Below are 119,438 nucleotides of genomic sequence, written 5' to 3'. Positions count from 1 at the left end.
TAGTGCAGAGTTCCTCATTTCTCCAGGCCATCTCTATATTCAAGAGTAGAAATGCTAGATCCTAGGGTAGGTATGAACTTCAGTTTTACCACATAATGTCAATTATTCTCCAAAGAACTGTATGAAGTTACTACTGGTGTACAATCTTGCCAATGCTTAGGGCTGCCAGACTTTTAAAAGGATAGCATGGGTGTGGGTTCATATCTTACTGTGGGTCCAATGTATATTTCCCTAATTACAGATGTGGCTGAATTCCTATTTCTCCTCTCTATAGAATCTTTATTGTTTTGCTCTATATACTTAAGGCATACATGATATTTTTGGTACACACATAGGGAATGTTATTATACTCAAGCAAATTAGCATATTCCTCATCTCATAGTTACCTGTTTTTAATAATACCTAAAATCTATTCCTTGATCAAAAATACAGAATACAATATTATTAATTATAGTCCTCTAGACATCTCCATCCTATAACTTTTTTGCTCTAATGTAAGGCAATATAAAGCTCCAGAACATCCCTGAGTTTTCACAGCCAGGGGTTTCCTTTACTCACTTGAAGTGGGTACACAACACATATACACACATGATTAGAAACTTCTTTAAATTGACTAGACTTGAATGATCCTGTCAAAGTAACAAAACGTTTTGTGTCCTGTGGTTCAAGTGTCTGTACTAGGTCAGCTGTCACCAGAGTGCTTTTTCCTGAGGGCCTCTACTTCTAAAATAAAGATATACTGGGCCTGCCAGTGGATAGGAAATTCAGCTGGCCACTTACCAGTCAAAAATGGACACAATGGTTGCTAGTAAAAAGAGTGTATGAAATAGATCAGAAAATAAGATGGGAACCATGCACATTTCAAACACATACACAGTCACATTCCTCAAAATAGAGTGTTAGGTTTTAGTTAATGTATTTATTACAGCAGGTCTTTAGTCATTTTTTTTTTTTGCCATGAAAATGTTTTCATCAAATTTCACAAAATCCTTTAAGCCATTAGTATTAGCTTTCTTCTTTGTATGGAGTGACACTTTGTTAATTTATGAAATATTTACAGCGTTTACAAAAAGCAAGAGAATGTCTAATAAAATTGCTTATACTTACAAAATTCATACATTATACCACTATATTTGAGATGTCTTATTTTGTAGACCAATTAAGCTATGACATAAAATAATTTACAAAGATATATTTAATCTCTCTTAATTCATTGAAAACAAAACCATATTAGGTATAAATAGTCCTTTACAAATCATTGTAAAACTTATTGTTTTATCTCTAGCTTTAGCTTTTACAAATATACTTACTAAATGAATTAGTTCATATATCAAATAGAACTGTGCATTTAAAATTTTACTTAATACAATAAAACAAAACAAAACAAAAAAACCTGAAAAAGCAAACTTCCCGGTACTTCAAGTAAAAATTTGTAGAACCAGTTTTTATGCACACTTGCGGGGAGGGAAACCCAACACCATTTAAACCAAAATACATAAACATAATACTTTGAAGAATACGCTCAACAAATGTACATCTGGGGCATTTATCTCAAAGAATGATGCTCTAGTAGTAGCTTATATATCCAAGATGGTGAACCTACATTTTGGCAGATAAGCTGCATTTACTAGAGCCACGTTTGCTGAAATATTCACCTAAAGCAGCAGAATGCACCTGGCATCCTTAAATAGAGTTCTATATAGGATTTTCCACAACTTGAAAACCATTTCAGAATTTTAGGCAAGCTCATGAAAGAATTTAGAAAATAGAACTGGCAAAGTAAAGGAAAAATCAAATCATATTTAATGGGCCCCACTAGTTTTTTAAATATAAAAATACACTTCTCTTGAAAATTAGGGGAAAACCTTTAATATTTCAAAATTTCAAAATAAGGAAAAACTCATCTACATAGCTATTTCTTCTTAATTCACCATTTATGATGATATAAAAGTTGGCAATTATTTAAACACCTTACTTTTGAATAATGCTGCGGAAGCTGAGCTCAATTTGGTTTTGGCAGTATACCCATCTTTCATATTTGGATTCATTTTGGATAATCCAAAGCAACTATTCTAAGCAGTCTGAGGAAAATCCATTTCACAAATCTCTCTCTCTCTCTGACTGAAATAATGTTGTCTCAATTTTTAATACATATTCTATATGTATCTTATGTATCAAAAATACATATTGTATATGTAGCATTTCTATAAAGGTAAATTAAATTTAAATTTTATCTTTCAAAAACTGCTTTTTAAAGGTGTCAGCATTTTCCAGATTTTCCTCCTCTTGGCTTTCTTCTGATTGCCATGTAGACACTGTAGTTTCTTGTAATATGTATTCTAGAAGGCACATATTCAAGAGTTTAAGATAATGTTAGTTTAAGTTCTACCTGGAGGCAAATATTTAAATCTACTTTGTACAGATGCCCAAAATGAAAGTCAACTAATTCCTTTATTCAGAGCTCAAAGGCAGTGCCAGCAGGGTTCCCCCTCAGAAGTGAGTCTGCACATGGGACATCATTTGTGAAGGACTGGACGGTGATGTTGGGGGATCAGAAAGCTTGGCAGAATTGGCAAGCTGCAATTCCTCAAGCCGCTTTATGTAATCATCACGTAAGGCCAAGAGCTCCATGTAACGCTGCTCCACTGGATTTGGCTGCTGGAGAGAACCACACACATTAGTTATGCATTAGGCTGGCTACAGCACAAAAACTCATCTGCCTACACATCTGCCACAGCCACTGCCTTCTGAAGAAACCCTTATCTCAAGGGTTAACATACATGTGTACTTGACTTAAATGCTGCACCATTCACACATGCCAACAAGTAAACCAGAATCCTAAAAACACCCAGCTATTCACCACCATCACCAAGAAATAACTAATATACATATCTCCTCACACATGCATTGGCATTTTAAAAAATATCAACTTGGACAAAGCTCTGGTCTGCCATGTTGCTTGTCCCAGACCCACTGTCCTCTTTTGTTCTGAATGATAACTATTTTCCTTCTTGAATGTGCCTGCCTTCCTGTGCTGGTTTGTGACACTTTTCCTCTAAGTGAGCATCTAGATATAAGATGCAGCAGGCATTACTTTATACTTATCAAAGGTTACATCACTGGTATTACTGTGTATTTATCAATTAACATTCTGATCCAACATTGTTTTTTTTCTTTCTTTTTTTTTTTTGTTTTGGTGCTGGTGTTTGAACCCAGGGGTGCTTAGCCACTAAGCCACATCCCCAACTCCTTTTTTATATTTTACATAGAGACAGGGTCTTGCTGAGTTGATTAGGGCCTTGCTAAGTTGCTGAAGCTGGCTTTGAACTCTTGATCCTCCTGCCTCAGCCTCCAGGGCTGCTGAGATTTCAGGTATGTGTCATTGCACCTGGCCAACATTGTGTTTTTTTAATTCAAACTTTATTGAGTCCCTTGGAAGGAATAAACCAGTAGATCTATCCCACTGCTATGCTAAGGATTATCAGTGATTTAGAGGGCTCTTCAGTAGTACACATGATGCACATAAACAATTGTTTTTCTAAGGAATCTTTCTAGGTGTGGGATTGATGAGAAATAGAGTATGGTCTCCTCAACTTCATTGCCCTCAAGGTGCGGATATCACTTCTTCCTTTTGTCAGTGATGCCTGGCAGTTCCTATAGCTCAGTTTCCCCATCAGAACTTGGGAGCATAAGATTATTTTTTTGCCAACATGGGGAACAGAGCATGGTGTGTCATGATAGTTGAGTGGGTTTGCCTTGCTCTGCTCCACTATCTTTCCACTTGCTTATTGCCCGTGTTAATTAACAGCTCTGATGCTCCCCAGCAAAGCTGTGAATCCTGTTTGTCTCTTACCAGCTGTGTACCTTAACATTCTGTGTGCTGTCAACCTACCTATAAAATGGGGATTAAAAATAGTATGGTCTTCCAGCATTGTTGTGAAAGTGAAGTCAGTTAAATAAAGTCTGTTTTGCTACATTTTCTTTAGTGAGCAAATAGGGGATCATGCTCATATAAAGGCAGAAGTCATGCTGAAGCATAATGTGATTCTCCCCAGCCTGAGCATTTTTGAAACTTTTGTTCTGAGCTATAAATCACACACAACGCACAAATCTTAAAATTTTCAGCACAATGATTTCTATACAAGTATATACCTAGGTAATCAGTATCTAGGTCAAGGTATACAACAGAAAAGCTTCCCACAAAGTTAATGTTTTCAAGCAATTGGAAGCAAGCTTTATAGAAGGCTTGAGCAACATAAGAACACATTAAGAAAAAGCCCCCAAAGTCTCTCAAGTACCTTTCTTTAGCATGTGTATTGGCTTCCAGAATTGCCCTACATTCCACTGCATTGAACTATGTGCTGAAGCTGTGAGCACCAATGAGAAATCTGTGAAACTCATGCAGTGACAAAGAAGGCTGAGGAGAGCAGTCTCTAGGAGCAACATGCCTGCTCCAGGCCCTGCATACAGAGAAGCAAGCTTGGGCCTTGGGGGCTTAAGACTGCTATTAGTGTCCTGTAGCTGCCCTAACAAATTGATACAAATGTGAGAGCCTTAAAACAACAGAAATTGAGTCTATCATTGTTTTACAGGGCAGAAACCAAAAAATCAAGGTGTCAGCAGGGCCATGTGCCCTCTGGAGGATCTTTGGGGAGAATCCTTCCCTGTCTAATCCAGCTTCTGATAGCTCCAGGGCTCATGAGAGCATCCCTATTGTTTCTGCCTCTGTCTTCTCGAGGCCTTCTCCCCTCTGTGTCTGTGTCTCAAATCTTCCCCTCTTTGTCTTATGAGAACACCATCACTGGATATAGCCCCCATGCTAAATCAAGGATGGATCTCATTTTGAGATTCTAAACTTAGTTATAACTGTAAGTACCCTAGCTCAAATAATTTCACATTCATAGTTTCCTGGTGGATATATCTATTTTAGGGTGAGGCGCCATTCAACCCACTACTGACCGCCAAAGAGTGGATCCACTCAGACTAGGTGCAAATGTAACTGCACCCACATTTCTATTGGGATTTTTACCTCCATTAGTGCTCTGATTACAAAGGTCCAGAGGTTTGCAGAGGTCTCCTCCTCCTAATCCTATTCTTCTCATAATCACTGCTATTTTTAGTCAGAGACTTTGCAATGTGAGGTTTTTCAGAAATGCATATATGGCCTTATAGTAGGAATGTTTGGTGTAGCATGCAATACCCAGTAAATGCTGCTCATTAATATCCCTCGCCCACATTACTGTGTCCAATTGAGGTCTAGATGCTGCTCTAGGTACTTGGATCAGTAAACTAAGTTTGTTTCATGGCATTTATCTTCCAGCAGGGGGAGACAGACAAGCAACAAACATAACAATCCTGTGAATTGTTAGAGAGAAAATGTTTGATGGCAATCAATACTAGGCATGAGGTGGTAGATAATCAATACTAGGGAAAAGTAGAGCAGAATAATAGAGTGGGGGAATGGATGGGCCACTAGTTACACGCTAAATTGGGTGTGCAGAGTGAGTCACACTGAAGACAAAGGTGACTTTTGGGGAAAGTCTTGGAAGAGATGAAGGAGGGAGCCAAGTATATATTGGCGTGTCTGAGGAAGAGCAGGAGCCAGTGTGGCTGAAGCACAGTGTGAAAGAAAGAGCTCTTGTTGAGGAGGCTAGGAGATCAGAGAGGGACATGAGGGTTACATAAGGCCCCAGTGGCCACTGTAAGGACTTTGGCCTTGACTTTAGGTGAGGTAAGCAGCTACCTGACCAGTTTTGAATAGAATAATGGTATACTCTGAAGTCTGCTTTACAAGGACTGCTTTGGCTGCCACTTTGAGGAGAGTCAAAGGAAGCAAGGGTAGCCTCAGGGAGTGCAGCTAGCTGCTAGAAGCCTACTGCCACCGTGTGGCCACACCAGGGTGCTGTTTAGACTCCCAATGGGCTCTCCTGACAGATTGGACCTGGGGTGTGAGAAAGAAAAGGAGTCAAGGATAACCCTAAGGTTTCTGGCTAGAACAACTAGGATGGAGTTGCTCTCAAATGAAATGGGGAAGATAGGAGGACGAGATCTTAGGGCAGGGCTTCAGGAGCTCTGGATTGTAGTTTTTGCAGTCCCAATACCATTTACTGAATGAATACTCTGTCCTTTCCCCTGAGCGCTACGAAGCAACCTTTTTACTATACCAAATCACCACATCCACATGGGTATGTTTCTGGGCACAATTTTATTCCATATAAATCTTGATGTACAGTAGGACAAGTTCTTAATTTACTCCCAAATTGTCTCAGTTATATTATTAAAGCCTCCCCTTTTCATATGAATTTAGAGTCAATTTGAGGATTAGAATTAGTTTGTGACAAGTAATTAGATAAAAAAAGAAATCAGCAGTAACGGTCATTTTTGCAGATGACATGACTGTATAATTAGAAAACCTGAGAGTAAACAGAAAAACTATTAGAAATAAAAAGATAATTCAGTCAAGTAATGGGTACAAAATGTGTGGATGCCATTAGCCTAGAGATAAACAAAAACAACTTAAAGGACATAACAATTTAAAGACAGGTGACTTTAAGTATTACACTTCAATTTTCTTTTTTGGTACAAGAGATTGAACCCAGGGGCACTAGACTGATGAACCACATACATCCCCAGCCTTATTTTGTATTTTATTTAGAGACAGGGTCTTGCTGAGTTGCTTAGGGCCTTGGTAAATTCCTGAGGCTGGGGCTATAGCTCAGTGCCAGAGCACTTTGCTTAGCATGTTTGTGAAGCACTGGGTTCGATCCTTAGCACCACATAAATATAAACAAATAAAGTAAAATATTCTGTCTATCTGCAAAAACAAAAAAAAAATTAAGGCTGGGGATGTGGCTCAGTGGTTAAGCACCCTTAGGTTATTATTATTATTATTATATTATTATTAATAAAATAATAATATTATTATTATTATTTTGGTGCTGGGTTCCCCAGCACCAAAATAATGATAATAAAGTCATTTAAAAAAAAGAGGGGCTGGGGCTGGGGTTGGGGATGTAACTCAGTCGGTAGAGTGCTTGCCTCACATGCACAAGTTCTTGGTTCAATCCCCAGAACCACAAAAAAAAAAAAAAAAAAAAAATGCTGAAGCTGGCTTTGAACTTCCGATCCTTCTGCCTCAGCCTCCCAAGCTACTGGGATTACAGGCATGTGCCACCACGCCTGGCTACGCCTCAACTTTTGACCTGGAAAATGAGTTATGAAGCAAAGTGTGCCAACTCAGCATGGTAAAGAAGACAGGCCATCAGCTAGTTATGGAAGTATTTTTAGGCTTCAAAATTCTTTCATTTTTCTTTTGAAGTCCATATGCCTTTTAACTTTCTAACTGAATTATTATTTTAGTATTTTCTAACTGAAAATACTATATAGGTCAGTCTATTAATATCTGACTGCTCCTGTTCTCATCCTTTAGTTACCACTACAAAATTTGAATGCGTCCAATGGAACCCTGATTAACAGCTACATAGAATGCAGTCGTTCCTAAAGCACAGTATGAGGCTCCATTGGAGCTTAAATTCCAGGTTTATGTGACAAATGCAAACTTTTACTTTTGCCATGAATAATTTTCTCATATCAAAAGTATCAAATCTTCTTATTGATAGCTCATCAAATGGAAGCACTGGGCTTTCCATAAGCTCTGCTGAGTTGCATGTCACAGCAGGGTTGGTGGATTTTGCTTTTAAAGACATAATAACCCTGTCTTTGTCAAAGTTAACAGCTAGGGAAAGGCTGTATATTATTTTGTGTCTTTTCAATGCTGATAGTACACCATTGTGCTGTGACTATTTTAGGTGTCCACTAATTATTGGTATACCTTCTGGGTCACACAATCAAATAATGATTTAATTTTCAAGTGCTTAAGTACGTTCTTATACGTTTATATTATATAATTTCAAAAGTCATGTAATTTTACTTTGATCTATTTCTGTATGCAATAATGTTCTACATAAGCAGATCTTTAAGAAAATCTGAGGTTCTTAATTGATACCTCTATTATCAAATTCATCCTTGTGCATTATAATCATCAGCTTATGTTACTGGCTACCCCCGCTAACCCGAGGGGGTTCTTGGGGGTAGGGACCACCTCTTCCTAATCTCTGTAATACCACAGTGCCTGACACATAGGAATATTCAATACTGGGTGGATGAAAATATATATTACGTGCCTGAGGACATCAAGATGTATGTAGGATACTTCACATTCAGAAAATTACATAGAGGGGACATTTTCATTTTTGAGTAAATGTCAATGGAACATAATATAAAGCAATGATTGTCTCTAAGTAAAAACCTCTACCAGAACATGAGCAATTCTAGCTGGCCCAGTTCCATTTTACTAAACCCTATGAAATAAAGGGGATGAATATATTATAGAAATTCTTCTAATGATATGCCTTCAAAATTGATCTTTCAGAAAGAGGAAAAAAATAGCACCCCAAAACCAAACTTGACTTGTCATACAATTATTATCATTACCTTTCTGTAGTGAGAAATGAATTGCTCTAAATTTCTTAAATTTCAAGAATTTTTCCAAGTACAAATAGATCAAAGAAGACTTTGTACAGAAACTGCCAATACTTTGTAACTGCCAATAATTTTTTTTAAAAAGCCATGACAAATATAGAAAAGGCTTATTTTATAGGACAAACACAGTGCTCATTGATTTAAAAAAGTAATAGGAAAGGAACATGTTCTCTGAACCAGCAGTTAGAACCCTGGAAAAAAATCCCATTTACCCTTTATTTGATATTCTAAACTCCAGAGCTACTGCTAAGTAAATTCCCTCAATGTACTTCTCAAATCCCAGACCAAACAAGTCAGTGTTCTCAAGCCCTGGAACCTGTCACTTTTCAAAAGTATACACATTTCAACCATCACCAAACTGCAAAAGCCTATCATGCAGTGGCAGAGAACTTGAAACAAGGGTGTGTCTCCCCAGTAAGAAGGGAGAGCACGGGCTGGTATGTGGCTAGTGTTTGAGTGGAATGAGCAACCTGGTATGTGGCTAGTGTTTGAGTGGAATGAGCAACCTGAGAGACACGGCAGTTGGCAGTCGCTGGCCAGCTCCTAGCAGGGTTAAAGATTGTGCTTGTGCTAGGCTGCACTGGAGAACAGGTAGTGGACCATTCTAACCCCAAGAAAAAGTGCAGACCTTTACCAAGAGCCATCACAAACACTGAGTATTTATAATGCTTAGAACAAATCAGTAAGTGAAGGTTTTCTGAGCCTCTACAAACAGGCTTTTTTTTTTTTTTCTGTGGATTTGGGATGGAGTGGGAGAATGGAAAGCCTAAATAAATGTCTTTAATAAAAATATATAGCATTTCCCTTCAAACATCCTTATTTCTATTTTATGATTGACAAATGGCCAGCTGAATTTCCTATCCACTGGCAGACCCAGTATCTTTATTTTAGAAGTAGAGGCCCTCAGGAAAAAGCACTCTGGTGACAGCTGACCTAGTACAGACACTTGAACCACAGGACACAAAACGTTTTGTTACTTTGACAGGATCATTCAAGTCTAGTCAATTTAAAGAAGTTTCTAATCATGTGTGTATATGTGTTGTGTACCCACTTCAAGTGAGTAAAGGAAACCCCTGGCTGTGAAAACTCAGGGATGTTCTGGAGCTTTATATTGCCTTACATTAGAGCAAAAAAGTTACAACATTCACATTGGCAGAGGAATTTAATTGCAACATCCATGGTTTAGTAATTATATACAAATTAAACTGTATTTTAAAACAAGTGTTTTTTTTTCCCTTCATAATTATAACATTATTTAATCTCAAAGTAAACATTTGGTTTCCAAGTATGTCTTTTAATAGTGCTACTTCACTTACTTGTTGCTTGATTCTGGGGTTCCATCTAATGTAGTAATTTACCCAGAGTTCCAAGTGACGCATGCTGGCAACTGGATATAAAACTCGATTGATTTCTTTTGTGTAGAAGGGGTTTTTGAATTTTTCTTTGTTGACATTGATTAGTGACCATAAAGAAACTGTTCTTTCTGTAACTTTCTAGAAGAGAGAGAAAGCAGACAGCCTAAGTAAACACGTACACAATCACAGAAACCATTTTGTAGCCCATGACAATCCAGTTCAGCATCAACTTGAATCACACATTTACATTATCCCCATAATAGCTCAAAAAGCGTCAAGGGCCAGTGAGTGCTCACAGCCACTTACAGACATTTGCATACATAATGGCCTGGCTTGAGAGCCACTATTTCTGCCAGAAGACAGGGGTGCAGGATGCTGCACCATTAAATGCAATTCACTGACCTAAGAAGACTATTCCTGGCTAGGTAAAACATTTATGAACAGATGGGCAGTACACTCTTTTTAATTCAGTGAAAAGAAAAATAATCCTAAGATCCCACTGGCTTTTAAAATTTTTGTGTTTGTTAGAACTACAAAATCCTTAACCTATGTCTACTTGACAGCAGGCATTTAGACATTAAGTCATTTTTATTATAATCAATCATCCAGATGCTTAATCCACATCATATTGACATGCAGACATTTGAAAACATCTGGATAACTGATCACAATGTCTTCACTTTTTAACCTGGTATTCATTATCTTATAAAAATTTTCATAGCTTTTTACCAAAATTTGACCATCAGTTTGGGGACACAATGAAGCTGGCAAATTAAAAATTTAAGAATTAAATTACCAACAGTAAATTTTTAAACAGTTTTTAGTAATGACTTCAAATAAGGGAGAAGAAATAAACTAAACCTAAAAACTAAAAAGAACACCCCTAAAATAAGTGACTAAAGGTTCCTTGGTATAGGTATTTCATTAATATGAATGATAATAATGATAGCATCACTTTGCCTTCTTCTGAATCTACCTAAAACTTCAATTGCATGTTTCTGGTACCAAAATGTATATTGCTTTGTGTTTATTTGAATTTTGTTTTTATTTTTATATATGCACAAAGCTTAAAAAGCTATATACGGGCTGGAGATATATCTCAGTTGGTAGAGTGCTTGTCTCCCATGCACAAGGCCCTGGGTTCAATCTCCAGCAGCCCCCACACACATAGTTTGACAGTGTTGATATAAATAAAAGTCTCACACATTTATGTAGAAGCAATTATATTTTTTCTCAGCTTTATTAAGGTATACTTGGCAAATATAAATTGTTTCTACTTAGGTTATGCAATTTATATATGATTTTAAATTTTTTAATATTTAATTTTTTGTCATAGTTGGACACAATACCTTTATTTATTTATTTTTATTTGGTGGTGAGGATTGAACCCAGGGCCTCGCATGTGCTAGGTGAGCACTGTACTGCTGAGCCACAACCCGAGCCCCTTGAGTTTTAATTTTTTAAATTTATATTTTTGAGACAGGATCTCACTATGTTGCCCAGACTGGCCCTGAACTCCTAGATTCAAGTGATGTGCCTGAGCCTCCCAAACTACTGGGACTACAGGTATGCACCAACTTTCCCAACCAACATAATATTTTGATTTGTGTACATTGTGAAATAATCACCACAATCAAGCTAATTACATATAGGTCACCTAACACAGTTACCATTTTTCTGTGGTGAGAACACTTGAGATCTACCCAATTAACCAATTTCAAGTCTATAATATGCCATTATTAACTCTAGTTACCAAGCTGCACATTAGGTCTCTAGTACTACTCATCTCTTAACTGAAGGTTTACACCTTTTGAACAATATCTCCTCTTCTCCCCTACCCACCTTGAGCCCTTGGTAATTATCCTTCCATTCTCTGTTACTATGGGTTCAACATTTGTTTAGATTCCATACAGAAAAAAGATCGTACAGTATTTTTTTTCTGTGCCTGGTTTATTTCACCCCAGCATAATGTCCTCCAGTTTCATTCATGTTATTGCAAATGGTAGGATTTCATTCTGTTTTATGGTTGAATAGTATTCCATTGTGTATATGTACCACATTTTCGTCATCCATTCATCCATTGATGGATACTGAGGTTGTTTCCATTTCTTGGCTATTAGGAATCGTGGTGCCTGAACACGGGAATACAGATGTCTTTGACATATTAATTTAATTTATTTTCAATATATACTTCATAATGGGATTTCTGGATTATACAGTAGTTCTATTTTTATTTTTTTAAAAAATTAATCTTTACATTTTAACTGACACATAAAATTGTACATATTTATGGGGTTCCATGTGATGTCTTGATATACATGTATAATATATCACCCTTGAGATCCCCTCTGCCTTTTTCTATTTAGGCTTATTGTTACTGTGGAGTGCATACATTTCAGTTGCTTCCAGAGAAATAGTATAGTATGGGAGGCACTCTTGCAGCTGTGTGTATCCAAGAATATTTCTGTTCTACCTTCAAATTTTGTTGACAGTTTGGTAGCTATAGAAAGCTAGGTTTAAGCCACTTTCTTTTAGAATTCTGAATGCAATGCTCTATGCGGTTTCTAACTTCCAATGCTGCTGTTGAATAATCCAAAGTCTTCCTGATTTCTGTTTCTTTGCAAACACAGGTTGAGTATCACTTATCCAAAATGCCTAGGACTGGATTTATTTTGGATTTAGGATTTTTTCCAGATTTTTGGAATATTTGCATATACATACTAAGGTAAGTTTTAGAGATGGGATCCAAGTCTAAACATGAAATTCATTATGTTTCTTATATACCAAATACACAAAAATTAAAAGTAATTTTGTACAATATTTTAATGTGCCCATGTTTTGACTATGGCCAGTTACATGAAAATAGATATGAAATTTTCATTTTGTCTGAGAGAAAAGCTGTGGGATCTTTGTCCTTGGTGATCAGAAATGTCACTAAGATGTGCTTTAGTATAGGTCTCTTTTCATCCACCCCGTTTGGCACTTGGTGAGCCTTTAAAATGACTTATCTATTTCAATTCTTTGAAATAGTCTTAAATTATTATTTAAGTTAAACTTTCTTGTCTCTGGATTTCCTATTTTCTCTTTTTCCCCTGTTTTTCCTATTATTTGGATATTGGACCTTCAAGACTAATCTTTTTTTTTTCTTTTCATTTCTTTTCTATTTTTCCTGTTTTTATTTCCTATTTTCTGAGAGTTTTTTTTTTTCAACTTCCTTTTCTACCTCTTCTTGGTTTTTCATTTCTGTTGATACCATGGCTTTTTTGTTTTGTTTTGTTTTGTTCGTGGGGTGTTAACTAGGGATTGAACCTGGGGTTGCTTAACCACTGAGCCACATCCCCAACTCTTTTTATTCTTTATTTTGAGACAGGGTCTCATTAAGTTGCTCAGGGCCTTGCTAAGTTGCTGAGGTTGTTCTTGAATTTGCAGTCCTCCTGCCTCAGCTTCTCAAGTTGCTAGTGTTATAGGCATGCCTCACCATGCCTGGCTGGTATCATGTTTTTAATTTCAAAGTTCTTTTCTGATCTCTAAATGTTATTTCCAGATACTATCTCCTTATTTTCTGATGTTAATATTTTTCTTATTCTTCTGAGGATATCAGATAGTAGCTTCTTCTCTGTTTCCCTTCCTCTGTTATTTTTTCCAAGTTGTTTTTCTGGGAAAACTTAGTTTTCCCAGAGATAATTTTTTAAACTGACGTAAAATTCACATACCATAAAATAAAACATTTTAAAACTATAGAAATCAGTGGCTTTTAGTTCATTCACAATGTCATGCAGCTATCACCTCTATCAATTTCCAAAACATTTTCCCATTACCACAAATGGAAAGCCCATACCCACGAAACAGGCACTCCCTATGCTCCCCTGCCTCTAGCCTCTAATGTGCTTTCTGTCCCTATGGGTTTATCTATTCTGGAAATTCCACACACATGGAATTGTATTTTATGTAATCTTTTGCATCAGGTTTCTTTTTCTTAGAACAATGATTTCAAGGTCCATCCTAATTGTGATATGAATATTTCCTTCACTTTTATGGCTGAATAATATTATAATAATATTATCATATGGATAGACCACATTTTGTTTTATTCATTCATCCTGACAGATATTTGGGCTGTTAACATTCTATTGTAAATATATACATGTGTAGTTTTGGTTTCAACCCCTATTTTCAGTTCCTTAGAGTATATACCTAGGAGTGAAATTACTGGGTCAGATGATAATTCTGTATTTCCCTTTTTGAGGAATCACCAGTTTTTCATAACAGCTGAGCATTTTCCACCCCAATTAGCAATTTAGGAGGGATCCATTGTCTCACCATCCTCACCAACAGAGATGGCTCTTTGGTGCTCCCATCTGAATGATGAAGACCTGGTTCCAGAACACTGGGAGGGAGTGAGGGAAGAGAGGTGGGGCTATCACACTGCAGCACCCTCTTCAAGCACCCTCTCTTGGCAGGAAACCTCTGCCAGAGTCCTTAGTTCCAGAGAGGAATGGAGGGAATTTGTTTAGCTTATTCTAAACAGCTCTTCAAGGTATCTTCCTCCTTCACCCCAGATACTTACCTGGAAGAGTTCAACCTGGAGTTGTCCAGGGTTCATGCTATTCAAAGTGGCTTGGTTCTTGGCTTCTCTACTGTTGGTGTGAGATCTTGGTTTTCTGAAGCTAAATTATTAATCACTTATCTATGGGTTTTCCAGCTTTTAAAAGTTTGTTGCTATGTCTCTTTCTTTCCCCTATTATTACAAGGTTTATGACCTTTATAATACAATTCATTTCATCAACATTATCATGGATTTTGGGAGGGAAAACCTGCATGGCTTTAAAGTCATTCCTACTTTTTGTGGGCAAAGTCAGCATCTCACAAACTCTCATATTCTTCTTGATATATGGCAGACTAGATACATCTTGGCAAACCTTTACAGAAAGATTAGCATTTTTACTCACCTGTCTTTCTCGAGCAGATTCACAGTTGAATAGGAAAGTACCGAATCGGCAACTGTATAGATGATCCAAAATTGTAATCAAAAACTGTTCATTGAATTCAAAAGCTGTAGGGAACTAGACAAAAACAAATAAGCAAGCGAGGCATGAATGGCTGAGACTAATATTTTATAGAACCAAAAAGACCTATGGTAGGAAGGACCAAATGCTGCCACACTGTAGGGTTCTGAGAAGGACAGCAGGGCCTGCACTTTACACAGAACTGAGAAATTTCAATATGTATCAAGTAAAGGGAGAAGATGAAAAGGTGTCAAGAGTTTCATTTTCTGGATTTTACTTGAATTCTTTAAGGCATTACACGTTAGCAGACATGCCTACATCTAAATGCCCATATAGAATGAATATAATAGACAGTTACATTGATCTTCCACTAATAGAGATAATGCAGATAAAATTTAAACTTGAAAACTTTATTATGGGGGATTCCAGACATATGAATAGTAGTCATAATAATAAAATGAACCCCTGCATAGGCATCACTTGGATTCAACAATTATTCACACATGGCTAATTTTATTTCATCTTTATCTTGTCCTGCATATTTTGGGGGTAAAACCCAGATATTATATAACACAATATTCAATTTAAACATTAAGTTGACTGTGTTTTTTTTTTAAGAAAGAGAGAGAGACAGAGAGAGAGAGAGAGAGAGAGAGAGAGAGAATTTTAATATTTATTTTTTAGTTTTCGGCAGACACAACATCTTTGTTTGTATGTGGTGCTGAGGATCGAACCCGGGCCGCACGCACGCCAGGCGAGCGTGCTACCGCTTGAGCCACATCCCCAGCCCTTGACTGTGTTTTAATCTCATATATTCCTTACCTGTTTTGACATCTGCCATACACAATCAATAAACTGAAGAAAAATAGGAGATCGGTCAGCATCAGCGTGGTTTTTATCACCATGACCTATTCTCTGAAACGAATTGGTGAAGATGACTTGTTTAATTCATGGGTATAAAACTGAGAAAGCATATAAGCCACAAAATCTGACTATACAATTCAGCAATCTTCCTTCTAAATGCCAAGTTTATCATAGTTAATAGTATATATTTATGTGAAAATATAGATAAATAATAGAAGGTTTTGTAATAATGGAAATTAGATATATAAACTATAAAATACCACTAAAATTGGTGAAACATCATAATCCTATGTTATTACTACAATTATTCTATATAACTACAGTTTTGTAGGAGTTACGGACAGCTATAGATAGAACACAGGACTGGATTACCCTGAGCAGTGTGGTACAAGACATTTAACATAGTTATTTCTGTCATAAAGGGATTAAGTTCAAAGTTTCAAGGCTTGAAATCATATCCCCAAAATGTGATCATTAGAATTAAAACTTCTTTTGCTCTTAAAGATGAAACCAGCAACTTCACAATGCATTCACTTGTTAAATCACAATATTTTCTACTTGAAGATGTTATTCATACATTCATACTACTGATAAAATGTGGCTGAAGGTTAGACATGGTGGCACATGCCTGTAATCCCAGTGGCTCAGGAGGCTGAGGCAGGGGGATCACGAGTTCAAAGCCAGCCTCAGGAATGGCGAGGCCCTAAGCAACTCAGTGAGACCCTGTCTCTAAATAAAATACAAAATAGGGCTGGGATGTGGCTCAGTGGTCAAGTGCCCCTGAGTTCAATCCACAAGTATCAGGAAAAAAAAAAGTGATGTCTGGGTTCCCTTCCTGTGAATCAGTGGGAAGCTGGTTAAAACACTTATTCAAAGGACATCTTGAAGCAAGGCCTGAGAATATGGATTTTAAGAGATTCTCTTGATGATTTTTAAATGATATCAGAGAAGAATAATAAAAAGCCTAAACTAAAATCTGGCATTTCTATAAAACATATTTGGCCTTATTAGCTATAATATTAGTTCAGAGTAAACTGTTATCTATCTTCTCTTTTTTGTGAAATTTCAATTTAAACATTTCTATGCAGACTCTATTACTTTCAAGTGAAACTATAAAGAGTGCAGATGGATAAACATGTCTCCTAAAACAACTTTTATCAACCTACGGCATCACACATTTTGAAACCTGTAAAGTGTTTCTTTATTTGCATTTCTCAGATTTTCATTTTGGCACTGAATACGTGGCTTAGCAACTAGTGTTTCAATCCCAAATGGCAGTGATTTGATTATTTTAAAATATTAGTTTTATTGGCCAGGCATGGTATTGCTTGCTTGTAATCCCAGCAGCTTGAGAGGCTGAGGCAGGAGGATTGCAAGTTCAAAGACTGTCTCAGCAACTTAGCAAGGCCTTAAGCAAGTTAGTGAGACTCTGTCTCAAAATAAAAAATAAAAAGGGCTGTGGATGTGGCTCAGTGATTAAGTGTCCGTGGGTTCAATCCCCAGTACCCCTCCCCAAATTAGTTTCATTGTTAACTTACAGATGCAAATTTATGTCCAAAACTTATCCACTCTTTTTGTACCAGTATTTCAAAGCCTTCGATGCTCCTGTAGTAGCTATCCAACATCAGCATGGCCAGGGACGTCAGCTGAGCGGTCCTGTCCCATCCGTCACTGCAGTGCACGAGCACTGAACTCTTCCCTGAAGAAACTTTGTCTGCAACTTGAATGGCTCCTGTCAGAACAAGCTGTCAGAGAAAAATATGTGATTCAGAAGGCAGTGCTAAGATACTGCTTAAATTTAAAATATGATGTTCTAATTATATACAAAGTCCTGCTTTAAAATATCCATCAGTGTCTAGAAGAAGAGAGTGAAGAAGATGGAACACTGGGAACCAGTGGATCTGTTGATCTTGTCTGTCTACAGAGACTGCATTTGGGTGTGTCTAGATGTTTAAAAACGGAGCCATACTGCATTTTGACAGTATTTCCATGAATATGATTGTTATGTTTATCAAGGCTGCCATTACAGAGTACTAAAACTGGGTGGCTTTAACAATAGAAATTGGTTGTCTCACAGTTGTGGAGGCCGGAAGTCTGGGATCAAGGTGTAAACAGGGCCATGTTGCCCTATGCAGGAGCTTGTTGTGTGCCACTCTCCTAGCATCTGTAAGTTCCTGGGCTTGTGGCAGCATAACACAAATCTTCACCTGGCATTATTCCTGTGTGCATTCCTCTGTGTCCAAATCATCCCTTTTTATGATGACACCAATCATGTTGAAGTGGGGACTTACTCCTTAAGTCTCATCTTTTAAATCATCACAAGACTTTATCTCAAATAAGGTTGTCCTTTGAGGTACTGGGGCTCAGGACTAACATACAAATTTCATGGGCACCATTCAACCTATAATAATTATGGGATTAAATTTAATCATTGGCTAAACAGGTCTATTCTAGACTTTAAAGGCCTGATACAATGGAAATAACCTTTTGGCCTTTGAATTGACAAAATATGGACTCTTATTTGGCTCCTAAGCTGCAGAAAGAATACTTATTCAAAAAATAAATATTTAATTTAAAGATATGTGTTTTAAAGATAAAAAATTGAGACTTAAAAGAACCACTAAATTTTATGAATAATTGCTATGATGTCATTTTTTTTGATGATGCAGGTATTTAGAGACAGTATGACAAGATTCAGTAAATTAATACAATTGTGCTATCACCACCACAATCCAACTATTGTACTTCATCACCCCAAAAGTTTCCTTGTACCATGTGAGATCAATCCATGCTCCTGCCCTCAGCCCTAGACACCCACTTATTTGCTTCTTGACTCTACAGTTTTGCTTTAATAGAAATTTCATATAAATGGAATCATACACTATGCAGTCTTTGTTGTCAAGGCTCATCCATGGTGTAGCATGGATCAATGCTTCATTCCTTTTTATGGCATCTAATATTCCATGGTATGAAGAAACCACATGTTACTTTTCCTTCATCAGCTCAGAGACATTTGGTTATTTCTAGTATTTATTTATTACAAATAATGATGCTGTGAACTTTTGCAAACATGTCTATGAAAGGGCATAGCATTTTCATTTTTCTTAGTAAAATAGCTAGGAGTGTGATGATTGGACTCTATGGTAGAATATATGTGTCATTATCAAAGAAATTGACAAAGTATTTCTAAAAATAGTTGTACCATCTCACATTCTCACCAGTGTTTGAAGGTTTCATCTTTTTATGTGCTTATCAGCCATATGTATATATTTTGTCATTTTGACTTTTTTTTTCTTCGTTTGTTTGTTTGGTATTTTGTGGTACTAGAGACTGCAGTGGTGGGTATACCAGAGACTATTTCCTGTTAGACAAGCACTCTACCACTGAAGTACATGCCTAGCCCTTTTTAAATTTTATTTTGAGACAGGGTCTAAGTTGTCCTTGCTGGTCTTGAACTTCTGATCTTCCTGCTTCAGCCTCCTGAATAGCTGGGATTATAGGTGTATACTACTATGACTGGATGAAGTTGAGTTTTTAAGATTTTATGCCATAGAGGTCTCGAAATTCTAACAGCCATGCTTAGATATATATTGCTGTCATTTTAACTAATTTAAGGAAACTGAACTACTAATTTATTTAAACTAATTCAAGGAAAAGTCAGACCATGTAAAAGATCTGACATGCAGAGAATTTTAAAACAAATGTAACTTTATTATTTTTACATAAACAGTAATGAGAGATAAGTAGACAAAGTAGTGCTGAGAAGGAAAGGTTAGAGGACCTAAGTATGAGAAGCCATCAATTACTTGTACAAAACTCATTGCTTATAAAACGACTGGTGCAGTCCATTTGTTTAGGCATATTGTATTCTCCATGCAATCGTGTTTACAATTTTAATTTGAGGTAATTCTGAAAAGGGGGCTGTTGAGAAGCAATTTCAGAGAGCAACTCTCACCCCACATACTTCTCTCACAATAAAAGGGATTCAATCTCAGTTATATATATTATACACATGCCAGAGAAACTGCATTGGATGTTGTTACGCATGTCCAGCTGGACTCCCGAGAATCCTCAGATTTCCTCTTATTTCATCAGAGGACGGTGACAGTTTTTAAATTTTTTTATCCTCCTCAGTGTGGACAAAACTATAAAATCTGACAAGGATCTTTTTCATTTTCCACATTTCTGAAGTCCTAACTTCCCACCTTTATCTTTTGCAGATGGCCTTCTACCTAATTTCCTCAGGCATCTGAGCTGTTCAATGGTCCCTACTTTGAACCAGAGTAGAGCTTACCCACCTTTCCAATAACTCCTATACCTGGACTTTCTCTTTTTAAAAAGTCTTTCTACAGGGCAGGGTTGTGGCTCAGTGGTAGAGAACTTGCCTAGTATGTGTGAGGAGCTGGGTTCAATCTGCAGCACCACATAAAAATAAATAAATAAAATAAATGTACTGTGTCCATCTACAACTAAAAAATATTTTTTAAAAAGTCTTTCTACCTTCTTTACTGAAGTGATACGTAATCATGAAAAATGGAGCAAACAAAAGGATAAAGAAAATAAAAACAAACACAATCATTTTAGTCTGAAAAACTACATTTTTACATGTTGGTAGATACCTTTCTAAACTTCTCTATACACAAACATATCCCCTTGCCCCATTTTTGGCATCAGGGATTGAACCCATGGGCACTTAACCACAGAGCCACATTGCCAGCCCGTTTTATTTTTGAGACAGGGTCTAGGGCCTCACTAAATTGCTGAGGCTGGCCTCAAACTTGGGATCCTCCTGCCTCAGCCTCCGAAGCCACTGGGATTACAGGTGTGTACCACCAGGTCCAGCCCTATCTTTGCTTTATTTGGGGTTTATGAAGCATTTTTCACTTTTATATACTGAGCATTTCCTTATGTACTATATACTAGATTACATAATTTCAATGGTTATACAGTATTTAATTATATAGATAGATGTTTTCCTGCTTATTTAAGTACATTTATTTCATTTATTTATTTATTTTTATTCCTATAAACATCCTGGTATAACCATCTTTTCAGATCTGTGTGATTATTTCCTTAAAAAAAAGCCTAAAGTGAATCTTTTCTTTTGTCCACAAAACAGGCTGAAGCTTCCCGGGATTTGAAAAGTCCTTCCCCTAATCACATGATCCTCAACCCCCAACTATCTAGCTTTTTGAAAGAATAGTCTATGTTCACTATCACTATTTTTCAACTCTTGCCCCACCCCACTGCTAGACACCTATGCAGGTCTACTTCCAAAGTCATCAAGGATCTCCCTAACAAACTTTGAAGTATCACTGTTTCTTCTTGGGTCCTTTCTTGACATTCCAATACGCTCTCTTCATTCCCTAGTATCTCTCTTTTGCCTCCTACACTGAGATCTACTTCTCACCCCCTGTTCTGAATACAAATGTGATCAAGGCCCTGTTACAAGGATTCTAATCTTCTCATTCATCTTCTTCCTCAGCCTCCACACTAAAGGGCTTGACATGAGTACACTGCCTCACAGCTGATTCCCAAACCAATATGTCAGCCTTAACCTTGGAGTTCCACTTTGCATGAAAACTTGCCTATTAGACATCACCAGGGGATAACTGCCACTACCCCAAATGCACATATGCCGACCAAGGTCCTGATGAGGACTATCCTTCATCTGCAAATGGTGGCATCATTCTCTCAGCTAGGCTCACACTCTTGACATTGTCCTGCATTTCTTTAGGAGAATCACAAGTCCTTCCTTGGTGTTATGGTTTAGATAACAGGTGTCCCTCAAAAGCTCATGTGTGAGACAATCCAAGAAAGTTGAAAGGTGAAATGACTGGGTTATGAGAGCTAAATCTAATCAGCGACTTAATCCCCTGATAGGGTTTAACTTGGTGGTAACTGTGGGCAAGTAGGGTGTGGCTCAAGGAGGTGGGTCCTTGCAGGCATGCCTTTGGGGTGTGTGTGTGTGTGTGTATAGTACTAGTTGAGCAGAGCTGTCTCTCTTTCTCTGCCTCCTGGTACCATGTCCTGACCTGCCTTCCTTTGCTACATTCTTCCGCCATGGTGCCCTGCCTTACTTCAGGTCCCAAGGAATAGAATCTGCAATGGACTGAAACTTCTGAAACTGTAAGCCCCCTAATATATCTTTCCTCCTCCAATTGTTCTTGTCAGGTCTTTTGGTCCCAGTGGGGGAGGGGGAAACTGACTAAAACACTTGGCAACATCTTGAGTCTATCCCTTTTCTAGTCCCCTCATCCCTGCACTGGTCATCATTACCCCTTATCTTTGCACTATTGAAATGGTTCTGTTTTCTCTGTCTTCATGTTCTTCCCTTTCCTGTCTATTCTATAAGTAGCTACCAGAACATTTTCTTAAAGTACACTGCTATTCTCAAACCTCATGAGTCTCCCCACACTCTATGTTGACAGTCAAGGCCCATGACCAGGTCTCTGCATCCATAGAAATCCTCAATCTTGCTAACTTGAACTCAGCCATTTCTATTTCTGGATTTGGCTGTCTACTTTTTCTAGGATGCAGTCCCCTATTCCTCTTCAAGGACCAGATCCAGTCCCACTGAATTCCAAAGGGCCTGTTCCTTCCATTGACTTTGATGTGAAGGCCCATTTGGTGTGGAACACATGGTACACTAGAATAGTAGAATATTATGCTCCTCAACCACACATGAACCTCCCTAGAAGCAAGAAATATATCTTCTCCTTGTTCCCATTAACAGGGTCTGAAACAATAACCACATGATCCCCACCTCCATGTTTTTTTTTTGGTACCAGGGATTGAACCCAGGGGCACTCAACCACTGAGCCACATCCCTAGACCCTTTTCATTTTTTAAATTCAGACAGGTCATATCAAGTCACTAAGGGCCTTGCTAAATTGCTGAGGCTGGCCTTGAATTGTGACCCTCCTCTCAGTCTCTTGAGTTCCTGGAATTACACATGTGCAACACTGCATCTGGCCATATGAACCCTTTTATAAAATAAACATTTTAATTTTAGAATAGTTTTAGGGTCTGGTGATGTAGCGCAGTGATAGAGACCTTGCCTAGCAGGGCCCTGGGTTTGACCCCTAGTATCTCAAAAAAAAAAAATAATAATAAAGTAGAATAATAAATAAATAAATAGTTTTAGATGTATAGAAAACTTAGAAAGTACTATAGAAAGATAGTTTCCATATAGTCAACCCAATTTCCAGTCTTATTGACATAGTACAGTTGTTACAACTACAGTGTATCATATAATATCATATGTTTGTCACAACAACTGAACCAATATCAATACACTATTAACTTATTATTAATAAGTTTATTATTAACTTATTATTTTAAAAGTTCATATTTTATTCAGATCCTCTTAGTTTTGAACCTAATGTCCTTTTTTGTTCCAGAATCCCATCCGTACACCACATTACATTTAGTTGTTACAATTAATTTTTGTGCATTTTTTAGGAAAAAAATTTAAAAATGAAAGTATAAGAGGTAAAATTTTAAAAATTTCTATTAAGTAGGAAATATAATTTCACTAGAGAACAATTCATCTTAATAATTTACCTCTTTAAAGTAAGCTTTTTTTAAATAGAATTAAATGGCTTCAAGTGTTAGTTCTCTTAGATAGCTTCAAGTACTTTTTAAGAATGGAGGATTTTTAGGGCTGGGGGAGTAGCTTAGTTCTAGAGCACTTGCCTACCATATGTAAGGCCTCAGGTTCAATCGCTGGCAATAAAAAAAAAAAAAAGAGAAAATGATCTTTGATGCTGTATCATGATGAAGAATTGGACTTTATAGAAGTATAAAACTAATTCTTTAAAATTATTCAATTTGAGATCATTTTTTAAAAAATTACTTCTTTGAAGGTCCATGGGGGCCATACCCAATAATGGCTAGATAATAAACTGGTTATTCCTAAATAAGCCTGCATGACAGACTGAACTATTTACTACTGACAAGACTGAAAGACACATCTTTCCAAACTCTAAAAATAAGCTACAGTGATGTTATAAAATCTTTTATTTAGGTAAGCAAACTATAAAGAAACATAAAACTATCAAATGTAAAGTCCTCTACTATGAATAGTTTCACTGTTCAGTTTTTAAATATATAAGGAATGTATCCTGTTCCACTAAACAAATGTTTTATTTTACATATACAAATTTTTAAAATATACTTGCCTTGATATGTTCCAACCAATGAGTAGACTCCAAACTGGACAACCAATGAGATTCTTCTACATTAGGATAAACAATGTCTTTCACTTTTTTTAAAGATTCCCGCATAACATGAATATTATGAATGTCTAAGAAGGAAAGTTCTATGTTATGATATGCATCATCACTTTCATATCCTCCTCCTGTTGCCTATGAAACAAGACATACAAAACAATAAGTTAGGTTTTATATTCTATCAGTAAGTTGCACAACTATTTCAAGAGTTATTTTTCTTTCAAATCTCAACACAAACCCCTCCAATTTAAATAAATAATTGATGTGACTTGACTTCCTAACCAATAGTCAGCCTAAACATTAGTCATACTTTGAGTTAGAAAAAAAAAAGACAGAAGGCAAGCAATTTTCTGGGGATTCATGAGTCAAAATTCTTCAAAGTACACTGTAATTACTAGCTGTTCTTCTAGATCTGGAAAGAAGTTCTGAAAGATCCTTCCCCTCTCTTATCAGCTTTGTAGCTATAATATTACTTACTCGTCTGGGGAGGTGGAGGCAGTGAAATTGAGGTAGCAGCAGGCACCCCTGGCTGTGTCACAGTACTCACATAGGACAAGATAAGTTAGAGGAAGATGACAGGCTTTGAAGTCAAACAGACCCAGGCCAATAATGAGAAAACAAACTGAGAGATGCTATTTAAAGCTAGTGGAATTTAAGTCTAATGTACCTTCAAAGCTGCATCTTTTCTATTACATCATGACTACCTCTCTGCTATGCAAACATGAAGGACAGAGCACTGCATGTAGTGTGATCTCAAATAACACAAAGTTCCTAGAGGTGACAAGATGGCCACTACCTAACATAGCACCTGCAAGTATTAACTTGTCAGGGGAGGCTTTGGTTCACTTCCAAAGCATGGTGAAGAGTGTCTGTTTTCCACATTGACAGAAAGAACAGTAGTGGTTTTGTTTAGGAACCTGGCTGTACTCTGCTTAAATGTTTTTAAATGCCATAGGACACATGGCCTCAGTCCCTTTAAGAAAAAGTTCTGGGGCCGGGGTTGTGGCTCAAGTGGTAGCGCACTCGCCTAGCATGCATGAGGCACTGGGTTCGATCCTCAGCACCACATAAAAATAAAATAAAGATATTTAAAAAAAAAAAAAAAAAAAAAAAAAAAAAAGAAAAAGTTCTGACACTTGAAAAGAAAGCAACATTATGCTAAGTTCTGACTGCTTCTAGGAGGAGAGCAGGGAAACATCTGCCTAGGGCCAAAGAGGAAAGAGGAAGACCCCAGACAAATGTGCCTTCACTACAACATGGCTTTTCTTTTTCTTTATGACAGTGGAAGGAATATAAGCTTGTATCCAGGTTGGGAAGGGACAAAGTAACCTACAGTTTTGTTTTGGAGTTTGGGTATTTATAGAGAAGGCTTCCTGCAGTAGAAGGAAGGTTCCCACTTGAACTTCCAACCTGGAGACCTATGTAGCCAGCCAGAGGCCTTTGATCTCTAGACTCTAGGTAAGGAAATATATTCAGGCAAAAATATCTCCTTAGCACTTGCTCTAAGCAGCATCAGTAGTAAGTAGACAATGAACCTTTGCCTTGCTGTTTTTAAAGAGCTGTTAGCTAATAAATAAGAAGACAAATGGACCAACTTCCTGGCCTCTTGGTTATCCAGGCCTCAGGGAAGAGTGTCGGGAGAGGCACTCCTGTCCTCCTGGCAGTCACTTTTGTAAAATGCAGCAGAGAGTGTGGAGGAAGGGGCCGGCCTATGTTTTGATAGCTTTGAAAGTATGTAATACAATGACACAAGTCAGCCTCCCAGCAGAGGACTTGCTTCTTCTGCACGTGTGCCTTTTAAATAATTATGGTGGTTTTCAAAGAGATCCTTGACACTAGTGTTCCTTTCATAAATAACTGAAAATGTTATGTAAAAATAAAGAAAGAAAAATACACTTTTTACTCATTGCCAAAGCTTCTGACAAAAGAGACAGTAATATGCTTCCACTTTAATTCATCATGATGTATTGCCACAAAAATAGAAGTGGCTTAGTGCTACATCTTAGCAACAACTGAGTTTTGTTTGTTTGTTTGATTTAAAATGATGTGATGTTGGGGGCTACATCTTGGATTGTAATTTCTATATATCCATGAGGGAAGAGCAATTAGGGTCAAAGAGAACAGAAGTCAGAAAGGGTAAAAATCAATTAGTCAAGCAGAGACTGAGTTACCCAAAGTTCAAATTCTCCAACTCTGGTTACTTTTGAAACCTTCTCTTTGGTTTTCCTTTCTTTGACAGAAAGAAACAACCTAAATTAACTAGTACAATGGTATGAAGGTTCAAGGGCCTGTTACTATAGATGTACATAATAAGGGGACAGATATGGCTTGGGGAGGAGGGGAACCCAAGTGTGGTTTCTGAAAGAATGATCCAGAGCTCTTTAAGGCTTAGTTTCTTTCCCCTTAATATTTTGCTTCCATTCATTCCTAAGAGGACTAGAAACAGAGGCTCATTTCCCAAATGTTAAAAGGGCACTCAAGAATTCTGTTGTCATAGAGTTAATATAATGAAAGCATGCATTTCACACATTTTAGTATCTTAAAATATTCTTTCTAAACACTCATTTTAACGCCACATAATATCTGTTTCAGGCCAAATACATGGAAATATTGCATTTATACATGTATTCAGACCTAATTATATATGAAAGTTAATAGAAGCGTAATATATAAAATTAAGGATAATCCAAGAAGGCACTTATATTTAACTTCCTAAATATTTTGTAATTTTATTATAATTTATATTATATTATATTTTATTATAATTCCTAATTGACTTATTTAAACTTCCTGATTGCTTTACATATAAGTTCAAAATAATTTCTAAACAAAAAGCAACTGTGGTAACACTTATCTAAAAGTACATATGGGGTGAAGGGTCTCCCCAGGACTAAATGTATAGGATAGATGATTCATGTGCAAATAATGCAGAGCTGAGCCCCACACTCACCCACAGTCTGGCACACCCTAGTGGAGAAAGATGTCACAGATTCCATTTAGGAAGCTGCTCTATCTATCTGGGCTGATCAAAAACTTGCTTTGCTTTCAAGTTCTTGATGTGTGTTCTGAATAATTGAAGATGCCATATAAATGACCTTGGAATAAGCAAAGTATTAAAGATGATGAAATTTAAGCCTACAGCTGATGAGAAACAATAAATCTGAAAGGCAGAATGAGAGTGGGTAACTCAGGGCAGGCCCACTGTGAGCATTTGTGACAGCTGGCAATGATAGGAGGAAAAAAACAAAAAGGAGAAATCAAAGGTAAAAGGGCCATTTAGTACAGAAGCAAACAGCCTTCCACCATGCAGCAGCTTCTGAGGCAATAACAGGCAGTTACTGATGTTCAATGATGACCCTAATCAATTTCAAGTACATTTGGCATATTCTGCTTAAGCAGGCAAAAAAAAAAAAAGATTAACAAAGATTTGTTTGAAAATATTAAACTTCTATGTATGTGTGACAGGAAAAATCATATGTGTGGATCTATTCATTACTTGAATTATATTAATAAGAATGTACATTTGAGTGTGTGAGTGTACGTGTCTGTACAGTTTGGACAAAGCTACAAATTTAAGATTTTAATAATTGCAGCTTTCCACAATTTCTTACAGATGCCCCACTAGTACAATGAGAGTGATAGACCACAGCCAACGAGCTCCAAGGACATTCTAACTTGGCTGAGATTCAAGACAAAACTCAAGTTCATTATAGTTTATAGTTCTAGACATGCCTATTTACCTAAAGTTTATTTTCCTTTGATTACACATACATACACACACACACACACACACACACACACACACGGTTGTAGATGGACACAATACCTTTATTTAATTTACTTGTTTTTATGTGGTGCTGAGGATTGAACCCAGTGCCTCACACATGCTAGACAAATGCACTATCACTGAGCTACAACCCCAGCACTTTCATTTGATTTTAATCAAACTTTTAATTAATATTATTTTCTATTTAAGAACACTAGTTTTCTTAACTACTAATTTAAACTCATGGGCTTATAGTCCCAGCTAATTGGGGGCTGAGGCAGCAGGATCATTTGGACCCAGGAGTCCAAGGCCAGACTGGACAACATAGGAAGACCCCATCTCAAAAAATAAATAAATTAAAAGTAACAATAAACTCATGTGTTGACATACCATTGCAAAACCATTCAAAGAAGACACTGCACTCTATGTGAGCTAAGTTTCCATCATATCATCAAATGCACTCACCTTGTTGGCCACTGCATTAACACTGGGTCTTGCATCATATATTGTGAGTTTAGAAATCTGTCTATTAGTTTCCCTGATCACATCGAGATATTTCTCATCATCTTTATTTCGTTTACCACTCATACCAACAAGAGGCTGACTGCAACGCACAATGACCGTCTTGTTTTCTGGATGAATCCATGACAGCACCTATGGTTATTTCAAAAAGTTTAAACTATCAAGAAACCGAGTCTCAGGAAAATAATTAAAAATGAAAAAAATAAAATACTAACCATTATGAAGAAGTGAATCTGTTTGCAATTTCACTGTGTAAGTACCCAGAAACACATGTTGAACACTGAGGACTACTCAGAATCAGACAAACCAATTATCTGACTGGTCCCTTATTAATTAGCACCAAGAAGTTACATGTTTATCTCAAGAAAGTTTTATCACTTAAAGGTAACAGAAAGCTTCTGATATTATTTTAATTCCACAGCTTGCACTAGATTTGTTATCATATGGAAACAACTTCAGCAATAAGTGACAGAGGAAATAGTCTCTGTTATAATATGTTGCTCACGATATTAATGCACATCTACAGGTCATTTCCCCAACAGTTGCAATTGCAGGAAGAAGAAAACTTAAGGAAGCAAAGATTTTGGACTGCCAAGAGAGCTGCCAGTCTTTACAATGCAGTTTGGAAGATTTCTCTAACCCTTTTGATGCCCAGCTTCCTAGCTTATAGCGCATGAGAAATGAAACACGTGAAAAGAGTTAATAGCATAACATCCTGAAAACTACTGAGCTGTACACTTAAGCTTGGGAATGCTCAGAGGGAAGTAGATCTCTTGAAAGTGGAGAGGCCTATTTCTAATGTTCTCTAGGACCACAGGATAAATAAAATGGACAATAGTAAAATATTTCAAAATAGCTACTAGAGAGGATATCAAATGTTTCCAGAACAAAGAAATGATAAATTTCTGAGATGCCAGGCCAATTAGCCTGATCTCATCACATTCTACACACATATTGAAATGTCACAGTGTATCCTCTAAATATGTACAATTACTATGTGTCAATTAAAAAGGAATTATATGTATAGATATAAATGGATGTGTGTATATACATATTTGTATCTAAACATATATACACACATGCATATATATAGATACAAATATGTATTTATATATATGTATATTTATGTATGTATATGTATATATAAAAACAGAGAACTGCAGAAGTATGGCATAGTATAATATGTGGGCTTTGTGGGCTTTGGGGTCATGTGCCAGCTCTAAACTCAGGCACTTAACTCACATCCTCTCTGGTTTCTTTCTCCTCTTTGGTCAAATGGGAAGAAAAACAGTGAACACAGAGGGCTACAGGGAACACTGGAGTAATGCCCTTAAGGTATGCAATGTTTAAACACAGACTCAACATTAGCTTCTAGAGGCGGGGCCAGCAGCTAATAATGTCATGTCCAAAAATGAAATGCAGACACAAGAATAAAAGAAGTATAATCATTTGGGCATACTTAATATAAAATCAAATACCAAGACATTTCTGAAGTTGCCTCCCTATGATGGCAAGTGGCAAACATAAATGTTCATAACAATTGATGTTTTATTATGACAATGGACTTCTGAGGAGAGATTATATAATGATAATATTCATTCATTCTCAGAAACAAATAGCTAAGTCCTTCCACGATGCTAGAGGCCATTTAGACACCACTGCATCCCCTGCCTAGAAGTGTGCAGAGGCTCAGGACCAGGGATCTTCAAGAAAGGCACTGACCTGCCCTGAACCTCCCCCTCCTAACCTACAGTGCGAACATGAGCCCTGCCCTGCCTACCTCCTATAGCCCATGTAACAAGAGATGTAAAAGACATAAGACCTCCTTTAAAAAAGCAAATTACTACATATTTGAGAGATTTACTATTTGAGAAAATCTCTTACCAAGTTTGAATTTAACTCGGTCAAAGGCAATGACACTGTCCTATGCCAATGCCTGCTCTTCCCCCCATCACACTTGTCTCTGTGGTGCAATGTTAGGAAATTCCATTCCCCAGAGTTGTTTTGCCTCACAAATTCTTTTGGGGGCATTCTGATTAGATTTTTTTAAAGAACACTTATTATAGAGTTGAATGGGTACAAATAATGCTCATTCCACAGTATCACCTACTATGAGTCATGTTAAAGTGTATGATACTATATTATTCTTATTAAAATTAATATTTTGAATTAACAGATAACTAAGAATGTACACAGAAATTTAGTGACTAAAAGATGTTTACCACAGCATTATGTTTTTTAAAATTTTAGTTGTAGATAGACACAATACCTTTATTTTCTTTCTTTAGTTTTATGTGGTGCTGAGGATTGAACCCAGTGCCTCACACATGCCAGGCAAATGCTCTACCACTGAGCCACAACTCAAGCACGTACCACAGCATTGTTTAAGAAGCAAAAAGTTAAAAAGAATCTAGGTATCTCACAATTGAAAACCAACTAAATAATACATCTACATACTAGAATATGAGTAGATCATATTTATCACTATGTAAAGGTCATCAGGAGATATTGCTGGGAAGAACAAATAGATTGAGATATGAAGCATAGGACAATTCCATTTTTTGGATAAATAAATAAATGCATGGAAGGAAGCCTGGAAGTATATATAATCAAAATATCATTGCTCTCACTAGGTGGCAGACTCCCTTTTGCTTATCAGTATCCTCTAAAATGTCTGAAATGAACATGTACTACCTATAAAGACTTCCACAAAATCAAGACAAACGTGTTTGAGAACAAAGGAATATGTATTCCTAATGGAAAAACTAATGCATTTCTACAATTTCATTACCCACTGATACTTTATATCTTATTTATATGCAAAAGAACAAGCTATTTTTCAACCACTTTATATTTTTATATGGGCTTTTAAAAAGAGCTATCAGGGCTGGGGCTATAGCTCAGTGGCAGAGGGCTTGACTAGCATGTGCGAGGGTTTGATCTTTAAAACCTCATAAAAATAAATAAATTAATTAAATAATTATATTAAAAAAGAACTACCAAAAACTAGTGATTTCACACTAAAGACACATAGGTTTTGAGTGAAAACTCTGAGACTTACATTCAAGAGTCAGATAGTTAGCAAGAATATTGGAAAGGGCATATTACCATGTAAAATAATACTTAATAGTAGAGCATTATAAATATGTAAAGGTGAGGGGCAGCATTGCCTTAATATTTGTTTTTAGGAAAATTAAATGGGTAGCCACTACCCACAAAGTAAGAATAATTAATAAAATGGCTATATAAAAAAGGAGATTTTATTTGTTCTGCAGTGGAGTCCTATTCATTCATTATGATGGGGACCATTGGATCAAGATCACAGAACAGGCACAGTGGCTTGGGCACAGTTGTCTCATTTCCTCTCCTGCCCCATCTCCATGAAATGCACATAGATACATACACACAAATATTTGATATAGTAGATGTGCAATAAATACTGAATGAATAAGTGACAAAACCAATCCACATTACCCTTGCCTGATTGTCCCTATGGGTAAAAGCATGTACCAGCAAGACAACAGGCTAGAGCTAGGATGTGGTCTATGGTTCTGGCACAGAAAAACATTTCCAAGCAGAGCATAAGCCTACTGAACCTGTAACCTTAGCTTCATGAGCACTGATTTCTAATAAAATGAACTGAAGAACATACTTTGAAGTATAATATATAACACAAAGATATGAATCGTCAGAGAATTTTAAAAGTTACAACTCATTTTAGGTTGACAATATACCAAAGTTTCTCACAAATAATCCTTTTAAGGACAAGAATGTCTAAAATTAATAGTTTAAGGCAAGATGACATCAAATCTTAATTTCTTCAACCTTTGTTTCTAAAAATCTACTATTTTGAAACAAAACCCAATGTATTTATTATGACAGATCCTTACAAATAACTGAGGAAAAAAAATCTCTAATTTTTTAGTAACAAAATGTATGTACAATGGAGTCTGACATATCCATAAATATTTAAGGACTAAAAGGAAACTTTGTGAACAAGGTTCAATAATGTGTTACACAAATAATCTGTACTTGACTGTAGGACAAGCTCATCTTAGTAACCACGTAAGAGGTTGAACTTATATACTCTACAACATAAGATAGTGTGTTCTTTCCATCATGATTCATCTGACTTTTATAAAGAGCCTATGACAGGTCAGGTATCGTGCTACAAAGAAGACACCACAAAGAGCCTTTGTGTACATCCTTCCTTCCTTCCACACAGCACTTGGTTCATGTGCCCTCTCCCACATAGAGCTCTTTACCTCAGTTCCTTTTTAACGCTTGATTTGCAGGTGTTGTCTTGTATCTTTTTCCTGTTTGACAAGGTGTTTTGCATTCAGAAGGCACTTGATAATTATTAAATGAAATGAAATTTCAAAAAAGTGTTTCTCTGAATTACCTGATTACTGTTCTTACAGAATAAAAGGCATTCATTGAGAGAAATGTTAATCAAAGTACTCACTGGAATTCGATTTCGGGATCTAAAAGTTGCAACCCTCCTGAGGTCTTCATCTGAGGCACGATAGGGAACCACCAAAAGAGCAGGGTAAGTATCACAGAGCTCATAACATTTATTAATAAAAGTTATCCTCCACTGGTGATTGGGCAAGCCCTGGAGGGAAAAAAAAAAAGCCTCAATGAGCACAGCATGACTTCATCTCTGGATTTGACTTTGGACCTCGTTTCTCCTTTCTAGCATTAGGTGCACATGCCTCTGATCACAAGGTGATGATGACCTACCTATTATTGTAACAAGGGTGTCAAATCAATAATCTAGACAACGTAAGAACACAAGACAAAACACTGGTGATTTCCACGATTCTAAACTATCTTTTGTAAATACAGATTGTTTTGAATTTGAGGTCTTCCTTTATTTCATGACAACATATTCATTATTACTTAGAGAACACAGATAAACCCAAGTTCATCACCCACCCATGCATCCCTGCCCCAAAGAAAATACCATATGCAATATTAATCTCTGTCTAATTGATGATAGAAAAGAGACCAGGCAACTTTCTCTCCCTGCTCAAAACAGACAGAATGCTTCAGTCTGCTCCCAAGAGAAAAGAGGCTGGGCTCATGAAGAAAATCACAGAGGGGAAGTAAAGGAAAACCCCTCTGGGGAGGCTCATTTCGCCACCTCCAATGAGTTTCTTAAATCAAGTTGTTTGGGATTGATGATTTGCTCTCTTTATATATATAGGTTGTGTGAGAAGCAGAGTCATCTGCATTTTAAGCACACTGCTAATGTGATAGGGAGACTCAGAAGACACCTCCCATCTATCATCTCCCAACAAAATTATGTCTACTATGGACAAGATGCAGAGGTGGTGGAATATTCTCTCCCCATACTCACAAATGCACAAATACACACATGAAAGTGAGTTAGGTGGGTGTTTGCTTTGGGGACAGACATTGTACCTTTTCTTTAGGTCTGGCCCTATGTACCACGGACCAAACAGATGTTGAGTCTGATGTTGAGTCCAATTAGAGAGTTTTAAGTCCCATCAGAAAGTTATAAGAAAAAAAGATCGAATATAATGGCAGTCTAGAACAAAATATCTTCAACAGTTCATATATGCATGCAATCTTAAAAACAGGAACTGTTTTTTTCCAAGCTAGAAGCTTTGAACTAAATAAAAGTCTTAATATTGTCAATAATGCTCCAGAAATAAGGTAAATTATTTTAATACTTAATGTTAAAGAGGTCTCCAAAACATGCAAAATGTTTTAATGGTCTTCCTTCTACCTCAGTAGCCGGTCCAGAACAGAGATCATTAAATAAGAGGTATACACAGCTTTCACACACTCAACAGTCTCAAACTGATCTATGGAAAGAATAGGGCATACTACCTCACCTGAATATATAAAAAAATGGAAATCAACCCAGGTTCGTGGTGGGATAAGTAGTGGTTAAAGGCTCTTCTCAAGCCTATGGCTCTGCAGTTTTGTTTTACATTCACTGCCTTTTCAAACATACCATGGGGGCTTGATCTGATTCTTCAAGTTCATTCAACAAAATTTTCCAATTATGTGAAGAGCTTTGTAGAAGAACTATGAAAAAATCCATTGTGAAATTCCTAGCTACAGATTTGGTTATACCAGAGGTCAAATTGTGGCTCTTGTTACATAATATATTCCCAGTCTTCTCGAAAATGCTGTGAGAGATCTTTGTCCCTGAACAGCAGCAATGTAATATCATGCCTCTTTATTACAGAAAATAAACATGCATCTAGGTGAGGTTTACATAGGAGAGCAGTATGATAATTACAATATCTACTCATCAGTGTTCTCGTGGAAGTTAGCCTTATAGGAAGACAGTACGACTTCATTTGAATCTTTAGTTCAGAATGAATGTGATTTAAATCTAATGGCCAGTAATAGTTAATCTCCCCAAATTAGAAATACATAGCAACATGAATCCAAGTAAGGTATAGAAGTTTGATTTTTTTAGACTCAAAACATACAATTCATTTCATAAACAACACAAAACTGATGTTCTTCATTTAGGGAAGGAAACAGTTGGAATGTGGCAGTGGAACAAGCTTATAAGTTACACAGTGATAGAACGAGCTACATGCCATTAAAAAGATATTTAGCAAGGATGTTATTGGTTCTCAGAAGGCATGACTGATGACATTGTGTCACTATGCATATTTGAGATGCAAGACATACCAGATAACAGAATCTATCAACTTACCTGCCTTCTGTATTCTTCCACTGGATTATAAACAGTCCACCCATCCACGTTAAACTTCTCTTCATTTAAAAATGCAAATAATGGCTAGAAAAGGCAGAAAGCAACAACAATAAAAAGAATTTAATGTTCAATGTGAAGGAGCAGTGTATTAATAGTACATCCTTTGATTTTTTCACAAAATAAATTTCACCAGATTTGTTGACCATGAAATTACAACCAAAACCGAGATATATAACAAACAACCATGAAAAATTCAGACCAGGCTTACACTATTTCTTTCTATCTTGAGTAACAATTACTTTTGAAACCTCAATTTTCTATGGCTGCAAATAGCTCTTTTGTTTTTTAATGCTACTCCAAAAAAAAAAAAAAAAGATTTCCAGACCAAAATGTCCATATTGATTTTAAAGAGTATTAGCGATTGATTAGCAATAGAAGAAAATGAAATTCAAAGTGAATTTTAAGAATTTTAAACAGTGCAACTGTCTCAAGAGTACACTCACACAGTTAGCTATTTAAAGAGAGATAGGACATTAGGAAAACTCTTAATTAACTGCTGACTGAATTTTGAATCAATGTGCTGGTCTCTGTGAAATGACAGGACACAGACCTCTCATCACTTCTCTCTCTATGATCACTCTCAAGGTGCTATTGATGGATTTCCTAGTTTCAAATACCATCTGTACCCTAGTGAACACTGTCTATTGCTCTCCAGCATCCCCTCTGAACTTTGGACATGGCTATCCAAGTGCCAACTTCACAACCTTCCAGACTGCCCTCAGAGGCATCTGGGGAATTCTGAAGCTAACACACCCAAAGCCAAATTCTTGACTCTACCTTACCAATCCTGCTCTTCCCAGTTTCCCCCATTTCAGTCAATGATAGCTCCATCCTTCTAGTTGACTGAGCCAAAAGCTGTTGAGTCATCCTTGTTCCTACTCAGCTACCAACCTGGTCTAATCCTAAACCATCTCTCACTTGGATTATTACAATAATCTCTAACTGTGCCTATCTTTATACCTCTAAGGTCAGAGTAACAGTGTCATAAGTCAGATCAAGTCATTCCTCTGCCAAAATCCTCCTGTGGCTTTCCATCTGGCTTAGAGTAAAAGTGGAAGTCCTTCCAATGGCTGACGTGGCTATGTGCCATCTGGCCACCAACCCCCCCAAAGACATGGTTTGTCTTTGCTCATGACCCTATTTACTCACTCAGTTTCAGCCACACTGACTTCCTGTGCCACTCCCTTGAAGGACCAAGCACGCACCAGTCTCAGGGCCTTGGCACCCACTGTTCCATCTGCCTGGAATCCTTTTCCCTCATGGCTTACTCTCTTAATTCTTCCACATGTCTGATCAAGAGTGACCATAATCAATGACCTTCCCTGACATCTTATAGAAAACCAACACACTACCCTTACAAGATCACCCCCTATTATCCTTCCCCTGTTTTACTTTCCCCTATCACTTATGACCATTTGACTTATTATCTAAGTACTTATTTACTATTGGACCCCACTGTCCCCTTATGTGGAACATGGGCTCCACATAAGCAAACACTTGCTTTGTTCATCTCCTCTATGTCCAATAATGAGAACAGTATCTGGTCCCTGGTAGGCAGCACACATATGAATGAATGACAAAATGAAGCCCTTTCTCTAGATGTGCCAGGTCTCGGTACTTTTCCTCTAGGTATCTCCTTCCCTTTCCCCTGCTAGCCTATTGTTTTGCCTACCAGTATCCTCTCCCTTATGTCACAGGGATTTTCTGGAAAACCATTACCTAGCAGCAAAAGTTTTCTATATTTGAATGACAAGTTTATGGTAAAAACTGATCAAGAACATGCTGGAACCTATTCTCTTCTCAAACACTCCCAAGCATGCAGCATCCTGAGCAGGTCTCAACTTGGGCAGTGCTAGGCCTGAGTGCTGTGTGCTTCACTGAGGCCCTCGCCTGATACCGAGTCCATAGCAATGCTCAACTACCCAGTACCACTGGGGAAAATAAAATATTCCTGTTAACTGAAGTTTAACTCAGGGACTCTTGGTGAAAATAGCGCTAAAACATTAGGTGTGCTTCTTTATTCATAAACAGAATCTATGGAGCACACCTAAGCATTCTCTTGGTGACATATCTTTGCTTTGAACATTTGATAATCTACTGGTAAGTACCTGGAACCGGTAAATGCTCAGAACTGCTGAATGCTATGCTGTTGACATAGTTGTAGATGGCAGATAGTTTGAGATATAAGGATACACAGTCACTCACTTTAGAAGACTTCAACATAAATTTTTTGTTCCTATGCTTTTAGTTATTTGCATCTTTGGCATGGAACTCAAGAGAATATTGCAACCTTTTAAAAAAATTCCTGTTCCTAAATCAACAGCCTAGATAAAAGGTTTTCTCCAGAAAAATCATCAAATATAGTAATGGTATCACCATTCTTTAACTTGCCAGCTGTATTTTCAAGGTAAATTACTATTTCTCAATTGCTCATAATAAAATGCTTTTGTATCCTGTAAGACACTTACCAATAAGTTTACAAAACTGTTATCAGAAGATAAAGGCTATATGACCCCAATAAAAATTATCTCCATAATGTCCTTAATATGCTTAAGAGAACTTAAGCACAAGCAACATTAAATTGTTTTTGTCATTAGCATGAGAATGAGACAGTATCCCTATGGTACCTATGTATCAGGTGGCCTTTCTCAGGAGATTACTTCTACAATGACACTTCATACTGTGAATGAGGTTCAGAGGAGGCAATGAACTGGCATCCTTTACCCCTGGAACATGCCTATTACAACTTGGTGACAGAAACAGCTCCCAGTTGACTCTTCATGCTAAGAGCCAGGCTTGAACCTCAATTATTTCAGGAAAATTTATGAGTCACATATCAAATATTTCTCATTATGAAATAATATGACAATACATCTAACATTGCATCAGAGCTCAGGATGGAAAAGACCAGATGCATAAACCAATATTTCCACCATCCAAATAAATTCACTTCTAATTACAGAAAACCATTTTAAAAAAGCATTACTGGTTAGGGTTTACATGGTGGTTTTTCTTTAAAAACTAGGCTTTCCATAAACTACTTGGCTCAAATGAAGCAAGCATTAACAAAGAAGTAATGCTGAGATTTTCTAAAGTAAAATGTACCAGATATTTTAATTTTCCCTCTTTTTCTTAAAGACTCAGAAAAGAGAACAAAGCAAGAATCTTCAAATACAAGCTGTCAGTGGAGTAACATAAAGGTGGATTATTACAAAAAACAAAACAAACATTAAACATTAAAGCAAGGCTAACAATATCCATTCATCTGAACCTCATTATTAAACAGTGCAAAGCTCCCTGCAAGTGGTGACTCGTGACAAGCCTAATTAAAGCTCCTGTCTGAAAACTATTCAAACCTGAAATTAATGAGTTACATGTCTTGAGGTTTTTAGCTGTCATTTATTTTCTTTCCAGACAAGACATTTTTAAGGCTTTTGGTTGTTTTTAGTACTTTATGAATGGGTTGACATTCTAACAATTGTTCCTAGATGTAGCCTCGGGTGGGTCTGTTTTGACCCTCAGTTCTCGTGGACAGAGCTGGTTCTAGAGCATTTTCCATTCCAGCCACCAAGCAGGAAGTCTTATTTGCCAAGTGGGTAATGGTAAAGTCCACCCATGAACCCTCCAAGCACTGATTTCATTTCTCTGCCTACAGAAAACTCAGGAATGATTCATCCCCAACCTAGTAAAATCTTAGAACAGCGAGGGTGTTGGGTTGAGTGTTGGTGATCAGTAGATGGTCAGTGTCCCCTTTGCAACTTCCTTCTAGGGCCTACTCCTTGCCCACGGCTCTGCCTCAGAATTGGACTGGGGTAGGCCTGGGCCCTCTTTCAAGATGCCATAGGATGCCTGTGCCTTGCCTCACTCATACTGAATCAGAATCTCTAGGAGGTGACCTACCCATGCCCTGGACCTTGGATACACCAGAACCATTAGGAATCTGTAGTGAAGCTATTAGGGGATGCTGTTTTACTTATATTTAGAATGATTTTGAAGTAATCATAGATTTGCAGGAAGTTGCAAAAAAAATGTATGAGGAGAACACATGCACCCTTCAGCCAGCCTCTCCCAATGTAAACATCTTTTATAACTAGAACACAGTATCAAAACTAGGAAACTGGCATCAGAAAACACGTTCTCAAATGCTTAGCCCTTGGCTTCCTTGAGTGAGCAGGTCTTTCTTTATTTTGCTATTAATGTTGGGGTATGTCAACAATTATGATACTGGCTAGTGTAGAGATACCATGCATAGAGACTTTAAAAAAGCAATCATGTGCATTTTTCCCTGATTAAAAATAGCACAATGTAACATTTGAAAAATGTTAAAGGACAAAGTTGAGATGAAAATCTCTGATTTCACACTAGGGATAAAAACAGCTCTGACACAGGGAATATAGCTTGTCATTTCTATTTAGCTACATTTAGCATTGTTGTATCTTATAGGGGAAAAAACTGAAATGACAACAGATTTTAGTTTTCACTTAATTAGCTATTATTTTTAAATAGCACCTTTATAAAGATGCACTGATTTGCTTAAACATCTACAGTGGAGTTTTTTGAATTTAGCAGAATCTTTAAATCTCAAACAATTCCTGAGTTGCCTTTGAGCAAGGAGAGCTATCTATCAGGATTATCCTGTCAGCTCAGGATTCCTCCATCTCACACAGCTCCTTGCTCAAAGACATGCAGTATGGGGTACAGAACTGGAGGTTTGAGAATTAGATCGGTAAAAAATCAATATAATTTCAAATGGGAGACAGTTCAGAAGAAAATCATTTTTATAGTATTCAGAGGAATAAACTGATCAGCTATGTACATTTAAAAGTGTTTTCTTTCAAGGGATGTTGCCATCACATAGTAGCTACTCATCAATGGACATGATTTTCAAGAGGAATATTACCCATTTTTTCATGAACAAACAAACTTGTCTCTGAATACCTAACCTGAAATTTTCAGGGAAACACTCACTACTTCTTTTCTAATCGATATTTGTTATATCTGAGCAAGAATTTATGTGAGTTTTTTTCTAACTTAATTTCTCAAATTGGAGACATTCACCTTTTGAAAAGCTTCCATCTACAATTTAAAGGTGCAGCAATGTATAATTACCTCATTTTCATCTTTTAGATTATGCTTAAGAAACAAGAACATTTAACCTAAGAAAAAATTACTTTCATTGAAGTTGAGGTAGCTAAAATTTTTAAGAACCTGAGGAGATATTGAAATTTGACAAAATATAATTCTAAGATCTTAATGCAAGCTAATGCCTTCAGTATAAGAATTTCACATGACTTGACATAGCAAGGTCATTTACATTAGTGTGATGTACTTATTCTAAAAATCTGACAAAAGTTTCATAGGTCAAAAGAAGCTAGCACATAAATTATCATTTATACTTCCATTTGCATAAATAATTCTCCTGATCCTATTTCTACCACTGACAAAATCTATAATCCTGGGCAAAGTGGTTTAATATTCCTGGTCAGTTACTTTAAAATATATATGTGTGTGTGTGCGCACGCATATGTATATATGAAAGGACCACAATCACAAAAGTACATTTGAAATGTCACTTGAAAACATCTACAATTGTAATCATTTAAGGCTGACATTTATCAGGGTCTGCACATTGCACCTCTTCTCACTGTAATTCTCTCTCCTAGCAATTTTGGCTACATTTATGAAAATGCCAATGATTACATCCAATCCTTCCAAGTAATCCTCTCCCCATTCCAGAACCCAAGGTCTAGGGAGCACCTACCTCCTAGATCTGTACACCTGGTTGTCCCATAGATACTTGTGGCTCAGCAAATGTGAAGGGGATATTTCCCATCTTGGTCCCTGGCCCCACCATCAGCTTGGTTATCCAGGCTGGACTCTATCACTCCATTCCCTTTCATAACTATATTCAATCATCAAATTCTACTGATCTTACAATCTAGATCTTTCTGAAATCCAGTCTCTCCTGTTCCTTTTATTGTTCCATTTCATCACAGAGCAAGGTGACTAACAAAGATCCCCAGAAATGGTCTCTTCCCTGCCTCCATTCTTGTCCTTTAATAGACTACCCCTGCACACAGCAGCCTATGTAATCTTTTTGAAATAGAAACCTAATCATGTCATATTCTAGCTTAAAATCCTTAAATAGCCAGGAGTGGTCTGTAATAGTAACTATTCAGGAGGGTGAGGTGGAGGATCTCAAGTTTAAAGTTGCTTCAGCAACTTAGCAAGGCCCTAAGGAACTTAGTGAGACTTAGTCTCTCAGTTAATAGGGCTGGGGATGTGGGATGTGGGTTCAACCCCTGGTACCAAAAAGAAACCAACCAATCAAAAAACCCTTAAATGGTTCCCTTCACCTTAAGATAAAAAAGCAACACTTCTTGATAAGGCAGGTTGAGCTCTGAAAACTTTGGCCAGGCCTTACTCTGCACTATTTCTTTCCTTCCCCCATGAACATGTGTGCCCCGGGCACCAAATCCCTTGCAGGTCGTCTGGTTTTTCACATTTGCACAGACTGCTCCTTCAGTTTGGCATAACCATTTCTTCCTAGTGAATGCTCATTTTTTTCCCAGAATTTTCCTCTTCTAAGCTTTCCTTTAATACTCCAATGACATCCCATGTGCCACTATACCACATTGATCTGTTTGGCCACATCACCCAGGAAAATGGGATTCCTTGGGGACAAACAGTAGGTATCAACTCTAGATCCCTGAGTTTAATTGTAATGAAGGCTTTCTGTAAATGAAGGCTTGCCCTCTCACACAGTATAACATCTTATAAAACTTCAACAGCTGGAATAGTGCATGAAGAGAAACACTTAGAAATCAGACCAAATTTGCAGAGGAATTGTGTGTGAAATACAGGTGTATTTTATATTAGTGAACTAGTCAACAAATGTTGTCATAACACATGAGAAGAAAGAGAGAGGTCCATATATACATTTTAACTCTGAATAAATTCCAAATTGATAAAATATTTAAATTTTTAAAAAGAAACCAGAATACTATAGGAGCACAAGAGAATTCTTATATAGCTCTGATTGGAGAAGACTTTCCTAACTGGTATACAAAACCCAGAATCTATAACAAAAAAAAGTGTGCATATAAGCAATAACATCACAGGCCTGAGACTGCTTTCTTTTGGAGGGCCTGCTTACATGATTGGCCCTTGGCTGACACCTGGGAATCTGGATTTTGGAACTGTTCCCATCATTCTCTGATAAGAGTGGTTTACTGTGCCTGAGCTGCTCATATAAACAATGTGGTTCATGATGAACCCTGCATTCCCTTCTGGAAGTCTGGAATTTAGGTTACGTGCAAATCAGTGGGTGCCTATGTAACTAACCCCCAAGAGAAACCCCAGACACTTTCTGACAAGATTTCCTAGTTGGCAACATCTCAAACATGTTGCCACAACTTGTTCCTAGAAGAATTAAGTACATCTTGAATGACTCCACTGAAAGGGAATTCTGGAAGCTTAATCCTGATTTCTCCTTGACTTTGCCACATGTGCTTTTTACCTTTGCTGGTTTTGTTCTATCATCTTTTGATGTAATAAACCCTACCTGTGAGTTCAACTGTATGTTGAATCCTGTGAGTCTTCCCAGTGATTCAATGCACCTGGTCTTTGGGTGGTCTTTGGGACCCTCAACACTAACAGAATAAACTCTACCAAATAAATATTTCAAAGATTCTTCATAGCAAAACCACCACTGAGTATGGTCAAAAGCCATATGGAAAAATATTTGCAACACACAAGTCAATGTAGCTATTATCATAAAGAATATCTTTATTAACAAGAAAAATTAACCCCCCAAAATACCAAAAACCCTGAAGAAAAACAGGCAGAAGACAGAGAATGTAGAAATAGAAATACAAATGGTTTACACCAAAAGATATTCAATTCTATTCAAATGAGATAAAAACAAAATAAAACTATGAATCTACATTTTCACCTATTAGACTGTCAAAGATCAAAAAAAATTAGAAATCAGCCAGATATGGGGTACATGCCTATATTCTCAGTGATTTGAGAGGCTGATGCAGGGGGGTTGCAATTTTGAGGCCATAAGAAACTTGGTGAGACCCTGGCTCAAAATTAAAAAAAAAAAAAAAAATTAAAAGGGCTAGGGATGTGGCTCAGTGACAGAGCACCCCTGGGTTAAATCTCAGTACCAAAACAAAAACAAAAACAAAAACAAAACAACAAAAACAAACAAACAAACAAACAAAAAACATTCAGTCGATATAGTAGGCAGAATAACAGCCTCCCAAAGATGTCCAGGTCCTAATCCCTGGAACCTGTTATGTTACTACACATAGCAAAGAAGAATTGAAGTTCCAAGTGGAATTAAGATTGCTATCAGTTTACATTGAAATGAAGAGAGTACCCTGGATTAGCTGGGTGTGCCTCATGTAATCATAAGGTCCTGAAAGTGGAAGACAGAGACAGAAAAGTCAGAGTTAGAAAAGAAGTGATGATGGAAGCAAAGAGTGATTCAGTTGAGAAGGCTTAGACCCACTACTGCTGGCTCTGAGGATGGGGCAAGGAACACAAGTGGCCTCTGGAAGCTGGAAAAGGCAAAGGAGAAGATTCTCCCTTGGAGCCTCTGGAATGAATGCAGCCCTGTTGACAACACCTTCATTTTAAACTAGTGAGACCCATTTTGGATTTCTGACCTACAGAACTGAAAAATGAGACTGAACCACTAAGTCTGTGGTGAGTTGTTAGAGCAGAAATAGGAAATGAATACCTTGGCAAGGCTGTCTGGGAACAGGCACTCTAACTGCAACTGCAAACTATGAACAAAATATTAAGTGGAGAAAAAGAAAAGTAAGACATGGCTACCCTCTTTAAGGAGTTAGAAATGCTTCCAAGGAAAGAGACAAAGAGGACAAAACTATGGATCATGTTGAAAGGAAGGCAGTTAAGTGTCACAAGTGAGAGAGGAAAAGCATGTTGGGACTGTGCCAAGGTTTACTTCCTGACAAACAGGCCTAGGGAGACATTGATGACATTTGAGCTACTCTGAAGGATGTCATTAAAAGTAACTAAACAACAAATGAGTAGTTTGGGGGGAATAAGAGAGAGTCATTTTAAACAAGCATTTGGTGTCACTTAAAGTTACATAGCAGCTATGGAAAAATATGAAGCTATAGATTTGGAAACCATGTTCAGAAAGGCAATGCTTATAGACATGAGAGTGAGAAGGACTATTGAGGGGGTAAGATGGGGCAAGTGGAAGCACAGATTTTTCTAAAAAAAAAAAAAATCACAACTTGAAGGAAGCAGGGGAACCAAAAAAGAAGTGAGAGGTAGAAGGAACATGAGATTAAGGTCTCAGAGACTATAGGGAAAGATAAGTTTAAAAAAAAAAAAAGAGGAAGAAGCATCTGGAAATATGATAGTCTAAATGGTATCTGAAGACTTCTGCTGAACACATTCAGAAGTGCTAGATACAACAGAAGTTTTTTTTTTCTTTTTTTTTTAATGCACTAATGGATCTGTGATGGAGGAGTAAACACCCAGAAGCAGGAATGTAGAGAGCAAGAGAACATACTGGCTTTCCCCTTCAGGGTACTCACAGAACTGGTTTTCATGGCCTCTTGGGGTACTAGAGATAGGACATGAAGTCTCAGGCCCCCCAAAGATGGAGTCAAATTAGAAGCCTGGCCTCCTAAGTGCTACTACTCAGGAAAGGGATGAAGGGGAAATAACCACCTTGAGGCTCCAAGAGAACTTACCTGTCTAGAATTTCGGGGGTTGAGGAAGAGAGGAAACAAATCTCTACCACTATCTGCCACCAGGAATTTATAGCCATAAATCAGCCTTTAAGTACTTTATAGCCCAAATCATAAAACCTGGATGGACCCCAAAACATCAAGTGGAGAGTTAATTTATAACCTTCCCAAGTTGGTGGTGCCCCAAGAGGTCTGGCAGAGAAAAACACCAATCTTCTTTCAGTAAAACTGCCTTCAATTTCAGCCTGTAAGTATTCTGCAGATAAAGTTCCAAGGAACAGGAGTTTCCAGGTGATAATCAAAAAACATACCAGGAAACTAAGCACCACTTTTTGGTAGGAAAAGGCCATAAAGATATTGGGTATTATATTGATCAGATGCCTACCATAAGCTCTGTTTAATATGCTTGAAGAAATAAAAGGGTCAAGATTAAGAGTTTATAAATAATGGACATACAGATCTAAGAGAATCAAAAACAACTTTTATAACATAAAAACATAATAGTGGATTGTCATGTATGTAAGAAAAATAAATAAATAAATAAATAAATAAAGACTTAATAGTGGAATGAAAAACTCAATAGATCAGTTAGAGTTGTAGTAGAAGATAAAACCAGAAGAAATTACCCGGCATGCATCACAGGGGTCAAAGGATGTTCCTTTAATCAGTATTCTTCATATTTTACATGTTTTGTAAATGTTCTTTGATGTCTACTCAACATTAAAATGATATAACTTTGAGAGGAAGGAGTGGTAAGAGTCAAATAACTGCACAGTTGAAGAGGGTAAAACAAAGGGACTAAAAGTTTTATAACTTTCAAGGTATGAATTGACATTCAGAATAGTTCCCCTGGAGCAGGAGCGCTAGAGATCTGGTTCCAATGTGTTATGGAGTGGATTCTGTGGGGGTGAAGGTGGGCAGGGACCTGATGCTTCTGTGGACAAATGAGACAAGAGCTCCATGAGACAGGCAGTGAGGAGAAGAACCAATCATGTTCAAAGGCTTAGAGGGACATGGCAGAGGCCAGAGAATGGAGGGCCCAGCCTTGAAGGAGGCAGGAAGGGAAGACATTCAAAAGCATGATTAGTTCTTCAATTAGCCAAGTTCACTGCTTATTTAAGAAAAAAGTCCTGACCCAAAAGAAAGCAGACAACTAAGACATGCTTTAGTCCTAAGGCCTCATCTGGGTGGAAAGAAGGAAGTGTGTGCAGGTACTTCTCATTTCAATCCCCATGTGAAAATGAGTTATTCTCCGTTTACCTATTTATTTGGTAATAAGCCCCAAAAGTAATGGTCCACTCAATTTCAGCCTCATTTATTGTTTAAAGATTTTTTCCAGTATTTTATTTACTTATTTATATGTGGTGCTGAGGATCAAACCCAGTGCCTCACACTATGCTAGGCAAATGCTCTACCACTGAGCCACAACTCCAGCCCTTCAGCCTCATTTAAAATGCTAGTGCAATCTTCAGTATTTTTCCCATTTCTCAGCAAAGCAACAAAGACACCGGAGGTGTGGAAGACTTCCCTCCCATCCTTTGGATGTGGGACACAGTGCAAAACCATCAGTCCCTGGAGGACTACTTGGCACAGCAAAGGCCTTGCAACCCAGTTGCTTCTCTCCTGAAATTCAAGTCAGCAAGAACAAGGCACAGCAAAGGCCTTGCAACCCAGTTGCTTCTCTCCTGAAATTCAAGTCAGCAAGAACAAGGTCCCTCATGTAAAGGTTAAATGTACCACCCTCCAAAACAAAAACAAAAACACCACCTTCATGACTATAATCACCTCATAGAAGATAATGAGCAGGAAATACTACAACACTAAGGAACTCAATCCAGAATGTCACAGAAAAAGGCAAAATGCATAAACACAAACTTGACCAAATCATGTTCCCCTGAAAGCACTAAGCCTGAATAGTCAAATATGGAAGGAGAAAAGGGAAAATTATTTGTGAAGAATTTTGTCCATTATATAGCTCTGCTTCCCACATTTCCCATTTCTAATTCAGTTGCTTTCTGGACTTAATACTGTGAAATTGAAGAATTTCAACCAATACTTTCTCAAAGTACAACCTGTGGTTTATTTATAATACTACTAATCTTTATGTAGCATCTTTCCTTTGAAGGGCTTAAAGTGTTCCACATATTATTACAATTACTATATTAATAGTCTTGGGGGAAAGTGTATTGAGGTAATCATCCTTATTCCTTATACCTGCTGGGAAAATGGTGTGCTAATAACAGAACAGCTGACATTTATTGAGCACTTATCACATAGCAGGTAGTGTCATAAGCACTTTACATTTAATCCTTACAAAAACCCTATGGAATAGGGACTGTTATTATCCCCATTACAGATGAGAACACTGAAGTACATAAATATTATGGGACTTCCAAGGTTGCAAGCAGGGACGTGAATGAATTGGATTCACACATGGGCCATTGGACTCCGTGGTCCACACTAGTAACCACAAACTGGAAGGGCTCCCAAACAAGTCCCTTCAGGAGTCTCCCAGGCAGTGGCTGCTATAAAACTGGAACTGGGTCTTGGGCTTCATTCTTCTAGCTCTAGACTTCCTGTATGTGAGTGTGCATCCCATGTGTTTATTCACAAACACAATCTTCACTTCAAATTCAAGAAAATCCATGTATGCCTAGAGCTGTGAAGATAGATTTGAGCTTATTAATGCTGATGTTAACTTAAAATTAGTGTTATTTTACCATTATCTGAAATAGTGTTTTTCAAACTTTCTTGACTATGATTAACAGTAAGCAATGCTCTTTAACACTATGAATATATACACACACACACACACATATACATATACACGCACACACACACCTGAAAGAAATGTTTCATGAAACCATACTTACCCATATTAGGTTATGCTCTTTATAGTTTCTATTATATTCATTTTAAAAGTTCTGGTTGCAATCTAGGACACTGATGGTTTTTTTTAATTTTTTTTTTTTTTTTGATGCTGGCAGTTGAACCCATAGGTGCTTTACCACTGAGCCACATCCCCAGCTCTATTCATTTTTTTTTTTAATTTTGAGACAGGGTCTCACTAAGTTTCTTATGGCTTCATTAAGCTGCTGAGGCTGGCCTTGAACTTGTAATTCTCCTGTCTCAGCCTCCTGAGTCACTAGTATTATAGGTAGGCGTCGCTGGGATTACAGGTGTATTCTGCCACACCTGGCTCTAGGACACTGATTTTATGGGTCACTAATAGGATGGTTTAACAAACTCTCATCTAGAATTTATACTATCTCTGTCCCATCTGAGTACAAAATGAGCAAACTATAATAAATGAAAGCAATGAAAGAACTTTGCTCCTGAATACATCACCTCAACAAACTCTCTTTTTTTTGCAGTGCCATAAGGTCCTGCTCCTGTGTGCACAATTTTGGTTTCTACCTTTATAAAATGCCACAAATCAGGATTTCAAAATTTCTTTTACCTAAAACTCATATTGAGTTACATGCCATTTATGAAAATTCAGTAAAATTTCTAGTGATTGAAAAGCAAAGCAAAGATAATTCAAGAAAAGAAATGCTTTGGTTGAAATATAAAATGTTATCAAAAAAACATGCATCAATCAAGTTAATGGTTTGGGGTCGACTCTGTGTTGTTAAACAGCTGAAGTTCAATTTGGAGTTTAAGTTCTGACTCAAACACACTGAGTGGTGAAAATACTAATGGGGAAGGAGGCAGAGAGAGCCAAAGGGGTGGTCTGAAGTAAGAAAGCCCACTCACAATCCATTCATCCCACGGCTGGGTTTGGAGCCCAGCTCTCTTGGCCTCCAGACACCATTTCATGGATACAACAGCAAGTTTACTTCTGCCTTCAAATGGCAGTGAAAATCACTGCAATAATCTGCAGCTGGTATAACAGTTGCAATAATATTCATGTAGTGATATTTTTCATGCAGGGACTTTTGTATTGTTCAATGCAATCGGGCTTAGAGCATGCTTCCAGGAAATCCCTTTTTGGCACACTCTCACATTCCCCACTGTGGCAGTTTGGAAACTTTTCTTCCCCTCCTGTCTCAGAGGAATAATTGTCCCTTCTCCTTTCCAAAACTGCCCTACAAATGGGGTTTAATCCCATCCCCCTCTGCCTTCTCCAGGATCTTGTTTGAGAAAGGGTCCCTTCTCTCTTGCCTTGAAAAGTGGCAAGATTTCTTTCCCCCTTTCCACAAATACAGTCATTCACTGTTCTCAGATGCTAAGGGAGAAAAACTTCTTCCTTGGCTATGGCTGCTACCCCTACTTTTTATTTCAACCACCTACTCTCCCTTTAAGCCCCTGCAAACCGTTTGGCTTCTGTCCCCTCTCTGAGATCCTTTCCTGGAGTCCTAAAAGTTCAACAAACTTAAAGCAGGCCATGGCCGAGGCACTGGGGATACAAAGATAATGAAAGAACATTTCTCCTCCCTTCCATATGTTTCCCCAATGAAATCCTTTTCTGAACTCCCTACTGTCAACAGCCTCTCATCCTTCCTACCACTCAAGCCCCAAACACAATGACCAAGGCAAATTCATCCCTCTTCTCCGACCTCTCTGATGAAACTGCTGCCCAAGTCTGTGAAATCCTTGTCCTACCCCTTTCCACCTGCACACTGGTTCAGGCCCTGCAGCCCTCTCATTTGGATCTCTCAGGCATCTCCCCAGCTTCCTTGGCTCTCCCTTCCCACGGGTTCTACATAATGTTGTCTTCAACAGTATCATTATTTCTGAACCTTCAGTAAGTCTCCATTACTTCCTGAGACACAAGCTCCCCACCCTCACATAGCCTTCCATCAGGTGACTCCAAACCTCCCACTGCAGCCAAAAGCCATGAGTTTACCTTCTTAAACCCCTTGCAATGCTGTGAGCTTTCCCTCCACTGTGTGGAGAATCAGCTCTTGTCTCTATTGGAAATTCCACTTCCTCCACCTCCCCTGCCCACTGGAAATTATATCCATCCTTCAAGGCCCCACATTAACAACTATCAATCCCATGCAGGTTTTTCCAGTCTCCTTCCTGTGAGCCCCCAATGAACTTCCTCTGCATTTCTCCCACACAACTGCATGCAGAGTATCCTACATTAGGCCATGTGTATTTGTCATATCACTTTCCCTATACCTCACATCCCCAAATGGAACTAGGTATCATTTGTCCTGTACTACTTTCTCAAATGCCCTCACCGCTTCCTGACACAGCTCAACACAGAATTCCAAAATGGAAATCCATTTCTGAAACAGTTGCACCTGTTGACTCACTTAGCAGGGACTGGCATTCCCAAAACAGTGTCAATACCAATCTGTTTAGATCTGCATCTTGTATTGTTTTGGTGACTGACTTAAACATTTTTTAAGCATGAATTTTAGTGGTTAAAACTTAAGAGAATGCAATTTCCAAAACTCTGTATGAGCAAATTGGGTCACTCCTTTTCTTTAGTTCATTACTTTATTGACATCCTAAAGGAAGAGACAGGGATTCTCAGCATAGATATGAAAAATATAGCCAAGTGCCACAGCCTGGAGAAAGCAAGCCCTCTGTGGAGGACTGCAGTAACAGCAACACAGAATCCCAAGCTCTGGTACTAGATCCACAATACTCAGAAACTGTCATCATCCTATTGGTTTCCATATGAAGATTTTCCATCATATTCTACTCAATATGAGTAATTAAAAAGCCATCATTATAAAATTCCCATGCAGTGGCTACGTGTGGCTCAGTGATATATCACCTGCTTAGTGGGTCTGAAGCTCTGGGATTCTATCCTCAGCACTGCAAACAAAAACACCAAAAACAATAGCAAACATTCTTCCCATACAGAAGTCATTATGCTACGGGTGGAAAGACAGATAAAAGGTGATCCCTGACTTGATAAGCTCACAGTATAGTGGCTGTTAGTGACAGCAATTACAACATAATTATTACATAAAGCAAACTGAGGTAAGTGTTCCAACAGAAGGACCTGCAAACTCTAAAATGTGAGAGGTTAAGATGAACCCACCAAGAGGGTACACACATGGCAAGGGAAAGGACCCTGGACTGAGCAACATATTGAAAAACTAGTGTGTGGAGAATGGGCATTTAAGAGACAAGGGGGATACAGGTAAAGGTAATAGCAAAATCCAAACTTGGAAAGCACTGTGTGTGCCCAAGGACCATAGGGCAGTCCTGCATGGCTGTAGTGTAGGATACAAGGTATGAAGAGATCACTGAGTTTTTGGAGGTAGTGGGCTGGGGAGGTAGGGACACAGAGACATGATTGTTTAAATTCAAAACAAAACAAACAGAAAAAAGGGAAACCAGGTGGAGAGCATTGCTATATTAGGAAGCCCAAGGAGAAATGGGAAGAAACAGTTGAATTATTAATGAGCAGAATCTATAGGAGTTGGAATTGATGTGCCTATGGGACATGATGCAGAGCAAGAATGAAAATAAGTGACTTCAGATTATGGAACTTGAGCAATTAAGGATTCTTGAACTTGCAGGACTTAAGAGGACAAAGAGCAGGCTTCCTGAACTGCAAAGAGGTTAGGGCACCAAGGAGCTTACAATTCATATGGACTTCCTAAGGAATATTTTTAAAATTTTTTAACTTTATTTTTTATGTGGTACTTAGGATCGAACCCTGTGTCTCACATGTGCTAGGCAAGTGCTCCATCACTGAGCCACAACCCCAGCCCTTTTTATTTGGGGGCGGGGGCTACGGAGGCCACTCAACCACTGAGCCACATCCCCAGCGCAATTTTGTATTTTATTTAGAGACAGGGTCTCACTGACTTGCTTAGCCATTGCTAAGGCTAGCTTTGAACTCATGATCCTCCTGCCTCAGCCTCCAGAGCAGCTGGGATTACAGGCTTGCACCACTGCACCTGGCTCTAAGGAAGATGTTTGAAGGTTACACTAGTTACACTCACTCAAGGACTCTAACAGGGCAAGATTTAGAAGTCATCTACACAGCAGTGACAGCTTAAATCATAGGAGTAAATGAAGTCTTTGAGGTGCAAGTGGGTAACTCAAGAAGAGGGCTGAGAGTGGAACACTGACAAGATGTTTACATTTAAGGAGAAGGCACAGGCAGTAGACTCTATGAAAAATATTTAAGATGGTGTGGGAACACAGAAGCCAAGATGTTCAGGAGAGTATTCAAATTTGTTGAATGCTAAGGAGAGATGGCAGACAATTAGGATGGAAATGAGCCACTAGATATAGCCAGTAAGAGGTTTTGAGCTTTAAGAAGGTATCAGCAATACAGATGGATACTGGTGATGAGGACAGGCTAGAATATTCTTCTCAGAATTTTGTCACTAAAGTGAGAGATGAGATAGTAGTTTAAAGAAAAAGCTAGCCTAATAGTTGACTTTTTTTAAGGGGAAAAGATAGAGAACATGCCAGATAAAGGGAACTGCTGATGATGCATGATTTCATGGAAGGTGGAATAAGGTCTCAGTGCCAAACCTGCTATGTAAGCCAGTCCTGAAATTTCTGATAATGTAGAGCCAGGTATACATAAACCAATACAGAACCTATTTCCTAACTGAACTTTCATAAATCTCATTCTCACTTTCAAAATAATTTAGAAGATGTGTTCACATAAACCATTATATCCTAATAAAGTTAGAAATGTTTCATATAGAAATATTTTAAATCATGTTAAATCAGAAACTTAGAGAAGGCTTAAAATGGATTCAGCGATAATGCTATCAGTGAATCTGTTTTCAAGCATTACATTTTCATCTACAATCAACATGAGACTCATGGTGAGTACTTCATATCCTTCTAAACTCTACAGCCTTCGTGAATGGTTCCTCCTCTCCACCACACATGAACTTCCTGTGATTGGAACAACTGCAGGTGAAAGTCAGGGAAAAAGAAACCTTATCTCATTAGATTTGATAAACCTCTGACATTTATTGCAAGAAATACAATAATAAAAACTTAAAACAAAAATATTTGTTATGCCTTATTCTAAAACTAAGTCTCAAACTGGAATACCTTGGAGGACAGATACTTTTGTAGAGGTCGTTTGACCTAAATAGTTAAGCATTTGTATTAAGTTTTATTTTGATATCTAATCAGATTCTTAATCATAGCCCATAAGAAGGAATGCAACTTTAATATTGGACTTTACTGATGTGTTTAGTGCCTGCAATTTTTTTTTCTTTAAATCATAGCCATATGGTAAATTTTCTATTTTGTTATGGTTCTCTTTTATTGATGGGCATGCAGTGGGTGTTTCTTGGAAATGGCCAATTTTTATTAAAATATTTCTGGAAGAAAGAAAAAAAAATCCCCAAACATATTAAAAGACAGCTAAAGAGTTATAGGAAGCAAAGCTAGAACACAAAACAGCTCTTCTACATGATCTCTCTCATCACCTTCAGTTTAGTCTGCAGTGTAATTATCCTCTACTTAAAATATAGGTGTAATATATCCTCTACTTAAAATATTTTTTGAAGAATTATGTCCTTGCCCTCTACTTAGCAGGTATTCACCTCCAAGTGTGCTTAGCATCAACCAGAGGAGGAGGGGGATAAGAAGATGCAAGCAAGGCATGACAGAAAAAAGGAAGCCAAGACTGAGACACAATATAATGAAGAACTGAGGACAAGACTCATGGAAAGGTTTAGCCCAGTCACATGGTCAACGCAAGTGTTCCTGGATTGTTTGGTAAAGAAGTAGGAAATGTTTTAGGTAGACATAACACTGGATTTCTGTTATAAATTGAATCTAGAATGACCTCCAAAGGCTCAGGTATTGAAGGCCTGGTCCCCAGCACAACCATGTTCAGAGGTGGGACTTTTAGAAAGTGACTGGATCATGAGGCCTCTGACTTCATCAGTGGAAGGATAATTTGATCGAAAGTGGTAGAAGCTGTAGGAGGTGGGACCTAGCTGAAAAAGTGGGGCCTTGGGGGAATGTTCTAGGGAACTATATCTTGTCCCTGGTCCCTTCCTCTCTGCTTCCTGGCTGTCATTAGCTGAGAAGCTTTCCTTTACCACACTCTTCCACCACAATGTTCAGTTTTAATCAAGGTTCACAGCACAGGAGCTAGCCAACCATGGACTAGAACCACTAAAACATGAACTAAAATAAATCTTTCTTTAAGTTGTTCATGTCAGGCATTTTGGTCACAGTGATGAAAAGCTGACTAACACACTGCATTTCCTTTTGGACTAAGTCATAGATTATAACTAATTAAATGTGTAATAAATCCATCCTGCAAATATATATTAAATGTTATGAAATGACATTTGAAATGTCATTATTTTACAAAATAAACCTGCCTGCTTATTCAGGTGCTGGATGTAGTACCTATATAACACATTTGTATTTTAAAAGTACATTTGCCTAAATGGCATTTGGGATCAGAGGATATGTTCCCATTTATAAGAGGAGCCACAAAAGCCCGACAAGCATTCTCCATTAGCACCAAAGTGAGGAACAATGAACTCTAAGAGCAGACCTCATAGTGATACACAGAGCCACCCCATCCTCTATTCCCTACATTTAAAAGGGCATAGTCAGGGCTGGAGAGCACAAGGCATCCTGGGTAAAGCTCCTGTGCTCAGGAAGGGCTCTCATTGGCCTCCTGGCACTGAGGTTCAGTCACCTGGGTCAATCCATCTTGCAGACTAGCAGGAGAGAGACTTAGTCCTCCTGGGAGTGATTAAATCATATTTAATAAAACACCCCCACATACAAATCACACCAGGAAACACAAGGCAGTGAGTGAGTAAAAGAGAATCCCAGCCCGCAGGCAGTTTACACAGAGAAAGCCTGAGAACCTTCTGATGCTTAGGAGAGCCCTAGAATTTACCAGACTGTGGGCCAGAGGAAAGGCGAATCTTGTGAGGATCTCAAACATATCTCTTCTGCTGTGGCCTTCCTGTTTCAAAGCAAACCTCAGGTTTCTCATATCCTAGGGGGGCAAAGGAGAAATTTGACATTTCAGTCTACCAATAAAGTCACATGAATTAGCAAAAAATCTTTCATTCAATTAAGGGATTAGAAGAGTCACTTACCTAAAATGACAATGAATCTACACTAGTAAAAAATTACTTTACTTTATGTGGTATTTTGAAATAACTCATTTAAGAACACCTGAAAATATTCTATTATAGACATGAAAGTAAAGACAAGAAAAGGAACAAGCAGTAACAAGAAGACAGAGCTAAGCATCATTTGATTAAAAGAAGGAAAACAACCCCTACACATCTTCTGCCATGTCTACATTTACTGGTTTCTAAGAGATTTTTAAATTATCAAACGACATTCTATTCATACAAATTTTCAAAAGAGTACCTGCTATCAAAGATAATCTCAACATTGTTAAACATGTCATTAAAATACAGAAGCTCTCTCCCTAAATGATTGGCATTTTAAGCTCTCATACAAGTAATGGAGTAATATAATTTTACTATCCAATACTGCTTTCATACAGTTTCTATATAACCACACTAAAGTATCTCATATTAGTAATAACTTTACTTTCAGAAATTAATGATGATAACCAGATTTTAAAGGTAGCTTCCCACTATCATGTATAATTATAATGCACCAATGAAAATAATTAAAATATCTTCTAATACACATCTTTTTAACAGGCAGGAAAACCTTTTTTGAATCCAAATGAAATGAGCTACTTTAAATTTCAATTTGTATTATGTATAAAAATATAATACTCTTATTGTCAAGGCTGAATTGTTTTAAGGTTGTCTCTTTAAAACAATCAATCATGGTGTTGGGGATAAGGCTCAGTGGTAGAGCACTTACCTAGATACATAAGGCCCTGGGTTTAATCCCTAGTACTAAGAAAAACAAACAAGAAAAAAAAGCTTAACAAGCAGTCATGGTGCTGTGACTGAGTGGTAGCTAAGCACTGAAAACATTATACTGTGCAATAAACTCTGAACTGTCATTTCAGAAAAATAAGCACTGTGCTACGCCCTGCAGCTACCTCAGGAGTGAGTCAGCCCCAATCCCTGCCCTATTGGGCATCACAAACTTTATACTGTTCAGAGTGATTTTTTGTTAGTTATCCCCAGGTACTCTTAAAGATTCATAAGTCGTCAGTCTGAAGGACCAGAAAAGGCTTCATCATCTAGAAGATATCCCAAAGGGTAAAGGAAGTATGAATGAGACTCTCAGATCTCTAATGAATACCCTGAGATCCATCACTCTCTATACAATAACATCTACTGGGCCTTACCAGATCCAGGATTCTGTGTTTTTTTTTCCTCCTTTCTATCATTCTTGGGATGGAACCTACGGCCTTGCACATGCAAGGCAAGTGGTCTACAACTGAGCCATATCCCAGCCTTTACTTTCATTTTTAACAGCATGTAACTGAATAAAATCCAACAACCAATTTAAATCACGTCCCCAATACACTGGGATGTTATTGTCAGTTCATGACACAAAGCAATAATCATCTGAAGGGAAAAATCATTTCAATGGGATGAGATATGCTAAAAGGTACAGCAATGGAGACTTGCAAACTCTGGGCTCAAGGACCTGTGAGGAACTTTCTTCCTAATAGCCATGGGTCAATGATAACTATCTCTAACTTAAATATTTATTCTGTTCTCTCAGGGATTTAAACAAGTACTTTTCATGTGCCAAAGCACAACTGATTCAAGCAACTTCTTTTTGCCATCTGATTCAGATGCAATTAAAGACACTTTCTTGCCAACAAGAAAATTGAAGTGGAAAAGGCAAATGACTCACAGGCAGTAGATCACCAAATCTGTAACAGAAATAGGAGCATACACTAACTGCTAAGTTCTACCTGGCCTCCTCAGAGTTTGACTCATCAGGGCAACTGGTAAAGATCTCCCAGTCAGACCTTCAATCTATTTATAAACTGGGTCTTATGTTGATATGATTGATTTAATGAGGTGCCAATTTCTAGAAAGCATTTCCAAAGAAACAACACATATCACTGTTGTCTTTGAGTCAAGTAAATGAGAATGAGGAAGAGAAAGACAGAGAAGGCTCTGTAATAGTATGGTTTTGCTCTATTTTCTAAAAAAAGATTCCAAATCTTGAGCAGGGGCTACCATGAGTCTTGCAGGGCAAAAATTCGTATATGCAGAGCTACCTTCTCCCCTGGTACTGGACAAGGTCTCCTAGGACTTATGTTCACCATGTGAACATTGCTATTGGCAAGTATAAACCCTTACATGCATAGTTGGGATAGCTAAATGTGTAGGGGTTGTTAGACTTGCTTTGGAAGACAAATACAGTTGTACTATGGTTACTGAGTGCAAGTGCAAGAGAACCTATGAGTGAGTCTTGATACCACTGCAGCAGATTTCTCTGTAACAACATAAGGTCTGTTACTGACAATATGAGGTATAACTCTTGCAACTTTGGTGCATCTGGGAGATAATTTAGCTAAAAACCTATGCTATAACATTGTATACATATGTGTGTATGTTTGTGTGTGTATGTGTGTGTATACATATATATTTGTATAAGTAAATGTAAAAATAAATTTTTATATTTTATAAAATATACATATATTTATCTGTACATATGTAAGATTTGAGAATTATGCCTAATGAGTGTTACTAAGCCTTTTGTTCTTATAATAAACAAAGGGTAAGAATGTGCTTTTGTTTTATTAATTTGGGGAAATTCATATTTAAGTAAGTTTTCCTATTGATAAGGCAGCAAATAGAATTTTTTAAAATTCCTCCTAAAATTAGTCACTCCAAAGTCTTCAAAATATCAACCATGGACTGGGGCTATGGCTCACTGGTAGAGCACTTGCCTGGTGTGTGTGAGGCCCTGGGTTTGATCCTCAGCACCATATAAAAATAAACAAAGTAAAAAATCCATTGGCAACTAAAAAATATTTTTAAAATATTTTAACCACATTTTTCCTTGAGTGCTTTAATGCATCACTCTACTTCCCAATAATCCTTTTATGCAAAACTCAAAAAAAGTCCTTCATAGTAAATCTCCATACTTCTAGATTCCAAAGGGTAGACAGAAACCAGGATAATAGATGAGGCACAAAGGTAGTTCAGATAAGGTAGGGAGTAGTGGAGAATTTCAGTTCAAGCTTGTTTCTGGTAGAGTGTACTTGTTTTGATCATTTATAAATAGAGAGAAAAATACTGTACTGGATTCAAAGTCCAAACCTAAGGAGAAGAGGTTGGTCTTTAGAAATCACAGTGCACAAAGCCTTGGAATAGGAGACTTGGGTTTTCATTCTGGCTCTTCCATTGGCTCCTTGGAAAACCCCAGGCAAGTCATGTTGTTTATCAAAGGCCTCATTCCCCAATTCATGGAATAAAGAACTTAGATTGGTCAGGGGTCAGCAAACTTCAGCCCAGGTCACTTTTTGTATGGGTTCCAAGCCAAGAATGTTATTTTATATTTTAAAAGTGTTGGAAACAAAAACAAATTTAAAAAATTAAAAAAATAAAAGTGTTGGAAACAGAGAACACACAAAAGAATAGGTGAAAAGAAATCCTATGTTGCCCACAAAGCCAAAAATATTTGCTATCTGGCCATTTAAAGATAAGGCTTGCTGACCTCTGTGCTAGAATGATGGGATGATTCATAGTCACCTGACACAGTTGGAAGCATTACAACCTTCCAGGTCCCATCCTTCAGAGATTATCTTAAAGTAGGATCTGGGGTAGAACTCAAAGACCTACATTTTTTTAAAGTTCCCTAGATTGTCCTGATGCATATCTAGGTTTGAGAACTACTGGGACAAATGACTTCCAAATCCCTTCCAACTCTTTCTAAAATTCGGCATGTGCTACACATAGTAGTCTTCTGATACCCAATAGCTGGAAAATGGGTTTCTTTGCCAGAAAATTTGGCCTGCTGTTTACAAAATGATTGATTACCTTACTGTCTTTGGAGTCCAGGTTTGGCATTTTTTGGGAAATTTTAGTGGTCACCAAACTCTTTGAGCCTTGGGTTTGCCATCTGCAAGCTATCTACCTCTATGTGCTATGCTGAGGACTGAATGCAAATAACCTTGCCTGTTTTTGGATGGACATGGTTGCTCAATAAACAGTTACTATTTTATCTAAATTTCTCCCACTTACCACCCTAAAACACAATAGACCACTACCTCTGAAAACTAAGCAAAATTAACAAAGTTCATTGGAGGTAAGGGCACATCCCATTTAAAATATCTTGTATTCCTTTTTCCTTTCATGGTACAAAGGTGTCTAAGCTAGTAACACATGACATGAAGGGTCATTCAGAACAGACTAGAGCAAAAACCAAAAATGTTTAGATTTCATCTATAAAGTTTTCTTCCTACTCAGTCACGCTAACAAACTGTCCAGTTCTTCTAGTCCTCATGCACGGTGACCACAGAGGGTCTCATATATGAGAATGCACACTCAAGGCATTTCTGGAAATCTCAAATCATAAGGGGAGAACCATTTCTAGAACCTTACATGAACAAGAGATTTTGAAGTTTTAAGCCCACATTAAATTTCTACTATCATTCAACATTTATGTGTCTCTTTCTTTGTTTAAGAAAAGTACTGAATCTCTTACTTTACAAGTAATATCTAGACCATAGGAATTTTCTCCTCTACTTGTCGCGCCTCCCATTTTTTCAATTCTTGAGATCACACCCAGAGGAACATCAAGTATTAGAGCAGAATCCTGTAATGGACAAAAATACAAAAGTCAGTATTTCTGTTGCTATAATTAAAATATCAAAAACATGTAAAAATAACCATAAGATTTCAAGGTGGGTTTCTTTTTTTTTTTAGAAACCTGGCCCTTTTACCACTTTCTGAACAAAAATATGATATAGATCACACAAGAAAGAGCAAGCATTAAGATGGCCATATATATAATCAAAAAGCATCCCTAAACATTCTCCATTGTACATTGCCTACTGGATAGAAACTAAACTCCTAGGTACATAATTCCAGGCCATGACATTACTCACAGTCTCTTTCTGTAGCTTCTCTCCCACAACATTCTGCCTCCAGCAAACTGAGCCCCTCCCCCATTATTCAGACACTCCATCTATCATCAAGACATATATATGCTTTGTTTAAGGCATTTCTTTTGTCTAGAATGATTTGTCTTCCCCAGCTACCAAAATTCTCCCTATGGGTAAAGCCCTGGCTTAGCAAGAATCATCTCTTATGAAACCTTGCTTCCCATTTAGATCAGGCAAATTAACCACTTCCTCCTTCAAAGTTTCCACAGCACTTGAGACAGACTCCCATCACATCACTTGCTTCGCTCTGTCTTGTTACCATGACTTTATGTCTTTATTTCCCCATTAGAACCTGGAAGCAGCACTTGTCTCAAGCATGAGTGCACTTCCCAAAGCAGAAGGGTCCAAATACACAGCAATGCTTCTCTAGCATTTGCTAACCAATGCTGGGTACAACTGGTCCATAAAACTGCGGGCATGATGGAATCGGGTTAGTGAAGTAATATCACAATCATAACAAAAGCAGCAGCCGCCACAGATGAAAACCTCATCTTGCCAAGTACTGCCATAGGGACTGTTGTATGCATTTTCTCCTTACAACCATCCCAGGTTGAAGATGGAGGAACCATATTTCTGGCTGTTGCAACCAAAGTTTTAAGAACCTTCAGTAACTTGCTTAGTGAATATGGGGTAGGGTTGAGATTCATCAAAAGAGCCATAACAACAGCATTACACTTTGACCCAATCGTTTCACTCCTAAGAACTATAGCTATCCTTCAACAGGAGGAGAAAAAGATACATGCATGAAGATGCTCTTTGGAGCCAGAGGTAGCTATCAGGGTAGAAAACGTTAATCAACTCAATGGAATGAGTTGTGGTACATGATCAAACAAGTCCAAGTGGAAAAAAGCAGCATATCAGTATATAAAATTCACTATAACAATAACAATATAAAATCTATATTTATATGGTTGAAAGCATAAAGGTTACATAGTTTTTTTTTCAAATCTTCATATGCTACATAGTTTTTAATCCAAAAATTTATTTGATGTTGTGTTAAGATGATTTTGACAAAAAAGAAAAAAAATTAAAGTTTTTAAATTTTTGTTCCTTAAAAATATTCTTTTGTGGGATATAAAAAAGTATTTCTTTTATTTTAGATGCTTCTCCTTAAAAGATCATATAAACACTAAGTTTCTTCATAAAATATAAATATAGCGCTAGATAATCTGGATTATCTAGAAATTCAAAAAGTATAATAGAAGACTGTGTTGCATCCATACTATGGAATGATATTCAGCAACAAAAATGATTGAATTAGCCAGGTACAATGGTGTACACCTGTAATCCTAGGAACATGTGAGGATGAAACAGTAGGATCACAAATTTGAGGCCACCCTGGGCAACTCAAATTTGCCTGTCTCAAAACGAAAAAAAAAAAAAAAAAGTGAAAAGGACTGAGGATGTTGCTCCATGGCAAAGCAGCCCTGGGTTCAATCCCTGGTACTGGAAAAAAAAAAAAAAAAAAAAGAAGCAGCAGCAGCAGTAGTAGTAGAAGAAGAACCAAAGATATATGCTTCTTGGATGAACTTTGGGGGCATCATGCTGAGTTATTAAAGTCAACCTCAAAAGATTACATACATAAAGTGAATACATAAAAAAATTAGTAAAATTCAAGTATGGTCAGAGTCTAGTTAACTATATCATGACAAACAACTTCTTGGTTTTGATAAAGCAATATAATTACTGGGGGAGCTGGGTAATAGGTACAGGTAATCTCTCTATACTCTTTTTGCAAGTTCTTGTGAGTTCATAATTATTTAAAAATAAAAAGTCAAAGAAGTGTAAGTATAGTTATCATGTAGAGAAAAGAGCACAAGCTCTTAACATGGACAAAATTGGAGTTTTGACATTTATTAACTGCACAATTCTGGCAAATTACTACTATCTCTAGGCCACATTTACCTGTAAAGTAGGGATGATTAGAGATAATGGATTTAAAGTACCTGGCACAGTGCCTGTCAATGATAGCTAGAAAATAGTGGAAGTCATTATTATTATCATCATTATCAATGATGACAAAGAACATCTTAGTATTTGGAAGATGTAACTGTGCTCTGCAAATATAGCAGATTGGTATGCTCTAGCAAGCAACTGACAGATCTCTCTGTAGTTATAAGGAGGCATTTTAGCTATTGTCATGGGGTCAGACACTTCACCACATATCTTAAATCGAAATGCTCAAAAGGAAAAACATTACTTAGTAACAGTGTGCATACACAGCTGCATATGATGCTGTATTTACTTCTCACTACAGTCTAGTTAATAAAAACATTTTGTTATGCTTAGATTATATTAAGATTTATGAGTGTGAACTGTATCTAAGTGTCAAATTTACACACTAAATATATAGACTAGTTGCTAAATAAAAGTTTGATACTTTAATATCAACATGGAAACAAGAATGTTTAAAAGTGAAAGGAAACCTTGCTCTTCTCTGTCCTTTTGTAGAGAAAATTATATAGCTCAGACTGCTCTGGCCCTACACAAAAGGAGAAAACAAGACCATGAGGAGAACCAGCCAGGTCCTAACCAAAGGCACCTACAGTCTAATGAGGCTACTTGCCACATTTTCCCTGAATGACACATTCAAGATCTGATAACTCAGCAGGCCAAACAGGAAAGTCCAGGAATAGGAAAATTAGCCTGTCTGGAAACCTGAGTCATCACTATCTAAATATCATTCAATATTAAAGAAGACTCAAAGGTTTGCTCTAACTTAAAATTCTGTGCCTCTATACGTCTATCTAAAATAGTTTAGAAACAAGTATAATAAACAAGCTAAAATAGTACATTAGTTTCCTCCCTCCCTTTCTCATGTACAGTAAGTAACAGGAATTGGATAATGGGGTTCATGAGGATAAGCTGCACAATGCTATGGTTTGGAAATGTAGTGTTCACCAAAAGCTCATTTATGAGACAATATAAGAATGTTCAGAGGTGACACGATTAAGTTATGAAAGGTATAAACTAATGAGTGGATTAATCCACTGATATGGATTAACTGGATGGTTAACTGTAGACAGTCAGAAGTAGGTCACTGGGAACAAGTCTCTAGGGTTTATATTTTGTCCCTAGTAAGCAGAGCTCTCTGCTTCTTGGTTACCATGTCCTGAGCTAATTCCCTTTGCCACATCCTTCCATCATGATGTTCTGCCTTACTTTGGGCACCAAGCCATGGAGTGTGTTGACCATGGAACCTCTAAAACCATGAGACAAAATAAACTTTTCCTCGTCTACATTGTTCTGGTCAGGTCTTTTGGTCACAGAGATGGAAAGGTAACTAAAACACAGAATTGATCTCAAGGAACTCAGGCCCTACCTCTACTTGTCATTTCAACAATGTTACATAAATGGAATCAAACAGCTTGTGACCTTTTGAGATTGGCTGAGCATGATGCCCCTAAAGTTCTATCAGGGAGAGAAGACATGTGTATCCAAATACACGTGATACAGTTTGTATCCACACAAATTCCCTGGGGAGTATGGCAGGGTTAGACTCACAGTGAGAACCACGGAATGCTTTTTACACCTTTTTTTTCCTGGTAGTGTGGATGAACCCAGAGCCTCACATATTGAAAGCATATGTTCTTGCACCAAGCTGTATCCCAGCCTTTACAGAAAGCTTTTTGAAAAGAGGAATGCCAAGTTCAAATGGTGTATTATGAAGATAAGATTTATCTAGCATCACCAGGCATTCTGGACTAGTAGAGAGAAGATGATGCCCACTCCTTGATATCATAGAGGCTCATGCTTTAGTACAAGTGAGAGACTGAGGATCTAAGAGTGGAGGGCAACTGAGGTAGAAAGCAGAGAAGGAGATTAGCCTGGGAAAGAATCGAAATGACCGGAATTAGGCCCAGATCTCTGGGATGGATGAAGATGGTTCCACAAAAGATGTGAAGAACATAGGAGAGGGTTTGGCAGAAAGATTGAGATGATCAGATGTAGACACAGAGTTTGAGATTGTGATGAATTAACCAAATACAGATGATTAGGAGGTAGCTGAAACTATAGAACTGGAAGAGATCCCACGGACACCTCACACTCAAAAAGTCCAAAACCAAACATACGATTTTCCTTTTTTCAAACAAGGTTTGGAGAAATCTTCTCCAAGGTATTCTACCTCGGTAGCTGGCACTACATCCCTTAACACCACAACCACCGTTTCAAAAGCTACAAACCAGGGAGTCATCCTTGACATTCCTTTCTCCACTAGCCTTGACCTAATCACCATGTTTACCTTGAATCAATCTCCATTCTGTCAAACTCTCTCCAACTCTGCAAGCAACTTCTCTGGACCACTGCAATAACCACAATCATTCCTGAATCCACCATGGTTCCTATTATTATCTGCCCTGACATAGCAGCCAGGGTGATCTTCTGGAGAAGCACATCTGATGCTATCATTACTCTGCTCATCCCCTTTAAAGCTTCTCATTGCTGAATTCTAAAAACCTAAACCCCAGGATTGGGGGGCTCTTGGTCCAAGGACTCAAAAATTCAATTAGGTAGGAGGAATCAGTTGAAGAAATCTAATGTACAACATAGTGACAACAGTTAATAACATATTGAATTCCTAAAAAATTACTGAGAGGATAGTTTTATGTGTTTTCACCACACAAAAAAATAAGTGTATGAGGTAATGTATATGTTAATTAGGTTGATTCAGCTGTTTCACAATATATGTTCCAAAACCTGTTGTCCATGATAAAGGCAATTTTATCAATTTAAAAAGTAATTAAAATAAAAATAAATAAAAACTAAAACAGAAATCCTTAAGATGCTTGGTAAGACCTAGGTCATCTGGCCACCATCTACCTCTCCCATCTCATGCCTCTCGATTCTCCTTCCAGTGCAGCTATAATGTCATATTTCCATTCTTCCTTTGGTCTCAGGTCCTCCCACATGCTGCTCTCTCAGCTTCTTTTCACCTTCCCAGACCCTGTCTGGAATCTAGGTAACTCGCATTCAGTCTTCAGACCACAAGTACAGTACTATTTTCTCTAGAAAATTTCCCAGGCTCCTCAAACTCATGTGTTCCTATATTACTTTCACATGACATGCTCACAGCTAGTTATTAGGCATTGCTGTGATTACATAACACCTATCAATCCCATTGGGACCACAAGCTCTGTGAGGGAGAAGCCACATCTGCTATGCTCCCCACTAGATCCTAGTGCCTGGCACAGTGCTCAACATGCAGCAGGCTCTCAAACTTTCCATGAATTAAAAATAAAAGATTAGGACTGGAGCTACAGGATAGGAAAGCAACTGACAATTGAGAAAAAAGAGGAAAAGGACAGAACTTGGGGGAACCTATAAGTTTAGGAGGTCAGAAGGAAAAAAAAGAAGCTGTATAGAAGGCAGAAGTGGGAGAAGAACCAAGAATGCAAGGAACCAAGAATACTTGGAGAAAAGAACAAGAAAAGAGAAGTGAACCCTATGGATCACTGCAGCGAAGTTAAAAAGTCAAGTACTAAACCAAGAACTTTGGAGCTGAACAGTGAACAATTAGTTTCAATAGGGAACAGAGAAGCCAGACCACAAGAAATTCAGGAGTCAATAGTCCCGAAGTGGAAGTGGCATGTGAGGATTATTTTTTTAAGTTTGGCAAAGAAATGGAAGAAAGAGGATGATCATATCAGGAGTAGCATGGATATAAGAAGTTGATATAAAAATAAAGACTTGAGTAGACCTGCAGAGTTGGAGGCAGATCAAAAATGATGAAAACAAAAAAAATGTAAAACACAGAATAACCACTGGTTACTACAGCTCCAGAGGAGCTAAAAAGAGAAAGGTGGGCTGGAGATACAGCTCAGTAGAGACTGCTTGCCTAGCATGTACAAGGCTCTGGGTTCAATCTCTAGCACTGTGGGGGTTTTGGGGGGAGATTCAAAGAAAGGGATTTGCTATGGAAAAGAAGATATCTAGTTCATCCCTCTCAAATTGGAGGGAAGAAAATGTGGGTGCAAACAGACATCATTAGGTGGTGATGAAGGAATTTATGGGAGCTCAGAGACTGATTTGTTCAGTAGTACAAAAGACGCGGTCAGCTACAGAGCAAGGAATATTTGTCACTGAAGTGATGCAGATGGTAGCCCATAAACTCTCCATTGAGCATAGGATAGGAACAAGGGCTAAAGGAATCCAGGGTATTGACAGGAAGTTTTTTAAAAACTTGTTTTAAAACATCATGATAGATTTCAAAGTATTTCAGATATTAGATTAGGAATGTTCAACCTGTAGCAAGGATCCTATTTTCTCAGAGAAGTGCCCATTTACGGACACATTAGGATGTCTTATTATTATAGTCTATCTAGCATTAGTTTACTTCCTTTAAAATGAAAAGAGGTACCAAATCCACTAGACTGAAGAACCTAAAAAAAGAAAATTTTAAAAAAGTTTTCAATGTATTTTCTGAATGAAAATTACTACAGGAATCCTTTTAGCTTATGATGAATGGGCTGGCCTTCTTCTGAGAAAAAATGTATGTCTGGCTTTTACATTCCCACAATGGAAGGTAAACTTTGCCTCCCCTCTTGGTCTTGGTGGTACCCAAGGCTTACAGCTCCAATGGCAGCCACTGAAGGCTATAAAGGAAATGAAGCTCTGCTGTACTTGTTTGATATTCTTAAGTAGCATGATACCCAGCACTTGTCTGAAGGCTATTTCGAAACCAGGTATTTTAAAGACAAGAGTTTCACATATATACAAGCTGCCCATCTTGATCCTGTAAGTTCTGTCTCTACACTGAAACCCAACAGAAAAGCAAAATAGTATGCATTGGCCTAGTCCTTCACTGAAGCAACTATAACAAGTAAAAAAAAAATAATGTTGTAAGCTCTGTTTTTATTGAGGGTGTTATTCACTTTTTCATCACTGTGACACAAATACCTGATGCAAACATCTTGGAGGAGGAAAGGTTTATGTAGGCTCACGGTTTTAGAGGTTTCAGTCCACAGTTGTCTGGCTTTATTGCTCTGGGCCAGATATGAGTTGGAACATCATGGGAGGACAGGGCAGAGTAAAGCTTCTCAGCTCACGACAACTGGGAAACAGAGAGAGGGAGGGGGGAGGACCAGGGACAAGATGTAGTGCTCAATGGCATGCTCTCAGTGACATAGTTCCTCCAACCAGGCCCCACCTGCCCACAGTAGTCTATTTGAATTATTTATCCATCAAACAGATGAATCCACTGATGAGGTTAGAGACCTCATGATCTAGTAATTTCTCCAGTGAATACTGGTTGAAGACTTGTCCCCTAATGTGAAATGGGGATCAATAACACGAGTGTTTTGGTGACATTCCAGATTCAAACTGTAACATAGGGTTAACAAAAGAACCACATAATTGAACATGATTTGAAACTCTTATGGTAATACTCTACCTAAAGAATTGACTCACAGTTATCATCCTTTAAAGAAAAGTTAAACAACAAATTTCTCCTTGAATTTAGTCCAGGAAGAAAATGCTGTTTCTGACATTGTCAGAAAATGAAAGCTGTCTACCAAACATGGTTCTTATATTGCCAGCAATCTTAAACCTAAAGACAAATTCTAATGCCCAAGAGTAATAATCTGCTCATCTGGAAGGCCCCCAGTCCTTTTGTTTCCTACACACCTCCTATATTCCATTCTAGCTTCAAGAGATATGTGAAATAAATCCAGAGTGAGAAACACCAAGTTTAGGAAGGTGATTACTTCAGGAATAAAAGGGAAGAAGAGGATGGCAGTTTTTCAGCTGCATACTGGATCTTTATAAGGAATGCCATGTAGGTGGGGCAACAGCACCAGAAAGGATGGGGCAAATACAAAGAAGACTGCAAAGAAATGAGGACCAGGAGACAGATTTAACTCCAGGGTAACAGGATAAAAAGTAATACCATTAAGACAAATAAGAACACCTACTGAAGGAACTAGGGGAGGGAGAAAGAGTTGAATAATTTCCACTTGACCCTGAGTGTGAGATGCCAGGAAGAAAGTCAAGAGAACTCTAGCAGGTGGTAAGAAGTGAGAAATTTGGGTACAAAAGGTTAGCACCAGGAGAAAAAGGAAGCCACAGGAATGAGCCCAGGTAGCATCTGCTTTGCCTGCCAGTTGTCAGGCTCAAATGAAAAAGTGCACAGAAAAGGGCTTGGTAAACCCTAAGGAGCTTTGTCAACACACAATTTTATATTCAGAGAAGTGATTGAAGCCAAGGGGAGAGATGAAGCCATAGGGACAAGAATCAATGGAGAGGAGCTTGCTGAGGCCTGGAAGCTGCACAAGCTTTACAGCAAGGACAAGGTGGAAAGATCAAGAGAAACCAACTGGACTCCCCTCTGCAGGATCTTTTCCCAATGGGGCTCCTCGGGGACACCCTCCCTGACCTATTCTCATTCTTTACCTTACTGACCCCTGATCCATTTCTGCTCCCTTCCTTCCTGAGATGCTAATCTCCTCCTGATTTCTACCACAGCCTGTTCTTGGGAGCTTTTCTGTGGCTGTCATGGCTCCTGCTTTGTTTTCTCCATGTGCTCTTCTTTCTTTCCTCACCATGGAAAAAGGTTTCTTTAGGCCAGGGTTTTCAGCTCACCCAAAGTGATCTCACAGACTTAGGTCATTTTCTTCATTCCCAATATACTATTAACTTCTGAAGCTTCAGAGTCATGTTTCCAACTGTGACTGAGACATATTCATCTATAGCTATATAGCTGTAAGCCCACATCTTCACAACTATTTCACCACTGGGCTAATATACAACAAACTCCTTTCTCCTGTAATGTCTTTTTTGATAAATGATAGCATGTTCAATCATTCAAGTGAAAAACTAAGGGAGTCATTCTTGATTGGACTCTTTCCTTCAACTTCTACCTTCAAATGGTCATCCACGTTTCCCATGGCTATTTCCTCCTTTATATCTCTACTACAACTGCATTAGGCCCTTCTCACTTACTTGGAAAACCAAAACAAATTCCTAATGGGTTTTCCTGCTTTCAGTCATCCCTACCACTATTCCGTTATCTATAAAGAATTCTCCTTCTGAAATGTGTATCTGGTATATCATTCTCCATACAAGATATATACTGCTTAACTATGACTTATGCCAGGCATGGTGGTGCACACCTATGATCCCAACAACTTGGGAGGCTGAGACAGGAGGCTTGCAAGTTCAAGGCCAGCTTTTGCAACTTAGCAAGACCCTCAGCAACTTAGTGAGACCCTGTCTCAAATTTTTTAAAAAATGGACTGGAGATGTAGCTCAGTGGCAGAGTGCCCATGAATATAATCCCCAGTCCCAATGAAAAAAATTGTGACTTATGAGACTCCTGAGGTTGCCTCTTCTTCTAGCCTCATCTCCTGTTGTCCCCCGCTACTCTCTCCTGAGTTTTCAGCTCCCACAGAGGACTCAACCATCCCCATAGTATAGATATCTGTATATCAACATGGAAAACGCACAACGTGGATACGGAAACCCTTTACCTGCTATGTTCATCCTGTTCAGTTGTTACCATTTTTCCACATCTCAGTTCAAATTTCACTCCCTCTAAAAACATTCCATGACTCATCACACTGGAGTGACCATCCTCTACCTTGTTTCCTCACAGCATTACGTGTACCACTGTGGGTGGGCTGTGTTATATGTTATGTGTCATCTCTATGTCCCATAAGGCTGTGTGGGCCTGAAGGCATAGCATTATTCACCTAGCACAGTATATGATTCATCATGGTGCTCAGTGAATGCTACTGGTTGAAGACATGAATATGTGAATGAGTACAGGGTTTTCTTTCTCATCCACTGCAGGACCTAAACCCAGTGTGTTCCTGTGTAGGAAATCTAGAAGCAGTTTTTTTCATGCCAGTCTTCCAGATGGGTATTGTCTCCATAGTACTCCCTTTTAGGGTCACAATATTAACCTAAAGTCAAGTTCCTTGGCATCTTCAAGGTCAAAAAATAGCTATGGGATTTCTGAACTCCAGAGGCAATGTTGGTATGCAAGATGCCACAATTTGGTAGGGTCCACACTGTGGTCAACCCAGTGACTAGTCCTTTACAAATGTCTCAGGAACACCAACAACTAGAGCCTATTCCCTTATGGGTTCACTTGAATAAACATTTATTAAGCAACTGCTGTCTACTGAATGCTACACTAGCTAGGCCTGGAGGACCAAAAGGACTAAGTATTTGGTAAGGCTATAGACAGATCAGCAAGCAAATAGAATTCATTTGTTCAACACATACTGACTGAGCACATATGCCAGGCTCTATCCTAAGAGCAGAGAGAACACAGTGAACAAACAGATAAGCATCTCTGTCCTCAGACAAACAACAAACAGAAGGAACCAGAGATATAAAATAGGAGGAAGTAACAAGTGCTCAGGAGAAAAAAAACCAAAGATGAAAGAGGGTATTAAAAATGTAGCTAAGGTGGCCAGGGAAGGTTTTATAGCAATAAGTATTAACAGAGGCTGCAGGGATGTAAAAAGGAAGTGAGTCCTTCAAGGAAAGCTGGAGAAGGCTCTAGAGAAGACAGGACTTTTGAGGTGGGTTCTCAAGGACAAATAACAGCTTTTGAAAGGGACAGAGAATGGGACATCTGGGTTTGGTTAGAACAACACATGCATGATGGGGAAAACGAAGGGGCTTTGTAGGGTGGGAGAATAGTGTGTTTGGGGAGGAGGGATGTGAGTCAGAGCTACAGAAATGAGGATTTTATACCCTATCAAGAGAAGTGATTTTATTCTATAGACAACAGGAAGCCAATGACAGTTTCAGAACTAAGAAACCAGTTGGTTAGCCTGGCATAAAGGAGGACCACTGTGGAGGCAGTGTTCAGGGCAGACTATACAAAGAGAGCCAGGTAAAAAGCAGCCACTGTGGCAATAAAGCACGTACCACCATTCCTTGACTTCCCAGGGAAAAGGGAGGCAGGGAATCTGTCCGTTACACCTTACAAAATAGGAAAGCTGACATTGAAATCAGACTGCACACATCTGCACTCATCTCTCCCACTACGGTGTTTACATACCTGCAACAAACAGGTGTCCACTTCAAAATGCCAGTGAGATGACAGCTTTTTGTCAAACACACACACAAAAAATTTTCACATTTTACAGCAGAATCCACAATTAACGTTCTTGTTTAGGACTTTAAATGAAGAAACACTATGTTGACTCTTTTTAGGCATCGAAATAGCATTCATTATATGATGATTTTCTGCTATTAGCTGCTTTCTTTTGTACTTGCATTAAATGTTATGGTCAATTGCTCATAATGCTCATGTCAAACTTAGTGGAAGAAGAAATATGTTAGCAATCACTGTCACACAGGCATTTGATTTACCCACTAAATGCTAATCCTTATCCTGAAGTGTGCCATATGAAAACAAAATAAACAAAATTTGCTAAATGATTTCCCAACTAAAAAAGTGATACATACTCATTCTAGGTATTTTGAAAAATATTGACAAGTAAAAGGAAGAAAACAAATCATGTGCAATTCTACTCTGGATATCCCAAGTGCAGAAACTTTTGGTTTATTTCCTTTTAGATTCTTCTAGACATTACTTTATTTGTTTTATGTAGTTGAGATCACACTATAGTTACGATCCTGTCATAGCACCACAGTTTAAATTAATTTTCTCAGTTTGTCACCAGTGGCAGCATAAAATGGAACTAGGTACTGCTCATTTCTCTGTCCCTTCGTTAACCTGGTTCTATTTGTCTGAACTCTATCTAGTAAAGCAATGTCCCTCCTAAAATGTGCCATCTGGACTTGAACCCATCACTTCAGATAGGGTTACCATCTCATTTTGTGCAGGCATTATAGTATACTTCTGTTAATTCACCCTCCAGATATATTAATTTTTAATTATTCATATCCCATAACTATTTCAAAATCACTTAGACCCATGTCAAGAAAGAACTTCTTCATCCTTTAATGACACAAATGATTTTTACTAAGTAAATGTTATCTATGCTGATTTTATATTATAAATTTTATATAGTTTTGCTCTAATATGCCAGCTGATTAAGATCAATTCAAATCCCAACTCTGTCATCTACCACCTTGACTAATTTGCTGCTTCTGACATGTTGGCCATGCATTGCATTAGGGGCACTGCAGAGTAAAGGCCTTGCACAGCAAGATGTTAGTGACCATCCTTCTTGGCTGGCATTAAGCCTTTAATATACAGCCTATAACCCCATGTAAAATGCACTGCCACCACTTGGCCCAGGTCTAATAGGGGTTGTTGTATGCCTTGATAATATGTTCATACCACTCCCATTGGTTTCTTTTTCTTCTAGGTACTTAAGTCATCTATTTAAAATGATGAACTGTAGAATTTTTACCAGTTGTTGGCAAAGGTTCACATCCATCTCATTGCTGTGAATTTCCAGAATCTTCTTTCCCATTCTGGAAAACTAAAATATTCACTTATCTCTGGAGTCTTACCTAGAAGTCTGACCCAATTCACAGAAATAAAATGCTCAGTCCCAGGACCCTGTGGCTTGCTCCATGTACCCATCCCTATGACTACCTTGCTCATAGGAGATACAAGAAGACTTTACAAGTAGACTCCCATAGCTAAGGTAATATGGGTAAGAAATAGCACTTTTCAGAATAGAGACATAATAATGAGCATAATAAAAGAATTAAAAGTTACAAACTAATCTAGATATGAATTATCTGAAAGAAAAAGTGGGCTAAGAATAATAAAACAAAAGCTAGATTTTCTCCACTGATGGACTACTCTCTCAAGTATGTGCCCTAAGTCCATCCCATGTAAGTGTACCTACCCCTTCAGGCTGACATGAGCAATGACAACCTGCCTCATCTGATACAAGTTCTGTGACAGCCACAACAGCTATTCATTATCTCTTCTCCTTCTAGGGCATCTCTGTTCCCCATCATTATTCCATCAGTGGAACATTCCTTGAAGTTTTGTGGCCACAAATTGAAAAGGTGCCAATGGCAGTAAGCCATACCAAAATCACCCTAGTTCTTCACTGCTGCCTAGTTGCTTTGTAACTCAACACTTGGAAATATCCACAGTGGTGGGCCTTCACCAAGGATTCATATTCAGCATACTCCTCTGGGATGTTTTAGAAAATACTACTGTTCCTGGACCATAGGCCTCAACGTTCTGAGGCAGTAAATCTGGGGTATCTTTACTACTTGTAAGCTGCACAAGTGGTTCTCATCTATGCTCCTGGTAAAAACCACTGTTCTACACCAAACTAACTTCTCCAAACTACAAAAGGGTTATAGTTGCCAACCTCTCCCCATTACTATAAGGGAGAAAAAGTTAATTTTTAGAGACAGAAAAATTTTGAACACCTAGTATGTGTTGGACATACATTAAACATTTCTGCATAAATTTTCCTATTTAATCCTCACAGTTACTCAGTGAGGTAGGTACTATCTACATGTTAAAGAAGAGGGAATTGAGGCACAGAAATTAAAAACCTACCCATAAAATATATTTTTAATATTTATTCTATTCCCTACATAGAAAGATGTTAGTGTGAAATGAGTTTTGCATAAGCAAAAAATTAAGAGTTGAGAAGCAAATTTATCCCCCATGTTAATCTGATCCACAGTCAATCTTGCAAGGTAGAAGAAACACAGTTTAGTATTATCTTTAACAGTTAGGGTCATCTTTATGGTCTTATAGTCTACTTACCATTTCCAAACTTCTTAAATAAAGACGATAATTTGTGATGTAAACTCTTCCCTTAATGGGGCCATTGAAAGGACATATGTAAATAACTTCTTTGTCTAGTAAGATAAAAAAAGTACCCTAAAATAATGGAAATATATACCAAGATACACAATAAATGGTACTAATTTAATATAAACTATTTGGCTAAGAATAACTACAATAAAAATTACTGAAAAGGTTGAAAGCAAGCACTGGCAATGTTTCCACATTACCACGCTAGGTTGTATCAGGGCAGTTGGGGAACTAGTGGGGCCACTTCATTTCCAGGCACTAGCAGTGCTTCCCTGAGTTTTCCCATAATGCTGTCACTATCTGGGGCAAGGGGACAACAGCTAGTGAAGCAGAAGTAAATAAGGGTATCACTACTGCAACCCTCAAATGATTGTAAAATAATCATGCACACTACTTCAATCAGAGGATGGCAATTTATATAGGATAATCTCATGGAACTACCTCTGACCACACAAATATCATGTTTTTAATAAATGAATGCTAATCATAGAAATCTATCTATAGTCTATTTTTATTTTTTAATAGTCCAGAGAAGAGCTTAGCTATATTCTTTTCAAACATTTAAGTCATATAAAACAGATGGACAAAGGAATAGCACATCTTCAGAAGAATCAAACAAGGACAAACTTAATAAAAAGAGTTAATTAATGATAAAGAAATATATCATTCTCTTATACTTCAAAGATGTCCTTGAATGTGTTAATGATCTTTAATTTTTTAATGGGTTTAAAATCCCTTTTCCCTCATGTGCTAAACGAACAATATCCAGTAAGGCTACTTCACACCAATTCAATTGATTACTACCTTGATTTAGGTTTGGGCACTGATATTTAGCACCAAAACTTTATATGGAGACCACTGAAAGTGAAAATATCTTCTTTTCTCTAATCCAAAAATTGAAATGGACACATCCTGTTGGTTTCTATTTCAAGACTAGAATTATATGTGCAACTCTGTAGACACAGAATAGTATCTCATGGTGCATGGCTAATTCACAAAAGTATTTTTTGTCTAGGACCTTCATCTAATTAGTGCCATATTTTAACCATTTAAGTTAAAAACCTTGATCTTAATAAATTGAAATGTTCCTTGAAACAATGGTAACCTATGGGCTCTAAGTACACTGAAATGTGAGAGGAGGATATCAACCCTAACACATTAGCACTTGGCTCAGAAGATGCGGATGCTTGTGCATTCTTATGTCAGAATGATCTGGCCCTTCCAAAGTAGACACCCTCCTCTTGATATAAATTTATCTTTAAAATACCCACATACATCAAAATGTTACCTCGATATTACTAACTTCTATTTTCTGACAAATTTAAGTGTGTGTGTGTGTGTGTGTGTGTTTTGTACCAGAGATTGAACCCAGAGGTGCTTAACCACTGAGATACATCACAACCCTTTTTTTTTTTTTTTTTGAGACAGGATCTTGCTAAGTTGCTGAGGCTGGCTTTGAACTTGCAATCCTCCTGCCTCAGCCTCCCAAGTCACTGGGATTACTGGCATGCACCCCCACACCCAGCTACAAATGAATATTTTTTTAAAAAAGATTTTGATGGACCTTTATCTTATTCATTTATCTATATGTGATGCTGAGCATTGAACCCAGTGCTTTGCCCATGCTAGGCAAGCACTCTGCCACTGAGCCACAGCCCAGCCCCTACAATTTAAACAAAAGAACTATTATCTCACAGAGGAGAATCCATAAGCCTTTAAGTTTATCATTTTGAAGCATATTATCACAGACTATAAACCTTAATAGTATTTTGTTCTTATAAGTTTAAACCATGAGCATGTATAGCTCGGGTAAAAACATTCAAGAAATAATCCATGTTTTTTTGTCCTAAATCATTCTCAGTCTTTGGTATAGACAGAAGAATATCACTATCTCTGTGAGCACAAAACTTCTGAAAGAACTCTGTTCAAGAAAGGAATGTGGAGCATTCTCTGTGTTAAGGCTTTTAAACAAAGCTAGCCTATTTGTCTCTGACTTGTACAGAGTAAACAGGACTGAAGCCACCTGATCCTGCTGCACTGCTCATCCAGTTATGTAACCCTAGCATCCGAGGGTTCTTACCAGTAATTAGCATTTCTCCTGGGAGTCTAGGAACAGTCTCACTGAGATCCTGATTCACTCCATCTTGAGATGCCTGGAAAGGAAGGAGAGGAATCAGAAATAATAACATGATGTGCACAGGGTCTTAAAACAGCCAGGAATACAGCAACTAAAAATATACTTTTCAAAGAAAAAATTAAGAGATTTAGCATGTGAGAAAATTAGCAGAGAAAATTCAAACTGAAAATTCATACTACAGTCTTGGCTGGGGATATAGCTTATTGGTGGAGCACTGACTGAGCAAGTATGAGGCCCTGGTTTCTATCCCCAGCACTGCCACCAAATAAAACCAATCTGGCACGAACATTTATTAGATGTGCTAACTCTCAGCATACATTTAAATACAGTTTACATGATTTTGAATAATACTAATTTTCAATTTTTAAAGTCAACAACATTTTTCAGGAAAACGATAAAATATAAATATGATGTATTAGTCATATATTGTATACCATAGCAGCTTTCTTTTTTCATATAAAATATTCAGTCATCTTGGTCATGGGCTTACTCAGTTGGTAGAGACTCATATAATCAGTCAACTTTTGTGAAGGGTAGGAATGAAAATTTTAATTCCAGGGACTTTAACTGAACCACAGGACAGTGATTGGCCAGCATCTTATTACAATGCCAGAAAATAAGTACCATGATCTTTTTGGTTTCTTGTATTACTAAGACCCTTTCTCACTTTTACTTCCTCACCTTTATTAAAAGCCTTGTCCTAGACAAGAGGAAGAATGTTCTGTCAGAGGATTTTTTTTTTTTTTTTGTGGTGCTGGAATTGAACTCAGAGCCTTGTGTATGCAAGGCAAGCACTCTACCAACTGAGCTATATCCCCAGCCACAGAGAACTTTTGAGCTGATAAGGGCCTTAAGAACCATTTTAATTCTCCAGTGACTTTCCTATTCCTCTAGGCCTCCCATTTTCGAGGTATTCCCTTCCAGGCATGGCCTCATCCACTTCAGAAGCTCTGCCAGGCAGGGAAAGTATTAACCACTAAAATTCACAGGCAACTTCTAGGAGTCTAGTTTACCAAAGATATCCACTGTGACCTGCTTGCCCAGTAAAGACACCTTTCAAGGTATTCATGCCATCTAGTATAATGATCCAATGATGTGTGGCATGCATTAGTTTTATGATGTATGAGGCACATTGATAACATCTGTTTGGGCAAAAGGCTTTTTCACTACTATTTTTCATTCATTTTTTTCTAGTTGTTCTCCAAAACCAAATGGCATTTCATGGATAAAGTTAGCTGTGATGCCCTCAGAGGTGTTTTTTGTTTGTTTGTTTTTGGCAAATATTAACTGAAACAAAACACAGTAGTGCACCTTTATGAACTATTAGGGGCTATGCAAATGGAAAGATTTATTATGAAATAGGAGAAATGTACATTGTATATTTAGATATAAGCTGTCAAAGTGAGGCATTTGCTGGATTTTTAATGGTTCTATCTTTTCTATTCAGACATAAAATTAAAATTGCTATCTATTTCTAAACATTTTTACTACTTGTAAGTGTCTTAATTGGAAGGGGGCAGGATAAATTGTTCCCAGCCAGGAATTCCGTCAATGAGAAACAAAACTACACACCCTACATAAATGAGAAAACTGGAAAGAAATTATTATCCTTTAATACTGCCTCTAACTAAAAACAAATTCAAGGGGAAATGTTCTATTCAGTATGCTTTTTAAAAACCACAGTTCAGGATCAATAGGAGAAAGCATAATCCAAGCCCAAAATGAGAAAGTGAATGTTTGATTAACACAGAATAACATGGGATTAATACTTTATATCAGAGCAGTATTACTTAAGGACTTATAATTATATTCTTGAAGGTAGTCTTATATTTAGAACTGATTCTTGTATCAAATACCAAAATAAAATATGATAAAAATCTATAATAATCTGGGAGATGAAGAATGTCCTTATAGATAACAAAATAAAAAAGATAAAGATTGACAGGTGTGATTACATAAAACTTTGAACCCCTATATTTCAAAATCAAAACAAAATACCATAAATTAAAAGGCTAACAATAAATCAGAAAAATACGTGCATATTATAAAGAAAGAACTATCATAATATAAATAACACTTATAAATCAATAAAAAAAATCCTCTCAAAACACCCCAAAGCAAACAGGCAAAAGACACAGTCATGTCATAAAAGAAATGGATGATAAACACAGTTTTCACCCAAAAGATCCATATTGTTAGTAATGAAGGAATACAAATTACAAGACAGCCTTTGGCTCCCTCTGATTGCTTGAGCAGCCTTATACACTGATGGATGGGAGTAGAAATTAACCTTTCTGGTGGATAATCTTAAAGGCTGACAGGGCCATGAATAAAGATGACTTTAAATTCACTCCCTTCTTTTCAATATATGTTCCCAAATCTCCCACTAATTGTACAATTTTCCCCTGGCTATTCCGAACCATTTTTCTGTTAAAGTTGTATTTGTTTTGATTATGCAACTCTTTCTTCATCATAATTAGAAAATAATGCCAATATTTAGGAAGGCTAGGTAGCCTGCTCAGTCGGCCTTGGCCTTCCATTACCTGCTTCAGAAAGCTTTCTGGAACAGAGGATTGCCTGGTACCTGAAATGTAATGTCTGACAGAAATTCATGAAATAGAGGTTCCCAAAATAAAGGTACAACTTATGAACTTAAAAACGTAAAAATCACTTAACACATAGAAGTTCTATCTAAAATCTGTCCTTAAATGAGGTGGGACAATAAATAAGACCATATTTACACTATGTGAATGAAGAATGAAATTCATAATTCAATAAACCCCAAATGATTACCTAATATCATGCAGAGAGAGAAAGATACAGATAAATCTGGAAACTCAACTTACCCTCTTAATGGATTCATTCTCCAAGGAATGTGAATTATACTTAGAAGTTGATGCAGAGGCCATAATGGAAACTCTACCAAGAAAGACAATGTTCTATATTAATTGAATTTGTATTATAATTTCAAACACAAGTGACATTAAAGATTTAAATATTTCAACTAAGACAAGTACTACTTTACAGGCTCTATTTCCATACTAGGCCCCAGTAGAACTAACCAGAGCACAGATAGTATGGGAAAGAGCTCTAATGAGGGTTCAGGAAACTTAGAAGAACCAGAAAAGTGGAACTAAATACAAAAGGGTGAATTCTATGGAAGACACCACATATACTCCAGGAATTTTTGTTCATAGTGTTCATGTAGTTACAAAAAAAATGATTTTTAGTTTCTTAGTACTAGACGTTGAACCTAGGGTCTTGCACATGCTATGCCAGCGCTCTACCATTGAGCCACAACCCCAGCCTGATCTGATGTTTATCAACGGGCAACAGGCCTTAGGTTTCCATACTTCTTAATTTTGAAAGATAATCTAGCGTCAGCCAAGCAGAATGATAAAATGGTGGGCAATTTAACTCATACTATTTTCCCCTTCAAGAATTCTGTCTCCCCAAATTAAAGCAATTTAATGTGGCATGGACTTGATCAAAACCAAATTTACAAGATTTGATTTAATCAGTATTTTCTAGGGAAAGTACATACTTCATTTAAATAATGAATATTTATAACAATTCAGACATAAATGAAAGCATCAAATTCAGAACATACACAAAAGCATTTTAACACAAGTATTTGATTTAGACTTGAAGATTATAGTGACAACAGGAAACTAAATAATGTTTTGGTTATTTATCAAAAAAAGGTTTGTTTGGGCTGGGATTGTAGCTCAGTCGTAGAGCACTTGCCTCATATGTGTGAGACACTGGATTCAATTCTCAGCACCACATATAAATAAGAATAAAATAAAGTTCCATCAACAACTAAAAAAATATTTTTAAAAAAGGTTTGTTTGTTTTTTGGTACCGGGGGCTGAACCCAGGGGCACCCTACCACTAAGCTACACTCTCGGTTCTTTATATTATTTTGAGACAGGCTCTTACTAAGTTGCTGAGGCTGACCTTGAACTTGAGATCCTCCTGCCTCAGCTTCTGGGATGGCAGGCCTGTGCTATCGGCTTTATTTATCAAAATTAATGGCACATAGATAGATATGAAGTGACTGGGAGGTAATCCATATCCAATTCAAAAAGGTAATTGTGAATATCCTAGGGCTAACTGCATTAAAATAACATCACTCCATAAAAAATAAGTATGGAAAATATCAAAACATTTTGGCACAAATCCTAGTAATTTGATAGCTGTCCTTAAGAACACTGTCCTTAAGAATGGCCTGCAAGAGGTGACCAAGATGCAGGTAAGGAAACCACGAGGATGTGGACTAGTGGCCACCTGACAGCAATCTTATTATTATTAGGACTGTCAGGCTTCCCCCACAATAGACCAACTATACAAATAGAAGACTTCTGTCCATTTAGTTCATGGCCGTACCCTGGCACACAATGGTGCTCATAATTAGTGAATGAATGGGTATGTGGAAAATATACAATATCATGAAACATTATGATGGGGCTGATTTCAATACTGGTTTACCCCATCACAGAATACTGGACCTAGAGAACTATTATTAAGGCTTAAAATGAACAAGTAGCAGGGCACAGTGGCACTTTCTTGTAGATCCAGCTTCTCAAGAGGCTGAGGCAGGAGGATCAATTGAGCCCAGGAATTCAGGGACTGCTTGAAAAACATAGTGAGACCCTGTCTCAAAAAAGGGGGGAGGGAATGAACAATTGAGGACATACTCAAATTAAAGAACTTGAAACTGCTCAGAGTAGGACAACTTAAAATAACTTTAAGAATTGTGAAAAAATCCAAAATGAATTAAATTCCGACAAAATAGTGTATGATATTTTGAAAACCCCCTCTAACCTTAATTTCATGTCCAAGTAAAATAATCCATTCTTCTCAGAGACAGCAGAAATGGATGAGATTAACTAGATAGAGGTTAGATGTATATGCTCTGAAATTATTGTATGGAATAAACAAGACTATATGCTAGGTGGGATTCTTCAGTAATGGATATGAAATTAGTTTTTTAGCAAAAAATATACACTAATATCTAATAAGTCAATGTTTTAAAACCAAAGTAATCCATCAGGTCAATAGAGAATTTTTAAAATGTCCAGTTATATGGTCCACTCAGTCTTCACCTTCCTTTTCCTATTTTGAGTTCATAAATCATAAAAGAATGATGACTCCTCTTGTTTTCTTCAATTCTCATAAAATAATTCAATTGAAAACGAATATAAAGGAAGAAAGCCCTCATTTCCCTTTCATTTAAAACTGTTTTATTGAGATATAACTTACATACCATCTAATTCACCTTTTTAAAATGTACAATTTATAGGATTCCATTTATCCAGAATTGTGCAACTATAACCCAAATCAATTTTATACAATATTTATCACCTCATAGAGACACTGCATACCCATTAATTGTCACTCATCATTCCCTAATGTCCCAGATCCCCAGCAAGCATGGATTTACTTTCTCTTTCTCTCCCCCCCCCCCTTCACACACACACACACACACACACACACACACACTTGCCCATTCTGGGCATTTTATATAAATGAAATCATACAATGGGAGGCCTTTCATACTTCTGGAGTCACACCAGACACTCCTACTGTTAAAAGGATGATGATTAAGTATGAGCCTAAGAAATTGAGGGTCCAGGTTACATGTGCCAGTTCCATGATGAGCCATGCTTTCAAATCTCATCAATAAGCCTTTCTGTTGAATGATTTCAACTAATTGCTGAAGTCTGCAGAAGCAGAACTACCTGATGTGGAGAACTAGACACAGATCTGGCTCCATTCAAATCTCAATTGCAATGCATGAACCATATGACCCTGGGCAGGTTATTTAACTTCTCTGACTTCTGTTGTTATTATCCCCTATTTTACTTCATCATTGTTTGGCAAAATGAATGAGTTAATACATGTGAAGAGCTTAGAGCCATTCCAACTATCTGTTAACAAAGTATCAGCATTTTTAAATTTAGAAAGGATAATTATTGAATACCTACACCATAACCAATTCTTCTGCAAATTATTCTTGACCTTAGAAATACTAGGGAGAAAGTCCACTATTACAGGGATTTTGCACAGCTGATTGTGACTGCATTATAAAGCTTTTTTTAAAAGTAATATAATGGCTGAAATAGGACAAGAGGCAGCAGAGTGGCACTATGGAAAATGTGCTAGTCAGTTGACTACAGGCCCTGAGATGTCTGTAACTTACCAAGCAAGGGAAGTTCATTATTCGTATCTTCATCTATAAAACAACTATGTTGTGCTAAGTGCAGTTTGATAATAATCAGAAACTATAGTGAAGTTTACAAAACACACACACACAAAAAAAAAACCAAAAAAAAAAAAAAAACAGCTGCCCTTTTGGTTTACAGAGCATTTTGTCCCAAACCCCTATTAAGTTTTAATCCATTTTATTTAAAAAAAAAAAAAAAACATTGATTTTTCGCTATCCTGGCTTTAAAGCAAAAATTGAAACTTAATTCCCTATATATATGCTAATTACAGGAGCCTAAGCAAAGGTAGACTTCTATTATTTTTGATCCTCCCCCAAAAAACCTTTGTGATGATTTAAGCACAATTCTCTCCTGTGACACAGAAGACAAGGCCCTGATACAAGTTATTGGCAAGGCCAGCTCAGGACCAGGTCTCCTAATGCTGCGGCAACCTTTCCTTCTAGAAAAGTCTTCCAAACATCCTTTTAAAGAAACCAGGTGCAGGTCTGACGGGTCCCAATCCCAGCAGAGGAGTTTTCAACAAGAAACACGAATAAGATAATTCAAGTCAACCAGCCAAAAGCAATCTTTGGGGCCTCTTAGCCCCTTCAAATAAGGCTACATAATAAAGCTATAGCAAATAAACCAGATTTTTGAAAAAGACTGAATGTGGGAGCCCCTCTAAACCTGAGCAGTGTCTCCTGCTGAGAGTAAAGGCTGAGGGGCAGCTACCTGACCCTCCAGCAGACTGTTTGTCTATCACAGACTAAACAAATCTGCATATGATTGTCCTGCCTTTTGTTTCACTTTGTCACCTGACTCCTCTGAAAGCTTTGCTTCCCCTTCTACCTTCCTTCAAAGGTGGCTTGGAATGAAACCTATTTTCCTAACAATTTCACTGTGAATATTTCTGGAACAGTGAAATCTCTCCTCTCCCACTTGCAGGAATTAGTGCCACCCAACAGCATTTTTAAGTCACAGCATGGCCTTCATTTTCTCTGTTTAAATTCAAGACCATCTCAACCTTGGTGGGCCTTCCCTCCCTCCTTCTAGCACTTAGCACCTTTCAGATAATAATTGTGGTTACTGCCTACTTCCCCACAAGGAAACAAACTCTCACAGGAATACAGGCCCCATCAGGATGGATACTGCAGATAAGGATTCCTGTCTGCTTTATTTACTGCTATATTTATAGCACCTGTAGCAATGCCTAGCCCCTAACAGATACTTAATAGGTATCTGTTAAATAAATGAAGAACTGAGTATAAAGACTTTGCCAAGGAACTTAGTGGTTGTTTACCCAATATTTCACTTGAGTCAGGAATTCAGGCAAGCATATATATATACACACACACACACAATTCCTTGGCTAATCAGGATGTTGTTGTGGGTATGGGCTCTGGGCAGCTGAACTGCAACATTCATTTATATCACTTTTAAAACATTTGCGCCAAAAAGAACTAGAACAATATTGGTTTCCACTATACACTTTTCCCAGGAAGCAGACATTTCAAATGAAGGTACAAGAACATCTTCCCACACACAAAAAAACCTGTTTTCCCCTTTCTGTCCTATAAGAAACACAGATTACAAAAAACACCTAGAGTGGACATAATTAGAAACACTTTAAAACAAATGTGGGCCTATTTAGCCTTATTTAAAAAATCTAAAAGCAGAATTAGAAAGTCATTTTGACCTCTGCCTCACAGGGCCTTTGCTAGCAAAATCTGAACACCCAGGGTAGTTCTATTTTCTACAGTCACCTGATTTGAGATCAATGGGCCTTGCTGAGTGGTTTTGCTGAACTTTCTTGTGTACAGACAAAACAGTAACAAGAGGTATGCAGGCTTTTTCTTTTGATCCTCCTTAATGTGGTTTATTAATTTAAGTCAATTTGAGCATGCTCTTTCTTCTGAGGCTCCCCTGGTGGCTGTGGAAAACTAACCAGTCTTAAAGTCTGACTTCTACAGGCTGCTGGAGAACAAAAAGGTATGAACAAACTGCCTCAAACAAACTGCCTCTGAGTTCAAAGTTATGGTCTTTCACAGATTGCTATCCTTACTTGGAAGTCTATTTTGAAAAAAAAATATGCAAAATACTTAGGGCAGTGATGCTTAATACAATCAGGCCTGATACTCCCTTTGTTATAAAATAAATTTCTGTAAAACCTCTTTTGCTATATTGAAATAAGAGTCACAGATACTATCAATCTAAATACAATTTATTTAAAAATCAACATACTGCTTTAATTCCAGTACAAAGGAGAAATAAAATAGTGATTTTTTAAAAATGTATTTTTCAATTCATTACACTAAAACCCAACACCCTTCCATTTCTGATTTGGCCTCTAGGGGGAGCATTACCCCCAATGAGGACCACTCTCAAAGAGTTTCTCTGCTCTGTTCTTAATGTGAACAGAGCAGAGTGCCACTAAATGCAGGATTTACTGGATTCAGCGTATTCTGACTTTGTGCATTAAGGCACTGTTGACTGTAGCCCATCTAGGAGGCAAGAAAATGAAAACACAGTGTGCAATGTACACAATCAAACCACACTCTGGACAAAAAGAGAAATTCTCAACATCCCAGCCATGTTGAGATCATGAACACCATCAATTTAGTGTCTACATTTGCTTAGTTGAGTGGAGGGGTGCTCAGCCCACATGAAAATAAAGTATGATTTGCAAAAGTAGGAGTGTATTTCATTTTTTGAAATCCAGTTTTCTCTGAAGCAGGGGTTGGCAAACTTTTACTGTGAAGGGTCAGATGGTAAACATTGTAGGCTTTGTGGGCCCTAGGTCTCTGCTGCAACTACTTAAGTCTGCAAGGTAGCAATGAATCAGGGACAGAGAGTTGAATGAATGTGCTGGAGTCCAATAAAATCATATTTACAAAACAGGCTGTTACCCCCTGCTTTAAAGTATTAAAATAAATTATTTCCAAATGAACTTTCTTCAGCCAAAGCAAATAATAATCATGCCCTCTTAACTTCAAAATAAACAATTAACTCCACCATTCATCGTTTGTCCGGATGCCACTATGCCCAGCTGTAAAACAGTGTGATCAGATCAATTTGAGATTCCAATCCCAATTCTGTCACTTAATAAGAAAGGTCACGCAACTCTGGACCAAGTGCAGTTCCCTGTCTTTGAAATGCACATGACACCATCCAACCTCATACAGTGTTGAGGGAGAACATGAGAAATGATAATACAGCAAAAAGTGTTCAAATACTAGTTCCTTTCCTCATACAATTAAGTGTTTTTGATGTTTTCTGAAGTTACTTGTCAAACTAATGCTAATATACAAGGCTGGATGCCCAGAAATGGCACAGTCTCTCCAACTGCCCAGCCATTCTGCAGACATGTTTTCTATGATCAATCTAATCTTGATAAGGCCCTGAGCAGCCAGAAAGCACTTTATCTTTAAAGTATGTCTACTTCCACTAACACACACACACACACACACACACACACACACACACACACAAACTCCCATCCCACAGAAACTTTCCATGGGATCCCCATCACAGAGATCTCATCTCATTACCTTTTTTCTGGCTCCGGTCATCTAGAAATAGACTTACTTTAAAAATGTTCTAGATGGGCGCAGTGGCGCAGGCCTATAATCCAGGCGACTCAGGAAGCTGAGGCAGGAAGATTTTGGGTTCAAAGCCAGCCTCAGCAACAGCGAGGAGCTAAGTAACTGAGTGAGAGCCTGTCTCTAAATAAAATACAAACAAGGGCTGGGGATGTGGCTCAGTGCTTGAGTGCCCCAGAGTTCCATACCCAGTACCAAAAAAAGAAAAAAACTTCCAGTCTAACCCCTTCAATTCAGTGGTTTACAAATAGACACATATAACCCATATGTATTAGAGTTTCTCTGTTTGTCTTGGACACTTCAAATCTCAAGGTTGAAGGTATTTGATTTGATGTTTCTTTGGAAATTACAAAATTTTAAATAGTATTTCATTTAGAAACTCATATTTCATATCATCTTGATATTTGTAATTTGTCTCAAAGATACATTGACTTTTACTTCTTTAAATGCTGCAAAGACCTTTGACTAAAACCAATATAATCCAGACCCAGTGGAGAATGCATTTTGAATTAGTGATAGTTTGGGATGATCCATTCACCCTATTTCTTGGTCCCCTCATGATAAATGGCACATCTTCAAGACAGCTGATTGGCTTTAGGGCATAAGCTGTGGCCATGGAAGAGGGTAACTTTAGAAATCCTTCATAAATTGAAATTGCTATAGCGAACATATTATTTAAAAAGTCAACTACCATCAGGGTATATTATTTAATGTAAAAAGCTACCTAGAGGTATAGCAAACATTTAAACAAATCATTAAATTCACCAATGGATTTTGTAACAGTCAAATACCTGCCAGTAAACAGTTTTAAAATAGGAACAAGATCAAATTCCCATCCACCTGTCAATTCCCAAACCCACAAATCCAGCTGATATGCTCCATGACAAAAAGTCTTGTTGATTTTCCCCAGTGAGAATTATTGCCAAAAGGGGCATCTAAATTTTTAAGAGGTGCCTTCTTAAGCAAAAGTTAAAATGATAATTGTTGAGGAGTAAAAATGTAAAGTTCTAATTATTACAATAATGAATATGGCAGTTCAAAATATCTCCTTATATTCTAAGAGCATTCATCAGCTCTGGACTATGGGACCCAAAGAAAAACCCAGGGATTGGGCAGTAATGACAAATAACCTTCTGGATTTAGTGGTGGTGAAGAGATGAGAGAGGAACCCTCAAGTAGATGTGCAGAGTTTTCTAGAAAAATGGGGAAGGGCGAAGTTGCAGAAGGTAACCTACCATTTGAACCACTTCCTCTAGGGTTTAATTCAAAGGTAGAAGCAGGCACTCAGGAAGCTTTTTTAGCCTACTCATGCATTCACACACATACACACACACACAGAGTCATACTTCATTTCTCTGGACGCTGCTCACATTTGCAATAGTTCACGTCTCATGCTGTATGATATCTACCCATTGACACTGTATGTGTTGTCTGTCAGAATTCTAGAGCTTCCTAAGGGAGGTAGTTATGTTTTCTGTTATGACATCAGCACTGAGCAGAGTTTGGACAAGCAGTGCTTGGTGAAGAAATGAATCTAGCATTACACCTCATAAACTTCTATGACTGTGGAGAAGTTCACCTTCACCCATTACACGTATTCCAACCTACCTCCCTAGGGTGGATTTTTGTGTAACTCCCTTGAATATTTTTATCATTTTCTACATATGTATGTCACTAAATAGTATGATGATTTTACTTGTCTCTTAGCTTTTATGTAAATAGAATCATTCAACATTCTTCTGCCCCTTGCTTTTCTCCGATTGTTGGGTCATAAAAGTCGATGCATATTGTTGAGCTCCACTTATTTCCACTGCTGCATACTAGTTCATGGCTCCATACTTCTCTTTCTTCTCTTTGTGGTTATCTGAACTGCTTCCAGGTTTTGCTATTATAAATAATGCTGCAATAAGCATTGTTGGAAATGTCTCCATTCCTAGCACATAGGTGTAAGAACTGAAATGGTATTTTAGGGTCAGATTTCCCTATAGCTTTGCCTGATCTAGCAGCAAATATATTTTGAAAATCAGAGTATATGGAGAAGATTGATAATAGACAAAAATGTAGACAAATCCAGGGCTGGGGTTGTGGCTCAATGGTGGAGCGCTTGCCCAGCATGTGTAAGGCACTGGGTTCAATCCTCAGCACCACATATAAATAAATAAATAAATGTCATTTGACAACTAAAAAAACTTTAAAAAAAAATGTAGACAACTCCACCACTTGAAATAAAAAGAAATCACAGGCTTGTCAACACTCTAATCCAAACAGTTGGGTAGTGTATTAGTTTCCTAGGACTGCTATAACCAAGTACCACAATCTGGATGGCTTAGAACAACAATCAGAGATTTTCTCATGAATGTGGAGTCCAGAAATCTAAAAGCAAGGTGTCAGCCAGGCCAAACACCCTCTGGAGTCTCTAGGGGAAGAAACTTTCTAACTCTTCCAAGTCTTGGTGGTTGGCACTCCTTGGCTTGTTGTTGTATCACTCCAGTTTCTGTCAGTGCTGTCACATGGTCTTCTCCTTATGTCTCTGTTTGCTCCTGCTATCTTCTTCGGACAACACCCGTCATGTTAGATTAAGGAACCCACCTTCTCCACCATGACCTCAGCTTACTAACTACATCGTAATAACATTATTTTCAAATAACATCACATTGTGCAATACTGGGATGTTGAGAGCCACAGCCGAAGGGGCCCCAGCAAACTTCCAGCTGCCAGCTGATGATTGGCTCACAGCGGCCCCAGCAAACTTCTAGCTGCCAACTGATTGGCTCCTCTGCGTTGATGCTCATTGGGTTGTTTCCCTGCCCTTTCAGACCACAGAGCTGCTCATTGGGGGACTTTTTTGGGATATCAAATAAAGGTCCCAACTCTCCTGTTGGTATACCTAGATAAGGCCTTATCCAATTTATGTCTCCTAATAACTTTTGAAAGTCGTTAAGTGATTTGAGTTGATCTACTCGTATTTGAATTTTTGGTGGATGGACCATGGTTGAGGATAATAGAACTCCTAAATAATTAATTGGAAAATTTAATTGTACTTTATCTATTGCTATCTCTAGATTATAATTTTTTAATAAATTTGTAATTGTGGCATAACATTCTAGCAATGTGTTTTTATCTTTGAGTGCTAATAATACATCATCCATATAGTGAAATATTTGTAGTTCAGGATTTTGATTTCTAAGTGGCTAGATTACTTTGTTAACATAAATTTGACACACAGTTGGGCTGTTAGCCATCCCTTGAGGGAGTACTTTCCATTCATATCTCTGATCAGGACCTTCACGATTCAGTGCAGGGATAGTAAATGCAAAACGTGGACTATCCTCAGGATGAATTGGAATTGAAAAAAAAAAACAATCTTTAATATCTATAACTAAAACATACCAGGTTTTTGGCAAAGCAGACAATTGAGGAATCCCCGATTGAGCAGGTCCCATAATAACCACCTCATTATTAATGGCTCTTAAATCTTGCCATAATCTCCATTTACCAGATTTCTTTTTGATGACAAAAATGGGAGTATTATGGGGAGATATGGAAGGTTGTATATGTCCCTCCACTAATTGTTGTTTGACCAGGTCATGGGCTGCTTGTATCTTTTCTTTAGTCAGGGGCCACTGAGGAACCCATACTGGTCTTTCTGATTTCCAAGTAATTTTTATTGTCTCAGTGGCCCTTTCTGAAAATCCAACCCATGTCTGTCCGTTCCTTGATCTATTTGTATTGGTGCTGCTATACCTTGTTCTTGTTTTTCTAATCTTTTTTCTTTCCTAAAACCTTGTCTAGTCATAATAGTGGGTGCATTTTGGTTGATGTTATTTGTTAATGTCAAACCTAATTGATCTAGGACATCTCGTCCCCATAAATTTACGGGAAGATGATCCAATACATATGGCTGTATAGTTCCTTCACATCCTTCAGGATCCTTCCAATCTGGGGGACTTTTTTTGGCTCTGCCCATGCGACCCAGCCAATCAGTTGGCAGCTAGAAGTTTGCTGGGGCCGCTGTGAGCCAATCATCAGCTGGCAGCTGGAAGTTTGCTGGGGCCCCTTCGGCTGTGGCTCTCAACACTGGGGGTTAGAACTTCAATAGAGCTCTTTGGGGAACACAATTCACCCTCTAACAGGGCAGGAGATTAGCTACAGAAATAAACAAACTACAAATAATCATATCAATATATGATTACATTCAGAACAATTCAGTTTGTCTATCTGTAAGCATTCAGTGAACATATTAAATTTAAATAGTACCAAAATATTAATATGGCTTCTTAGAATAATGAAATTACACCAGGGCAATAATTTCTTAATTAAGCATATGTAATTATTTAATCCTGTTTCCAAAACAGTTCAAAAATCAGCCAATAGATGTATCCTAGAAAACCACTCTGGACCACAACGGCAGATTCCCAAAAAGTTGAGAGAGGTTTTCAAAGAGCCAACAACAGTGTTGGGGAGAAAATGTACAAATACAAGTTAGATGGCAATAAAGATAACTCATAGGCATAAAAAATAGGAACAAAGATGATAACAGAGGTGATATAATATGATTGAAGCAAAACTAAGCTGGGTGCAGTGGCACATGCCTGTAATCCCAGCGGCTTGGGAGGCTGAGGCAGGAGGATCGTGAGTTCAAAGCCAGCCTCAGCAAAAAGCAAGACATTAAGCAACTCAGTGAGACCCTGTCTCTAAATAAAATACAAAATAGTCTTGGGTATGTGGCTCAGTGGTCAAGTGCCCCTGAGTTCAATTCCCAGTAACACCCCCCCCCCAAAAAAAAGAGCATTTGATTATGGATCCTGATCATAGCTTCCATTTGCTGAATATCTGGGGAGTGGTGGTATGGATATGGATGTGGTAATATAATATAATACAATCAACTGGGCTATTAATACCATCTTCCTGAAGACTGCATCTGAGACATAATTTCTATAAACATAATTCAACATCCAATCATGACAACAAAAAAAGCTTCTAGCAAATTAGAAATAACAATATGAAAACTTATAGCTGACATCACACTTAATGGTAAAAATGAAATGTCTTCTCACTGAGATGTAAATAAGGCAAGGATGGTCACTTTTATCACTTGTATTTAACATTTTAGAGAACCTAGCAAGTTCAATAAGTCAAGAAAAAAGAAATAAAAAGCATAATATACTGTAAGGAGGAAATAAAACTTTTTATAAACAACATGATTATGCATATGATAAATCATAACAATACTACAGGAAAGCTACTAAAATAAGTAAATTTACTAAGGTCACATGCTACACAAGATCAAAAGAATTATACACTTACTGTCAACAGTGAACAAACAGACATCAAAATATTAAAATGCCACTTGTGATAACGGAAAAAATAAGGTATTTGGGGATATAGTTAACAAAATATAATCAAAAAATCATACACTTAAAATTATACAATACTGCTGAGAGAAATCAAACAAGACCTAAATATATGGAGAGATATGCCATGCTCAAAGATCAGAAGATTCACCATTGTCATATCAATATTGATCTACAAAGTCAATGCAGTCCCTGTCAAAATCCCAGTGGATTTTGATTGTAGGAACTGATAAAATGATTCTAAAATTTGTTTGGAATGCCAAAGGAATAAGAATAGTTAAAAACAATCTTGGGGGAAAAAAGAGGACAAAGTTGGAGAGTACTTCCAATATATGATTTCCAGAGTTATATAATACCTTAATAACCAAGACAATATAGTATTGGTATGAGAATAAATCAATGAAACGGAACAAGACCATAATTAAGTACACTTTTTGGAGGTCCTAATATTGATCACTTAGCTTTCAACAAAAGTACCAAGGTGATTGATTGAGTAGGGAAAATGATAGTGTTTTCTATAAATGATGTGGGGACAATTTAATTTCCATTTGGAAGAATAAATGAACTTTGATCTTACTTCACATAATACAAAAAAATTAAGCTGAAATGGAACACAGGTATATTAGTTGAAGGTTGCTGCATGACAAACTTAGTAACCGTAAACACACATTTATTATCTTACAGTTTCCATGGGTCAGGAGTTGGGGCCCAACTTAGCTGGGCTCCCTGTTCAGGGTCTCATAAGACTGCAGCTGAGGTGGTGATAAGGCTTCTTTCTCATATGGAGGCTAAAGTGGAGAAAAGTCTGTTTCTAAGCTCATTCATATGGTTGGCAGAACTCATTTATCTGAGGCTGTGTGGTTGAGGGCCTTGGCATTTTGCTAATTGGAGGCTACTGGCAGTTCTTAGACACCATAGCCAGATCACTTTCTCAACATGGCTGCTCACATCAACAAGCCTTTGAGGAGAATCTTTCATGTCAGAGAGAACCAATTCACTCAAACCCAACTGCTTCTTAATTATAGCTGTAGAATCCTTTCCATGTTCTATTGGTAGAAACAAGCCCTAGGACCCACCCATATCAAGGCAAAAAAATGGAAATCAGGGGGACCACCGTAGGATCAGTCTGTCACAGTAGATCCAAACATAAGACCTAAAACTAAAAAAAAAAAAAAAAAAAAAGTTCTAGAGGGGAATACAGGGGAAAATTTTTTTGTGAATTTAGGTTAGATGAAGATTCCCAGAAGACAAAAAGCACACAAACTGTAATATCACAGAGAATAAATAGGCCTTCATCAAAAGTAAAAATCTTTGGCACAGTTAAGAAAATAAAACAGCAAACCATAGTTGGAGGGAAAAAGTATTTACAAATCACATATATGATAAAAAAAAAAAACTTGTAACCAGAATATGTAAAGAACTCTCACAACTTAATAAAATAGACAATTCAATTTAACCAGAAACAGGCAAACGAACCTGACAGACACTTCACCAAATAAGATAAGCATAATGGCCAATAAGCAAATGAAGATATGGTCCCTATAATTAATCATTAGGAATATGCAAATTAAATCACAAGGAGATACCATTTCCACAACTACCCAAATGGCTAAAACTTAAAAAAGACAATGAACAGGGTATGACAGTGGTGGAGCAGTTGCCTAGCATGCATAAGGCTCTGGGTGCCATTCCCAGTGTTGAAAAAAAAATCAGACCTTCAAAAACAAGCCACAACACAACAACAGGTATTTATTAGGATGTTTCAGAGGTACCCTCTTACTTTACCAGTGATAATGCAAAATGGCACAATGGCGGGACCACTCTGGAAAAGAGTTTGATGATGTCCAATAAAGTTAAACATACACTACACATATGACCCAACAATGTTTTGCCTAAGTACAGTATTTACACAAGGCAAATGAAAAACCTGAGTCTACAAAAAGATGTAAATGAATGTTCATAGTAGCTTTACTCTTAATGGCTCAAAACTGAATCAACTCAAACGCTCATCAACTAGTGAACATTATCACCATACTAGACTACTATTCAGCAATAGAAGGTAAAGAACAATTGATATGGGCTGGGGTTGTGGCTCAGCAGTAGAGCACTCGTCTTGCATGCGCGGGACCCTGGGTTTGATCCTCAGCACCACGTAAAAAATAAATGAGTGAAATAAAGGCATTGTGTCCAACTATAAAATAAATATTTAAAAAAGAACAATTGATACATGCAACAATATAAAAAAGAATATAAAAAAAATTATGCTCAATGAAAGAAGCCAGCCATGAAACACCACAGAAACCTATCGGTGACAAATTTGAAAGAATGGCTATAACTGACCCTATATTCTCTGGCCATGATGAAGTTAAGTGAGGAATCAGTTTTGAAAATTCATAGAAAATATACTTGCAAATTAAAAGTATACTTCTAACAGCTCACAGTTGAATGAATTAATTACAATGGGGATTAGAATATAGTTGATAATAAAAATAAAAATGAAAATATTATGTTTTGAAACATCCAAATAGTGGAATAAGTCCAAAGAGACAAGAAGCAAATGAAGAAAAGTGATTTCTGGGATATATATATATATATATATATATATATATATATATATATATTTTTTTTTTTTTTTAATTTATTTATTTTAAATATTTATTTTTATTTGTAGTTGGACACAATACCTTTACTTTATTTATTTTTAAGTGGTGCTGAGGATCGAACCCAGGGCCTCACACATGCTAGGTGAGTGCTCTATTGCTGAGCCACAACCCCAGCCCCATCTGGGAAATATTTTAAGTGAAAAAAATCAAGAGTCTGAATAGTATGTGAAATTCAATTTTCTGTATATAAGAAAAGGGGGGAATGCAAATACATGTGTTTTTATGCCTGCTCAAATTTGCAAAAGAACCCACAGAAGAATGAACTAATAAACTGATTATGCCAGCGAGTAGTATGTCTGGCTAGATAAGGAAGCAAGACTTTTCTGAATATATCTTACTCTAAATTTGACTTTAAAATCATATGAAGTTTAAGCTCATTAAATTTTTACTTAAAAACTGTAAAATACATGGAAACAAATGAACAATCATTATCAAGTTGATCCCATAATCACAAATGATAAACTTCTGGTAAGAGTAATTAAAAAGAACAAATGAAAAAAAGAAAAAGAAAAAGGCACAAATAAACCATAGTAAGATGCAGGAATTAAGACATCACTACAGATATGGCAGACATCAACTAATAGTTTCAACTCTTCCAGGCCCAGATGGATCTATGAGCAAGTTCTATTAACATTCAAATAACAGATAACTCCAATCCTACAAAAACTTCCGGAGAGCACTTACTTTATAAGGGTAGCATAATCATGATACTCAACTAGACAGTGACAATACAAGAGATTTAAGGCCAAATCTCACTATCAAATATAGATATGAAAACCCTGAAGAAAACTGTATGAATCAAATCCGGCAGTTAAGAAAGATCATGGCCACAGTGGGTTCATTATAGTGATACAAATTTAGTTAAAGCTACAAAGTTGTATTCGAAATTCCTTAAAATGGCCCACATCAACCATCTCCTGCATCAGAAACTTGAGGCATGATGCCAGGGAACTTGTAGTGCTGCACAAGCACCTCACATGGTTCTGATATGGCTTGCCACTCAAAGGGGCACTCAGAGCAGCCACCTGGGCATCATCTGGGAACCTGCTGGAACTCAGACAAGAGTACTCTCCTACCTCATCCCAGACCCACTGTCAAGCTGGTTCATACTTAACACAGAGAAGTGCTCTTAGAGCAGCTGCTCTCAACCTGAGTTGCAGGCCACCATCACCAGGAAGCCTTTTTAAAAAAAATTCCCATGTCAGTGTCATCCCAGATTAATTAAACACAAATGTCTGTGGGTGGGGCTCAGGTGGCAGGTATTTTAAAAGTCCCCAGGTGGTTCCAATGAGCAGGAAGCATGGCAAACCACTGCTCTGTAGTATTCCCAAGAAGAGGAAACTTCTATTCAGAGACTCTGCACCCTCTCTGAAGAGCCAAGAAAGACAGATACACTCCTCAAGCCCTATGGCTTTACCCCCAGAAGAAAGCACGTGTTTGTCACACATGCCATGCCAACAGAGCTGTCTTCATGCAGCTTACAAAACTGACACAGAAAGAGAACTTGTAGTCCTGAACTCTGCAGAAGCTACAGCCCAGACTATGAACCCAGAAGTCAGACTCACCTGGGTTTCCATCCTCTTGCAGCTGCTTCAAAGTGCATCACCTAGACCTAACTTCTCTGGAAGAAATTCCATAGTGATGTTAATACTTTCTACCTCAAAGCAGTGTTTAAGGACATTCTGTAGAAGCAGAGGGCTAAGGGCTTGGCAAAGATTACGCCTAACGTTAATGTACATTACTACTGAGGCGGCTGTTCAGGTATTGGCAGCAACTCTAAATGAAATCATCAACAAATCCAGGCCAAAAGATAACTCTCCACACCATGCTAACATGGTAGCAACTAGTCCGTGCAACTCCTGAACACATGTGATATGACTACTCTAGATGGAGTTGTGAGGCAATAACAAAATACATCCAGGATTTGGACAACCTATTACAAAAGGGGGTCATCTCATTAATTATGTTCACTACCTGTTAAAATGACAGTATTTTGCACCAACTTAAATTAGATATATTAAAACTGACTTCACCTGTTCACTTTTTTTTTATTGTGGCTAAAAAAAACTTTCAAACTTCACATGACTTACATTACCTTTCTTTTGGCTAGTACTGTCTCAAAGGCTTAGGAAACCAGGGTGTGAACTGGTACTCTCAGATTAGATTGGCCTTTTATAACTTTAATTTACATATGGCCACCTGGTGGGAGTCTCATTAAAATGCAGATTCTGATGGAATATTCTGTAGTGGTTCTAACTGAATGTGGGACCAGGCCTGAGATTCTACATTTGTCACAAGCCCCCAAGAGTGGCTACTGAGGAGTGAGGGCATCCGGACAACAAAAAAAAATATTTTATGACAGAAGTGATGGGGGCCTCTGGGGAAAATTAGAGCTGATAACAGGAAGAAAGTAAATGTGCTGTAGGATCAGACTGAGCCTCTCACAGTGAGGAATACAAAGAAGTGGGGGCCCATCTTGAACGGGTTGCCCTTAGAAGCCGGCAGCAGAGAAGGGGAGATGCATGCTTTCCTCTCCAAGATCAACTCAAAATGGAACACTGGCTGGGGTTACATCCAATGTCACACAACCAGTGTCAATGGCAGCGCCCTTCTAAGATCTTACTGAAATCAAGAGCAAACTTTCCTTCTTGCTGTTGCCCACCAATAGTAATGACCACCTCTGCATCGTAGCCTGAGTCACTGCCATACAGGTATATTTATTATCTCAGTTAAACAGCTAGGGCCAATTCCAGGCCTGCTAAAAGTAAGGGCAGTCCCCATTCTCCTGCATCCTCACCTGAGTAATCTCAAGCCATAAAGGAATTTAAAGCACCACCACCCGATGCTAAGAATGTCCTTTAAAACCTACCTCTGCCTCAGTAGCTCCCATGGAGGGGAAAGGATGACACTGACCTGATGTTGCAGCCTATTCCATGTTAACAGGCTCAGCAAAATGGATTGATTTCTTCTCACAGAAAGTCCAAGGACGTGATATCAAAATATAACAATTACCACATGCTACAGAAAAGGCACCACTGTGTATTGTCAAGATTTGTACAGCTGAAGAGCTGAATGTGTTACAAAAAAGTTAATTTTGTTCTTCCTTTCAATTCTTAATCTGTGACTTCCTCCTCTACCTCCCCCCATCCCAAACATAATAGCAAGCAAAGCAAAAACCTATACTCAAAGTGTTCATGATGACACAGTGCAAAGATTAAGAAGCTGGGAGGAAAGGGGTGTTAAGCCAATGTGAGAGATCTGTCCCATCACTGGATTCTACAAACTTTCTTATCCATTTTTTATTTGCCCATGGAGAGAAAGGCTAAGTACAAGCTCCATTTCATCTCACAGACAAGGAGCACAATCTTCATAAGGATTAAAGTAAACATGTCCAAACAATGCTGTGCCCCCCCATCCAGTGCAAGTCAATGAATGTTTACTGTTTACTGTGTGCACTGGGCCATGTTCAGTTTCACACACCCAGAAAAATGTCTCTGACCTCAGACCTCTTTATTACAAGTTTGGAAGATGAAAAAAATTAATACTGAAATATGCAGGAGTTGCCTATAAATAAAAAGAATCAAGGACCAATCATAAAAAACTAGTGTAAGTATGTGGAATTGCAAAGTTAAGAGTCCTTTCAAGATACTGAGAAATGAATTCAAGGGCATTCAGGCCCAGGCCTGAGGTACTGACCTAATGAGCAATCAAGTCTCTGGATCTCTTCTCCAGAGCCCGGATCACTTTTCATCCTAACCTAGGAGCACAAGCATCCAGTCTATTATGGACTGAGGAATGCACAGGGCCTGAAGCTGACTGAAGAGCCAAGGTTGGGTCTTGATCAGAAAAAGGTAAGACTTCTATTCTGAGACACTTGGGAAAGGGGCAGGTAAAATTCCCTAATGCAGGAATCACCTTGCTATCACCCTGTAATTGTTGGTTATACAGTACTACCTTTTAGGAAAAAAATAAAATGAAAACTCATAAGGTAAACAAATGGCTTCAGGCCATTTTCACTAGGCACTTAAAATATTTGCATATTTTAATGCTGACAGCTGTGAGAGACTGAGGCAGAGAGGCCACACCTATGGTTAAGGAGAAGATGAGCCAATAACAGGAATGATGGTTGCCCTCACAACCAGTTCTCCAAACAACTATGACTTGTATAACACTATAGTGCAACCATGATAATGGTGTACAGCTTACAGAAAGCTCTGATGCACATCTGATTCTCTGAAGAACTCTGAAAGCTTGGGTGTTATTAGCTCTGTCTAACAAATGTAAAAGCCACCAACAGTGAGCTAAAATGACTTGTCCAGTGTCACAGAGTTAAAGCAGAGAAATGAGACTTGAAACCAGCTTCTGGAATCCAAATGCAGGAAGTTTCCTATCACATCACATGGACAACATGTTCGTTTACCACTTGTTCCTCTGTTAGAAATAGGAAGAAAGCACTTGTACACGATGCCAATTTTCTAAAGAGATGCTTCAAATTCATAAAAAGAATAATTGTCAAGGTACTGGCTATGAAAAAACACACAGCAAACATTTCCAATGAAAGCTCGTCCTCCAGCTACAAGAGAAGGATCACAAGGAGGCATTCTTTCTCTATGGCTGTTGTTTGTGGTAACGAAAAAAACAAAACAACAACAACAACAAAATTTGGCCCCAAGTAAGCAAGTAATTTTTAAATCCAAGTAGTAAAGGAAATTAAGCTATGCAATAACAGAGGACACTGCTAACAATGTCATCTGAAATTAAAATCTCACACCAACAATGAAATGCAAAAGAAATGTCTAGAATATCCAGCTTACTGGATTTCTAAAATTTTATTAGGACATGGCTAGGAACATCTTTTTTCTTGAAAATAAGAGGTCCAAATAGTTCAATTTAATAACAGCTAAATTTTCTTGAGTGCCTCTATGTACAAAACTGTCCTAAGCATTACACACACACACACACACACACACACACACACACACACTATCTACTCAGTCCTCCCAACATCCCTTTAAGAAGGTACTATCATTATTTTCATTTTACATATAAGGAACCCCAGGGACAGAGGCAAGTCCCTTGCCCAGGGTCACATAAGTAATAATAAAGCCAGGATTCAAATCTGTGGAGACCACCCAATCCAGAGCAATAATGCCCCGCCATCTGCCAAAAAAAGGAATAAATGAACTGAGAAACTAGAAAATAAAGAAAGCAGAATTTTGAAGAGGTCAGAAAGAGGGAAGGGAAATTACTAAATGATGAAAACAACCTATCATTCTGTTATAAAATTGAATAAACTTTAGAAATAAATAGAAACTCAAATCTTTGTAATCCTCTGGCCACTGGTTAAGAATATCACCTACTGAGCTTTGAAGAGTCTCTGCTTTTCTCTTTATTTTGGAGCCTTCAATAAAACCAAGAGCTGTGTGTTTTCAGTGGTTTCTAAAGTAAGTACATTTTGTTAATCCTTTTCTCATTTTGGAGGAAGACTACTGGAGTATTTTTTGTAACTTTATTCATTTTCAGAATATGTAAATTTAAAAATTTTGCTTTGAAGACACTGAACATACAGAATTTGGGAGGACTGAGTGGTACCGAACAGACGAATTTTTACAGTGAGTTCTCACTAATGCCATTTTATTAGTGAGTGCTCTTGTTACTAAGAACTTGAGTGCTTCTTTACTCTGGAGCTAGTTCAAAATGAACTGGTTTGTCTTTACAAATCACACAATACATAGATTGACAATTATTTCAGATAACAGGTTCACAGTACAAACCAGCATGCAGAAGAGGAACTATGGTATAAGGTGGCCTGAGAATCCAGTAGAGCCTTCTGTAGTTAGAGTCAGCTATCTACAGAAATGGGGATTTGAAAACCACCTTCCCAGGTGTATGGAAACACTGTTGCATGTAAAGAGGAAAAAAGCAAGGTTGTGATAAAGTTATCTAAGAGGCACTCATGGGAAAAATGATGACTCCACAGAATCTGTTGGATTCAGACAGATTTGCTTTTGGATTTGTTTGCTTTAGTGGCGCAGCAGCTGACAATCTAAAACTAGCAGTTCAAAGTGATGTCCAAGTCACTCTCGATCATGCCTGTTTGTTTTACTGTCATTGTAGAGATTTAGAGTTCATTTTTTCAACATTCAGCTCTGCTGGAAAATATCATTGCTTATTTTTTTTAATTGTCTGAATCCCCACACATAAATTCCAGAAGGACTCCTCAGTAGTGCGCTCTCCTTAGGACACTGTGGGAACTGTATTTAATGAATGAAACCACTAACAATTTAATAAATATAAGTTAGAAGTTTAAGGTAAGGAGACAAGTCATTTAATAACCATAGTAGCTTCTATAAGCCCGAATGAAGCTATTCACCTTCAAGCACATCAGGAGCACCACCACTCTGAATTATTCTCCATGGTGTGGAATCTCTTTAGGGTTTGATTTTGTTAAATAGCCAGAAGTCATTCAGTCAAACGTGATGAATACCTGCTTTGCCCAATAGATACCCTGGATGAAAGCAAAAGGTGTCTAAAGTAACAAGCCCGATCATCTCAGCTAGCTAATAAACTGATTTTGAAGGAAATCCAAAATGGTCTGAACCACAGTAAAACTTCTGGCTCAGTCTCACGACTATAAGATAGAGACTTCTATCTTAATAACACGGAGATGTAGTACAAAGAACCCAGATTAGACATATAATATACTCCCCGATACCTAGCTTGTGATACTAGCTTTGCTATATTAGTTAGCCTCTCTGGGACTCAGTTCTCCCATCCAGGAAACAAATTATGTGAACTTCGAGGTCTCAGTCAATTGTAAAATGCTACAATTCCGCTCTTGCAAAGATCTGTCTTAAAAACTAGTCACAACCCACTTCGTCTGATATGTTGTATCCATCCATAAAGTTCATAATATAATTTTGTGCGACAGATTCACTTTATAATACTAATTTTTTCACTTCCTGAGCGCAGCAAAAGGCACCCCGACCGAGGGCGCTTGCTCTTGCCTGTGCATACTTCCGACTGCGTATCAGGGAACTAACCGCTCCTTCTCAGACCTTCCCTCAACTGTTGCAAAAGCAGATAAATCTCCCGTGCATACACAGAAACACTGGACCAGAGCGACGATTATGGTTTCTCATCTAGTGCCAGGCTGAGTCCACTCCGCAGAGCCCACGGGGGATGCGGCGGGTGCCCACCCCACGCAGAAGGCTAGGGCGAGGACCAGCCGCAGCGCGTCGCCGAGGAGGCAGGGCAGCCGCCCGGCCCGCTCGCCTCCCCGGGACAGGGAAGCAAAGTACAGGCAGCACCTACGACATCTACTCCCCGCCTCCCGGCGTTGCAGCCCCAATTCCCGTCCCGACCTTCGCCCGCCGTGAGCCGAAGAACTGGGGGAAAACAGAAGCACCTGTCTTCTGCTCCCCGGCCTCAGCCCTGCCCCGCGGGGACAGCGAAGAAGCTCGGGTGAACCCCACCCCCACCCCAGCGGGTGCGCTGACGCCCCGCGCGACCCGGCGGCCCGTGGAGTCCCAACTTCCCGCTGCCAGTCTCCCCATCACAGGTCCCCGCAGCGGCCGGCTCACAGCCAGGCCAGCCGTGAGCGCGCACCCACCTTGGGCTCCCGGCGCCACCGCCGTTGCCAGGCTGCTCAGCTCCAGGGCCCTGCTCCGCCCCCTCCGGCACCCGCCCCGCCCCCGTGGCCTCCCCGCCCCCGGCCACCGCCTGCCGCCCTCCTCCGCGCACGGGTTGGCGGGTATGAATCACGTGACAGAGGCGGAGGCGGACGGAAGGCTCCGCGTAGACCTGAGGAGCCGCTCTGAGGGGCGGAGCTCTTCACCCGGAGGCTGCTGGGAAGCCTTCTATGAAGGGTCCAGCCTGTAAAGGCAGCTGGGAGTCGTAGTTCGCGACTTTGTGCCAGGAATGGGCAGGGCCTAGATGTCTGGGGACACCCTAGTAAGGGAAGTTGGAGTCAGCGCCCAGCGGAGGCAGCTGGGAAGCGTAGTCACAGGACTCTTGGCTGGGTCTCACTGTTTTCCTAAAATAAGAGGGAAAACTTCTCTAGAAAAAACTTTTGCAGATGTCACCAAGGTAAGTCATTACCCAGTACATCGGATTAGCTGAATGAAGTTAAGATACCATAAGGGAAAAAGGAAATTTTCACTGCTGCAAGATCTGCAGTTCACAAACTCAGCTAATATAAACATTTCAGGTCAAAATTTCTTCTAATTTTTGAGGTTTTGGACAGATGACCATTAATACAGTAAATGGAGACAGAAAAAAGTTAAGGGAGACAGAGTTCAAGAAGAAAATTCAGAGTGTAATCAAATAAAACAGTCTTGTCACATAGAATAATGGATATAATGTCCCTTGTGTGGTATAATAAAAAGAATACATATGAGCACTTCGATTAAATGAAATTACTATATTTTGATCTTTTCCTCTTATATTTGTTAGTTCTCCAGTGTGTAAAAACAGCCTGTTTTGCCCTGTACCAATCTGAGACACACATAAATATCCTAATACAGCAGTCCCACCCTTATCCTCAGTTTCACTTCCTGTAGTTTTTAGTTATCCATGTTCAATATGGTAAAAATATTAAATAGAAGTTTCCAGAAATACACAATTCATGTTTTAAATTTCACAGCATTTTGAGTTAATGAAATTTCTCAATGTCCAGCTCTTCTATTCCACCTGAGACATGAATCATCCCTTTGTCCAACATCTCCACACTGTGTAAACTTCCTGCCTGTTAATCACTTAGTACCTGTCTCTCTTTTTTCCAGTGCTGAGGATTGAACCCAGGGATGCTACGTCTCCAGCCCTTTTTATTTTTTATTTTGAGACAGAGTCTCACTAAGTTGCCAGCCTGGCTGTCAACTTGTGATCTTCCTACCTAAGCTAAGTTGTAGGGATTACAGGTGTGTGCCACTGCAGATGGCTAGTAGCTATCTTGATATCAGATCAACTGACATTGTATTGCAGTACTGTGTACAAGAAACCCTTGTATTACTTAATGTCCTCAAAGCCCAAGATTAGCGATACTTTTCATTATAATTATCCTATTTTATTTTTCACTATTACTGTTAATATTTTACGGTGCCTAATTTATTAAGTAAACTTGATCATAGCTATGTAAGTATAGGGAAAAAACCTATTATGTGTAAGGTTTGGTACCATCCAGAGTTTCAGGCATCCATTGGGGATGTTAGACTGTGTCCCCCAATGATAAGGGGGTCTTTTGGATATATACATATATACTCTACTAAGGATCTCAGACTTCTAAGGAACAAAAACGCCCTTCTGAATCCAACCAAACCCATGCATCTCCCAGTATACCTCTTCTCTTTCTTCACCCCAAGTTCTGGTCTAGTCACAAGGAACTTCTTTCTATTCTCTGGATATTCCTGGTCCTTTCTACTTGTTCTTTTCCCCCAGAATAACAGTACTCCTGAAGAGACAGCAGAATAGCACTTGCTCCTGGGCCTTAGTCTTAGAAGCTCCTCCCAGAGCCCTTCTCATTGTACCAGTGTTATCATTTGCTTGCATGTCTGCCCTGCCAGCTCCCCTCCCCAGACTATGCACTTATTTGAATAACATTCACATTTGTGCTGGATTTCAAAGCATTCTCATTAAATCTGCATGTCAGAGAACCTCCCTGGTGGGCTGCTGAATAAATGGATTCCCAATATCTGTGAATTTGGGGGCAGAGGAATAGAGAAAAATGTGGATGGGTACAGGAAAGATAGCAGCTGAATGGGAGACATTCTATACAGTAGGCACAAGTTAAGTGTTCAAGGATGAAGCTGAAGCCCTTTGCTTGGGTTGAGCATTAGGGACTGGGGGAGGTACAGAGTAGAGAAGGTTCTTTTCCTAAGAAAATATGTGTTAGTCAGTTTTTCATCACTGTGACAAAATACCTGAGAAAAATGGCTGAGAGGAAAGTTTTATTTTGGTTCATGATTTCAGAGGCATCTATCCATTGTCACTTGTCTTATCACTTAGGACCTTTGGCAAAGCATAACATCATGGTAGTGAGTACGTGGTGAAGCAAAACTGCTTACCTTGTGGTAGCCAGGAATCAGAAAGAGAAAGGGGCCAGTAAAAACTATAGTCCCTAAGTACCCACTCCCTCCAACTAGACCTCACCTCATAGGTTTCCATCACTACCCAATAGCCCATTAAATTATGAATCCATTGATAAAGCCCTCTTGATCCAATTACCTCCCCCCAAAGGCCCTACCTTTGAACCCTGTTACCTTGGAACCAAGCCGAAAATGTGGGAAAAATTTAAAATCTAAACCATAACAAGGTAGTAGCTAGAGAAGATTTCTCCAGGGTCCACCTGGGTCCAGCCCCCACCCAGCTCCATATGTGGAAGAATGGAATCTAAGAAAGGGGCAGTAGAGAAGACTGGCCTCTGGTCTGTGGTAGTGACCCCACCTGTGCCTTACAACATAGGTGGGGAGATCAAATGACCTGAAGAGATGTGGAAACTCTTTAAAAATTATAAGGGTTATGTTTTCTAGAGGAGTAACCCCCGTGCCCTTTGCAAAATCACTGTACCAAAGATTCTTTAGGCTTCCCTGCATTTTACACACAGTCCCCAAGATGCAGGCACCTGTGGGGAGATAGTTGGCCTCCTAACTTGGAGCTCATGGACAATAGGGTGAGGTAGTAATGTATGTGACATGAGGCTGATTCTTCAACAACCTTTCTGGGCTGCACATCTTACACCTAATGCTCCCCTCCATAAGTTTTTCTGCTTCTGCTAAGACACATTGGAAGAGATTCTTGCCCTCCTTAGCTTTATTCTTTTCTCTGAAAATGGAGGAGTAGAGTAGGAAGGATCAGGAGGAGCCTGCACAATAATTCTGGCCAGGCATACCCTTCCTTCAAGAAGCTGACCTGAGAGAGATAATGCCAGCTTCCTGTTCCCTGCCTTAGCATGCCTAACACCTCAGCTCCTGAGCTCTAGGGCTTTTCATCTCTCAGTTCCCACACTATGCCTTGGAAGGGATCCAGGGGTAGGGGAAGGTAGAGGAAAGGGAAGGGTATCTTTATGCAGGAAGGAGAAGACTGAAGAAACAAGTATTTGGGAATAAAGAATGTAGCTGCAAAGCACCATTCTGTAGGAGGCTGCACTTGGATTTGGGAAACCCAATTCAGGTCCCAGAAATTCTACTGACAAGCTGCTGGACATGGGAAAACCACTTCACTTCTCTGATCATTAGCTGTTTCCTTATGCCATTTCTCAGGGGTGTTATGTCCTTGTATAGTGAAGATAAATGTGTCAAGTTGGCAACATTTCAATGCTACCATAATGGTCACTGGGCAGAGAGTGGGAGAACACAGGGGATAAGTTTCTGGGCACTGGCATGAAAGCCCCAGAATTCAAATCCTAGCTCTTCTATTTGCAAGGTGAGTGACTCTAGGAAATTCTGTCTCCCCAAGTCTCAATTTTTCTCAACTACGAAATGAAGATATTAGTATCTACTTCGTAAGTTTGCGATAAAGAATGAAGAACAGTGAATGCCAGGAGTAGCTTTTGCCTTAAGGAGAACAGTAAGAGGTCCCATGCTTCCTCATTTCAAAACTTACAACAAAGATATGGTAATAAAAATTTTATGCTGTGGCTGTGGCTGTGGCTCAGTGGTAGAGCACTTGCCTAGCATGTGCGAGGCACTGGGTTCGATCCTCAGCACTCACATATAAATAAATAAAATAAAGGTATGGGTCCATCTACAACTAAAAAATATTTAAAGAAAGAAAAACTTTATGCCAGACCAGTGAAATGGAATAAACCCTCAAATTATATAATGCAATGATTTTAGACAAGGGTACCAAGACCATTCAGTGGGGAAAGGAGACATCATTTCAACAAATGGTGATGTGGAAACTAGATAGCCACATGCAAAAGAAGGAAATTGAACTCTTATACCATATATGAAAATTAACTCAGTATTAGAGTGCTTACCTAGAACGTACCTAGTCCTGTGTTTGATCCCCAGCAACAACACACACACATACACACACACACACACACTAACTCAAAATGGATAAAAGACCCAATTCAGGAGAAAATCTTACTTTCTTTTCTTTTTGTAGTACTGGGGATTCAACCCAAGGTGCCCTACCAATGAGCTATATTCCGAGCCCTTATTTATTTATTTATTTTTAAATTTTGACAGAGGGTCTCGCTAAGTTGCAGAGTCAAAAAGTAAATAGCTCAAATTTCCATCACGAGGGAATGGCTAAACAATGGTGGTGTATGCATAAAATGGATTATTACATATCAATATAAAGGAAGAATTACAGATTTTTGCAACAGCATGAGTAAATCTCAAAAAAAACCTAAAAAGTATAAAACTGTTGCTATAAACTAAAAATAAACTATACATAAAATATTACAGACTATATGATTCCACTAATGTTATATTTTGTTTTTACAATGCTGGGAATTAAACCCAGGGCCTCAACATGCTAGGCAGGTATTCTACAACTGAAGTACACCCCAGTCGCTTATTACATTTTGGAAAAGACAAAGTGATCATGATCAAGAAAGCAGATTTGTGCTTGATTTGTGTCAGAAACCAAGATAGAGGTATGGGAGAGAATTGACTCCAAAGGGGCAAGAACAATGTTTTGGGAGTGATGGAAATGTTCTATATTTTGATTGTGATGGTAGTTATGCAACTGTATACAATTGCCCAAGCTCATTAACCATAAACATGATGTGAGTGAAGTTTATTGTAAATAAGCTTTACTTCAATAAAGTTGAGGTTAAAGTGTGTTTTGAGGGGTAACCTCAGTTAAGGTTCTGAAGCTACCCAGAGATTGCCAGTTTCTTTTTGTTTGTTTTCTAAGAGTCTTGGGACCATGAAGAAGAAAGGATGGTGAAGCTTGCCCCATACATTTCCAAGGATGTGCTACACCAAGAGTTTGAATGGGGCTAGGGAAAAGCACCCACCAGGAGAAGAGGAAGCCCAGCCACATAGCAGTGGCACAGAGAGTGCCTACCTGAATGAAGGAGACCAGGGGGCTGTGTCCGGACATCACCCTATTGGGCTCCAAGAACTAGAAATTTCCCCTACCTTTTCTCTGGGCTCCTGAATGCCATTGCAGCCAACCAGGACTCTTTACAGAAAATATGGGAGCACTACTGCTTCTCCTGGTATTTCACTTGTGTTTTCTCATAGAACTGATGCTGGGTTGGGGCCTCCTTGGGGAGGCCCGTCAGGTCAGCAAGTTCTATTTTCCCAGGTGCTAGGTGGAAGTTCAAGCCAAGTAATAAGCTATGAAAGCTTTCACACCCAGTGAAAAACCCAGGTTCTTTGTACAAGGCATTCTTGAACGTGGGGGCAAGGCTTGCTGGGCTTATTGTTGTGACATCACAATGTTTCCAAAGATCTGCCCTATTTACTTCCTTCATCACTAGGCAAATCTAGGGTGACCATGGAGAACTTTGAGGTCTAGTCTACAAGAAGAATGGGGAGAAAATTGCCCCAAAGTTCAGTCAAAAATCAAAGCCACTGAGAAGAAATGCCAGCTCTCAAGATTCCCTCTCTGTGCCTCCAATTGTGAGATTGTGGTTCTTAAATCTCAGTTTCTTACACTATTTTTTATAACTTTATTTGATTGATTGATGTATATGCAGTGCTGAAGGTTGAACCCAGTGCCTCACACATGCTAGGCAAGTGCTCTACCATTGAGCCACAACCCCAGCCCCACAATATCTTTATTTTATTTATTTATTTTTATGTGGTGCTGAGAATTGAACCCAGTCCTTCACATGTGCTAGGCAAGTGCTCTGCCACTGAGCCACAACCCAGCCCTTACAGTATTTTTTTTTTGAGGAAGTAAGCCCTATAAGTAAATGTAAAAACCAGATTTGTATAAAGGCTTTATATTTTTATTTTACCTATTTCATAACGATGTGGGTGTAGGATGCTGCTTCCCAAACACAGAATAATTTGGATCTTTAAGATTAAAATCAAAAGAGAATGATAAAAAAGGGAAAAAATAAATATGAAAAACCCAAATGTCAGCAAGTAGTCATTGTACCTGAGTGAAACTGTTTAAGATTAATCAAAAAGTAAACTAGGTATAAACTTAATTAAGGAGGAAAAAGACTTGTACACTAAAAGCTATTGATGTTTAAACAAGTTGTAAAAGACACAAATAAATGGAAAGGCAGCCCAGTTCATGGATTGGAAAGCCCAATATTGTTAGGATATCACTAATCCCTAAAGTAATCTACAGATCAATGCAATCCCTATCAAAATACCACTATTTTTTAACAGAAATAGAAAAAAAAACTATCTTAGAATTCACATGGAAATCAAGGGACCCAGAAGAGTTAGTCTCAAAAAAAAGTGAAATAAGCTAATCAGAAAAGCTCAAATACTTAGGATGTTTATATGAAGGACATAGAGTACTCAAATTCATAGAGGCAGAAAGTAGAAACTTGGTTGTGGGGCTTGAGGAAGGGGAAAGGGGGTTGTTTTTTAGCGGGTATAGTTTCGCTTTTAGAGGAGAAAAGAGTTCTAGAGTTTGATTGCACAATAATGTGAATGTACTTAACACTGTTGAGCCATACACTTAAAATTGTAAAAATGCCATTTTTAAATGTTATGCGTATTTTACCACAATTGAAATAAAAAAGGATTAAGCCTTTCCAAGAAGCTGGAGCTGAGGAGACCAAAACCTCAGACTCATTGACAATGTTCTCTGTGTTTTGTCTCAAGTGAGATTGTACCTTTCAAGGTCAGCCTCTACCTAGGACGAGAGGTCTTATGTCCTGCTTCAGAAACAAAGCCTCCCACAGGGAGCCAAAGGAACTAGGACCCCAAGACCCAGGCAACCAGAAGCACGAGGGAACCAAGAACATGTGTCCTTTCCAAAACAAATACTACCCACTCTTTGTTTCACTGCCAGAAACTCCTGAGAGTTGTGAAGGGGGGATCCTTTCCCAGAATATCTTCCCAGACCCTCCTCTCGTCTCAGGAGAACAAACACGGGAGAAAAGGCCAGCAGCATGTGCTGGTGGGGGTGGGAGGCAATGGAATGGCCCTAGAAATGGCCTGCTAAGGACCCCACCTACCTTCAGGAAGCGGGCATTGAGTGCTCCTCAGACAGGGTCTGATGAATGTACTCCTTTTCCCATTAGAGCCTCCAGGGATCATTTCAAAGAGGTCACTTACCAGTAGGGCACATGAGCACCCTTCAAAAGAAGCACATAAACCCTATGAGTGTTCATGTGGGAGCTTTCAGGGGTAGCTTTTTTGGGGGAGGGATACTGTAGGTTAAACCCAGGAGTATTCTACCGCTGAGCTACATCCCCAGTCCTATTTTGTATTTTGGGACAGGGTTGCTCCAAGTTGCCTAGACTGACCTTGAACTTGTGATCTTCTTGTGTCAGCCCCCGTGAGTTGCTGGGATTACAAGTGTGTGTCCCTGTGCCAAGCAGGGTGACTATTTTTAATAGAATGGGGTCTCAGCAGCCTCCTGAAGCCCTTACCCTTCTCTATTGGGGCCCTAGGGAGTTAAAGGTGTGTGTTTAGTGGCAGTGTTTCTACTGACAGTTGTAACACCACCGACTAACCCTTGCTTGAACTGTGGGGGCTCATGGGAACAAAGCTGAAGTGCCGGGGAGTGGGAGTAGTAGCAGCTTTTCAGACTGCTGATAGTTTTCCAGCAGAGCCTGGGGATCCAGGAATGCACCTGGAAACACACCTAGGCCCAGCTCCCAAAGCTGCCACACCTTCCTTCTCCCCTGCTCCTGACACAGATCATTATTTTGAGACTTTTTTAAAACAGCCTTATTGAGATATCATTTACACAATATGAAATTCACTCATGTAAAGTGTACAACTGAATGGTTCTAAGTATATTTGCAGAACTGTATAACCATTGCGTCTATGTATGTCTAAAACACTGCATCATCTTCCAAAGAAACCCTGTATGCATTAGTAGCTGCTCTCCATTTCTCCCTCCCAACTACCCCAGCAACCACTTTCTCTGTGGATTTGCCTATTTTGGACATTTCATATAAATGTAGTCATACAATACACAGAGTTTCGTGCCTGGCTTCTTTCACCTAGCATCATATTTTTGAGGTCCATCCATATTTTAACACAAAGCAATGCTTCATTCATTGTTATGTCTGAATAATATTCCATCATATATACATACGAACAATCGTTTTTTTTTTTGTTTGTTTGTTTTGTTTTGTTTTTAACTGGGGATTGAATCCAGAGGCACTTAACCACTGAGCCACATCCCCAGCTGTTTTATTTTGAGACAGGATCTCACTGAGTTACTTAGGACCTAGCTAAATTGCTGAGGCTGGCCTAGAACTAGTGATCCTCCTACCTCAGCCTCCCAAGCTGCTGGGATTACAAGCATGTGCTGCTGTGCCTGGCACTGACAATCTTTGGTTTATCCATTTATATGTTGATAGAAATTTGGGTTATTTCTGTCAATTATTATGAATATGAGTATTTATGTATAAGTTTTTGTGTGGACACAGGTTTTCATTTCTGGTGGGTATATAGCAAGGAGCAGGGGTTACTAGGTTATCTGATAGTTCCATGTTTAACTTTTGAAGGAGCTACCAGACATTTCCATAGTGGCTGCCCCACTTTACATTTTCACCAGCAATGTATGGGGGGTTCCAAATTTTCCACATTTTTATCAATATTTATAATTATTCATCTTTTTATTATAGAAACTTTAGTGGATGGGAAATGGCACCTTATTTTGGTTTTAATTTGCATATCCTGATAAGTAATGAAGGTGAGCAAATTTTCATTTGCTTAATGGTCATTTGTGTGTCACCTTTGGAAAAAAGTCATATAAAATATTTGCCTGCTTTGTTAAACTATGGAATTCATCCTTTATTATTGAGTTGTGTTTTTTATATATTTTGGATACAAGTGCATTATCAGATATTTGCAAACATTTCCTCCCATTTTGTTGTTTTGTTGGTTTCATTTTCCTTTCTGGATGGTTTTTATTGAAACACAAATGTGTTCATTTTGATGAAGTCCAACTTATCTATTTTCTTATTTCATTTTCTGTGCTTTGGGTACCATACTTAAGAAATCATTGTCAAATCCACACTCATGAAGATTTATTACTATGTTTTTTTCCAAGAGTTTTATAATCTTATTTAGCTTTTATATGTTGGTCTATAATCTACTTGGAATTAATTTTTGTGTCTGATGTGAGGAAAGGGTCTAACTTCACATTTTGCATGCAGATATGCAGTGTGTCAGTCTCATATGTTGAATGTTCCTGTATTGAATTGAATTGGCATCTTTGTCAAAATTTGACTGACTATAAATGTGAGGATTTATTTCCAGATTCTCAATTCTATTCCTTTGATCTATGTATCTATCATACTGCCAGTACCACACTTCTTTCTTCTCTGAGTTTACTGGGAAGGCCACTTTGGATGTTTCAAGAATATTCAGTGTTTTCAAATTCCCAAAGCACTTTCAACCCCTCCTATCTGACTCACACAGTAGCCTTACAAGACAAGTAGAGTAATCATCCCTCTTCTACAGATGAGGAAACCAAGTCTCACAAAGGCTGTGAGTAGCTCAAGGTAGTTGTGCAATAGATGGTGGCACTGGGAGCATAGTCCCATTTTTTTTTACCATAAACCCAAGCTCCCTCCTAGAAAGCACACTTTTTAAAGTATAAGGTATGATTTAGACATGCATGAGACCCTGGGTTGGATATCTATCACCAAAAAAAGTATGACTTTGTGTATACACAATGGAATACAATTCAGTCATTTGTACAAACATGGATGGAAGTAAGCAGATGCAAATACTGCATGATCACATTCATATGTGGAATCTAAAAAAGTTGAACCCAAGGAAGTAAAGAGTAGAAGTAGAGAGTAGAATGGTGGTTATCAGGGAAACAGTGATGGCCCACACTGCCACTGGCCAGAAGCAAGTGATGAATTGCCATAATGGATACAAACTCCTCCAAAAGCTCATTGCAGTCCAGGTTATAGTTCTTGAAGGCAGGAGAGTCCAGAGCTCAATGAGAGCAGTGAACAGAGCCCTAGGCTAGTGAGGAATCTAGAGAACCTCTCCAAAGAAAGTCCATTTGAGTTGATGTCATAAGTGCTGTAGGTTACAAGTGTATAAATTGCTGTGGAATTCAGAGGATGAACTGATGAATTCTTAGGTGAGGTATGGTATATTTCACAGCAACATTGATGTTTGGAATGGGCTTTGACAAAGGAGTAGCAGGTAGAAAAGGAGGGGATGGTCACTCTAAGCTGGAGTTAGCACAGACAAAAAAATTAAAGTGAGTGCTGGGGTTGTGGCTCATTGGTAGAGCACTTATCTAGCACATGTGAGGCACTGGGTTCCATTCTCAGCACCATTAAAAACTAAATAAAATAAGTTCATAAAAAATTATAGTGACCATGGAATATATAGTCTAAAGCAGGGCATTTTGCTGGGAAAACAGGCATCAACTTAGGTGGCCCTGATCGAGTATGATAAGTGGTCACCCTAGCAAATACACACAATGGAGAGTGCCGGAAGCATTTAGGGAACAGAGCAACAGGTGGGAGGAGGGGTTGGGATGAAAGCTGAGTGCATTTGTTTGCTGGGCATCTTCAACAAAGCACCCCATATGTCTATGGCAGCTTAAGTAACAGGAATTGATCTTCTCACAGCTCTGGAGGCTTGAAGTCAGAGATCAAGGTGTTGGTAGGGGCAGGCTCCTCTGAAAGCTACTCTCTCAGCTTCAGGTAGTTCCTTGTTTTATGGTTGCACAACTTCTGTCTTCTCTAGATGGTCTCCCTATGCCTGTCTCTGTGTTCAAATTTCACTTTTTAAAACTTTTTATCTTTTATTTTTTGAGGAATCTCTATGTTTCTCAGGTTGGCCTTGAACTCAAAATTGCCCTGTCCAGTCCTCCCATGTAGCTGGGATTGTAGAACTGTACCACCACAACTGGCTTGAATTTCCTGCTTTTATGAGGACACCAATCACATTGCATTAGACCTCATCTTAACTTGAACATCCCCAAAGAGCCCATTTTCAAACAAGATCACACTCTCAAGTACTGAGATTAGGACTTCAGTATCATTTTGGGGAGACACAATTCAACCCTTAACAGTGAGACAGAAGATAGTTACAGCTGTGAAAGAAGGATACACTGAAGAGTCTAGACTATGCTGGAGGTCACAGGCAGTTGATACCAGTTGGTAAACTTGATTGCAGCAAGACTTGTTTTGAAACAGTCACTCTAGTAGCCCAGCCCTTCCATTTGGTCCAATTAGAGATAGACAAGGCTGCTTTCCCCTCTCCTTTTGTTTGCTCCTCATAATTACAAAATTACCCTTTTTAATATTATGCTTCCATTTTGGAACTCAAAGAAAGAGAAATGTACATCCCCAAAGCAATGGGATCCCTCCTCACTCTACAGTCATTTGCAGGACCCTCGCCTATAGGATGACAATGGCTTTCCTCCATTATTGTACACAGTGTAGACTGATTCCCAGCAAGTGCTCCTGCTATTTCTGCACCCTCCCTGGCACACCCCAACAGCACAGCTGCAGGAGCACAGCAATTTGCTGCTTTCTTGCTGCCTTGTCCTCTTTTTCACCAGCTCAGCATGGTCTGACCATAAGCCTGAGAATGCCATTGGGAGAAGTCTAGACAAGAAGGGGCAAGTCTGACCATTTCTGCTTCTCCACCTTCTTTCTCAAGAGCAAGATGTCTCTCAGTGGTTACACAGTGATTACAGCAGCAGCTCAGGCCCTTCTTACCCTGACCAGGCTGGTCAACACAATTTTTGTGGACAAACATTAACCAAAGCAGCCCCTGCTCCATGCCTTCTTCCTTACATCCACTCTGCACACTCTCTTGTACATTCTCTGATAGGCCAACAGGAACTTGGGGGTGGTCAAGCCCATGCAGATGAGTCTTGGTTGCTTCAACTGTAGGATCCATTGTTTGGAAGCCCCTTTTGATAAATCCATGTCAGTGAAGCAAGAATAGTAGTCATTGTGTGAATGAAATGCCTCAACCTGACTCACCCTTGACAGTCTCAGGGCCATTTATTTGCTCCAATTGCCCCAAGAGTGCCCGCTTCCTGGGCACCAAACATACCATATCTTCCTATATCTAATCTTGTTGATTTCCCACAGCTGCCCTGCAAGGCAAGGATAATTATTATGTCCAATTTGAAGATGAGGAAACAGAAGTTCAGAGATGTTTATGGACCTTCCCATCACCACATGGCTCTTAAGTGGCACAGCAGTTTGAACTCAGGACTGATGGGCTACAGAGCCTTCATGTTCCCTCCATGCCCTGCTATGCCTCTTGTTTGCAGATAGAGAATGAGCTTCAGCAACAACCACATCAACCCAACCCATAGGCAGCAGCTTTCCTTCTCCTTTTCCTTCGTCTTCCTATTTTTGTTTGTTTGTTTTGTTTAGTTTTGGTACCAGGGACTGAACCCAATGGTTTTTAACCACTGAGCCACATCCCCAGCCCTTTGAAAAAATATTTTGAGACAGGGTCTCACTAAGTTGCTCAAGGCTTAGGCAAAGTTGCTGAGACTGGCTTTGAACTTATTATCCTCCTGCCTCAGCCTCCTGAAACAGTGGGATTACAGCAGGCATGCACCACCACATCCAGCTTTTGCATTCATTTCTATTTCTAAGACCAATGGGCTGCCTCTCAAGCCCTCTAATTCTTACAGGAAATATATGGACACTGAGAAAATGGCATTCACTCAACCCTCCTTGGGGGGGTGCCTGTTTCAGAGAGCTTAGTAACTTAAAAATAAATTTCCTTAAATACCTCTAACTTATGTAAAAGCACAGAATCATTGCTAGTTTGGAATTTACTTCTTATTTACAGCAGTGACCATGTTCATTTTAGGCCAAATTAAGTTCCACTTTTATGTGGACTGTGTATACTTTGTGTGTCTGGGGCCCTTCATAATCCATGTCCACAGTTAATTAGTGCTCACTGATGAATCCTGGTGCCCCCTCCTCCCTATTTTTGGTGATTCTGGGATGTGGTGGTTGTAGCTATGGTTTGCAGATGTTAGAACCTCAACTGAGAAGCCCCAATGTGGGAAAAGTTCAGGCAGCTCTTTCACAGACTGGCCTTCCTAGTTTGCACTGCTGCTCCTTCAGATAAGTGCTCATAGGGAAAGCCTGGCAGGTTTTTTCCAGATACCCTCAGAAGAAACAGATAATGAGACACAAGCACCAACCATACTGCCAGATGGAACTCAGCCTCATGTAGAAGTTCTTGGGGGCCATGCCTACTCCTCAGGAGCCCTGAGATGCTGTCTGGACTGAACCAGTTTAGGTTCCCCTCCTCAGCTGAACCCAGCCACGCTCTAGCTGAACCTTTCCTGCCTCTCTTTTCTTTGTCCTCAGGGTCTTCACAGCTCACTCCCATGGAGAGGCAGACAGGTAACCACTGCCTTGCCAGGCTGGGGAAAATGATGATTCCACACCTGAGAGAGTTCTCAGGGCACTGTGTCTGTGTGTAGGCCCTGAATGCCATTTAGAATGCCTGGAATCATCTGGCCACCAGCCTTTTTCCTCGGGTGAGGGACAATCTTTCTTCCTCTATTCCCCCTCCCCTGCTGGAGTCTTCCCTCCTTTGTCACACAGGTTCACTCTCACAGGAGGATTGAACAAAGAATAAGTTGGCCACCAATTGCCTGCCCTGGATACCAAGACACATTTTCATTGGAGGGGCCAGGACTGGGAGAATCTAATCAACAGGGCCCTTGCTCATACCAGACAAGTTCACCTCAGCCCATTCTCCTTACCCCCACAAAGTTACCCAAATTGGAAAATAAAAACACAGGGTACCCAGTTAAATTTGCATTTCAAGTAAACAACTAGTTTTTTAGAATAAATATGGTCCATGCAAAGTTTGGGCTATACTTATACCAAAATGATTTTCTGTTTGTAATTCAAATGTAACTGGGCATCCTCTGTTTAATCTGGCAGCCCTCCTCCCATGCCCAGCCCAGCAATTCACCATTCTCTGGTGTTTGCACAGGACAGCAAGTCAGACTCCCAGCCCAGGTTGGAGACCAATGCAACCAGCTGTCACATCAACAAACATATTTGAGCTTTCCTGCCCTTCTCCACTCTTGCTCTCCACAGAATGCCTGGCCCATCTCAGACTGCATAGTCCACTGTGCCCACAGAGTCATGCCTGTGGCACAACCCTTACTGCCTTCCAGTATAATTATTACTTTTCATGTCTCATTCTCCACTGGGATTTGAGGTTTTTTGTTTTTTAGTTTTTGCAGTACTGGAGATTGAACCCAAGGGTGTTCTCTCACTGGGATACATACCCAGCCCTTTTGATTTTGTTATTTTGAGATAGGGCCTTGTTAAATTACCCAGGCTTGCCATCCTCCTGCCACAGCTTCCTGAGTTGCTGGGATTATAGACATGCCCACTGCACCAGGCTGCCTTTGAGCTTCTTGAGGGCTGGGAGTGGAACTGACTAATCTTTCTTCCCCTCCTTCAGGACCCAGGATGGAAAGAGGTCAAAAATAGCTGGATGAGTGAACACATGTGTAAATAAATGAGCAAATACTTCTGGTTGCATTTAATACAAAGGGGCTGACTTGTGAAAGGAAAGGCCTGATACATCTTGCTTTATCCACTAGAACTGTAGGTTTCTAAGGGCAAGGTTTTGCTCCCTGATCTATCCCCAGCACTTCTCAGGGTGCTGGCACCCAGCAGGTGCTCAGCCTACACTCATTGCATGAATCAGTTGTTTCGTTAGTAGATGGCTGACCCTAGAGTGTGTCCTACAGTGGAACTCTTTTCCCACCACCATTAACATTTCTGAGGTGCCTGATCCTCATCTCCCACAGAGCCAATGAGTTGAGTGGACAGTGAATGAGGGGCAGAGAAGTCCAAAGGACAGGGAAGAGAGCAGGAGGGACTTGCACTGTCTCTATTGGGGGAGCCTATAGGAGTGACTGGAGGAAAGGAGAAAGAGGCTCACTTAGAAAGGAAGCAAGCAGCGACTCAGGCCAGCAACCAAGTGGAGCCAGGGCATGGGTACCAGGGAAGCAGCTGAAGTCCAGCTTTCCCAGGTCAGCTTTCCCCTGAGGTGGGAAAGGGATGGCACACAGTTCATACCCAAGCTGATGGCAAGGATGCCAGGATCCTGGGCACAGTGGTGGCTCTGTCATTGGCTGGAACTACAACTGAGCATGTGACCCACCTGGTCAATGGGACAGGGTAGCTTGGAACCTCATCTGCTGCTGGAATAGGCTGAGGTCTTATGGGATCCTTGCCACCCCTCAGGTCCTAGGGAAGAGGTCTAGGTGCCCTGCTCCACCTCTGTAACCTACTTGGGTTAAGTCCTTACCCAGAAGGGTCAGAGCTTTTCACTGGTTGCTGTGTTGGTGGGAACAAGCAAGGTGGTGACTGCCAGGAACCCAGCTGAGATTCCCCCTATAACCTAGTCCAGAGGGCCAAGGACACTCCCTCAGGTCTGCCCAGGGGAATTCTGGAATGGGTACATGTTACCCTCAGACTGCCACTTTCCAAGGCTCTGCATTGCCTCTCTTTCTAGGAGCTCTAAAGGCCCACCTCAGGTTATGGCAGGAACCAGCTTCTGAGCACCCCTCCTTCCCTGTTGCAGTCTGAAGGGAAGTTGGAGAGATGCCCAAGCCCTGGAGGAGGGTTATGAGAGGCCCTCATGCCATCTGCTATGAGCGCTGGGTTATTTCTTCATCCCTACACTCACTCCTAGCCTACCACACTACCTCACAGCTAGTAAACACTTAGAAGTGTTTGCCACTGAAGAAACAAGTGGATGAAGGTATGGTACCTGGCAGCTGTTGCTGAGGGTGAGGTCTGGTCCTTTGTGGGGGCACCTCCTAACTGTAGGTGTCTCCATCTGGGTGACTGTGACAGTTCTCCAGTGCTGGGCCATGGGAGAGGAAAGTTGTCCTCTACTAACAAAGTGGGCCTCAAGCCAAATAACTACAGTGCCCACTTTGGGAAGTGTCACAAGTTTGAACAATGTGGTAAAAGAAATCTTCTTGTCCCAAGTCCACTACTACTAGTGCCTTTGTCCTTTAGCAGAGCTTCATTGATTTCCATTCTGGGAGCATTCCATGGGCCCCTACTCCCGCACCTCACACCTCATTGCCTTAAAGGTCCTTTAGTTCCACCAAGGCAACTGCCTGTACCTCTTTCTGCAGAAAGCCACCCACCTCCTTGCACCAAAGGCAGCAATTCCTTCCCTCCCCAGAATATCCCCAGAGTATTGTGTTGTGTGTGGTTCCACCCTCTGAGCACTTCCCATTTCCTGGAGTCTGAGAGATGTGGATTGGAATACATCCCCACTTCCTAGCTTATATTTTTGAGCCTTTTATCTGCACCTGTAAAATGGGACGATCCAAATGGCTCTAGGATTACTATGACATCTGAGCACAATGACTTGTATAAAGTGTTTGAAGTAGAAGTGGTTCTTGAAGAATGGCAGACTTACAGCTCCAGGAAGATAGGTGCTATATCTTGTTTACCTCCGTATCACTTTCTGGTGCCCAGTAGACAGCCTGGTGTGTGGTAGGCATTCTAGAAAAATGTATTGAGTGAACTACTGCTATGTTGTCTTGCTTGGCCAGGAGTGGTTCCCAAACTGGGCAGGGCTGAGCTTGCAGGCTACTGATGGTGTTGGGGAGGGAGCAGGGCCTGAGAATCCGGAGATGTAATTAACAAAGTACCTTTCACTGAGACCAATTATTTTAAAAATTGGGTATAGAGAGGGATCAGCTCCCTTTGGCTGACTTCATGGCCCAGCGCTGAGAGTTCTTACTGTGCCTGGCTGCCTCCCTATTCAGTGCTATCCACAAGATGTCTGCTTCTGGAGGTCTGGGCAGAGCTGGGCTGAGCTTAGGGAGGCTTTCCCCCGGCCTGCAATTTGCCTAGTAACCCAGATTTGTAGCCAGACACTGGTCTAAATCCTGCCTGGTCTGGCTGGTGCTAGGGTTTCCAATTTTAGCGAATAAAGATACTGGATGCCTGGTTATATCTGAATGTCAGCTAAACAATGAATAGTTTTGTAGTATAAGTATGTTCCATGCAATGTTTGGAACATACTTATGCTATGAGATTATCTGTTGTTTATCTGAAAAACAAATATAACTGAACTCCCTGCATTTTCTCTGGCAAGCCTAGCTGGAGTTCGTCCAATCGCTGGAGATTGTAAGGGAACCAACCTTGGGGGAGTGGAGTGGGAGGGAACTGCTCCCACCAGAAGCACTTTGAATTGATGTCAGAACAATGGCATGGGTTGTTTTGTTTTTCTTTGCCCAGAAACAGAGCATTCCATGTCACTCAAAAGAAAACAGAACCAGAACGGTGAATTTCTGCTCTCTGCCTTACTCCATTGATGTTGACCCAGAACATGTCTAGGTTCTGAAAGAAATACTGTTAGACAAGTGACTCTTTTATTTTTCTCTGCAATGCTCCTTCTAATGCTTGGTGTCCACTACCCTGTGTCCTGTTTGCAATATGCTCCGGATGAGATGTGTAGTGGCCATTTGCCTCTCCCGAGGGTACTGTTCTACTTTGATATTCAGGTGTTCCAGATACAAAGGCCACTTAGTCCAGTGGCTTGATGTGTGAACTAGGGAACAGATAGATATTATAGCGAGACAGTTAATTTTCCAGATTTCAGTTTCCATATTTCACAATCTCTAATACTCATAATATGACTCTGACTGGCCATATTATTCTTCTGAGGACCAGGGAGGGACACGTCTTGTGCATCATTATACAGCAACTGAGTGGTGACATGGCATTTCAAACTCTGTTCTCTTTGAATCCAGTGCCTAAATGCTCCTCCATTGTTATTCTCTGTGACTCTTGCACCAGGTGGCTTGCTCCCTAGTTTTCCCATTTGTTAATTGAGGGGGAC

At 38.7% G+C, this 119,438-nt stretch overlaps 1 protein-coding gene across 5 annotated transcripts; it reads right to left on the bottom strand.

The window, feature by feature from the left end:
- Nucleotides 1-2,432: 2,432 nt before the first annotated feature.
- Mtm1 (myotubularin 1) lies at nt 2,433-101,137 on the bottom strand. Of its 5 annotated transcripts, none has more exons than XM_027954506.2 (15): nt 101,087-101,137; nt 78,496-78,568; nt 75,593-75,665; nt 73,462-73,556; nt 59,333-59,443; nt 54,615-54,716; nt 34,995-35,078; nt 32,754-32,903; nt 28,232-28,420; nt 23,950-24,135; nt 17,305-17,511; nt 15,725-15,817; nt 14,846-14,959; nt 9,858-10,034; nt 2,433-2,658 (listed from the first exon to the last, which is right to left on the bottom strand). In XM_027954506.2, the coding sequence occupies exons 2-15, from the start codon at nt 78,556-78,558 to the stop codon at nt 2,491-2,493; spliced, it is 1,812 nt and encodes a 603-aa protein (XP_027810307.1). In that variant the 5' UTR covers nt 78,559-78,568; nt 101,087-101,137; the 3' UTR covers nt 2,433-2,490. The 5 variants fall into 5 exon arrangements, with proteins under 5 accessions (XP_027810307.1, XP_071462441.1, XP_071462442.1 ...); XM_071606340.1 differs by having other exon boundaries at nt 2,433-2,655; XM_071606341.1 differs by lacking the exons at nt 54,615-54,716; nt 59,333-59,443.
- Between the last annotated feature and the right edge of the window lie 18,301 nt (nt 101,138-119,438).

Source organism: Marmota flaviventris, chromosome X, assembly GCF_047511675.1.
Source record: "Marmota flaviventris isolate mMarFla1 chromosome X, mMarFla1.hap1, whole genome shotgun sequence".
Taxonomy (NCBI): domain Eukaryota; kingdom Metazoa; phylum Chordata; class Mammalia; order Rodentia; family Sciuridae; genus Marmota; species Marmota flaviventris.
Note: the sequence above shows the minus strand (reverse complement) of the source record. Positions and strands in the feature narration are given on the sequence as shown.

What these genes read in the sequence shown, in the direction of transcription:
- Mtm1 (XM_027954506.2), bottom strand. Translation starts at nt 78,558, where the DNA reads ATGGCCTCTGCATCAACTTCTAAGTATAATTCACATTCCTTGGAGAAT. An exon ending in GATCCCGAAATCGAATTCCA is followed by an intron (nt 28,421 to 32,753) that starts GTGAGTACTTTG and finishes AAATAACCATAG; the next exon opens with GTGCTGTCATGGATTCATCC. An exon ending in ATTGGTTGGAACATATCAAG is followed by an intron (nt 17,512 to 23,949) that starts GCAAGTATATTT and finishes TTTCTCTGACAG; the next exon opens with CTTGTTCTGACAGGAGCCAT.